The sequence below is a fragment of the Anabrus simplex genome, chromosome 6 (genome assembly GCF_040414725.1).
Source record: "Anabrus simplex isolate iqAnaSimp1 chromosome 6, ASM4041472v1, whole genome shotgun sequence".
Taxonomy (NCBI): domain Eukaryota; kingdom Metazoa; phylum Arthropoda; class Insecta; order Orthoptera; family Tettigoniidae; genus Anabrus; species Anabrus simplex.
In genome coordinates this window covers 140,028,122-140,167,195 of record NC_090270.1, presented here as the reverse complement: position 1 = coordinate 140,167,195, position 139,074 = coordinate 140,028,122, and the positions used below count along the sequence as shown (strand labels likewise).

Below are 139,074 nucleotides of genomic sequence, written 5' to 3'. Positions count from 1 at the left end.
CTTGTAAATGTAGATTGTATACATTTATCAATATAAATACAACGAAATAAAGTAATTACGATGTAAGACAGATTGACAAAAGAGAGAAATAAGGAATTCTTGAAAAAAGAATTGAAATGAAATGAATGGAAGCTTACAAACAATCGCGGACTGTCAGTCCGCGCGCGTGTAGCGGTGTTACAACATAACGCGCGTTTAACGGAGGGTTAATAACTCTAATAATAATAATAACCCAAATTTTTCTAATTCGACTAATAAGGACAGTCGTCAAAATGCGCGGCCCGCGCTGGAAACGGGTCCAGACCGAGCAATAAATACGAACGGAGCTAGGCCACAGGCTCAGACAAAGGACGAGCTGACTGTCGTAGTGAAAGGACGTGCGTGCCTCTCGCTGCGCTCTCTCTCTCCTTGCCAGGCGCTCAGTACTTCTCAAGTGCTAACCAGGCAGCTGTACTTATTAGTACGACTTCGGAAGAGCATTTGTCTGAGCTGAGCACTTCTCAGTGCTGGCTCTTTCTCTTTCAGAGTTTATTACAGGAGGACCAGGATGACTACGGCGGACGACGACGAGATGGACTGGGACGCCTACAGGGACGGGTGCGACCCCCCTGACGGCTTCGAGTTCCGAGAGAGCTCCGCCACCCCGGCGGACCCGGCTCTCCTCGTCTACTACCGGCCGGGGGAGGACGCAGCCAAGGAGCGGGACGGGGTCCTGAACTTCATGCGCCACCCCGTGTCCAAGGGCGCCAGGATCTCCCCTACGCAGAGCGTCGAGAGCTTCCTCCCGGGAGGCTTAATCATCAGGGACCCCAGGCAGGAGCGCCTGGATAATATCGCGATAGATCTCTCTCAGATATGCCAGGTCATCCGGCTACCAGGCAGAGACGACGCACCAGGGATGTACGACGCCTACAAATGGAGGCCCCGTACCAGCACGACCGCCATCCAGATGGACAGGAGGGACCGATGGACGAAGAATAAGGCGGTTAATACCGACTTAGTCCTCCCGTCCACGCCGGAGACCAGCGACGCCACCACGGAGGTGGAGCATGCCGCACCCTGGCGCCGCGACTGTGCGACCCAGGCTGAGCGGCTCGGAACTGCGAAGTGGACGCAGACCGCTCCTCCAAGGGCCACCTCCACGAAGTGGTCGCAGACCCAGGCCTACCAGGAAGGGCCTGTCACCCGGGCGCAATCCAGGAAGGCGCCCCTGTTGGCGGATGGCAGCACAGCAGTGGAAAAGGACGCCCCAAGGTGTTCGGAGGCTGCTACCCAGGCCCAGCCTGCCATCGTGTCTGTCGAGCTGCAGACCTCGATGTGCGTCCCCCAGGACCGGGAACGCAGTCGAGTGTTAGCACCGACCGACGCCGGACCAGGAAGCAGAAGGCGACGCCGGCCCATCGGGAGAGGGCCGCCCAGCCGCAACCCAAGACTGCTCCCACGACACCAGTCAACCGAGGAGCCAATCAGGGGAGGACCTCAGCGGGTAGCGGCAGTCAGGTGAGAGTAAAACGTCCCCTCAGCAGCTCTTGCAGTGTTTCCGCTGTCTGAGGTGGCCACCGTCAAGTTAGCTGTGGACTCAAAGTGAAGTGCAACCGCTGTGGTGATGATCACAATACACGGCCTGCGCAACACTTAAGGAGGCGCCGGTGTGCGCCAATTGCGCGGGGGGCCACCCCGCCACCCACTGCAGTTGCCCAGTCTGCAGGGCCATGGCGCGGGCAGAGAGGAAGGAGGCCCGGGGCCATGACCCACCTCCTTCCAGGAGGCCCCCGCTTCGGCGGGCTTGGCCTCATTCTCCGGGATCGGATACTGGGTACGAGGTACCCCAAGTAGGTGGAGCCGTGCGACAGGCCCTAGTGGTACTCGACGCATGGCTCCGCAGCCGGCAAGGACCGCGCTAGTCACAGCAGTGCCCAGACGGACTGATCCCCAGGCGAGGAATGGGTTTGTTATTGTGCGTGTTACCTTTTCCTAACTAACACAACCGCTGGTCTTTTTCCAGCTCACATCCTTGCATGTGCTATCAAAAGACGTCAGGTTTTACATGTAGGCTCTTTCTTCTTTCTGCCTATGTTGTTTTTCCCTGACCCTTCAATACCATACATCAACACCACCTTACCTAACACAAACTCTTGCCGTGGTAGCGAGTGTGACTCGGAAACCGGCAGATACTCCTTGTATCACTTCCCACTCCTCCCTGCTATCTCTTTCTTCTTCTAGAAATAATAGCATGTCGGAGGCCATGTAGATTGAGTCGATGGTCACGCTGGGGGAGCGGGCTTCGCCCTCCCCCCCCCCACCGAAAAAAAGCCACAGGCTCAGAGGACGAGTTCGACTGTGCTATCGTGAACACGTATGTGCTTCTCGCTCCACTGTCCCTCTCCTCTCACCGAGAACTTCTGAGACCTTCGAGAGATTACACTACCTGTCCCAGCTGGTTACCGCTTCTCGGTACCTAGGGTTAGATAGGGAATCTGTAGGCCAGGGACCCGCTTAACAACGGATCATCCCGCGTCTACTACCTCGTTTTCGAATGTCCCCACACAGAAACACACGGCGCCAGACTCGTAATCTTCAAAAGAGCAAAACTACGCTTAGGTAAGAGCAATTTGTCAGCGAGTCTGGGGTCACAACAGACAAATGCGACGAACTTCAAGAGCTGACGGAGAATAAGGAGATGCCGTTATCACGGCTCCCTGCCCACTCTACGGCCGTCAGTCCATCAGCGGAGGGTACAGCGCTGTTCTCACAGCGCACCTCCCCGCCAACCACTCCCAGTGGCTGATCAGCCCCATACCACCACACAAGGGCACCTTTAAGGACTATCTCCGTTTCTTGCCCTCAGGGAGCCCTACCCAGGCCGCCAACGGCCATACCATGTTGTGCTCCACGGTGCTATCACCGCTGTTGAGCAACATAGACCTTGGTGAGTGCTTGGATGGGTGCCCACAAGCGCGCAGCTCAGCGCTAACGGCCCCCACTACGGCCAAGGACCCGGCCGTGCGGGGACCGGTGGGGATCCACCACAGTGTGCCCCCCGTGAGCAGTGAGTGAAATGAGTCAGAGGAGCACAGAACAGACTTCACCACTGATTCTGTGCAAGTAAACCTGATACAGGACGCTTACGTAACGGGGTGCGCCACGCAGTATTTTGCGCTCACCACCACTACTATTACAACCACCACCACCACCACAACCAGGACAACTCCCCGAGACCAGTAGCCACTGGTAAGCATATACCTGTGCAGCTGCTGCCCACTCGGCTGGCTGGCTCTCGAGCTGAGCCCCGAGAAAGGAGCGGGGAAAGCGAACCAGGAGACTTGACGTTATGTGCGAACGAACGGGAACCGGGACCCTGAAGTGCCAGAACTCGCACTCGGGAAGGAACAGTCACATGACTCCATTGAGCCAGTGAGTGGGGAGACACTCAAACACCAACAGGAGACTACTTCTCCCCCAACACAAACCTTGCCCCCAAACCCAACCTAGTGGCAAGCCAGCCGGACGCCGGGAAAGCGGGACCCAGTTCCGCCAACCCGTGCGATGAGGCGGCGCCCCAAGGGAAGGAAAGAGGGCAAGAAAAGACGGACTCGGTGGAAGGCGTCACGTAAAGCCCCCCCCCCCAAAGCAAGCCGGCAAATCGGACTCTGACTCGGATGAGGCAAAACTGGTGATTGATGTATCAAGCACATCCCACGATGCCGACACTGAAGGTTCAGAGGGAGAGGAGCCGTGCGAACGCGGGGCGACCGAAACCTTGGACCCAGCCACCCAGCCGGGAAACCAGGAAGACGGTTTAAAAGAGGCTAGGAGTGGGAGAAAGAGAAAAGGGGAGGGAAAAGGGAAGGACCCCACCCCTCTGAGCCGCAAGGCCCAACAAGGCGGGGACGGATACCGAGTACCCGAGCCGAAAGCTCCACAGACACGTCCATAAACACTATTATGGCAACACCAACAACACAAGTCACACTTCAGAAAACATCTCAGCCACCCCAAACAACAAAACCAATCACTCGTAAGGGGTAACCCCCCCCCCACTCCTCACGGTGTACACCACCAACACTAAAACACTAGAAATGGAGCTCCTCAAAAAGCTACCACATGATCAGAGAAAATACTACTTCTCTAGGCTGAGAGTTGACGCGCATGAAGCGATCCGGCTACACATGACTAGCTTTGAGAGCTACGAGGTAGCTATCGGAGTGCTAAAAGGGCTGAATATTAATTTTGTAAAAGTATTGCCCAACAGCACAACGAAGCGGTTCGTAGTGAGGACCCACATTAACGGAAATAATGCGGACGAAATCCAACTGGCATTGAAAGCACAGGATATCCCCGCATTCTCCGTGGTGCGGATGCGAACAGGGAATAGGCCAGCCAAGGGCAACCTATTCCTAGTTGCCGTGGCGGATACCCCAGGAGCGGACAACCTGAGGAAAATGCGGATGCTGGCGAACATGCTGGTGTCGGTCGAGCCATACCGCCCCCCAGCCACTGGCCCCCAGTGTTGAGTGTGCCAGAGGCATGGTCATCCAGGGGCGGCGTACCGATCAGAGCCCAGAAGCCGCAGATGCGCCGTCTCCTACTTGTCCCGCGACTGCCCCCACGGCAGCGACTCCGCGTTTCTAAGTGCGCCAACTGCGGGGGGAAACACGCGGCTAATTTTAAGGAGTGTCCCAGCCGCAGGGACTTCGAAGCCGCTCATCAAGGCAAAGGGCCAAAGGGTGACAAGCGTGGCAACCCTAAAGCCCAAACAGGTCCCTCAGGCTCAAGCGCATCACGCAAAAAGAACCCAGGCCTCTCAGGCAGAAAGGACCCCTCAGGTCCCGCAGGCCCGCCAGGCACAAAGGGCCAAAAACAAGGCCCTTCAGGCAGCCAGAGCCCATCACGCGGAAGTCTCTTGAACTTTAAACCCACACGGACGGAGGGTGAACAAAATCCTTGGCCCTCAGCCCAACCAGCCCCCACCACAGTCCAGAACAAGAGCAAGACCCCCAACCATAATGAGAAGGCCCAACCCCATGCGAAGAAACCAAGGCAGGTAAAGACCACGCAAACTACTCCCGAGCAGCCACAGGGCCAGCCTCCGGTCAGCTCCACCCCGCGCAAGAAACCTGCCGATAGCAAACAAGCATCCGCACCACCACCCCTGACGCCCGCCCCCGACACCACACCAACACCACCACCACCACTAACACAGCAACAGGCACAGCAGCCAGAGGGGTACATGGCAGTAAAGGCGTCCAGGGAAAGGATAGAAGAAATCCTGAAAACCTTCTTCCCGAACCTGAACCTCACGGCAGTCATAACCACGGGGGTTTTGATGGCCAACATGCTTCCATTCCCCTGGCTAAGGGACCTGGTTAAAGCGATCTCTGACCTCCTGACCCGAGATGTCTGAACAACATGACGACGACAATAACAATAATAACAATAACACACAGGAGCTTCGAGTTCTAATATGGAATTGCCAGGGCGTCAGGTCTAGAAAATACGAACTCGAAGCCTTCCTAGCCGCGAACACTATACACTTAGCTCTCCCCACCGGGGAAGAAGTTCACCATAAGAGGCTACAAATTACACAGAAGCGACAAGGCTAATAGAGTCGGAGGAGTAGCAGTTCTGGTAAGGAAGGACATTAAACATATGGAAATAGACTTACCAGAACTGGTCGAGCTGGAGGCATGCGGAATTGCCATGCCAGTGCGAGGAACACTCGTCAATGTCATATCGGCATACCCTAGACCTAAAAACCTTAACATACAAGACATTGAATCGGTACTAAGGCTAAACCGAAACACAATCCTAGGAGGAGACCTAAACTCGAAACACACCAGCTGGGGATGTCTGAAACCTAACGCAGACGGCACAAGGCTGTACAACCACATGCTATCCCAGGACTATGTGGTAACAGCCCCCAGTGAACCCTCGTTCCTAGCGCCAAACGAACAGGTCGACGATATCCTAGACATAGCCCTATTGCGACATATTCCTCATAGACACAGCATAAAGGTCATTAACGACCTAGGGTTAAGGCATCAACCAGTGATACTTACACTGGACGCGAACCCAGAGGAATATGAGAAAAACCCCAAGCGCCGACTCAACTATAAAGCAGCCATATGGGGTAAATTCGAAAGAAAACTCGATTCTCTCCTACAGGGAACTGAGGACATACAAATAGTAAACCCAGCCCAAACGGATGAATCCCTAAAAACACTCATAAATGCGATCCAGGCAGCCACAACTGCGAGCATCCCGGTACACAAACCCAGACAACACACTAACATCGAAATACCGGCCCACATTAAAGATCTAATACGCCAGCGCAACCAACACAAACGCAAATAGGCCCGATACCACCGCGATGAAGACCCGATACGTAAAAATGAACTCAGAGTCCAAATCGAAACCGAACTAATGGAGTATAGGTCGCGGATCTGGAATAACAAACTGAGTACGTTTGACACTAATACCAGACCGGTATGGAACTTAACGAGATATTTCACGCGAGAACCACACGTGATCCCAACAATCAAGGGACCTAATGGACAGTATACGAAAACCAGGATAAAGCCGAGGTGATAGCTGACTCACTGGAAGCGGCCTTCACGCCCAATGACGAACCGTCAGATCCCGCCTTCATTAGACAAACAGAGGCCAAGGTAGCGGAATTCCTAGCAAACGCGCCCAAGCCTGAGGTTAAGAAGACTAATATCCACGAAATTAAGTGGATAATAGATCACCTTAACCCGAAGAAGGCACCTGGCCCAGATGAGATTCAGAACATAATACTAAAAAAGCTAACACCGAAAGCCCTCGCATTACTCACTAAAATATACAATGCAATGTTTCAATTGCAGTACTATCCGGAACAGTGGAAAAAGGCGAGAATCCTTGTATTTGGCAAACCAGGCAAGGACAAGTCTAACCCTAGTAATTACAGGCCCATCAGCCTCCTGGACGCCCTCAGCAAAGTATTCGAGAAAATACTGCTGAAAAGGCTAATAGCACATATTAAGGAAAGAGGAATCATTCGACATGAACAATTCGGTTTTAGGAACTGCCACTCCGCCCCGCAACTGCTTACCCGGGTCATAGAACAAGCGACCATCGGACTAAACAAGCGGAGGGACACAGGCACGGTATTCCTCGATATCCAGAAGGCATTCGATAAAGTCTGGCACGAAGGCCTATTAGCGAAATTAATAGACCTCGAATTCCAGTCAGGATACATAAGATTAATTAAATCATACCTTGAACGCCGAGAGTTCCAAGTAGATGTCCACAACACACTGTCAAGCATGCGACCGATCAGGGCGGACGTAGCCCAGGGGTCACTAATAGGCCCAATCCTGTTCATCCTATTTACGAATGACATGCCGACAGTGGAACTTGCTACCACACACCTCTACGCGGATGACACTGCTATCACAGTACAACACCCTCAGCTAGCATGCACCCGAAAGAGACTACAAGTAGCACTGCGAACCCTCGAGCCCTGGCTAACCAAATGGCGTATCAAGGTCAACGTTGACAAATGCCAAGCTGTGATGTTCACTAGGAAGAACAGACGCACACATAGGCCAGCTAATATAAAACCGCTCAAACTATTTAATCAAGATATAGCATGGCACGACAAGGTCAAATATCTAGGAGTAGTCCTAGATAGAAAACTAACCATGCTATATCACATTAAAGAGATCCAGCGGAAAACACACGCACGACTGTCACAGCTCTATCCTATACTGAATAAAAGATCCAGTATCAACAAAAGAGTAGCAATCAACATGTACAAGGCCCTAATTAGGCCAATAATAACGTACGCAGCCCCCGCCTGGGGCTACACTGCTATGACGAACCTGGATAAGCTGGAACTAATACAAAACAGATGCATTCAAACAGCGGCAAGACTCCCGTATGATACAGCAATACGCCACCTACGCGCAATTGCGAAAGTCAGCTCGATAAGGCAACACATACGAAAACAAACACTCCGAATGTACACGAAGTCATGGGGTAGTAAGGTCAACCCACTTGTCAGTGGAATAGGACGCTATGACGTCGACCTATACACAAAATACCCCACGCCGAAACACATTCTGTTCAGCCACAGGGTTAGGAGGCCGGAGGCCCAAAACCGCCCTCGCTCTTAAGCTGAAACCAACTCACTACACCGCTCCACTAAATACTAAGCACACAAACCACACTGCAAACACTGTATACAATGTACATATGTCTACCTATATCCTAGATTATGTTGTCATGCTGTTATGTTATGTTGCAGATAGAGCCACCACAGGGAATCAAGCGAGGGAGGATTGAGAGAAGAAATACATCATGACGAAGGCATCTCAGCCATAATAAGGGACGACCCAATCCACCCCCGTCCCCTTCCAACGACAAGGGAGTGGACAGATAACCCACCCCTGATAATATCATTTAATATCTTTTCATTATATGATTTACTTGTTTTACAGGACAAGAGAGCGGCCCGCACTCTAAATTTTTAAATGTATATATACAAATTGTTGCAGAGACAAGTGTGTTCCAACAACACCGCACAGAGGGACATCGACAGGTGGAAGAAGATAGCCCCTTGCATCATGTAAGGCTTGGCTTTAATTCCCCCTTCTCCAAGAGGAGACTTGGCACCAGGGACTGCTGGCAGCTGAGCAATGGGACGAACCTGTGGCCCAGAGCCCAGACGCTAGCAAACCCGAGCCGCACCAGGCAGTGACAAGAAGGACTGATCCCCATAAAAACAGAAAATGGCAAGGAAAAGGTTATGTTTGCATGACACATATTCCTAACTAACACAACCTCTGGTCTATCTCCAGCCCACATCCTTGCATGTGCTATCAAAAGAAGTCAGGTTTTACATGTAGGCTCTTTCTTCTTTATGCCTGTGTGGTTTTCCCTGACCCTTCAATACCATACCTTAATACTATCCAACCAACACAATCTCGCCTGGTAACGTGTCCGACATGGAAACAGGCAGATACTCCTTGTATCACTTCCCACTCTACCCAGCTATCTCTTTCTTCTTAGAAATTAATCGCATGTCGGAGGCCATGTAGATTGAGTCGATGGTCACGGCGGGGGAGCGGACTACGGGGGCCCCCTGTAAAAAAAAAAAAAAAAAAAAAACAAGCCACAGGCTCAGTACCGCCCTGGCACCCAAGATGACCCCACGCCGGATCTCCTCAAGGATTTGATTCAAATTAAAAATAGGTACTTGTTGCGGAGATCAAGGTTCTGCAAGGACCGTAGCGTCAAGGAGTAAGTAAGTAAAAATAGGTACAGGAAAATTTGGCAAAAATACCGTGACCCGGCCGATCGGGCGGAATACAAGGAATTAGCGCGTGAAGTCCGCAATCGTTTGCTCGAACGTAAGATTGAGAGATGGGAGGAATTCTGCCGACATCTCTCAGAACATGAGTCAGACCGCGACTTCTGGCGTATTACTCGCAATCTGACTCGAACCAAGGAACCTCGGCGTGCTATTCACGGCCGAAACGGCTTGGTCTTCTCCATTTACGATAAAGCTGAGGCTTTTGCTGACTCTATTGAAAGTCAATGCGTAACTCACCATCTTTTAGTGGGACGTAAATGAAAATAACATTATTAAAAGCTTTAACTTTCAAAAGACAATGGACACCTGACAACGACGTTCCAGACATCCAGCCCCGCGAGGTTCGCAAGGTTATAAAAAATCTAAATGAGAAGAAGTCTACCGGTGATGACAGGGTATCGAATAAGGAAATCAAATCACTGCCATATAAGCCAGTATTTTTTTGGCTACTATTTTTTCGGCATGTCTAAAACTGGGATACTTTCCTGACATTTGGAGGACTGGGAGGATGATAGTCATTCCGAAGCCGGGAATGGATAGACTTTTCCCACAAAATTATAGACCGATAACCCTGTTATCACATATTTCAAAAATATTCGAGAAACTTCTCACACGCCTCAATGGTTACGTGGGTACCCGCAACATACTGCGACCGGAACAATTCAGCTTCAGGTCTAAGCGCAGCGCCCCTTTAGCGGTACTTTTTAAAATATTTTTTTTAATTTTTAAAATGTTTTCGTACAGGGGCGGGCCACCCTGAAGGTTACGCCTTCACTCTGGCCAGGAATTTCGGCAGGTTAGAGAAGGAGTAATGGTGTGGGAAGGAGGGTAATTTGATGTTTGGAATTGGGAGGTGTGTGCGGATAGTATTTAATTATCGGGGATGTGTGCAAGGATTAAATATTCAGAGGAGAGTGCAAGGGTGGACAGGGAAAAGGGGAAGTTCTAAGATGGGAAAGATGACGGTTAGAAGAGAGGTCTTGGGTGGAGATGCAAGGTGAGGAGATGTAGGATGGCTGTGATATTAGAAAGAGAAGTGTTAAGAAAGCGAAGGTAGATTATCGGAAGGGGTGGGGGAATGAAGCTAGGTTGAGGAGGGGATTGACAAACTTGTGGAAAAGGTGGAACAGGAGGAGCGGCTGGCCGGGGGCGGCGATGTGAAGTAGCTGAAGGGAAGCGAACAGGTTGTGGTGGAGACGGGAGGGCTCCACTATGTGGCGATGGCCGTTGATACGAGCGCTGGTACGGATGAGATGTTGAACGTCTTCGGCACTGGGAAGCTGGAGCCGCCCCACTGTCGGCAGTCCTGAAGATGATTTTCCGTGGTTTCACATTTTCACACCAGGCAAATGCTGGGACTGTACCTTAATTAAGGCCACGGCCGCTTCCTTTCCACTCCTGGCCATTTCCTATCCCATCGTCGCCATAAGACCTATATGTGTCAGTGCGACATAAAGGCAATTGTAAAAAAAAAAAAAAAAAAAAAAAAAAAAGACATACGGGAATAGAGCAGCGTATTCAGTGTCCAAATGAAACGTGCGCTACCGCAGCAACAGAAGTGCACTTCAAGCGGCCAATAAGTCTCGCAAAGTATTTCGTGGACCAAAAAGCGGCAAGTTTCCGCAAGTAGAGGAGGATCTGCTTAACCCTAGAGCGCCTACGGGTGCCGTTTGTCACCGTTGCGTATTGCTTCACTGTTTTCATAATTAGCTATGAGAAGCTAATTAAACAATTCATTCAGTGGTTACAACTTAAGCCGGCTTTACATTTACGAGTAACTCTTATACGAGTAGGCTACTCGGACTGATTCGGATAAGAAATCGTAAATGTAAACGATGACTCGTACGTACTCGTAGCTCGTATACGAATAGCAGTCAAAGTAGAGAGGCTTCCGACTTGCATCCGAGTTAGACTGTTTTAAAAATGGCGGAGACTAAATACTGCAGGGTGTCTCGTGAAAATCTGGGGTAGTTCATTAATTTATACTACAGAGCGGAGTGCCTGTGGAATGTTAAGTGTTCTCAATATCGGGACATCAATGCGAGAAATAAGCCCTATGAAGTTAAACATAACTACGGATCTAGTTAAAAAGAAAAACAACAACTTTTGGAATGAACAAGGAAATAGTTGAGGCTGATATACGCGTCAAGAATTCTAATGATTTGAAGCTATCTCCAGTAGCTAAAAATCTGAGCCACTGCCAGTTGCAGCTGAGGATTGATACAACTTCTCATCTGAGTGTTTTCTTTGGGGATATATGGGGCAACCTAGAAAAAATTAATTACTAATAATATGCCAGTATTTAGCATATCGGTACCGGTATTATAAAAGTCATTTCGTCCACTTACCAAAAGGTACAACATTTCAAATGTACTAAAATCCATCCTTAAGAAGTCTCTATAACCATCTCCTCCCTCGTTTAATAAATCAACTAGTAAATGTTCCTGTATTCCAAAAACGGGTCTTTTCTTTAACCCAAAAGCTCCTGACTTTTTCGCTTCATTCTGTTGTCTTGTTTTAAAACACAACAGCAAGATACCAGCCATAGCAAGACGTTTTCGTCTGATTGGAGCCATATTGGAAACTGTACTCTTATACGAGTAAGCACCATAAATGTAAACGCGTTTCTTACTCGTATACGAGCGCTCGTATACGAGTTACTCGTAAATGTAAAGCCGGCTTTACGGCTGAGATACATTAACGCTTGAAATGTAAATATTATATATTTAATAAAAAACTTTAATATGTGCCATTGTTTGCCCGTCAATACCACAGAAGCCTGATTGTTGAGACAGTGAATTAAACAGTGTGTTGTTCTACGCCGCACTGGCTCACCGACTGAAGTAAGTACCGTGTTATTAGTGTTTCTTTTCTGTATTTATACATGGTAAAGAATATGTTTGTATCTCCTGGCATCAGCCTGTAATATGCTTTACCATTATTTGTATAAATATGTTGCACTTTCCTTGATTCTATGGCGTAAAATATTTGTCAGGTGCACCGCTACGCGTTCGTCATAGCAATCAGTCATTAGTGTTACTTTCTGTATGATTGCCTATAATCTGATAGACATATGAATTATTTTATTCTATACGACATTTCCGATTGTCTTCGAACTTTAGAACAATAATCTCACTAATATCCAACAATACGTTCACATAACATGGGCCTATTATGTTATATAGTCCGTTACTATATTATTATTTATTATTTACAAAGTATATTTTTCTGTTCCTCTGTTCGAGCTAAATACCCGGTTCTAACCGTTCTTTTAGGATGTCAGATGAGCTGCGATATGACAGAATTGTTCACTTCGTGCGCAATTCTGAATGAAGACGGAAATGCTCACATGAAAAATGCAGCTCCCAGACCCGTATTGAGTGCATTAAGTGTGAAGTAGGACTCTGTCAAATGTTTTGCCACCTTCCTTGTTCGGAAGCAGTAATGCGCATTGCCTTGTTGAGGATGTTTAATATCCCTGTATCCATTTGCTATAATATATTAGTTTCTTAGAACAGTATTGGCACGTTTCCGGATAATAATGATTTTGTGTGCGCGCTTTGAGAAATACATCCATCAGTTTGTATTAAATTTATTCAATTTACTATCATACACATTAATAATAGCCTTTCTACTCATAAATATTGTACAGGAAGTGATGGCAAGGAGTAGTTGGTAAGAGAGAGCAGGACATCCCCGGAAGAGCAGGGGTAGGAACCGGGCCTACCCATTACAAATAAAAGATATATATATATATATGCGGACAAAGAGGAGAGTTACGGGGTAAAGTAGGAGAGCGGTTACAGCCTCACAAGGTCGGCCGCTATTGGAATGGTGAGAAAGCTGCACTGTCATCTGGTTGGGATGGTTGGGGGTATCTTACGGGCCCCACGGATAGGGCCGGTTGTGTCATCATGGGAGGGCGGTCTTTTTCTCATCAGGGATGATGACATGGCCGGACAATCAGTCGTTATTTTTTATTATTATTATTTTTTTATCCAGCGGGGTCGATGGGCGTGGCATGTAGGGACTGAGGATGACTACTGTGGTGATCCTCCCTAGGGAGTGTCACGTTTCCGGAGTATCTGATGGACCTCATGGCATGCTCTGAGAGTCTCGTGTTGGTGTTTTTTTTTCTTTGTTTCCCTTTTCCTGTTTTTGTAAGCTTTTAGATTTTTTATTATTATTATCTTTTTATTGTGAACATGTATTTGGGACTGAACGCCTGTTATGTTCAAGAATAAATACAATACAATACAATACAATACAATACAATACAATACAATACAATACAATACAATACAATACAATACAATACTCATAAATATAACACACTGAGTAAAGGCCGACAAAGTAATTCCAATACTGTGACAACTAAGCAAGCATTGCGTCTATTGAGTATACCGGCTGCTTAGCGGTGCCGTAATGGCACCTACTGTACCTGTTTCTCGCAAGTAGCGGTACCAAAAAAAAAAAAAAAAAAAATCCACACTTAAGGAATAGTTGATAATTACAAACATTAGCATAAACATGGTTTTCGCAAGGAAAAAAAAATAATTCAGGCGTTAAGGGTTAAATGTATGACTTTGTTACGCAACGTTGGATAAGCCGTTTCTCACGAAATGCTGTATTTTAAAGAATGAGAAATAGCCGCTGCACATGGAATCATTGTCTCGGATTTGAAGGTTAGCTGAGGCTTGATTAATTTTATGAAGAGAAATGGACTTTCTCTTCGACGAAGAACAACTTTATGCCAAAAAATTACGAATGATTTCAACCATTTTCATCGCTTTGTGATTGGGAAGCGTAAAGTGAAGGAATATTTGATCTCCCTTATAGGAACCGCAGGTCAGACGTCCAGTCAGTTTCCATATGCCATAAAGTCGAACAATCGATAAGAAAGGAACATAGTGTTATCGTACGCGCTACCGGAAGCAACAAACAACGATGTACTGCAGTGCTTGCTGTAACAGCTGATGGCAGAAAGCTTACACCTCTCATTGTTCTAAAGCGAAAAACAATGCGTAAAGCAAAATTTCAGCGAGTGATCCGTGTTCGCATTCAAGAAAAAGGGTGGTTGGATACGTCCTCGTACAAGATTGGATACGAACGGAATCTAACAGGGTCCCTCCTTCGATGCCCGGCCCTTCTCGTGTTTGACATTTTTGCTGGTATGTCATTGTTATGACATTACATGAATTGTACTTTTATGAGTTCATGTTTATTTCACTTCAGGTCGTATTGTCAGCTCGTAATGGAGTAGTATAATAGGACAGTTCTGCTGCCGCCTCCGCCGCAATGCTCCCAGTGGCCCCCTCCGCCTCCGCCTCACGGGTGGCCCTCCCAGTGGCCCCCTCCGCCTCCGCCTCACGGGTGGCCCTCCCAGAGGCCTCCTCCGCCTCCGCCTCCCGAGGGGCCTTCCCAGAGGCCTCCTCCGCCTCCCGCGGGAAATTTGAATTTGTAAACAAAGCCACGTGCTTTTTGACAGCTGTCATCGACAACAACGCATCGCCAACCTCAGTACTGCCATCTTGACGGGCCTAAACCTCAGTAGTGTCAACTTAACCTCACTAGCATGAGGTAAACAAAGCCACGTGTTTTTTGACAGCCACGTGCTTTTGACAGACAACAACGCATCGCTAACCTCAGTACTGCCATCTTGACGGGCCTAAACCTCAGTAGTGCCAACTTAACCTAACTAGCGCGAGGTAAACAAAGCCACGTGCTTTTTGACAGCCACGTGCTTTTTTGACAGCTGTCACTTAACCTAACTAGCGCGAGGTAAACAAAGCCACGTGTTTTTTGACAGCCACGTGCTTTTTGACAGACAACAACGCATCGCTAACCTCAGTACTGCCATCTTGACGGGTCTAAACCTCAGTAGTGCCAACTTAACCTAACTAGCGCGTGGTAAACAAAGCCACGTGCTTTTTGACAGCCACGTGCTTTTTTGACAGCTGACATCCGCCATCTTTAAACCACAAAGCACTGTGCTGCCCTCTTTCATCACCTGTCATCGGCAGTGCTGCCATCTTGACGGGTCTAAACCTTAGTGCTACCAACTTAACCTCACTAGCGTGAGATAAACAAATCCACGTGCAGCTGTCATCCGCCATCTTTAATCAGAGTGCTGCCCTCTTTAGCTACTTACCTTTGAAATGTGGTGGCGGATAATTTGAAAAATGCTTTTTGACAGCAGCCATCTTTGAGCACCGTGCTGCCCTCTTTAGCTAGATACCTGTGGTGGCAGGCAATTCCACATGACAGCAGCCATCTTTAATCAAGAGAGCACTGTGCTGCCATCTTTAGCTAGATACCTTTGAAATGTGGTGGCGGCAAATTGAAAAATTTCACGTGCTCTTGTTTGGAAACAAACTCACGTGCTTTTTTGACAGCTACCATCCGCCATATTTAATCAACAGAGCATAGTGCTGCCCTCTTTAGTTTGAAATGTGGTGGTGGCAAATTCCACGTGCTCTTGTTTGGAAACAAAGCCATGTGCTTTTTTGACAGCTATCATCCGTTATCTTTAATCAACAGAGCACCGTGCTGCTATCATGCGGACAATTTCATCACCTGCCATCCGCCATCTTTAATCTACAGAACACCGTGCTGCCCTCTTTATGGCTACTACCTTAAGCACGTAGTAGCGGGCAATTTGAAAAGTTCTGTTAGCTATCATCCGCCATCTTTAATCAAGAGAGCACCGTGCTGCCATCTTTAGCTAGATACCTTTGAATGTGGTGGCGGCAAATTGAAAAATTCCACGTGCTCTTGTTTGGAAACAAACTCACGTGCTTTTTTTGACAGCTACCATCCGCCATCTTTAATCAACAGAGCATAGTGCTGCCCTCTTTAGTTTGAAATGTGGTGGCGGCAAATTCCACGTGCTCTTGTTTGGAAACAAAGCTATGTGCAGCTGTCATCCGCCATCTTTAATCCAGAGAGCACCGTGCTGCCCTCTTTATCGTAGTAGATGTAAATTCGTCACCTGTCATCCGCAGTGCTGCCATCTTTAGCTAGACACCTTTGAAATGTGGTGGTGGATAATTTAAAAACAGAAATTCTACAGCAGCCCTCTCTCGACGCTAATTGCATAAGATGGCGGCTATACATGACTCCTTAAGGGTGCTTACGCAAGATGGCTGCTATACACAGGTACTTATGAGACGCCCTTGGGATGCTTGCGCAAGATGGCAGTTATACATGGCTCCTTATGAGATGCCCTAGGGATGCTTGCTCAAGATAGCGACTGCTCTTATGGGACGGCTTAAGTGTCCTTGCACAAGATGGCTTGAGACGCCCTAAGGATGCTTGCGCAAGATGGCGGACACAAGATGGCGGCTATACACAACTCCTTATGAGACGTTTTAAGGGTGCTTGCGCAAGATGGTTGCTACTCTTATGAAGAAAGCTAGCTTAGAGGCTAACGTGTCGTGCTAGTTCGATTCATTAAATTTAGGGCTTAAATGCAAAACGGACAAAATTTTTCTGCCTAATACCTAGGTTCGCAGTATGAGGAACAAGAAAACCATAGTCTAATGATGGGATCAACGGTTCGGTTCCTACTTAGGCCCTTTGGCATTTGCTCTGTTTTAGCTTGTATTGAAGCGAGTCTTCGTAACATGATCAGGTCTAGCTATGGTAGAGAGTATAACGTACCGTGCTGGTTCGATTCATTAAATTTGGAGGCTTAAATGCAAAATGTTAAATATCTCAAAAACGGTGCATCGTAGAGCAAAACGGACAAAATTTTTCCGCCTAATACGTAGGTTCGTAGTATCAAGAACAAGAAAAAACATAGTCTAATGATGAGATCAACGGTTCGATTCCTACTTAAGCCCTTTGGCATTGGTAGCTATCTATTTCTACAAGATGGTGGCTGCTCTTATGAGACACAAGATAGCTTGAGACGTCCTAGGGATGCTTACGCAAGATGGCGGACACAAAATGGTGACTATACATAGCTCCTTATGAGACAGCCTAGGGGTGCTCGCACAAGATGGCAGCTACTCTTATGAAGAAAGCTAGCTTAGAGGCTACTGCGCAAGATAACAGCTGCTGTTATGCATGTGGTGGAGGGCAATTTGAAATTCTATGTGCTTAATCAACAGAGCACCCTGCGTCCCTCTTTAGCTGAAATGTGGTTGTGGATAATTTGAAAAATTCTTTTGACAGCTATCATCTTTAAACAATGGCGACTATACATAGGCTGTTAAGGCCTTATCATTCTCCTCCTCCTCCTCCTCCTTCTCTACCTCCTCCTCCGCCTCTTATGTCAAGGCATAGCTTTATATCGAACAAGTTTAAACCTGCATCGCGAAGGCAAGCGTGTGCAGCGATAACATTATTGTGCTTGTTTAGACTTTCGAAACATAAGAAGAGTAGAATCAAACGCTGTACTCCATACGACATGTGATCAGAACATTGATTGATGCGTTCAGAAAACAAAATAAGTGATCAAGACTAGAATCGAACACTGTACTCAATACATCATGTGTTTAGAATATGTCAGGGGATACCCTTGTTCTAAGAAGATCAGATTGAAACATAACAAGACTAGAATAGAACACTGTAATCGATGTTGTTAACTTCAACATGTGATCAGAACATTGATTGATGTGTTCAGAACACGAAATAAGTGATCATGACTAGAATCGAACACTGTACTCGATACAACATGTGATCAGAACATTGATCGATGTGTTCAGAACACAAAATAAGTGATCAAGACTAGAATCGAACACTGTACTCAATACAACATGTGTTTAGAACATGTTAGGGGGTACCCTTGTTCTAAGAAGATCAGAATGAAACATAACAAGACTAGAATCGAACACTGTAATCGATGTTGTTAACCTCAACATATGATCAGAACATTGTTTGATGTGTTCAGAGCAAAAGTACAATTTTGATGATTTGCTTAGTGTAAAATAAAAAACTATGGAAACACACTGTGCACATATCGCGTAGCTAACTCGCTCAGTAAGCAATATTGCAAAACTACAACTTCAATGATTTGCATAGTGTAAAAATAAAAAACACACTGTACCCATACTGCGCAGCTAACTCGCTCGGTAAACGATATAGCCAAAGTATAACTTCAAATTATTTACCTTCCATCATTCGTCTTGTGTGAAAATCAGTCGAACAAGTTATCGCATAAACATGGCTGAAAAAAATTCGTGATAGGGTATGGAACCCAGGGGTTACATCTTATCAGAAGGGCAAAAAGGATGAAAGGACTCTTCCTCCTCCTTACCGCACATTCCTTGTAGGGCTAATTGGCTAAAGGGCTAATGGGCTAAAGGGCTAATGGGCAAAAGGGCTAATGGGCTAAAGGGCTAAAGGAGCAACAACCTCATCGATCGCTATCAGCAAGAACGCTTGTACTTTGTTAAGTGTAGAAAATTAATCTTTATTGGTAAATGGTTTTATGTTCAGAACAAGGAATGGAATCTAGGGGTTGCGTCTTACCTAATAAAATCCCTGAGGTGCGATGAGTTACGTTTTTCTAACTAGTTTTTGGAACACTGAACTTTTAAAGATGACAAGAGTGAGGTTAACAATGTTCCGTTGTTGGATTTTAAATTCCGCGCTATAACATGCATAAGGTGGCGCCTTGAGGTTTACCGCCGTAAAGATGGCAGCAGTGAGGTTAGCGACGCTCTATTGTCCTTCAAAGTGAGGTTAGGGTTCGTCAAGAAGACAGCTGTCAAAAAAGCACGTGGCTATGTTTACCTAACAAGAGCACGTAGTCGTGACGTCACGGTCACGTAGTATGCAGCCTCAGCATGCAAAGTTCAATGTCTACACCTACGTAGTAAACATTCTGCTATGTTCACAAGATTTTTTACACATAACTATTCTTTATGCTTTAAGTTCATGCACATAGGCTATGCTAAGATAGCAGCACAAACACATGCGAACTTTGTACATTCTAATGGAATAAGTTTAGTACCGTGTGCATCATGGATACATGATGTGTGCACGCATTTAAACTTGACTATACGTAATGCTGCTGCTTGTTTACAAGATTTTTATACATTGCTATTCTTTACGCTTTAAGTTCGTGCACACACAAGCGATAGTCGTACGCTCTGGCAGGAGAAGTTTAGTACGATATTCGATACATACATTATCGATAGGTGATGTGTACACGCTTTAGATCATAGCTCTTCTTTGTGCTTTAAGTACGTGCACATGGGTTAGGGATACACAAAAGCGATTGCTACATGCTCTAGCGGAAGAAGTCTAGTACGATGGTCGATGCATGTAAAATCGATAGGTTATGCTAAGATAGCAGCACACTTACACGATTTTAGCACAATCTAGTGGAAAAATTTTCGTATGATAGTCGTTTCATACAAAATCATTAGGTAATGTGTACACGCTTTGAAACAAGGCTATTCTTTGTACTTTAAGTTCATGCGTCTTAGTTATGCTAAGATAGCAGCACAATCTACCTGAAGAAGTTTTGTACGAGAGTCGATACATGCAAAATCGATAGTTGATGCGTACACGCTTTGAAACATGACTATTCATTGTACTTTAAGTTCATCTTAGCTATCATGCTAAGATAGCAGCACAATCTAGCGGAAGAAATTTAGTACGATATTTGATGCATGCAAAATCAATAAGTAATGGGTACACACTTTGAAACATGGCTATTCTTCGTACTTTAAGTTCATGTGTATAAGTTATGTTATGATAGCAGCACAATGTAGCGGAAGAAGTTTAGTACGATATTTGTTGCATGCAAAATCGATAGGTGATGTGTACACACCTTTTTACTTTAAGGTCATGCGTATAGGTTATGTTAAGATAACAGCACAATCTAGCGGAAAGAGTTTAGTACGAGATTCCATGTATGCAAAATCAATAAGTAATGTGTACACGCACAATCTAGCGGAAGAAATTTAGTACGATATTTGATGCATGCAAAATCAATAAGTAATGTGTACACACTTTGAAACATGGCTATTCTTCGTACTTTAAGTTCATGTGTATAAGTTATGTTATGATAGCAGCACAATGTAGCGGAAGAAGTTTAGTACGATATTTGTTGCATGCAAAATCGATAGGTGATGAGTACACACCTTTTTACTTTAAGGTCATGCGTATAGGTTATGTTAAGATAACAGCACAATCTAGCGGAAGGAGTTTAGTACGAGATTCGATGTATGCAAAATCAATAAGTAATGTGTACACGCTTTGAAACATGGCTATTCTTTGTACTTTTAAGTTCATGTGTATAAGTTATGCTAAGATGCCAGCACAATCTAGCGGAAGAAGTTTAGTACGATATTTGTTGCATGCAAAGTCGATAGGTAATGTGTAAACGCTTTGAAACATGGCTATTCTTTGTACCTTAAGGTCATGCGTATAGGTTATGCTAAGATAGCAGCACAATCTAGCGGAAGAAGTTTAGTACGAGAGTCGATGCTTGCAAAATCGATAGGTAATGTGTACACGCTTTGAGACATAGCTATTCTTTGCACTTTAAGTTCATGCGTCTTAGTTATGCTAAGACAGCAACACAATCTACCTGCAGAAGTTTTGTACGAGAGTCGATACATGCAAAATCGATAGTCGATGTGTACACGCTTTGAAACATGACTATTCATTGTACTTTAAGTTCATGGGTATAGGTTATGCTAAGATAGCAGCACAATCTAGCGGAATAAATTTAGTACAAGATTCGATGAATGCAAAATCGATAGGTAATGTGTACACGCTTTGAAACATAGCTATTCTTTGTACTTTAAGTTCATGTGTATAAGTTATGCTAAGATACCAGCACAATCTAGCGGAAGAAGTTTAGTACGAGAGTCGATGCATGCAAAATCGATAGGCGATGTGTACACGCTTTGAATCATGGCTATTCTTTGTACTTTAAGGTCATGCGTATAGGTTATGCTAAGATAGCAGCACAATCTAGCGGAAGAAGTTTAGTACGAGAGTCGATGCATGCAAAATCGATAGGTAATGTGTACACGCTTTGAAACATGGCTATTCTTTGTACTTTAAGTTCATGTGTGTAAGTTACGCTAAGATACCAGCACAATCTAGCGGAAGAAGTTTAGTACGAGAGTCGATGCATGCAAAATCGATAGGCGATGTGTACACGCTTTGAAACATGGCAATTCATTCTGCTGCTCTGTTCCTAAGACTTTTAAGCATAGCTAATCCTAATGCTGCTCTTAGCGACGTCGAGCTAAGGATTGATTACGTGACCGTGACGTCACGACCACGTGCTCTTGTTTGGTAAACATAGCCACGTGCTTTTTTGACAGCTGTCTTCTTGACGAACCCTAACCTCACTTTGAAGGACAATAGAGCGTCGCTAACCTCACTGCTGCCATCTTTACGGCGGTAAACCTCAAGGCTGCCACCTTATGCATGTTATAGCGCGGAATTTAAAATCCAACAACGGAACATTGTTAACCTCACTCTTGTCATCTTTAAAAGTTCAGTGTTCCAAAAACTAGTTAGAAAAACGTAACTCATCGCACCTCAGGGATTTTATTAGGTAAGACGTAACCCCTAGGTTCCATTCCTTGTTCTGAACATAAAACCATTTACCAATAAAGATTAATTTTCTACACTTAACAAAGTACAAGCGTTCTTGCTGATAGCGATCGATGAGGTTGTTGCTCCTTTAGCCCTTTAGCCCATTAGCCCTTTTGCCCATTAGCCCTTTAGCCTATTAGCCCTTTAGCCAATTAGCCCTACAAGGAATGTGCGGTAAGGAGGAGGAAGAGTCCTTTCATCCTTTTTGCCCTTCTGATAAGATGTAACCCCTGGGTTCCATACCCTATTACGAATTTTTTTCAGCCATGTTTATGCGATAACTTGTTCGACTGATTTTCACACAAGACGAATGATGGAAGGTAAATAATTTGAAGTTATACTTTGGCTATATCGTTTACCGAGCGAGTTAGCTGCGCAGTATGGGTACAGTGTGTTTTTTATTTTTACACTATGCAAATCATTGAAGTTGTAGTTTTGCAATATTGCTTACTGAGCGAGTTAGCTACGCGATATGTGCACAGTGTGTTTCCATAGTTTTTTATTTTACACTAAGCAAATCATCAAAATTGTACTTTTGCTCTGAACACATCAAACAATGTTCTGATCATATGTTGAGGTTAACAACATCGATTACAGTGTTCGATTCTAGTCTTGTTATGTTTCATTCTGATCTTCTTAGAACAAGGGTACCCCCTAACATGTTCTAAACACATGTTGTATTGAGTACAGTGTTCGATTCTAGTCTTGATCACTTATTTTGTGTTCTGAACACATCGATCAATGTTCTGATCACATGTTGTATCGAGTACAGTGTTCGATTCTAGTCATGATCACTTATTTCGTGTTCTGAACACATCAATCAATGTTCTGATCACATGTTGAAGTTAACAACATCGATTACAGTGTTCTATTCTAGTCTTGTTATGTTTCAATCTGATCTTCTTAGAACAAGGGTATCCCCTGACATATTCTAAACACATGATGTATTGAGTACAGTGTTCGATTCTAGTCTTGATCACTTATTTTGTTTTCTGAACGCATCAATCAATGTTCTGATCACATGTCGTATGGAGTACAGCGTTTGATTCTACTCTTCTTATGTTTCGAAAGTCTAAACAAGCACAATAATGTTATCGCTGCACACGCTTGCCTTCGCGATGCAGGTTTAAACTTGTTCGATATAAAGCTATGCCTTGACATAAGAGGCGGAGGAGGAGGTAGAGAAGGAGGAGGAGGAGGAGGAGAATGATAAGGCCTTAACAGCCTATGTATAGTCGCCATTGTTTAAAGATGATAGCTGTCAAAAGAATTTTTCAAATTATCCACAACCACATTTCAGCTAAAGAGGGACGCAGGGTGCTCTGTTGATTAAGCACATAGAATTTCAAATTGCCCTCCACCACATGCATAACAGCAGCTGTTATCTTGCGCAGTAGCCTCTAAGCTAGCTTTCTTCATAAGAGTAGCTGCCATCTTGTGCGAGCACCCCTAGGCTGTCTCATAAGGAGCTATGTATAGTCACCATTTTGTGTCCGCCATCTTGCGTAAGCATCCCTAGGACGTCTCAAGCTATCTTGTGTCTCATAAGAGCAGCCACCATCTTGTAGAAATAGATAGCTGCCAATGCCAAAGGGCTTAAGTAGGAATCGAACCGTTGATCTCATCATTAGACTATGTTTTTTCTTGTTCTTGATACTACGAACCTACGTATTAGGCGGAAAAATTTTGTCCGTTTTGCTCTACGATGCACCGTTTTTGAGATATTTAACATTTTGCATTTAAGCCTCCAAATTTAATGAATCGAACCAGCACGGTACGTTATACTCTCTACCATAGCTAGACCTGATCATGTTACGAAGACTCGCTTCAATACAAGCTAAAACAGAGCAAATGCCAAAGGGCCTAAGTAGGAACCGAACCGTTGATCCCATCATTAGACTATGGTTTTCTTGTTCCTCATACTGCGAACCTAGGTATTAGGCAGAAAAATTTTGTCCGTTTTGCATTTAAGCCCTAAATTTAATGAATCGAACTAGCACGACACGTTAGCCTCTAAGCTAGCTTTCTTCATAAGAGTAGCAACCATCTTGCGCAAGCACCCTTAAAACGTCTCATAAGGAGTTGTGTATAGCCGCCATCTTGTGTCCGCCATCTTGCGCAAGCATCCTTAGGGCGTCTCAAGCCATCTTGTGCAAGGACACTTAAGCCGTCCCATAAGAGCAGTCGCTATCTTGAGCAAGCATCCCTAGGGCATCTCATAAGGAGCCATGTATAACTGCCATCTTGCGCAAGCATCCCAAGGGCGTCTCATAAGTACCTGTGTATAGCAGCCATCTTGCGTAAGCACCCTTAAGGAGTCATGTATAGCCGCCATCTTATGCAATTAGCGTCGAGAGAGGGCTGCTGTAGAATTTCTGTTTTTAAATTATCCACCACCACATTTCAAAGGTGTCTAGCTAAAGATGGCAGCACTGCGGATGACAGGTGACGAATTTACATCTACTACGATAAAGAGGGCAGCACGGTGCTCTCTGGATTAAAGATGGCGGATGACAGCTGCACATAGCTTTGTTTCCAAACAAGAGCACGTGGAATTTGCCGCCACCACATTTCAAACTAAAGAGGGCAGCACTATGCTCTGTTGATTAAAGATGGCGGATGGTAGCTGTCAAAAAAAGCACGTGAGTTTGTTTCCAAACAAGAGCACGTGGAATTTTTCAATTTGCCGCCACCACATTCAAAGGTATCTAGCTAAAGATGGCAGCACGGTGCTCTCTTGATTAAAGATGGCGGATGATAGCTAACAGAACTTTTCAAATTGCCCGCTACTACGTGCTTAAGGTAGTAGCCATAAAGAGGGCAGCACGGTGTTCTGTAGATTAAAGATGGCGGATGGCAGGTGATGAAATTGTCCGCATGATAGCAGCACGGTGCTCTGTTGATTAAAGATAACGGATGATAGCTGTCAAAAAAGCACATGGCTTTGTTTCCAAACAAGAGCACGTGGAATTTGCCACCACCACATTTCAAACTAAAGAGGGCAGCACTATGCTCTGTTGATTAAAGATGGCGGATGGTAGCTGTCAAAAAAGCACGTGAGTTTGTTTCCAAACAAGAGCACGTGAAATTTTTCAATTTGCCGCCACCACATTTCAAAGGTATCTAGCTAAAGATGGCAGCACAGTGCTCTCTTGATTAAAGATGGCTGCTGTCATGTGGAATTGCCTGCCACCACAGGTATCTAGCTAAAGAGGGCAGCACGGTGCTCAAAGATGGCTGCTGTCAAAAAGCATTTTTCAAATTATCCGCCACCACATTTCAAAGGTAAGTAGCTAAAGAGGGCAGCACTCTGATTAAAGATGGCGGATGACAGCTGCACGTGGATTTGTTTATCTCACGCTAGTGAGGTTAAGTTGGTAGCACTAAGGTTTAGACCCGTCAAGATGGCAGCACTGCCGATGACAGGTGATGAAAGAGGGCAGCACAGTGCTTTGTGGTTTAAAGATGGCGGATGTCAGCTGTCAAAAAAGCACGTGGCTGTCAAAAAGCACGTGGCTTTGTTTACCACGCGCTAGTTAGGTTAAGTTGGCACTACTGAGGTTTAGACCCGTCAAGATGGCAGTACTGAGGTTAGCGATGCGTTGTTGTCTGTCAAAAAGCACGTGGCTGTCAAAAAACACGTGGCTTTGTTTACCTCGCGCTAGTTAGGTTAAGTGACAGCTGTCAAAAAAGCACGTGGCTGTCAAAAAGCACGTGGCTTTGTTTACCTCGCGCTAGTTAGGTTAAGTTGGCACTACTGAGGTTTAGGCCCGTCAAGATGGCAGTACTGAGGTTAGCGATGCGTTGTTGTCTGTCAAAAGCACGTGGCTGTCAAAAAACACGTGGCTTTGTTTACCTCATGCTAGTGAGGTTAAGTTGACACTACTGAGGTTTAGGCCCGTCAAGATGGCAGTACTGAGGTTGGCGATGCGTTGTTGTCGATGACAGCTGTCAAAAAGCACGTGGCTTTGTTTACAAATTCAAATTTCCCGCGGGAGGCGGAGGAGGCCTCTGGGAGGGCCACCCGTGAGGCGGAGGCGGAGGGGGCCACTGGGTGGGCCACCCGTGAGGCGGAGGCGGAGGGGGCCACTGGGAGGGCCACCCGTGAGGCGGAGGCGGAGGGGGCCACTGGGAGCATTGCGGCGGAGGCGGCGGCAGAACTGTCCTATTATACTACTTAATGGGAAGAATATATTCCAGTGTCGGTACTTCAAACCCACATGTCTTAACTTACCTGATGTACCCTATTTGACTTTTCAGGAAAAATCTCACGCCGGAATTTTACGCCAAATAACGATAACCGCAAATGAGTTCAACTAATTGTGTTTATATTATATTTTATGTATCTTTTAAATGCTAATGGCCGGCCCCGTGGTGTAGGGGTAGCGTCCCTGCCTCTTACCCGGAGGCCCCGGGTTCGATTCCCGGCCTGGTCATGGATCTTTACCTGGACCTGAGGGCTGGTTCGAGGTCTACTCAGCCTACGTGATAAGAATTGAGGAGCTATCTGACGGTGAGATAGCTGCCCCGGTCTAGAAAGCCAAGAATAACGGCCGAGAGGATTCGTTGTGCTGATCACACGACACCTCGTAATCTGCACGTCTTCGGGCTGAGCAGCGGTCGCTTGGTAGGCCAAGGCACTTCTAGGGCTGTAGTGCCATGGGGTTTGGTTTGGTTTAAATGTAAATATCTGAATTCCTTGAATGACTTACGCATCTGAAGTTTTCGCCTGTATTTTTCGTCGAAAGGTGCGTTAATTATGCGAGAAAATACGGTATTATACATTTTGTTGCGTGTGTCGGTATGACAAATATTATTCGTATGTGTCATAAATAAGAATGATTAGGTACATTTTCTTGTAACCAGTTTTATGTTTTCTAAGTTTAAGATTTGAAATTTAAAGGTCAGTTCACATTGTAACTGTAGATATGTATGCCTTTTATCCTGACCTTTTTTCACCTAGACCGTGGTGCAATATATGTGACTGGCAACAACCCGCGGCTTCGCTCGCGTGGATTTCGTAATTTGATCAAAGTAATCGTTCCTCGGCATTGTACTAATACATTAGCTGAAAATTCCTAAAGTACAAAAACTCACCCAAAAACTGAGTTTTATTTACCCCAGAAATTCTTCGTAAACCATGTTTGTGGCATTACCTTTTGGGGCTAAGACGACCATGCGACATAGAAATGTACATGTGAGAAACAGTTTTCTCTCAAGTGGAAAAAATAAATACATGTTTATTTTTAAAGGAGATTCCAAATACCTATTCCCACGTCTGTAACATCTTCAGTTTTGGGGATATACATAATTATCCCCATAAAAATAATTCAACCCATTCATCAGTCCTTCCCCCACCCCCACCCCTATCTAAGTGTATTTACCGAAAACAAAAGTACATGTTTATTTATTTTTAAGGGAGATTCCAAATGCCAATTTTCACGCTGTAACATCTTCAGTTTCTAAGATATAAGTATCCTCATTAAAAAATTAAACTATTTTTCACTTCTTTTCACCCCCCGTTAAGTGCCTTCTCCCAAAACAAAAAGGAACATGTTCCTGTATTTTTAAAGGACTTTCCAAATGCCAAGTTTCTTGTCTGACATGTTAAGGTTTTGACATATAATGTACATATACCAGTACTCATCTTAAAAATTCACCCACTTTTCCAATTCTTTTCAGCCCCTTAACTGGATTTTCCGAAAACAAAAAAATACGTGTTTCATTATTTTAAAAGGAGATTCCAAATGCCAGTTTTCATGTCTGTATGTCTGTAAGATCTTCAGTTTTTGAGATAAATGTATACTCATAGGAATAATTCAACTTCTTCACTTATTTCCACTCCTCTCCCGCCTTAAGTAGACTTTCAAAAAAAAAAAAAAAAAAAACTTTCACGTCTGTAGCAGCTTAAGTTTTTAAGATAAAGTATCCTCATAAACTTATTTCAACTATTCATGTACTTATTTTCAACCCTACACCTCTTATGTTGATTTTTCGAAAAAAAATGCGTGTTTGTTTATTTTTAAAGGAGACTCCAAATACTAATTTCCACGTCTGTAACATCTTCAGTTTTTTAGATGTAAGTATCCACATAAAAGTAATTCAACTCCTTTTTCACCCCCCGCCCCTTCCTAACCGTTAAGTTGATTTCCCCTCCCCGAAAGTGCGTGTTTCTTTATTTTTAGATGAGAATCTAAATACCAGTTTTCGCGTCTTTAACATCTGTAGTTTTTGAGATATAAGTATCCTCATACAAAGAATTCAACCCATTTTTCATTTCATTTATCCCACTTAAGTGGACTTTCCGAAGACAAAAGAACACGTGTTTCTTTACTTTGAAAGAAGATTCCAAATACAAATTGTTCATGCCTCTAACATCTTCAGTTTTTGAGATATAAGTACCCTCATAAAAAGAATTTAACTCGTTTTTCACCCCAGCGCGTTAAGTTGATCCCCCCTCCAAAAAATACGTGTTCCTTTATTTAAAAGGAGATTAAGAATACAAAGTTTCACGTGTGTAACCTTAGGTTTTTGAGATATAAGTTTACCCATAAAAATAATTAATTTTTTCACTTTCTTTCACTCTCCTCCCCGTAAGTGAATCTTCCGAAAAACACAAATACCTGTTTCTTTATTTATAAAGGAGCTTCCAAATGCCAATTATCACGACTGTAACATCTTCAGTTTTGAGACATATATCTTCATAAAAAAGAAATAAACTCCTTTTTCACTGCCCCCGCCCCCAAGTTAATTTCCCCCACAAAATGCGTGTTTCTTTATTTTTAAAGGAGATTCCGAATACTAATTTTCACGTCTGCAACATCTTTAGTTTTGAGATATAAGTATCCTCATACAAAGAATTCAACTAATTTTTCAATTAATTCACCCCCCTTTAGTGGATTTTCCAAAGACAAAAGATTACGTGTTTCTTTACTTTGAAAGAGAATTCCAAATACAAATTTGCATGTCTGTAACATTTTCAGTTTGAGATATAAGTATCCTCTTGAAAAGAATTCAACTCCTTTTTCACTCCACAGCCGCCCGTAAAGTTTGTTTCCCCCCCACTCAAAAATGCGTGTTTCTTTATTTTTAAGGGAGATTCCAAATACCAATTTTCACGTCTGTAACCTTCAGTTTTTAGATATAAGTTTCTCCAGAAAAAGAATTCAATTTTTTTTACTTCGTTTCACACTCCCCACTCAAGTGAATTTTCCAAAAACAAACAGTACCCGTTTCTTTAAAAGAGCTTCCAAATACCATTTTTTATGACTGTAACATCTTCAGTTTTTGAGATATATGTATCCTCGTAAAAGGAATTCATCTCCGTTTTCATTCCCCCCTACCAAGTTGATTCGCCCCCCCCCCCAAATGCGTTTTTCTTTATTTTTAAAGGAGATTCCAAATACCAGCTTTCACGTTTATAAAATCTATAGATTTTTGGTATGTATACATTCTCATACAAATAAACCAACTCATTTTTCAATTCTTCCACCCCCCCCCTTAAGGGTTTTTCCGAAAACCAAAAAATACGTGCTTACTTATTTAAAAAACCAAACCCCATGGCACTACAGCCCTTGAAGGGCCTTGGCCTACCAAGCGACCGCTGCTCAGCCCGAAGACCTGCAGATTGCGAGGTGTCGTGTGGTCAGCACGACGAATCCTCTCGGCCGTTAATTTTGGCTTTCTAGACCGGGCTTTATTTTTAAAGGAGATTCCAAATACTAATTTTCACGTCTGCAACATGTTAGGTTTTTGAGATATACTGTAGATATGCTAATTTAAAAAATTCATCCCATTTTTCAGTTCCCCTTTAAGTGGATTTTCCGAGAAGAATTATGATCCTTTACTTTTACAGGAAATTCCAAATACCAGTTTTCAAATCTGTAATATGTTAAGTGTCTGAGATAATTTGCAGACATAGTCTTTTTAAGAATTCACCCTGTTTGTCACTCCTGTTCACCCTCTATTAATCGGATTATCCCAAAACACAAAAATACATATTTATTTTCAAAGGAGATACCAAATACCAATTTTCATGTCTGTGACATTTTCAGTTTTTGAGAGATAAGTCTCCTCATAAAAGGTGTTCAATCCCTTTTCCCCTTTTTTAACGCCCCTGAATGGGATTTTCCGAAAACAAAAAAATACGTGTTTCTTTATTTTTAAAGGAGATTCCAAATACCTATTTTTACGTCTGTAAACTTTTAAGTTTTCGAGTTATAGATATCCTCATTTTAAAAATTTACCCCCCTTTTCACTCCGTTAGCGACGAGATATCAAAAAGTCCTCCCTTAGTGAGCACCTACGTCCTAATATAAATGTATCCCCAAAATTTCATTTCTTTATGTCCAGTAGTTTTGGCTTGGCGATGATGAATCAGTCAGTCAGTCAGTCAGTCAGTCAGTCAGTCAGTCAGTCAGTCAGTCAGTCAGTCAGTCAGTCAGTCAGTCAGTCAGTCAGTCCAAGTTATTTTATAAATATAGATGATGTCCAAGAATTTAAAAATCTTCCTATTTTTGGTTTCTATAAAGTTGGCAGGTATGTTAGTAACTTTCGTGTTTTGACCTGTATATCTATTTGCCCTGATTTGATATACTTGTGCACTTCTAATGCTCTAAGCTTGTGCAGACTGCAGAGCCGACAGCGCATTAAAACGTCACTTTTATCGAAGCGAACTGTAGCAAAGAGAAAGTGAATTGTCATAATATGTCGTTTTGGTCCTATTTTAGGTGGTTGAAAATGCTACTTGCGAATCAAGGCTTATCGATACTCGTATTTTGAATACATAACCTCTGACATACATTCAGTATACACATTTTATTGGTATTATAATGATTAAAAGTGAGCAATTTATACTTATTATATAACGCAGTTATCACATGTAATTTATAGGTGGGCCGTCGTACGGTTGCACATGGCAGCTGCGCACAATGTTGGTCACACTGCAATGGCACACGAAGCGATGTTGCCGCCGTAACAATAGCTGATTGCACGACACGTGAGTTTTTAGGAACACGGGAGAAGCGTGTTTAATGTCATCGCGATGATACACAATACAAATGAAATAGGCTGACAAAAATCGAACTTTCAACTCACCGATTTTTCATCACACAAAATTATGCGAGACAAATATACTACGAAGTTCTTACTATCGCGATGTTAGAAAATAGGGAAGAAATCGGCCGAGAAGGATCTCACTTCAAATACACCAATCAATGTAAGAATGATATACACCGGTTCTAACACAAAAGGTTTCAAGTAAAATCTGCAAAATTTACGAAAATTCAGAAACCTTATTTTTATATGTCATTCACAAAGGTAGAGGCTCGATACCCTTCATATCACTGCCATCACTACCGTCGCCCTCGTTGTCATTGTCGTCTAGGCAGATCATCAACTCCTGAGAGTCACTGATGATGCCATGTATTGCTATTGCCGAGTTAATGAATGCTGTGACATGGCTACCTTTCTTCCTCCACAAAGCCGCATCCATTCGAGCAATACTCTCCCGGAACAGTCCTTCCACTTCAGTAATTGTGAAGGACTTGTTATAAGTGCGTACGTGATGTTTTACTTCACCCCATACCGTACCGGTACCAACTCAATGAGGTTGAAGTGACAGTGGTACGGCGGCAACCTAATAACCTCGTGCCCTTGTTCCTTCGTACCTCGTCATTTTTTAATTTTATTTTTTGCTGTTTGCTTTACGTCGCACCGACACAGATAGGTCTTATAGCGACGATGGGACAGGAAAGGCCTAGGGATGGGAAGGAAGCGGCCGTGGCTTTAATTATGGTACAGCCCCAGCATTTGGCTGCTGTGAAAATGGGAAGTCACGGAAAACCATCTTCAGGGCTGCCGACAGTGGAATTCGAACCCACTATCTCCCGGATGCGAGCTCACAGCTGCGCGCCCGTAAGCGCACGGCTAACTCGCCCGATGTCGTCTAATTTAGTCATACACGTATGCGCCGGGATATTTCTTTACTGCAGCCATTCCACTAACAGTTCTTTACAGGCGCTCGAAGTAGGGGTCTTGTTCATTATTACGGAGTGGTAAGGTGCATTGTCCATAACAATGACAGAAGGGACTTAGAGTTATAATAATCGTACTCCTGTCTTCGTATTGCATCAGCCTGGAAATAATTAATTCCTGTTACAGGAGATAGCCTAATTCGTTTCTTTCCCTGAGCGCTGTGAAAGTCCCTACTATCATCCCCGTTTCCGTTACTGCTATGTACCGCAGTCCCTTTTTCCTTCTGTTCTTGGAGGCGAACACCTCTCTGAATAACAGTACGCTTTGAAAGCCCTAATGTTTGACATATGCGTTCTACAACATTATCTGCAGGAACAGAGACACGGCTATACAAGCGTACGAATTTCCTCTCCCTCTCGTAAAACTCACGAGTTCTCCGCACTAATTCTAATGCCTGGCTATTAAGAGACACTCCGCGGCGCAAAGTATTATCACTTCGCGCTTCATGACTATGTTGTCATTTCCGAGATATCGCACTGCATTCGTTAAAATATAATTCACAATTATCTCACAATGAAAACAAAACTTTCATAAACGCGCGAATCACATCTGACCACGTGCTAGCGACGACACACAAAACGGCAACACTTCAATACGGTAGTCAAGTACCTATAGTTGGCACCACTATACTACCCATATTGCCAACAACAATCGACTGAAAATAGTTCGTATTTATTTTGTGGCTGGCTTAAACCTTATAATTTTTTAAAATGCTCATATTTGTGTAAGCAAATAAAAAATTATAGGCACTATACGGAATTTTATTAAATACGAACTGAGACGAATTAAATGCGTAAATGTATCTGACATAAAAAGTAGTAGATTGGTGATTCTGATTGACGGGTGACGTTTTTCTTTTTAATTTTGTAGTGGTGCCAACATGTCTTACAACTGTCAAGTGCAACCTTGTGCCGGCCCAACGATAAGTTGTGTATTTCCGTTTTATGTATCACGTAAGGGATTTTTTCTTCTAAATTTTTATCCATGATTTAAGTTATACGTAATTTAATTGTTCCAATTCGACAATTATATTTTTCACGTAGGTGTTTTAAATGAGTTTTTTTCCATCTGCAGCTTGGTAACCCTGACCGATTCTATGAACTACTGTACTTTCCTGTTTAGTATTGCATATAATAATATGAGGCGCGCTTGTTCGAGAAGTGAAACATGCATCCGGCGTTAATCATACGTTTGTGGGGTATTAATCCAGACAGTTCCTAACACACTTATTTGGATTAACGGTAAGGTCCTTCAGAAGCATTTAAATGAATTTCGCCAGTTGAAAGGAATCTTAAAAGGTGGTGATCCCTAATATAACCTTCTTGTGCATATGTAACGTACGGTATATAACTTAGTGCTGTCGGTTATATTACTTAGTGCTCTCGGTTCTCTGTACGTTTTCATAATATTAAGACTGCTTTTCCTACCCCCTCCCCCCCCCCCCGAGTCCTTCAGGGGCTCTTAAATTCAGAGCTTGAGATTCGCGATTTCGGGGCTTGTAGCCGAGTCCGACATTGAAATCGCAGACAAGTACAGGGATCCTCACTTTAGTCTTTCATACATTAAATCATTACGGTAGTTCAGTTATTATTTCTCATGGAGCTCAATGTATAAGTTTGCGAGGTCCACTACACTTCTAGTAACACATTGCTTCTTTATGTTGATATCCTGATAATCAGTCAATCATTATAGATCTACATTTGGGACTGTCACTCAGTAGGATGATTTACTATCAATTGTTTACTTAGTCCTTTCTTAAATGATTTCAAAGAAATTTGTTGAATGTAATAGGCCTATTTCCCGTGATAAATATCCCAATCTCTAAGGCCTCTTTCGTCCCAATTTGTCCTCTTGAATTCCAACTTTATCTCCATATTATGATCTTCCCTACCTTTTAAAAGTGCTACCGTACTCATGTTTATTTGTCTACTAATATCATTCCATGCCTTCTCTCCACTGATAACTCAGAACAAATCGCTTAGTGGAGCAGCGCATATCCTTACTCCCAAGTCTTATCAGCTCATCGTAATACTACTATTTTCTTGGAAATCACCCAGAACAAATCGTGCTGCTTTCCTTTGGATATTTCCTATTCTTATATAAGTGGGTGTGGTCCCATACACTGGAACCATACACTAATTGGGATCTTATATTCCTTCTCCTTTACATCCATACTACTACCCTAAATACTCTCATAACCATATGTAGATATTCATAACATTTATTTAGTGATAACCATGAGGCACTTTCATACTGTCAAACAATAATTAAAACTGAGGAGTTTTCCTTTTGGTGAAACTTTCATTTTTACCATCATACCATTGTCAGCTGGCCATCTCACAACATTTTTGAGGTTGTTGTGCAGTTGCTCACATTTCTGTAACTAATTTACTGTTCTATACAATCATCTGCAAAAAGCCTTATCTGTGATTCCAGTTCTTAGCTCATATCATTTATAAACAAAAGAAAGCGTAAAGGTCCATTAATGCTGTCTTGTGGTATCCCACTCTTAATCGTTGCAGGATCAAATAATGCTTCACCTACTCTAATGATTTTAACCTTAAATGGTTAATAATCTTGGCTCAGGGACTGGGTATTTGTGATGTCCCTAACATCCTTGCAACCTGCACACCACACATAACAATATCCTCCATCACAATAACACGCAGTTACCTACACATGGCAGATGCCGCCCACCCTCATCGGAGGGTCTGCCTTACAAGGGCTGCACCCGGCTAGAAATAGCCACACGAAATAATGGTTACGTGAACGATCTTGATCCACGAAATATCACTGTAATATTTGTCACAAACGAAAGGAAATCATTGATTTACTCAAATAAAGTCTCAAATCCCAGGTTGATTAAGAAATACACTGACTGACAGAGCAAATGCAACACCAAGGAGGAGTGGTTCGAAAGGGATGAAAGTTGGGGAAAAAACAGAGACGGCACGGACGAATAATTGATGTTTATTTCAAACCGATATGCAGGTTACACAATGCGCACGGCATCGACTCAGTAGGATGTAGGACCACCGCGAGCGGCGATGCACGCAGAAACACGTCGAGGTACAGAGTCAATAAGAGTGCGGATGGTGTCCTGAGGGATGGTTCTCCATTCTCTGTCAACCATTTGCCACAGTTGGTCGTCCGTACGAGGCTGGGGCAGAGTTTGCAAACGGCGTCCAATGAGATCCCACACGTGTTCGATTGGTGAGAGATCCGGAGAGTACGCTGGCCACGGAAGCATCTGTACACCTCGTAGAGCCTGTTGGGAGATGCGAGCAGTGTGTGGGCGGGCATTATCCTACTGAAACAGAGCATTGGGCAGCCCCTGAAGGTACGGGAGTGCCACCGGCCGCAGCACATGCTGCACGTAGCGGTGGGCATTTAACGTGCCTTGAATACGCACTAGAGGTGACGTGGAATCATACGCAATAGCGCCCCAAACCATGATGCCGCGTTGTCTAGCGGTAGGGCGCTCCACAGTTACTGCCGGATTTGACCTTTCTCCACGCCGACGCCACACTCGTCTGCGGTGACTATCACTGACAGAACAGAAGCGTGACTCATCGGAGAACACGACGTTCCGCCATTCCCTCATCCAAGTCGCTCTAGCCCGGCACCATGCCAGGCGTGCACGTCTATGCTGTGGAGTCAATGGTAGTCTTCTGAGCGGACGCCGGGAGTGCAGGCCTCCTTCAACCAATCGACGGGAAATTGTTCTGGTCGATATTGGAACAGCCAGGGTGTCTTGCACATGCTGAAGTATGGCGGTTGACGTGGCGTGCGGGGCTGCCACCGCTTGGCGGCGGATGCGCCGATCCTCGCGTGCTGACGTCACTCGGGCTGCGCCTGGACCCCTCGCACGTGCCACATGTCCCTGCGCCAACCATCTTCGCCACAGGCGCTGCACCGTGGACACATCCCTATGGGTATCGGCTGCGATTTGACGAAGCGACCAACCTGCCCTTCTCAGCCCGATCACCATACCCCTCGTAAAGTCGTATGACTGCTGGAAATGCCTCCGTTGACGGCGGCCTGGCATTCTTAGCTATACACGTGTCCTGTGGCACACGACAACATGTTCTACAATGACTGTCGGCTGAGAAATCACGGTACGAAGTGGGCCATTCGCCAACGCCGTGTCCCATTTATCGTTCGCTACGTGCGCAGCACAGCGGCGCATTTCACATCATGAGCATACCTCAGTGACGTCAGTCTACCCTGCAATTGGCATAAAGTTCTGACCACTCCTTCTTGGTGTTGCATTTGCTCTGTCAGTCAGTGTATCAATGATAGACATGCTCATTCTAACTGACATACATATGACGTTTTCTCCGATGCTCTGTTATTAGTCAAGAGTTATGAGTCAACCTTTAGTACACAGACCGATAACTGACAATCGCCGAAGATCTTTATCAGACTTTTATCGGTCTGTTTACTAAGAAGGTATTCACTAGTGGTGGGGACGGAGCGGTTCGGTTCGGAGCAAGTACTGTGACGTCATTACTCGGTTACGAGTTTCAGCTCTTTTTGCTCTGAAAAAATTTGTTCAGCACATGAAAACTCCTCCTATGCGGGCACAGATGTATCAGGTACGCTAAGGTAAGCAAGAGCAAGTTCACTTAACGGTCAACGAATATTGAAATTTCACGACTGCATTGTAATCGATATCGACTTCCAACCTATTAGGTCGTGTTACGTACATTTAGTGCGTGTCGAAGAGATGTTAAGTACAGAAAGAAAATGGCCAATCGGACACCAGTGGGATCCGAACCCACAACCTCCCGAGTTCGCGTTGGTAGGTATACCAATTGTGCTATGGTGGCCTACTTCTTTTTTGTTCTGTTGGAAAGGATCTAAGCTACAGGTCTGGTTCTATCCTCTACAACCCTCAGTAACTGCATGTCTTCGCATACAAAAGTAGCCGAACTCCTATAAAACTTTTTTTTCTCCTGCACTGTCTCATCCATACGTAGGAATGGAAATACTTTCACGATGTGCAACTGTATTTGTACCATGTCCTTACGATGCGCCCGTTTTATGTGATTCCATAAATTTGACGTTCCTCCACCTGTACAATAGATTTGATTGCAAATTTTACAAGTAGCGGATTTTCTACCTAGACTGCTAGTAAAATACTGCCATGCTTGGGAGGACTGTCATGGCATTATTGTTTCTTCCTTATTACAGATATCGGTAGAAAAGGTAGCGCAACAACGTTAAACAAAGAAATATGTAGTATAAGGAAACACAAACAGAACAGACGTTTCAGTCTGGTGTCTGAACAACAGCACAGTGGTGTTGCGACTGTAGCCTGGCTGGAAGGTTTACTGAAGCACCCGCAGCACTATACGGTGTCTTCGAGTTGAATCGGTGCTCCGCTGTGACGTCACGTGAATCTGAAGAACCGAGTTACACGCCTACAGTTCTGCTCGCTCCGTCCCCACCACTAGTATTCACATATAATCAAGTATATATGACGTCACGCAGCAGAGAGGTAGTGTGAGGCTGTGACACTGACAGTGTGAGCGTGACTGAGCGTGACAATGTTCCACGTAAGTCGGTCCGATAGACTGCGTCTCGGACTAAAAACGATTATAACATATCCGGTACCGGTACTCTAGCTTGTACGAGTAACAAACACTTCTTAGTGACAAACTAGGTTGAGACTTTAGAACGAAGATTTGTACACAGTACGTGTTTTGTTGGTTTTTATAGCAATGAAACATTTTTGTTTTTTCTGGTACAAGGACCCGCCGCCCCTGCTTTCATCATCTGTAGCGTGTAGTCTTTGGTTGGGACTTCCCCATTTTACATTTCCATACTCGGTGGGTCGGTGGCTCTTGGCTGTAAAGTCGTGCTGTGGCGTGGTGGTGGTGGTGGTGGTGGTACACATCCTCTTTGGGTGGTGGTACAGGCTGGGACTGTAGACTCGTGGCAATCCCCGCAATGATTCATGACGTTTGGATGTAAGTAGGTTTTTAACCACAGCTATTTCTATTACATGATCCTTGGCTGTTAGTTTCGTGGTATGTGACATCGTGGATTGTTACTGATTGTTATACATTATCTACCTATTAATTTGAAACAATCGGCCTTAAAAGAAACACTGGGAAAACTGCAATACAGGTTAACTGTCGCTGTCAAGCATACGATTAAGAAATATCTTCGTTGTTCGGATGAAGGTTACGGTCAGATCAAAGAGGATATACTAAATATACTAAATTTTAGATCGCGGTAACAATCAGCTTTAAATTGACATTGAAAAACTGTTGTTCGGATAGCATTGTGCAGTGTTGTTTAGGTTATGTAGCATAAAAAATAAAATCTAGCGTGATCTATTTAGGTTTACTGTAAGTTACGCAATTTCGTTGACTACGGTACTCATTGTATAACCCAAGGTCTCGTAAATGACCGTACATTTTTTTTAAATGTAGGTACGGTAGTGGCGCAGCATGAGTTCAAGTCGAAGACGTGTACAAAAGGCGTGTACAATTCAATAATGCAAATTCTGGTAAATAATTTACTATAATTTGAATATTGTAATTATAAGATTAGTCTATACCATAATTAAATATAATTATAATACAATAGCCTAATTATTAATATAACAAAATGCGCTCATTTTGAAACATTTCTTCAAAACTTAAACAAAATACCGGTATTAATGCGTGAAATCCAGCGGCTACCTTTTTCTCACGAATTCTTCATTGATGGCACCATAAACGTTTGAAGGTGAGTTTCTCTTCATGCCTTCGGTTTAAGCAATTAAAGCAAGATCTACACGAGCAGACGAACTCTACCAGACTCTTTATAAGTTATATGTGCATTCATATGGCTTACGAACAAGTTTTCCAATATCTCACCACATTTTATTGTGATAACTCATTATCATGATGCTACATAAAACTACTAAATTAGGCCTAATTTTTCTCACCAAAAACACTGCGTACGGTAGCCTATAGTAACTGGCAAGAACACTTTGAAGACTGCGCTGCAAGATTGTGAACAGAGTGAAAGAAGTACAGGTTCCTGAAAGGAGAATTACAGTGTCCTGTTAGACATGCAGAGGGAGTCCTTTTAAGAGGATAAATTTGCATGTTTCCTCACCCCTCTCATGTCTCTTTTGTCATGGCGTGTTTGTGCGACTCATAATTAGCAAAGTGCCACCAGGCTTTCCGAGGCACTTTGGTAGTCAAATAGGCCTACATGCGGTTCTTATACTAACTTGCAGTCTAACTTGTCTGACATGTTTGCTTGCAGCTTAACCTGAACATCATTGGATGTACTGGTAATTATAAAATTATGCTAAAAAGAATGTAACAAATATATTAACTACAGAGCTGGGTTTTCAATTGTCAGCTGGCAAGTCAAGACGAAGCTGGTAAATAATATAATTGATTGCTTAGAATGCTTTACCGGTACATAAGTAGATGTAGGTTTGTGAATTCTCTATAATTACACGATGAATTTCAGTTTTCCCATTGTAATGGATTATAATATTTTCAGGCACAGGGATGATAGTAATATAATAATAATAATAATAATAATAATAATAATAATAATAATAATAATAATAATAACTGCACTGGAATTAAAAGTAGCGTTACTGAGCAAGTGGCTGTGCTGTTTGGATCACGTAGTTGTCGGCTTGCATTCAGGAAATATTGGATTCGAACTCCATTGTGGGCGGTCCTGAAGATTGTCTTCCGTGGTTTGCACACAGTCAAATGCTGGGCCTGTACTTTAATTAAGGCCATGGTTATTTCTTTCCTGCTCCTAGCCTTTCCTATCCCATCGTTACCATAAGACCTATCTGTGTTGGTGCAAAAAAAAAAAAATGTATATATTATTGATCTACCAGACGTTGTCACTGCTTATGGTTTTAACAGACATCGGGATATGGAAACATGTGAAACAATAGTTCTTTGATATAGATATTGATTTCCATAGGGAACCTGAAATATTCGAATATAAATAGTTCATTATTTAAATTATCAATTTTCCAGCGTACTTATTCATGGTTACCAGCGTCTCGCCGCATTGTGCCAATCTGGGCTCATCACTTGGTTCTTTAGTGTGACATAAGCCAGCGATGTTGAGTTGTCATATTTTAGTTCATTTCAATACCATCTACTCAGCCAGAATTAAACTTGCTATCTTGTGAGCAGAAGACCAATGAATAATCAACTGCATCACTATTGGTTAATATTATATAGAGGATGGTTGCCTAGTTGTTCTTCCTCTTAAAACAATAAGCATCATCACCATCTTTGCGTTTGACTTGATATGGACTACCTCCTCTGTGTGGGGGATGCAGACGAAGAATACACCCACTATAACCCCTGCCTCTCGCAAGAGGTGACTAAAAGGGGCAACCTAAGCGTGGTTATGGGCACATGAATTGTACCCCCTGTGGATGAGAGGATTTGAAAACATCCGCAGGTAAAATCCCTGCCTTTCGTAGAAGGCGACTCTAAAGGTCATGTGACCTTCAGTCCCCTCTTCTTTTTTTAATTGAGAGTTGGTTGTAGACCGAATCAAAATAGGATGTGTGTACTGCTTGGGGAGGGGCTTCGTTCATCTGCGACTATGCTCGAAAGCCCAAACAGTATCCCCAGCCCGTTGGGTTAGAGCACCATGTACTCGGTAGTAGTATCCACCTGACAATGCAGGTCCCCGCACAGCCGAATGCTAGAAGAGCATATTATTTTCAAGTTATTTCTTATTTTTAAAATTATACTTATCACTCTGTATACGCTATGGGGTACATGCTATTGCGGGTGATTTGAGGAGGGGAGTCCCAGTGCTCACTGCCTCAGTCAACCCGTATTAGGCATCTTCCAACTTCGGCAATACCTGCTATGGCCAGGGGGGTATTGCCTTGGCTACTTGATTCAGCTACAGAGGCCCCTGATCAGAACAGGTGGCATACGGGGAGGATATTTTTGGACATGGCTGGAAATAAACATTTAAAGCCTATCGAGGGTGGTCCTCCACCCAAGTCTTTAACTTTCAGTTCTGTCAGTGAGACAACCCCCTGGGAACAAGCACAGCGTGAGAGCATGGGACCCAGCTTCTGTAGGTTCCTGGTTGAGACCAGAACCGATAGGCATGATTTAGAGCTGGTGAAGTCTGTCTTGTTAAGCAGACATATCGTAGGAGTACATGGTGAACTGGAAGACAAAGAAGACGTGCAGTGGTAGTTTGCTGCTCAGGACCCGCTTTGCACTTCAAGCTGATCATTTGCTGAAGTGCGACCTCTTTGACGAAATTTCCATCAAAGTGGAAGAGCAAAAATCCTTGAATTTGGTTCGCAGCGTAATCTTTCACCGCTGCTTGATACTGAACACTGACGATAATCTAATGGAAGATATGAAGAACCATGGCATGATGCATGTCTGGCGCATACGCGAAAAGTCAACGGTGAAGATGTTGCCACTGTTGCTTTCATTGTCTCCTTTAAGCTGTCAGTGTTACCAAAGAAAGTCAAGGTAACAACCTGTCATTGCGATATGAGGCCGTACATCCCACCTCCCATGCGCTACTATGAATTCCAAAGGTTTCGACAGGTGGTATCTTCAACAAATGTGCTTGCTTTTAAATGTTATCATCTAAGATTTTTTATATACAGCTGAAGATGACCACTAAGTGGTCGAAACATGTACTATGTTTGTTAATGTATTTTTAAGTTTGCCAAAGGCAAAAGAAATAAAGTATCGATTAGGTGGCTTTTTGGATTAATTTGTTGACTAAACTCATCGATACGGCCATGAAGTGGACAGCTTGCAATACAAAAGGTGGTATCTTGTTGTTCGAATCAGTCCGTGTGTGGTACATGTGGAAGAGAAGCTCATGGTATGAAAGAGTGCACACCTCCGAACAGGTGCACCAACTTCCCTGGTCTTCATTCTCCTTGAGGTAGAAACTGCCTGGTCTGTCTCAGTGAGATGAAGATCCAGGAGATCAAGACACTGGATGGTCTTTCTTACCAAGAAGCATGCCATAAGTTCAATTCTATGAATGCACCTGCTAAGGCACTAGACTTAGGCATGATAGCACAGAATCTACCATCTTCATTGTTTGCTTCACTAACACCTGCGAAAATCACTGCGCCCAAAGCAGGAGTTGTAAAGAGTAAAAGCTTGAAGGTGGGGACCGCCCAGCTTTGACCACAAATAAACCTGTATATGCTAGGAAACCCAAGCTGGTACAGCAGGGAGAAAAGACAAAATCCCTCTCTCCGCCAAGAGTTCAGCGAAAGCCATGCCCAAGCTAGCAAAGGTGGCATCGTTGACCGGTGCTGGAAATTCACCTCCCAGAGAAAAAAGGCGGAAATGAAGGAAGCCCTTATCAGATGCTCTCCCATCTCTCCTGTGAATGGGGACACGCCCTCCATCTGGAGGGTCTCTGTTAGTCCCGGCAGATACTCCTGCCAGAAAATCCTGCGCACTCCCTGTTAGGAGAAAACCCCACCCCCAAATAAAGTCGAAGAAGATTAACACGTACATTGAACATCTATCTCCATCTTTGGATGGAGATGTTAGTGTAGGTCGAAAAGCATCTTGCCGCTTACAACCTGAAAGTCCACACTGTCACTATTACAGTGAAATTGTAATGGTTATGACAGGTATCTTACTGAGCTGTACCAGCTAATCAGTCAGTTTTGCGGTGAGTGTAGTCTATATTCAACCGAGCTCGATAGCTGTAGTCGCTTAAGTGTGGCCAGTATCCAGTATTTGGGAGATAGTAGGTTCGAACCCCACTGTCGGCAGCCCTGAAAATGGTTTTCCATGGTTTCCTATTTTTACACCAGACAAATGCTGGGACTGTACCTTAAGGCCACGGCCGCTTCCTTCCCACTCCTAGCCCTTCCCTGTCCCATCATCGGCCATAAGACCTATCTGTGTCGGTGCGACGTAAAGCAACTAGCAAAAAAAAAAAAAAGAGTCTATATTCAAGAAACTAATCTCCGACCAGGTCATAATAAGGTCTTGAGAAATTTTAGACTGTACTCGATAGCACAGGATTTTGCTTACCAGGCTTCTAGTGGTGTCAGTATTTTTACTCATTCTGATACCTACAACGAAGCAATTTAACTAAGAACCCTGCTGGAAGCAGTAGCAGTACGTGTTTCGTTGCCTGTTGTAACTACAGTTTCCATTGTTTATTTCCCACCAATCCAGCCTTGTAATACGAGGGTAATCCCAAAAATAAGGTCTCCTATTTTATTTATAAATATAGAACTCTGTTCGTGTGGCTGTTGGTCACAATATTGTGAAGAGTGTTTCCCACGCTCGCATATAAACATGCGCACGCCGCACTGAGGCACAGTCTTGGCTTGGCAGTCCTTGAGAATGGAGCTTCCGTTGGATGTTACCGCCAAGTGCGAAGTGTGCGCAGTTATTCAGTTTTTGAACGCAAAAGGTACCGGTACTGAACCGATTCATATCCATCGCCAAGTGACGGAAGTGTATGGTGAGTCATGCATGGATGTCAAAAATGTTCGTAAGTGGTGTAGAGAGTTTGCAGCCGGTCGGACTGAAATTTACGGCGAACAAAGGAGCGGGAGACCATCTACTTCTTTCGAGACAGTCGTGAAGGTTGAGTAAATCATGCGTGAAGATCGGCGGATCACCCTGGATGATCTCTGCACTTTGGTTCCTGAGGTTTTCTGAAGCACCACTCACAGAATTTTAACGGAAAACTAAAATACCGGAAGACGTGGGCATGCATACTGACTGAAGACTACATGTGGCAACGAGTTGATTCTTTGCGCGCATTTCTTCAGCGCTTTGCAGCCGAACAGGAAAACATTTTTGGACTCGCTTGTCACTGGTGACAAAACCTGGGCGTTCCACTTTACACATGAGACCAAGCAACAATCACGTCAGTGGCGGCATCCCCCTTTGCCAAAGTCGTGGGAATTCAAGCAAACACTGTCTGCCAGTAAAATCATGAAAACTGTGTTTTGGGATCAAAAAAGGGTATTGTTGGTCATCTTTATGCCCGCTGGGACCACAATTAATGCTGACAGGTACTGTGAGGGCACAGGGCATAAATTCACTACAATGGAATAAGACCTTTATATCCTCAAAAGAATCAAAAAAGTAAACTTGTGACAGATTACGAAAACATATTCATATTCCTCGACCAGCAGTTTAATAAAGATAAGAATTTAAACAATATCATTGATAAAAAAAAGCCCCTTGTACGAACAGATTTTATTACTATTACAAGAATCAGAACGGGACCTTTATATCCTCAAAAGAATCGAAAAAGTAAACTCAAGACAGAATACAAAATCATATTCATATTCCTCGACCAGCAGTTTAATAAAGATAAGATTTTAAACAATATCATTGATTAAAAAAGCCCCTTGTATGAACAGATTTTATTAGTATTACAAGAATCAGTTCCCCTCACCAATATATTATTAAAAATTTTCAACCCTAAATTAATAAGCACTCCCACCTCTTCTATAACTAATACACTCCCCTCCCTTCCCCCCACCTCTAGCACCTCCCATTCAAGTACAACCAATAGACCCATAGCCACACCCACTCTAATACCGCTCCCTCCAACGGCATCCCACCATTACAATACGCGCAGCAATACACTTTCCTTCTTCTCCCCCACCGCTAGTAGCTCCCCTCCAAGTATTACAAACAAACCCATAATCATGCCTTTGCAAACAGATCCCCCTCCAATACAAACCTACAGCTATAACACACGTAGTAAGAGCTCGACAGTCGTCAACAACTTTTAGCTCATAACCATCGTCAAATGGTAAGTGTACATGATTTCCACCTAAAATTTATTAAGATTTTTTTTCATAAAATTAACACCACGCTTTGGTTTCCTTTGACAGATTCTACTTTTGATCCAACATTCAACACGTTAGCTACATTCAACTGTCACATTGCCTTTTCGACCAGCATGTCAACAAACCTACATGTCATAACAACATTATAGCATCATATCAAATGAGATGGTCCATAGAGGTCCAATATCAACATTGTATATTAACGTTCAACTACAACCTTGTACTTCTTCATCAAAGTGAACCACATCATCACCATATGCTATTGACTTTTGACTTTTATCTTATGTAAACAAATAATTACAGGTCACTTGACCATCTTTCAACATTATTTTATCCAACATTATGTTTTAAAAGTTATGATTTTGATCGTCACTTCTCATTATTTTCTAGTTCTAACCGCTAGTCGGTCAACATAATTTTATAGCAATTTAACCACTTGTCTATAACAAACTGTTGCTTTACTTATTTTACTTATAATAGTAGTCTTCCAAACTTTCACCAAATGTAAACTTCTCACTCACTTTAAAACCAACATTGTACTAGTCTCTTACCATATGTTAATTTTCTTTCAAGTCTCTTCGAAGCTTTTTATAAATTAGTTTTATTTTATTTATATGTAAATAAGGTTCCTGATTTTATTACAAGGTTAAATCCATGGCTGATGATGCCTGTATGTAAGGCGAAACATGTACCATTTTAATTAACATGTCAATGTAATTCAACAAAGATAAGATTATTTGATCAAGTGGCCAAATTAATAAAATAACTTATTGTTGTTAATTCAAGAGTAAGTTGGTCAAGAATATGCAATGGGTGGCAAGATACCAAGGTACATAATAAATTAGAAAAATGTAATCTCAGATTAGGATGCAATTGAAGTAGTTGCTGGAAAAAAGAACTAAGAAGCGAAATAGAAGCTCCTGAGTCCAATAACTCAAGAAAAGGTACGTTCTGTAATAAAGAAAGAACATAGACGGTTTGAAAATGCGACGTAGGTGTCAGGGGGGAAAAGATAGATTGCCGATTTTTTCCAAAAGATCGAATGCTGCCTGCATGCGGCAGGATAGTGTGTTTTTTGAACGTGGGGTAGAACAATTACAAGCTATGTGACCACGGCCCTGACAACTATAACAAGTAAGACTAGAAGTAGGTGGATTATTAGTAGGAAGAGTGCGAATAGAAGAGGGAGGGGGAGGAGAATCGAAGGGAGAAGGAGGGGTAATAGAAGCATAATAAGAGGCATTACTGTAAGAGTTAAAAGTATCCATTAGAGTAATGTGATAAAGATGAGCGATGGTGGTGGGAGGAGAGAATTTCATATGGGAGGAAATAAGTATGCAAAAGTGTTGTGAAAGAAAATTGCTAAAATAACCAGAGGTTTTAGAGTTACAAAAGAGAAAGTAATTGAGAAAATGAAGGTAAATTAATCTTGGTAATTCCTTGGGATGCGTAGAAGTAAGTTGGGGTACTAAATCTAAATATTTCCTAATGATATCAAAATTTAATTGCCTGTGAATGTGAATGGTGGTGTTGGATTAGGGTGAGAGGCCAGTATAAAAGGGTTAAGAGGAGAAGGAGGTGATTGACATAAATTAGGTTTTGTATCGGCAAAGAGAGCAGTATAATCAATAGATGGTTCAGGTTTCTGGGGAGACGAAATATAAGGAGGCGGGCTGGAAAACAAAGAAGTAGAATCTGTAGCAATAGATGAATCATGGGACGATAAATCTTAAAAAGAAAAGTCATCAAAACGCAGTTTTGTGGTGGATAAGTTGAGAGCAATAGGAGAAGGTGTAGAAGAAGGGTCAGGTTGATATGGAGAAAAATGATCAGAAAAATATGCCACAGTAAAATGACCGAATTGTGATACCAATAAAAATGAAAAAGAAGACAAGTCAGACAGAATGACAGCAAGTAATAGTAGTAGTTTAGCTTTGCTACCAAACTTGTAATAGGTTGTGCCGTATGTAGTAGATTAATGGTGCAGTAAACAAATATACAGGAAGTATGGTACACAGAGAGAAGGAGATGTGTCCCAGAGGATAAAAAGAGGTTAGAATAGAGAGAAGCAGAATATTAACAGAACAGATAAATATATTTAATGGTCAATCAATCATTCACTACTGATCTGCATTTAGGGCAGTCGCCCAGGTGGCAGATTAACCTATCTGTTGTTTTCCTACCCTTTTCTTAAATGATTGCAAAGGACTTGGAAATTTATTGAACGTCTCCCTTGATAAGTTATTCCAATCCCTAACTTCCATTCCTATAAACAAATTTTGCCCCAATTTGTCCTCTTGAATCCCAACTTTATCTTCATATTGTGATCTTTTCTACTTTTAAAGACACCACTCAAACTTATTCGTCTACTGATGTCATTCCACGCCATTTCTCCACTGACAGCTTGGAACATACAACTTACGTAAAAGTTTCAAACAAAGTTATTAAAAAACCACCATTTCAATACTTTACAATCTTTAGGTTTAAGATACAAATATTACATATGTTAAAATGGGACATGATTCACTTAGGCTTTGTAAGCATTTTCAGCCATACTTTATCTAAAGCTAAGTCAGGGCCCTGAACTGGGTTCCTCATTAAAGTATAATACATGCTTTAATTATAGATAAAACAGTCATAAAAATCTAGTCTTGGAGAAAGCGATGGTTAAATGCAACTAAAATTCAATAATGAACTTGTCATATGTACATGGAATGAATACTAGTGTTTGTCTAAAAAAGTACAAGTTGGTTATTTGTAGAACGAGACAGTCATAATGATCTGACATACATTTGGATTGTACAAATTATTTGATATTAATGAAGTGTAGGGCTCTTTATCAGGAATACCATTGCACGCAACATAGTTTCTGTTAGGCACGTAAATGAGTGAATGATGTGGGTAAATTTGTCAGTTGAGAGGTGATACTCCCCACGAACCTGCTACGCTGGCATAGCAGGGGGAGAGGTGATACTCCCACGTGGCGCGTCCCAGGTGGCGGATAGGGGGGTCCTAACCGGCTTGCCGGCGGACTTGAGGGAAATAAAATACCTCTCGAGGACCAAACACACTACCCCCTGCGGGTGGGGGACGCACATGTAGAATACACCCGCGGTATCCCCTGCCTGTCGTAAGAGGCGACTAAAAGGGGCGACCAAGGGCAGATTGAATTAGAACCATGAAACTAATTTTGAATCATACCATCACGCGGGGAACACCATAGGTTGCCTGTACTTGCGAGTAGTACCACGCAATTAGGTACGAAATAGGTTTGTGATTCGTTGCAGTAAAAAGCCTGGCCGGGTGGATTCCAGTACCCGTGCGTTGTACCCATGTGAGCAACACCGCGGGTCTGGGCGTAGACTGTGAGTTGTGCCACTATATGAGCGACACCGTGGGTCTGCGTTGCCTGTGATTAGTACTCACTATGTGAGGAACACCACGGGGCCCTTGGGACCGGCACCCGTGACTAGTGCACCTAGGTGAGGAAACTCATCGGTTTGCGTTGGCTGTAGGTGGCGCCATTGTGTGCGAAACACCATAGGTCTGCGTTACCTGTACGAAGTACAATACTTGTGAGTAGTACCATCTTTTGTGGAACACCGTGAGTCTTCGCTACTTCTGATTAATACCCCAACATGACACATACCATGGTTCTATTTTACTCGCGACATGTACCATTCTGTGGGGCCTTAGACTTGGATTTTGCACCCACTTTAGACACCAAGCATCATTGTGCTTTATAAGTGGTTCCTTGGTCGGTAATAATGTTATTTTCGATCTCTATTGAGTCCGATCCACTGGTTTATGTTTGTTTGTTTTCTGTTTTGTTGGGTTCCTGTCCATCCATTCATTCTTCATGACATATTTTATTTTTATTTTGGTCAGTGGATGCCTTTGAAATTTTTGTTCTTTCATTTCGTACCATTAGGGGCCGATGACCTTCGATGTTAGGCCCCTTAAAACCACAAGCATCATCATCATCAATTTGTCAGTTGGAGGAATTAGGACAAGAATTGTGTCCGTGTATTCACCATGTGAGGGTTGCTGTCACAGATGTCCTAGACATCACTGAAGAGACATACTAGGGAAATGAAGAGTGAAGTAGTTTCCTTTTGCTTTCCTCAATAGGCCAGATATTGCTGTTACATCATATCCACTGAAATATACTCTCCAACTGATTCTAAGAGCAACACACTGGGCAAGTTAGCCGTGCGGTTCAGAGCATGCAGCTTTGAGCTTGCGTCCGTGAGATAGTGGATTCGAGCCCCACTGTCGGCAGCCCTGAAGATGGTTTTCTGAGGTTTCCCATTTTACACCTGTCAAATGCTGGGACTGTACCTTACTAATTAAGGCCACAGCCGTTTCTTTCCCACTCCTCTATCTGTGTTGGTGCGAGGTAAAGCAAATTATATTTTTTTAAATTAAAAAAAAAACTATGAGCAACATTTTCACATCATTCAAAACAGACAAGCTGCATAAAGGATGGCATTACTAGCATCACTCATACCGTGGTCACCTTCATATTGTCAGAGTCAAGGATTTAGAGTTGCCTGGTTGCTGAATTGAAGGTTCTTATTTGAATTAAATTTTAATACAGTTTCACATTGCTTCCAGCCAAATATGAAATACTTCAAGATTTTTTCCACTATGATACACACATACAAAGAATTCTAACTTAATACAAAATCCTCTTGCGGCACACAAATATTTTCTAACATAATAGAATAGCGGACAGCTTGCCTGGTGACCATAGTCATTAAAGTATGAAGTCTATATGGTCTGACACCACGGTTGGCCGCTTCAAGCCCTGTTAATTGTCATCATCAGAATGTTGGCCAGCAGGGTAGGAGAGGTGGTGGTATACAATATTGTGCCAAAAGCTTGGATTCAATTCCAAACCTCCTCATAGTGTTCATTTGGAGCGAGGCATATGATGCTGTTGATGGTGATTCATCCATCGAATGGGGATATTCATACTTGAGCAGACCCTTTTGTTCTATTTGACAGTAGTAGGCTATGGACCGGCACCAGGTTTCACATTCTCCCTTCTACTATTACACATCACGTTATTCTTTTCATCTCATCAACTCTTCTAGTGAGGATGATGGTAGGAAGGGCAACCGGTCATAAAAACTCATTAACGAAGATTCAGCTCACCTCACTCCGACCCCATAAAGAAACAGGATAAGAGTTGTACAGACATACATAGATACATAATAAAATGTAGACACGATAATTTTTTGGGCTTTACGTTTTCCAGAGAATTTCTCTTTGTTTTCTGACACAGCAAAAGCCCAAAAGCTTATTATCATGTCTACAATTATGGGCCGTGAAAGCACCAGTCTGAATACATAATAAAATAGTGGACAACTTTGCGTAGTTGGGACTTTTATTACATAAGGTCTTGATGAACAACAATAATGGGTGGTAAGTAGACCTCCAGTAATGCAGGGTTCTTCAGAAAAAAATTGCTGAGGATATAACAGCATTTATTATGCCTGCATAACAACAACAACAACAACAACAACATCAGAATATACTGCTATTATTTATTACATTAAAAAGTCTCTTCTTTGCGATATAATGGTAGCTATATGTTTTTTAAACAGGAACATACACATAAAGAAAGAAATGAACTGGATTAAAGCCACTATATACACTGACTGACAGAGCAAATGCAACACCAAGAAGGAGTGGTCAGAACTTTATGCCAATTGCAGGGTAGACTGACGTCACTGAGGTATGCTCATGATGTGAAATGCGCCGCTGTGCTGCGCACGTAGCGAACGATAAATGGGACACGGCGTTGGCGAATGGCCCACTTCGTACCGTGATTTCTCAGCCGACAGTCATTGTAGAACGTGTTGTCATGTGCCACAGGACACGTGTATAGCTAAGAATGCCAGGCCGCCATCAACGGAGGCATTTCCAGCAGACAGACGACTTTACGAGGGGTATGGTGATCAGGCTGAGAAGGGCAGGTTGGTCGCTTCGTCAAATCGCAGCCGATACCCATAGGGATGTGTCCACGGTGCAGCGCCTGTGGCGAAGATGGTTGGCGCAGGGACATGTGGCATGTGCGAGGGGTCCAGGCGCAGCCCGAGTGACGTCAGCACGCGAGGATCGGCGCATCCGCCGCCAAGCGGTGGCAGCCCCGCACGCCACGTCAACCGCCATTCTTCAGCATGTGCAAGACACCCTGGCTGTTCCAATATCGACCAGAACAATTTCCCGTCGATTGGTTGAAGAAGGCCTGCACTCCCGGCGTCCGCTCAGAAGACTACCATTGACTCCACAGCATAGACGTGCACGCCTGGCATGGTGCCGGGCTAGAGTGACTTGGATGAGGGAATGGCGGAACGTCGTGTTCTCCGATGAGTCACGCTTCTGTTCTGTCAGTGATAGTCACCGCAGACGAGTGTGGCGTCGGCGTGGAGAAAGGTCAAATCCGGCAGTAACTGTGGAGCGCCCTACCGCTAGACAACGCGGCATCATGGTTTGGGGCGCTATTGCGTATGATTCCACGTCACCTCTAGTGCGTATTCAAGGCACGTTAAATGCCCACCGCTATGTGCAGCATGTGCTGCGGCCGGTGGCACTCCCGTACCTTCAGGGGCTGCCCAATGCTCTGTTTCAGCAGGATAATGCCCGCCCACACACTGCTCGCATCTCCCAACAGGCTCTACGAGGTGTACAGATGCTTCCGTGGCCAGCGTACTCTCCGGATCTCTCACCAATCGAACACGTGTGGGATCTCATTGGACGCCGTTTGCAAACTCTGCCCCAGCCTCGTACGGACGACCAACTGTGGCAAATGGTTGACAGAGAATGGAGAACCATCCCTCAGGACACCATCCGCACTCTTATTGACTCTGTACCTCGACGTGTTTCTGCGTGCATCGCCGCTCGCGGTGGTCCTACATCCTACTGAGTCGATGCCATGCGCATTGTGTAACCTGCATATCGGTTTGAAATAAACATCAATTATTCGTCCGTGCCGTCTCTGTTTTTTCCCCAACTTTCATCCCTTTCGAACCACTCCTCCTTGGTGTTGCATTTGCTCTGTCAGTCAGTGTATATATATATATATATTTAATAATAAAGCTAAGCTTTCAGCCAAATTGCATTGGCCTTCATCAGGGCATGTGAAGTTTTGCCTCCGACAGTGAGCAAAGAAATTCTCCGCAGGAACGTGGAAGTCATGCCCGTACTATGCACGGCCTACCCCACTAACTGGACTCAAGGATCGTGGCGCTGTGCTGTGGTGGTTGGGAGGGAAGTTACTGATTCACCGCCGTCTGTCGACAGTTTGAGTGCTTCCCGCTATGCCATGGTGGTGTTATGCATGTATTTCTGCAGTACAGGTCTCCATGTATTTGATAACTTGAAGCCGTCTTGCCTGTTGATGTTATTTGGGCGTAGCTCTCTATCTCTATGGCTTCCCTCACAAGACAAGCATAGAAGTCTTTTACAGGTGTAAAGACCTTCGCCTGGTCAAAGAGGATTTCATGGTCTGTAGTGTAGAAATGTTTTGCTATGGCAGACTGGCTTATAGCATTCTCCATTTAGGATGAAAGAGCAACATTCTTTACCGACCTGTGTGCTCTTTCACCCTGGTGCTAACAAGCCTTTTTGTCTTGAAGAAGGAATGTGTTTTTATTAGGAAGTTCAAGACTTGTCTATTTATTACTACTTCAAGTACTTTTGCTAGTGAAGATACTATACATGGTGGCCTGTAATTACTGGGGTCAGACTGTGTTCCTTTCTTAAGAACAAAATACATGATATTCCATAAACCAACGCAAATTATCAATATCTGTAATGTAGTAAAAATTGGCAGTGAGCCCATTCAAAGAGTAAAACCGTTTTCATATTTAGGCCTGGCTTTAGACAATAACTTAAGTTGGAATGAGCATATCTCAAATGTAAAAAAAGAAAAAAAGTTATTAGTGTAATTGGAGTACTAAAAAGACTGAAGGACTATGGAATAAACAACCAACACTTAAGAAACATATATACCTCCCTCATACATTCACACCTTATGTACATGAATATAATACGGGGAAATTGTACACAGGAAGCTGTAATGAAACTAGAAATACTCCAAAAGAGAGCTTTAAAAATTATGTATGGATATGATTTACTAAAACCATCCATGGAAGTTTTTCAGGAAACAAACATATTACCAGTACAATGCCAGATTAAATACTCTCAAGCTTTATTTATTTTCAGGTATAAAAATAATATTTCTGTTAATACAGAACTACGATACAGCAAAGATATTCACACCCATTACAGAAGATCAGCAAACCAGTTTTACAAAGATTCCACTAACACTACAAAATATGGTGTTAAAAGCATTTCTTATTCAGCAAGCACAGCCTTTAACAATCTACCTCCAAAATTGAAACAAATCAATAAATTGTACAGATTTAAGAAAGAAGTATGTAGGTACTTCCTTGAACAGTTTATGTTGGAGAATATATCGATAACCACTGTGTACCTATTTTTCCACGTAAGTTTATTTTATTCTGAATATCTTCTTTTTTCCATGTAAAATAATATTATGATGTAAATTAATATTTGTAAAACATTCCTTGTTATATAGTTAGGCCTATGCCTTATCTGTTGACTGAAACTAAAAGCTGCCAAGCTGTGATTGTAAAAAGCAGTCCCTCCTTGAGCCACTAGCTCACTGGGACATTCTATAACCAATAAATAAATAAATAAATAAATAAATAAATAAATAAATAAATAAATAAATAAATAAATTCGATTTCCTCATCATCCGCTGAACTATTAGGCATATAGTCCTGCACTATTGTAGTGGCATTGGTTTGGTGTCTGTCTTGACGACAATAATTCTTTCACTATGCTGCTCATAGTAGCTTACCCGCTGCCCTATTTTCTTATTCGTTATTAAACAAACTCCTGCATTTCCCCTGTTTGATTTTGTGTTGATAATTCGGTAGTCGCCTGACCAAAAATCCTGTTCTTCCTGCCAATGTACTTCACTTATACCAACTACATCTAAATTTAGTCTATCCATCTCCCTTTTCAGATTCTCTAACCTACCACAATGATTCAAACTTCTAACATTCCACGCTCCCGACTCGCAGAATGTCAGTATCCATCTTCCTGATGATCGCTCCCTCTCATGTAATCCCCACCCGTAGATCCGAATGGGGGACTAGTTTACCTCCGGAATATTTTACCTGGGAGGAAGCCATCATCAGAACATCATACAGAGAGAGCTGCATGTCGTCAGGAGTTAGCTACGGCTGTAGTTTCTCGTTGCTTTCAGCCATGTAGCAGTATCAACACAGCTAAGCCATGTTGAGTATTATTACAAGGCCATATCAGTTAATCGTCTAGGCTGGAAATACATATTTTAAGAAAATCCATAATAAGCATACAAATCATCAATTTTTGTTATTCAATAACATTTAAAATACTACTGTTATAAAATGGTGCTCATATTCTCATTTTACGATTATCGTCTTGTTTTTTAAGAGTGTATCTTGCATCATATTTCTGAATATTGAGGCTATTTATGGACTTCCCTCCAGAAGTTCGAAGACTTGCTGGTGACTGACTAAATATAACTTACGTAGCATTCTCATCATCATCATCCTAAACCATCTCCAGTTTCCCGGGTGTGGTATATGAGCCTCCTCCATCTCATCCTGTCATTGTACCATTCTTCCTCCACCAACTTGTCCCAATCATGACCTCTCAGCAGTACATCGCTCTTAACTAAATCTATCCATTTCCTTCGTGGCCTTCCCACGGGTCGTCTTCCTTCTAACTTTCTGTCAAATTCCTTCCTTGCAGTTCTGTTTATTGGCATCCTCTTCATGTGACCAAACCACTTCAGTCTTGATATCTGAATCTTATTGAGGAGAGAATCATCTATTCCTACTTCTTCTCTAATTTTCTCATTCCTAATCTTGTCTTTCCTGGTTTTCTGGATCATAGTGCATAGGAATTTCATTTCAGCTGCCTGAAGTTTGGAATTATCTCTATTGGTCAGTGTTGTGGTTTTGAGACTGTACGTAAGAATTGGTGTATAATAGGACTTGTACAATGTCATTTTTGTTTTCATGGGTATTTGCTCATCCCACAGCAGGTGTCTTACCTGGTGGTAAAATTGTGTTGCCTTATTGATTCGATTGTTCACCTCATGTTTTGCTAGGTTGTCATTTGATATAACGCTACCCAAGTATTTGAAAACTGGCACGCTGTCCAGTTGAGCTTCATTTAACATGACTATTGGTTCTGCTCCTTCCCCATACACTTTCATCACCACCATCTTGGTCTTGCTGATGTTTAAACCATATTTCTTAAACTCCTCATTCCAGCTTTGTATTCTCTCTCCCAATTCCTCTTCTGAGTCACTCCAGATCGCAACATCATCTGCAAATGTGAAGGCTTTGATATCTCCATGTTCTTTCCTTTTAATTGATTTCATTACTACATCCATTACAATAATAAATAGAAGTGGTGACAATGAGCTGCCCTGCTGCACTCCTCTCTTTGTTTCAAACCAGTCCGACAAACCACATCCTACTTGAACACAGCTTCAGTTCCCACTATACAACATTTTCACTTTGTCTGTGAGGCTGTCTCGCACTTGAAGTTCTTTCATGCATTGCCAAATTCTTTCCCTTGGTACACTATCGTATGCTTTCTCAATGTCCAAAAATATTAGAAATAAAGGCTTGTTCTTCTCCCGGTATTTTTCCATTAGTATCCTAATTGCAAATATAAGGTCTGTAGTTGACCTTCCTGGTCTGAAACCATACTGCTCTTCTTCCAAAATTGGTTCAACAATATCTCTGATTCTGGTCTCTATTAATTTTTCCAATATTTTCAGGACATGAGACAGTAGTGTGATACCACGGTAATTAGTACATTTTCGTCGGCTTCCTTTCTTGAACAGAGGTACAATGATGCCCATCTTCCAGTCCTCAGGAATAGTATTTTCCTCCCATATCTTGTTGAGCAGTCTACAGAGCCATTGGATTCCTGGAACTCCCGCTGCTTTCAGCATATCTGCACTTAGTTCATCTATGCCCACTGCCTTTCCTTTCTTCATGCTCTTGAGCGCATTTTCAACCTCAAGCCATGTAATTGGTGGTTCAGTTGTGGGTCCTCAACTTGGCTCTCCTCTATCCGTTGTCATGTTTTCTGTATCTCCATTCAGCAGCTTTTCGAAATAGATCTTGAGTTCTTGTTTAATTTCTCCCTCTTCTTCTGCCAGAGTTCCATCATCACGTTCTATTGCTTTTATGGTCTCTTGATCCCTTCGCTTGTTTTTCACTACTCTGTATAGCAATTTCATATTTCCTCCACTGTCCTCTTCCAGTTTGTCTGCAAACTCATTCCATTTCTTCTCTTTTTCTTCCCTTACAATGTTCTTTACAGCAAGTTTCTTGTTCCTGTATACTCCTTGAAGTCTTTGTATTTCTTGTTCTTTTCGTTCTTGTCCCTGTTTTTGTTTTTCCTTGTCCAGTGCCTTCTTTATTTGGTTTCTTTCTTTAACCGCTGTTTTCACTCTATCATTCCACCATGGTGTCTCCTTTTTTCTTTTGATAGAACTTGTAACTCCACATAGGTTTTTGGCTTCTCCCACAAAGGTGTCTTTGAAGGCCTTCCATTCTTCATTAACGCTGGTTACTTCACACTTCGGCAAACTCTGTTGAATCCTTAGTTTGTATTCTTCCTTTATTTGGACTTCTTGCAGCTTCCAAGTTTTAACCCTTGGTTTTTTCGTAATAAGTTTCTGCGTTTCTTTTGCCTTATGTTTGAAGTCTACTACCAACAATCTGTGGTCACTGTCCATGCTTTCACTGGGGATGACCTTTACATCTGTGATGTACCTGCCACCATCTTTATTTGTGATTACGTAGTCAATCAATGTTCTATACTGGCCATCCCAACTGTACCTTGTTATTCTGTGACTATCTCTTTTTTTGAAGAATGTATTTTTGATTATAAGATCATTTCTTCTGCACAGATCTAATAGTTGTTCTCCTTCTGGGTTCCTTTGTCCAAATCCATGTGGACCAATGATGTTCTCGTACCCAAGTCTGTCTACCCCAACTTGCGCATTTAGATCTCCAATAATAATAACATTTTCCTCATTAACTGTATCTTCCAGGTCTTGCCGAAATTTCTCTTTGTCTTCCTCACTGCAGCCTGTCTGTGGGGCATACACTTGTATGATGGTGTACTTAGTGTTCTCCAGTTTCATGAACATTTTAATGATTCTATCACTTTTGCAGATAACTTCAGCTGTAGCATCAGTCCCTTCGTTAATTAAGAATCCAACACCATTTTTCGCTACCTTCTCCTGTCCACTCCAGTATAATTTATAACCTCCACGAAGTGTCTTACTTCCAATTCCTTTCCATTTGGTCTCACTTAATCCCAATATTGATATTTTTCTTCTATCCATCATGTCTAGGAGTTCTTCTAACTTTCCAGTTAATGATAGAATGTTCATAGTTCCAATTCGGTATTTGGGTCTCTTTTTTATTTGGGGTTTCCTTTCAGAACATTGTATATCATCAGCCTTACGGTCATCATACTTTACAATTGTCTGAGAGGACGTGTCAGTCCTTTCTATAATATTCTTTCTGAGGCTCTTTTTCTTATTGAAAGCAACTGTACTCAATACTCTCACTGCTGACTTGCTAGGCCTAACGCATAAGAGGATTTTCTTTCAGGGTTTACTCCCTTAGCCTTTGAGGATGCCTTCCTCGTCCTACAAGGCAGTAGGTTCCATCTGTACACCCCAGAAGGATGGGTTGCCTCTTCCGTCATCTGCACCGTACCGAAGTCCATCTTCTCCGTCGTAGATGCCGTTGAGGTCTTCACCCTTAACCCAGGGCAAGGGCCCTCCATATTTATGACCCCTGGAGAGAGGGTGTCCCAGTATTTTAAAACCCCCAGGAATTGAGCTACCTGTTGGTCTGCGGGTTGTATTGGTTATTTCAACCAGCCCTACATACTGTAGGGGCCCCCTATCCGCCACCTGGGGACGAGCTCTGTAGTTGTCAGGTTCCCCTGGTTACTTATTAGAAGTTACCCACCCACAACGAGTAAGGTTATTTGCAGAGACGTAGCATTCTAACACCCTTTAATTAGTCAGCCAGGTCTGGTTTTGTTTATAGAATGTCGGTGAAAGGCAGAGAGATAAGGTGATGGGGAATACCGTAAATTAAACTGGGGACTGGAAAGATTTTATCAGTGGGATTGTGTCACTCCTAAGAGTAAGGTTTGTTGTTCGGGTCCATATATCATTCCCATGGTCATGTGATTTTTTCTGAATTTCTAAGAGAGAAGAAATATTTCTTTCAGTGTCTGCTGCTATTCTTTTTTGTTGAAACAGTGTGCGTTCGCAACAGTTAGTAACAGATGAACCAGCTACTTCAAATGTAGGCCCATTCAAATACTCCCAGTATTATCTAGATTTATGCAGAGCATTTGTTTGCGCCGACATCCTCTTGGCAAAATAAATAATCCGAGAAATTTCCTAACAAAATACATGAATTTTGAGCCTCCATACAAATCCATATTAAGGAAAAACTCTTCCAGAATGTTACGAAGAAACTTTACTAAGAATTCGGGCAGTATGTGATAGAGAAAAACTGAGGGTGAGCATTGAAGAAACCACTGATTCAAATTGCAGAAAGGTAGGAACTGTGTTGAAGAATGACAAAACTGCTTGTGGACATTCTCATTTGCTAGCATCATGTAAAGAAATGCCTGCTGCATAGCATGTCACTGTAGCTAGGTTGTTTAATGAAGCCATGCATTTACTTTGGCCAAAAGGTGTAACATACGTCAATGTATTGCTTCTACTAACTGATAGTGCAGCTTCCATGAAAAAAGCAGCCGAAGGCCTTTCTGTAAGCTTTCTGAAAATGATACACATAACTTGAGTAGTTCATGCTCTACACAGGTTATGTGAAACTGTGAGGGCTCAGTATCCTAAAGTGGATAAATTAGATGTCTAAAGGCCAAAAAAAAAAAAAAAAAAAAAAGTCTTTGTAAAGGCACTCGTACCGGGCGAGTTGGCCATGCAGTTAGGGGCGTGCAGCTGTGAGCTTGCATCTGAGAGATGGTAGGTTCAAACCCCACTGTCAGCAGCCTTGGAGATATTTTTCTGTGTATTCCCATTTTCACACCAGGTGAATGCTGGGGCTGTACCTTAATTAAGGCCACGGCCGCTTCCTTCCCATTCCTATGCCTTTCCTATCCCTTCATCGCCATAAGACCTATCTGTGTTGGTGCGATGTAAAGAAAAAAAAAGTACCCTCAAGAATCGATCTGTTAAAAGCCAAATGCCCTGGTCCTGCACTTCCTCCTCTGCCTATTGTCACATGGTAGAGTACGTGGCTTAGTGCAGTGCTATACTGCACAGCCAATTTTGAAAGTTTTGGATCTGTTATGAATGCACTAGTTAAAAAGATGCATCTTCAATTGAAATTCTTTAGGCGTTGCTGAAAGACAGGTCTTTGAAAAGTGATTTGGCGTTTATATCTGCCAATCTAAGCTTCTTGTGTAAAACCATAGACTTACTTGGAAAATCCACTAAATTCTTGTCTGAAACAGTGAAGGAAGTGCGATCTGTTGAAAATGCATTAGATTCCCTCTCAGCTTTGGAAGTACAGGGACTGTTAAAGACCAAATATCAAAATTTATTCTGTAGAAACAGAGGGTTTAAAAAAATACGTGAAGTTACTCAAGTATTGGGGGGTGCTCAGGTTGGTGAAATTGAAGGCGTTAGTATTGGTGACATTTCCTCTTTTTAACTATGCATGTCTGACATCCTGTGATGTGGAGCGATCGTTTTCGCAGTATAAAGCGTTCTTCAGAGATAATTGGCATGCATTTGTGATGGACAATTTAGAGATGACCTTTGTTGTTCACTGCAATTCTGAGACTACTTCTAGCAACTAATATTCCACCATGATTGGTGAGTACGAACTGGTACAATTTTTCAAAGATGATAGGTTTCTTTGCTATAGTTAAACAAATTATTGCCATTTTTGTAAATACTGTAATATCGAGTCAGGCACATCAAAAATTAATATACCGTAGGCCTACTGTACTTTTCCATTTATAGACATCCATTTGCCTTGTGGAGCACGTTTGGTAGCACCATATTTTAATACAAAAAACTTTATATTTATTTACCTCTTGAACGTGAGTGGTTATGTAATATTTAAAGCTTTTTTATTTTTATCAAGTATTTTTCACTTTTTTAGCATATAGAAATCCACCCCCTAGTTATGACTCTTGCAGCAACTATGGCGAACTTTGTTTTCTGGCCTAGTAGAGAAAGTGTCAGACACTATGCCCTCCAAATTTTTAAATAAATATCCCCATTGCAGAGTATTAATAGACTGCACAGAAATAAGAGGTTAACAGCCAAGCAGAATTTGGCCCTAGAATGTATCTGCGCTCACATTACAGGGAATGTTTCACAAATAAATTTCTCATAGGAGTCACACCAAATAGTATGATCAGCTTTAAATCTAAGTGCTACGGTGGAAGGGCCAGTGACATTTATTACTATTAATGATAGCGAACTGCTGTCATCGTTAGAAGCTGGTGATGAAGTAATGGCTGACAAAGGGTTCCCTGGAATAAAAATAAGCATGGAAAGTTTTTGTCATGCTACTCTTCTTACATGATGGGAGACTGACTGTTGAGGAAATAAACAAGACTCACACAGTATTGGCAATGTCATTATTCACATCAAAAAATGTATACCACGTATTAAAATAATTCACATTTTAACTAAATTGCATATCAAACTTCTCCCATATGCAGATGATATAATTCACAAATCTTGTGTGTTAACTAATCTTAAAAAAACCAATAACTAAGAATAACATTATTTATTTAAGAATGTACTTGGAATTTAAGGACAAGTGACATCGTTATGGGCTTTACGTCCCACTATATTCTTTACGGTTTTCAGAGACGGCGAGGTGCCAGAATTTAGTCCCACAGGAGTTCTTTTACGTGCCAATAAATCTACCGACATGAGGCTGATGTATTTGAGCACCTTCAAATACCACGAGACTGAGTCAGGATCAAACCTGCCAAGTTGGGGTCAGAAGGCCAGCACCTCAACCGTTTGAGCTACTCAGCCTGGCAGGACAAGTAGCAAGTAACAGAGCAAAGATTAAAACTTGGTAGCACTAGGCATCCCCCAACTTCGAGGCAAACTAGTTTTGGAGAAATAATGAAATTTAATTGCAATATTTTTACATGATTTTCCTCCTCTTGCAAGCTAGGGACATTCTCCACTTAGAACACTGCATTCTGAATCAATCTAAACAAGTAACAATAGAAACAGAAATTAGAAGTTTCATATTTACCTAGTGCTAGTGGAATGCATGCAGATTGCAAATGGAGTGGATAACAAAGAAATATACAATTATACAATTACCTGGTGTTTATTCTGTATGGTGGTAGTGTCACAGATGTTTGCCGTATCACATTTGTAGAAATAACTGATACATCATCTCTTCTTTTTTCCTTAATTTCATTCACAGGCCTACTTGCGCACAAAGTTTCAGCCTTAGAAAGTGACGCAAAGCCAAATTTTATACTTTTGATGGGTAGAAATCTGCATTCAATCCTCAAGGTCCACAATTAATTTGCCTCAGTAACACTGTGCAGCGCCACTAGTACATCCCGCACGGTGCCTATAATAATTCACCGGTTGTTTGAAGAGATTGGCATTGTTGCTATCATGCCCATGCCCATGCTCAGATCCCACCCCAGTGGCAGTCGCAGAAAGATGAGAGCATAGAGTGCAGCAAGTATACCTGCTGGCTTATCAGTTTGTTGACCTCAGAATAGTCCGACAGAGTTGCCCGTGATTGATGATTTCCCATTCAGCAATCTCATAGTTGCCTGACATCAGTACTCAGTTAACACTCTGAAAATGGAGAAGTATCCACTAAGAGCATAAAACAAAAAGTGAGCAGTGGTGTCTATATTGAAAAAGAAAAGGTAGGGACAAGCTCAGTATGGGAGACTTTTACAGAAATTTGTACTGGAATGGAAAAGTTAACTCTGATTTGCATGCTACACAAAATGTAAAAATATGTTTTCTCAAAACTATATAGAGTATGTGTCGTCTGAAACAGGTGTAACCATACATAGTGAGAACCAGGCTTCAATTAGAACAGGAAAAGCTGAATGAAGTCTAAATAATGTGTTCTCTGATTATTGATGAGATGTCTGTAAAACAGTAGGTACAGTACGATAAGAGGTTAGATGCACATTTTGGTCCTAAGGACACTTCAGCACATACAAAAGCTCTTAAATGTGGAAATAGATCCTATGAAATACCTATTCTTCAAGATGCAAGAGAAAATAGGACAACACCTGCAAATAATTTATTGTGCTGCCTAATAAACATCTTATTAAACAGCTACCAAAGTCTTCCCATTTGAAAGCACCAGCTCTCCAGAATTACGGTGTAGGCATTGCTTCATTGAAATTCATAAGGAAATAGTTCGATGTTCATGACGTAAACTGTGCTAATGCACATCACCCGAGAAAATGCACTTTTTTGACGTAAGCGACGAGATACTACCTTGCTTAGAAAATTAATTTCTGGTAGAAATTAAGAAATGCAGTGTAGAAAAGGTTGCTGGGTTTATGAGTAAATAAATCCATGTGTTTTCTGGATTTCATTTTGTACTAACTTGAACATTTAAGAGAGATTCAATTCAGGAAGAACTGATATACTGGCTTGTAAAGTGGTAATATTCCACATACACAGGATAAGATCACATCAGATAAGAATGTGCAAAGGAAAGTGGTTATACAGAGTTATATTCCAAGCTCAGGAATGAATATCTTAAACAACTTTAATGAATGTCATGTAAATTGAATTTTCCCACAGTTTTTATTCATATTCCATTATGTTTATTATATTTTAAATTCACTCACCATTTATCTAAATTTCAGGTCCTTTTTTTTTCATTACTATGGAACAAACGCTGATGGTATACATTAGTACATTAGTACATCCTATATTACCCAGCTGATGGATTAGTGTGGGTTATGACTGTTTGATTTCTATAAGATGTCCATCAATGCAGTGGGTGTAATATATAAGGATTTAGGTGGAATAATCATGCATTTTGAAAGGAAGGATACTGTGATGAGAATTTATTTGATATTTGAGAATGTAAAACTGAGGGACATGGAAGAGTGTTTTTCTATTTACGGTACGATTGACGCCACAATTTCAAACTATACCAGTGGAATTTAACATACAGATGGTTGTATGACATAAGAGCACATTCTGGAGAGATCTAAATTATTTAATCAAAGAGTAAAGACTAGAAGAACTTTGGACTGATTTAAATTATATTAAATTTCATCCAAGGCTGAATAATTCTCAAGACGTCTGACTAATGTAAGAAGAACAGGTCATTGAGGCAACACTGCAAGAGGATTACATAACAATGCATATTTGGACCACAGCATCACTATGTCTTTGTCTTCGGTAGAGTGAAGTCATATTTGTTCACTGCCTACTATCAATGTTTATCAGCACAGCAGACTGTCATTGTTAAGTGGCCATTGTAGAAAGAGTACACACTCAGCCGTTGAAAGCAAAGTTACTAATATATGTTGTGTAAAGTGTATTACTAAGGAATGTGATTTCTACACATATCAGAATTTCTGCAAGCTATTGTGGTAGTATTATTTCAAATGTGTGAAGTGTTTGAATCTGTAGAGCAATGATATATTTAGTAACAGCAATTCGGTGCGTATATGTTTTGTGTGATTTAGCTATGAGGAGGAGGAGGAGTGTGTACATTATTAATTCCTTTTTCTTTAAGATTTCAGACTCAGCACGGACAATGGAATATAATAAAATTGTGGAAACCATGATGGATATGATACAAGTTTAATAACCTGATGGTAACCTGATGAGGATATGTAATCCACCTGATTCCATACAGATGAGGCAGGAGAGTACACTAAGATAAGTGGAAATTTTCACCTTACCATTATTTAATGAATGTATTAACTCAGTATACTTCTCCTTTCTTTTCTTTTTCATTTCATTTTTATTGCGATTATAATTCATTAAAGTAAGACTAGGGTTTGTTGTGCGATTAAGACGAGTAGCTTGAAGGAATAAATAGTGTGTTCAACTAAGGATCATATTTCATGTAATATGTATTACAATTGCAAAATCATTCTGTATGTGTGCTGGGTTGAAATGATTTGAGTAATGTCCTCAGAACCATGTATAAATGCCGGTGGTCGTTAAATGTAGGTCATCTGTTGTGACGATCTCAAGTTTGAATTTATGAAGGTTAAATTTCTTCTGATGACGTGAGGTATTGGTTGATGTATGTTATACCAGAGATATATATATGTCGATGAATTTGTGAGGGTCATCAAATAAAATGTATGCTGGTAATTTATTAACTGCGATTATAATTGGAATGTGGAATGTAGAACGCAATCTTCACAATGTAACTCAGAGGTGATTGTGAGAAGTGACAGATATGGGTTCGTGAAATGTGATGGATGATAATGTCTTTAAATGAGTAACTTTTGCATTTTAAGTTATGGAGTTGAAATGATTGTAGAGTCGTCAATTATGAAAGTTGTATATGAAGATAATTGTGTTTAGGAAGACCATTGTATGAATCTGTGTTGGGAAGTTTAGAGAGACAAATGATACTTTTCATGAGTGATTTCCTAGGTTACGTGTATACTGCGTTTGTGTGTGAATGTATGCGAGATCTATGAAATGAATCGTGCTGACAGTTTGCTAGGATACTTCGATGCATCTTTGGAAAGGGTTTATTTTCAAAGGTACAAGATAATGTAGGTCATCTAAATAAGATTTGATTATAATGTATGTAGTCTTTTGAATTATGTGTGATCATGAATTCAGTGAGATCAATTTCTTTGAGGCAAGAGCACGGTTCATCTGTTAACTTAATGACTTGTAGTACATGTAGTAGTAGTAGTACTGGAGGAGTGTCCGACTCGTTGGCTGAATGATCAGCGTACTGGCTTTCAGTTCAGAGGGTCCCGGTTCGATTCTCGATTATAACCTTCATTGGTTAATTCCAATGGCCCGGGGGCTGAGTGTTTGTGCTGTCCCCATCATCTCTGCAACTCGCACATCACACATAACACTATCCTACACCACAATAACTCGCAGTTACCTACACATGGCAGATGCCGCCCACCCTCATCGAAAGGTCTGCCTTACAAGGGCTGCACTCTGCTAGAAATAGCCGCACGAAATTAAGGGAGATTTCCAAGTAGTTACTCATACTTCATGTGTTTTTCTTTTTTTGGCCTCGAACAATATGTGTCCATATTGTTCGAGGTTTATCTTATTGTATTTCAGCCATGATGTAACAGAGCAGAACATAATCTTGGATTATTGTTTTAATTGAGATGTATGAATTGTTTGTCATTCACAGGGTCTACAACGTTGTCATTTTAGTATAGATACAATTTCTGCTCGAATTACAAATAATTACTTATGTTTTATGAAAGTTATGTAAGGTAATTAGGTACATTAGGTCTATATGAAAGGAGTAGCATACTGTGAACAGGTGAGGATTCCCATACGTCTTACCTTCACTCACAGACAAGAACAAACTTCTAGGAAAACAATAATGAACCTGAGTAAACAGTAAGAAAACTTCATTATGTCAATGACATTCTTTTCGTACTATTAATACAATTAGCAATTTTGTATTTTTTTTTGGCCACATCAATTTATTTTATTTGTAATTTCAAGTCTGTTGTGCTGTGGTTATGGAATTTGGTGGATGATGTTTATTTAATCTGATATCTTTGTCTTGGTGTTATCATTTATGAACCATTTTATTGTTGAAGTAACAATGTATGGCAGATGTGTCTATTGTTAGAATGTCCCGTTGTTGTGCAATAATCCACCTTTGCTGTAATTTACAATATTTAACAGTTTATTATTTTGAGCGATAAATCTTTCCATATATAATTTGATTCGCAGTTAGTAACTGTAACTTTTCTGTACATTACTATCCTACTGTCATAAGTGAAGATACATCTGGTCATCCAGATTAGCTATCACCCCTTTCAAGGTGAGTATCATGTACCCAACCCCTGAGTAAAGCCTGCATGAAATAAAAATAGTCCTCGTACAAGTGCAGGGTAATGACCATAATTTCCTAATTCATGTGTGGAGTTTGAAATTTGTGTCTACCAGAGTGTGTGTGGAAGAATGACCGAGTTGTTTCCGCTTGTACTGAAAACTCTCTTTTACTAATGTGCAATTATAATGAGCAGTTAAGTAAACTGACTTGTAAAATAGCAATTCCTGTCTTTCTTTAAAAAATTGCTTGCAGAGCAACTAAACAATTTGAACATGTTAAGTACCTAATCAGAAAACCTTAAAGTCAGAAGATATTAAGCTGACTGCAGTAGATGTGAAGATAGCGAAGGATATCCTTGCAATTCTCTGAGCTGCGTAGTGGAGTGTATGCGGTTCCGGCTGAAGTGGCGAGGCATTATAAGCATAGCAGACAGCTATGGTTTAGAATACTGTCTTCTGTCTTCCCTCGATCTCCCTGTTGTCACTTTGGTTTAGTCCTCCTTTATTTTGTTAACCTGCTTCTCTACGCCTTTCAATGATTGTCCCTTTGTTTTCCTCTTAGATTCCCTGCCATCCACTCCCATATATCTCGTATATCTTCCTCCATACATATAGACATATACTCTTCGCCATTCTCTTCACATGTTCATACTATCTAAGCCCTGATTCCTCTATCCTGTTGGGCCAATGATCTAGATGTTAGACCCCTTTAAACAACAATCACCGTCAATCTCTACCCTATCCTGCAATGGTTCCACTTGCACTAGTTCTCTAATCTCATTACTTATAATATCCATTTTTATTACTCTTGTGCTACTTCTCAAAAATTTCATCCCACTAACCTTGATCTTACTTTTCTCTCTTCCTTTCATTAGGCCTACTCCAGTTTCTGAAGGATATGTCAGTATTGAGATATAGTTCTTCTGGTATATAATTCTTTTACTGTTTTGGAGGACATCTTTACTCTACATTAAGCTTCTAACAGTTTTGAGAAATGTTTCTGCTTTTATCCCCTGTTAACTTATCATTTCTTCTATTTTCCTGCATAAAACTGCTTAAGTATTTGAAGTTTCAACTTTCTCAGCTCTTCCCCACCGATCATTACTCCAGTTGTTGGTCTGTCCCCCTTCCTATTTGTGAACATCATCTCGCTCTTATTTATCCTAAATTTCATGCCATGCCCTTGTACTATTTATCCCATTGCATCCAGCTGTTCCTGAACTTCCTCCTTCCTGCTTCCCCACACCATCAAATAATCTGCAGACACCATTACTTTCATCTTTTCTTCAGTTTCCTCTGTCACATTCATCGTTATTGTTACAGAAATATCGTGGAACAGAGAGGTGTAAGAAGGTGCCGGGGTGAATGGACAGACAAGGCAATGACAAGAGCATAAGTTTTTGTTTTTTTGTTTTTGCTAGGTGCTTTACGTCGCACCGACACAGATAGGTCTTATGGCGACGATGGGATAGAAAAGGCCTAGGAGTTGGAAGGAAGCGGCCGTGGCCTTAATTAAGGTACAGCCCCAGCATTTGCCTGGTGTGAAAATGGGAAACCACGGAAAACCATTTTCAGGGCTGCCGATAGTGGGATTCGAACCTACTATCTCCCGGATGCAAGCTCACAGCCGCGCGCCTCTACACGCACGGCCAACTCGCCCGGTAGAGCATAAGTTAAGGCACTAAATTTTGAAATTTTATTTCTCTCCTCTTTTTTAAAAATTTGGTAGGTAGAAAATCTGAACAAGCAACAGAAAATAACAGTTAAATGGAATAACAATGAGTTCGTCAGCTCTGATAACAACAGCGGACTATGAGTCCAAAAGTCAGGTCAAACTAGAGAAAATTATCTACATGATAATCTACAAGGGATGAGCAATATAGCTCTAAACAGGTACACTTTTACAAGAGCATGTTTGCTTCACTCATTTACATTCTAGGAGACTGAGCTCTAAAAGGTTACTGTAATCCAGCCTCTAAGAGGCACAAGCTTCTTGCAAAATTATGCCTGATAAACTTCAAATACTGAGTTTACAGTCACTTCTGCTCAACAGTCTTTTACACACTTGTCTATCAATAATTACAATTTAAACGGGAGCAATGAGTGCCCATACTGAAATGGCCAAATGTAAAAATAAAAGGTTTAACACGATCGGCTATGAACGAAGGCTAGGAGGCAAAACACTTACACTCCCTTTAGAAAAACTCTTAAAACCCTAAATGGGCTTATGGCTCGAAGTTGCAGAGGCTAAGCCTATACTACAGAAGGGTGACTAAAAGAGAAATATTAAATGCCAAAGGAGTGTGAAGAATTTACAGGTTTAGAAAATTTTAGTCACCCCATACCAAGTTATGGGAATCAACAGAGGGTGGACACTCTTTGTTCCCTTAATTTACATGTTTCCCAGCAGGGATTTGAACAGAGTCCTCAGACTTGGTGAAAATCTACATTTAATACCTTATGTTAGAATTTACATAAAATTAAAGAAGTTTGAAACCTTCCCCTCAAGCTATGTGCCTGGAGCTGTCGCACCTTAAGAAATTTCTGCCATTACCGTGATTAGGTAGGCCTTCCGAACACTGCCCTGTGCCCCTTGCCTCCGAATAACACGCCGCACTCACTAGATTGGAGCGATGAAGATGACAATACGGCCCTAAAGCATCCAGCTTTTATAGCATTTCAGAGGGGAAGTTCCCAGAACTCTTTTCAGATAGGCAGGATGCCTGTACACGCCCCCAATTTTTATTGGCTTGAGAAATATACACAAAATTCCTGATTGGTTAATGACTAAGGAAGAAAGAAGCCATAGGAGTGTTGACAACATTGACATATGAACAAAACAATCTTCACAAACTTAAGGTTTACCACCTTCAAAGAATTGAAATTCCCTTAAGAATTAAATGCCCTTAATGCCGCCAGAGGGGGCACATAGGCCGATGGTAGAGACATCTAATGGTTGAAGGTCCAAGTATCTTGTATTACATTAGTTCAAGATTCATAGCACAGATGGCCCTCTAGAAGGCTCACAGTTCAACGGGACGAAGAAGGTGTACCCCGGTACAGTTATATCATCCATTACTAAAATGAAAAGTAATGGTTACAGTGCACTTCCTTGTTTCAAACCATTCTTCTGCAACACCCCCTACCAATTATGGTAAATGACGTTCGGCTAGTAAATGTCATAGGGAAGTGTGCACACAAGAAAAGTAAAAAAATAGAGCAAACCGACCAGAACAATCAGGTAATAATACATCAAGCATACAAGGAAGCAAGGAAGAGTGCTATAACCCACTCATAATAAAAAAAAACAAGAGGAAAGGATCCCTAGGAATTACTGAGGAAATCACCAAAAAAGATACCAAAATTTTCAAAAAATTTAGAATAAAACTATAATTGATAAATAATACTTACATTAAAATTAAATTTGAAAAATTAATAAACTTTGATAAAATAATAATGAAGAGAAACATGCAAATAACAAAATTAAGTAGGGAATATAATTAATATTCAGATATAAAGAATTTAAATTTAAATAAACTTAGTTCTGTAGTAATTAGTACTATTCTATCACACAAAAATATCCTGGTGCACCAGCCTATTCTAAACATCGCAAATAATTAACATATTAAATGGAATTAAAATTTAAACAAAAAAGGGAAAATGGGTTGGATGGCTAAATAGAGGGCTTTTGACAGAACCCAGTGGTGGATCGTTCCCCACAATACCCACATAAACGATGGTCCCACAACACATCACAAAAATTTTAAATACAGACCATAATGTCCGCACAAGCCTGCACTGAATCGAGAATATTAAGCCAAATAATTAATTATGTAAAACACAAAGCCACAGTAGGCTATGGAATGAATAAAACACCCGATATTAATTAGTCACTAGTCAATTAACATGACCAAGTCAAACACACGAACACCGCACCAAATGAAACAATCCATTATTATTTTCATGATGCCACATACAAGTTAACACTATCACAGACGAGACAATAATGAATCGTAATCAATTACGTGAGCCTCTGTGGCTCAGACAGCAGCGCGTCGGCCTCTCACCGCTGGATACCGTGGTTCAAATCCTGGTCACCCCATGTGAGATTTGTGCTGGACAAAGCGGAGGCGGGACAGGTTTTTCTCCGGGTACTCCGGTTTTCCCTGTCATCTTTCATTCCAGCAACACTCTCCATTCTCATTTCATAGCATCTATCAGTCATTAATAAATCACTTTGGGGGTGGCAACCCCATCGTACTAATAGCCTATATCTGCTTCATTCATTACATCCTTGACCCGGTCAATGACTGGAAAACAGGTTGTAGATTTTCATTTTTCATTTTCAATCAATTACGTAACTGCCAAGCATGAAGATATAAGCAACAATAATAGGAAGAATAGATAAGAACTCCTGATTGCTCATACTAGGGCTGTCCAAAACCCTCGATTAAAACCCGTAACGTTATAAGTACATTGTTGAAATATTATCATGTTAAAATTAATGCAGATTTACCAAAATAATTAGGACAATAATCTCATAAAACACCTGCAGTAGAGATGAAAATAAACCAATCCAACCCAAATGATATATGTACCAAAGAAGTATTAAAATTTACAAGACCGATAATAATAATAATAATAATAATAATAATAATAATAATAATAATAATAATAATAATAAAATTTTAAAAAGTAGTGACTAGAGTAAGCGTAGTATTAGGTTAAACACGGGCCCGAGAAGGCCAAAACACACGAAAGGATTCACAAATCAAAAATAAGAGAATTACACCCAAAAATAAACACTAATACGTGCACAAAATACAGCAACAATAGCAAAAATAAAATTTCAAAATTTCAAAAAAGAAACTGCAAATGCATCCAGAAAATAGCACAGATAAACACCTGCAAATAAACAAAATAAATCCAAGAGGAAAACAAATTTAAATCAAAGCAACAGAGAATTTCAAAAGTTACCTAAGCACGACAGTGGGCTTCCGTTACACACGATACACACTTGAAGCAAGAACTCCATACCACAAAACTGAGATATCATATTAAGTCACAATAAACACACGAACTAGAATATAACTGCATCACACCAGGAAAATAATATAAGCTTCAGGAAATCATTAAAGGAGTACTTACATTGATGCCAGTTATGCCTAGGCAAGTTACCCGTGTTTGGCCTAACACTACTACACTCACAAGTAAGAAATAAAATGCAACAGATTTACACTCAAATAACTATTATAATATAATAATAAGGTTTAAAAAAAGACACAATTCCCTTGCTGGGATTTATATATCCCCTTTCAGCCTATACCCAAAGGTAGGTCCATCATGTTAGAAGCCGCGAAGGACTCCATCACTGCAGTAGCGTCCGTTTTCAATCAAGCCAACAGATCAACAGACTATATGTCACTCACGGCGACACCATCTAGCATAGGTCCGTGCTCTGGCGAGCACAGTCAGAACACAAATTGCCGTTCCAATCGCCGCACACAAATGGCGTGGGAGTTCGTGTTGCTGTGTCCACAGTACGATCATACACACCAGAGATAATAACTTACAGAATAATTAGGTGACGAAATGTCCCAAAGGCCACACTACAATTAACCTGTCGGACACCAATTTTTCTGACCAAGAAATGAGAATACTTAATAAAGGAGCAAAATTTAATTGGTCCAATCCACAAAACATAGAGGATCTAACAACTACAATAGCGGAAACTGATTTAAACATAGGGAAATTGCTGAAAATACCTAACGCAAAGGCACTGCCCAAGATACATAAAAATAACACACCCATTCAACCAATTATAAACAGTAGGAACAGCCCCACTTATAAAACGTCAAAATTTATACACCAATTTCTTAAAAAACATAAGTTTAATAATACTTCTTCAATTAAAAATTCAATAGAATTCTGCGAACGACTAAAAAAGTTTAACTTGCAACCTCACCATAACATGAGCTCGTTTGATATTACTAATATGTATTCAAATATTATTAATAACGAAACTGTTGAAATCATTAAATCAAACCTCTCCAAACACAGCAACTTAAGCAAGCTTGAGATAGAAGAATTTATTAAACTACTTAAATTTGTGTTAAATATCAACTATTTCACTTTTAATAACAAAATTTACCATGAATTGAGTTTGGCTATGGGTGATCCCACCTCAGGTGTATTGGCTGATATTTACATGGGTAACATGGAACATAGTAAAATTAAACCAAATATGGAAGGGCTTTGCCCTTGGCTAAGATATGTGGATGACACATATGTGATAATACATAACCGGAAAAATAACAGTGAAAAAATCTTAGAATTTTTTAAATAATAAAGACCGTTGCATAAAATTTAGTAAAGAAGATGAAAAAATAGATCATTAAGCTTCCTAGACGTTAACGTAACACGCACAGATTCTAATTTCGATTTTCAAATATTCAGAAAACCGACACACACTTCAGTAACAATAAAAAAATGATTCACTTAACCCCAAATCCCACAAACAGGCAACCGTTTTTAGCATGGTTTACAGAGCCTTCAAAATACCTCGATCACCTGTTAATTTAACGAAGGAACTCAAATTCATAAAGGAACTACTAGCACTAGTTAATGGGTACAAAATACAGATGGTGAATCAATCATTAACAAAGTAAAACTTAAATTGGCCACAAATCTTACTCTGGAAAAGACTAAAAAATCAAAATAAGCAACTTTTACTTACACCAACCCTGCGATCCATCAAATCGCAAACCCATTAAGAAAACAAGACATACAAATACCTTTCAGGACACACAACACCCATAAAAACTTATGTTTAAATCACAATATAGTAAACTCAAATAATAATAATAATAATAATAATAATAATAATAATAAATATCAAGGGGCTGGGATATATAGATTATCATGCACACAGTGTAATTTTTCGTATGTTGGCCAAACTGGCTGCAGCTTTCTTGCTGGATAAATATTCCTTTATTTTATATGTTTTAATTTTAGGTGCTAACATATGAACAAAACACTCAAATTTTAACTAAGTAAATGACCTTGCAGTTAATGAAAAATGGTTCAGAATGTTACATGCGTGATATGATATTTATAAATACCCCTTGCACCTGGAGTAGACTAAACCGCATGAGATGTGGAGTAGGTAGAACAGCATCTACTTTACACACCTGGGGCTGGTCAGTTTCTCCATACTGTGATTGTGGGGAGGTTCGACAAACAATGAAACATGTAGTGCAGGAATGTCCACTCCGTGCTTTCACTGGCACCATGGAAGACCTCAACACAGCAACACCCGAAGCAGTGAAGTGGGTGGCGGGTTTGGGCATTCACATTTAGTGACATGTACATCACTCGCACTCAGTGTGTATATATGAACTGTCAGAGTTGATAGGTGGATAGCGATGTAAATATATTGTGTTTTCTTCTTGTACTTTCAAACTTTGTAAATTGCTTTCTTTGACTGTATAGATATGATAATTTGTATTTACTTTGTACTCATCTTTCACTGGTTGTGTAAATAGTTTATGGGTTGTCATTATTCATCATACGCCAAATAAATAAATAACTTTTGGCTGTAAAATATGGGCCAAACTCTCAAACTCGAACCAGGTAAATGATCTTGCAGTTAATGTAAAAATGGTTAAACATTTCTCTAACATTAAAATTCAATAATTAAAACTCCTGTATTTTACTTTTTGTATCACAGATGAATGATATTAATGATATTACTGACTTTTCTGCCTATCCTGCCGTGTAACAACAATCTGCTGTAAAAATACACAGGGCAGGTTAGACCAAGCACATCAATAATACCCAGTTAAGAGGTTAAATCATTAGAAACCAAGTCTAACCAATCATCTTAGTCTCTCTCTACTTCTCTTACCCTCTACGACTACGACCATTATTCTCCTTCCTTCATTTGCTTCACATGACTCAACCACCAAAGCCAGTTTATGAGTACATCATCATCATCCATCGACTTCATTCATAACTTAGCCTCTATTTCCTCATTCTGAGCACCCTCCTGCAATTGTTTCCACATGTTTATACCAGCAATACCCTAATGCTCTCTACCTGTATCGTCTGTTTCTTCCAACATATGAATAAGATATCCTCAGTCCACCCAGGTTTCACTCCTGTACAGCAAAGCTGGCCTGAAAACAGACTGGTGTAAAGATAATTTGACCTGGGATCATATCTGAGAGCGCACTGCATTAACTTTGCTGCACCCTGATCAATCTCGCTTACAATACTACCATCCTGGGAGAAAACACATCTTAAATACTAGAAATGATCTACCTCTTCCACTTTTGTATTCACAACCTAACACTTAAATTCTATTAGATTTCTTCCTTCTCAATATCACTTTAGTCTTGGAACAGCTAATTTTCATATTATACCCAATTGCACCTATTTTCAAAATCCAAGATATTAGACTGCAGGCTTTCAGCATAATCTACCATAAAGACCATAGCATAGGCCAAACTTCTTACTACATTTCCACTTAACTGAATTTCTTCCTGTAACTTTGTACTTTCCAGTAGATTATCCATGTAAATTATGATAACAAAGCTGAAAGATTATAGCCTTGTCCAACCCCTGAAACTACCTTGAACCAAGAACTCCTTCTAACACCAATTCTCACTGCAGCCCAATTATCAACACAAATATCTTTGACCGTTTTTTCTTTTGCTACTGTTTTAATGTCGCACCAACAGATAAAAAGTTTTCAGCAATGGAAGGATGCGAAAGGGCTAGGATTGGAAAGGTAGCGGATGTGACCTTAATTATGGTACACCCATAGCATTTGCCTGGTGTGAAAATGGGGAAAACTTGGAAAACCACCTTCAGGGCTGCTGATAGTGAAATTCAAACCCACCACCTCCCAAATTTCCAAATACAAGCTTACAGCTGCGCAACCCTAACCACACAGCTGTCTCGCTCAGTTTTGACTGCTTTTAGTAATTACCCTTAACCCCATAATACTGCAGTATGGCTAACATCTTTTTCCTCGGTGCTGTCATATGGCTTCTCTACATCTATGAAACATTAACATTCTGTCCATTCCTCTCATAGAATTTTTCAGTTACCTGGTACATACTGGAAATCTGATCCTGACAGCCCCTCTGTGGTCTGAATCCATAGTGGTTTTCATCCAACTTACATAAGTGAATCAAATATGAACTGGAATAATTTTTTTACAATTTTATTGAATCCATCAACAAATACAAAACAAGCACCTCATTTTTCTACATAACCTCCCAAATTTGACAATCGAATTGGTAACCTTTTCATGCTGTTCTCAAATTAAAAAAAAAGAAGACTATGTGTGCAGCCAGTTATGCATGTATACCTCTACTGCTGCATCTTCATGAAATCGCTTTCCTCCCAGTTCTTCTTTCAGCAGTCCAAACAAATGGTAGTCACAAGGTGACAAATCTGGACTGTAAGAAGGATATTCCAGAGGTGTCCAATGCAATTCCTCCAGTTTTTCCCATGTTACAACATATGTGGCCTTGCATTGTTGTGCAGAAAAATCACATCACGGATCGGCCGCTGGTGACGTTCGTTGCGATATGCAGCTTTCGTGTCGACCAAAAGATGGCAGTAATCGGCTGCATTCACCATCCTTCGTTCATGCAGGAAATCTACCAACAAAATGCCCACATAGTCGTTACAAACAGCAGAAAGGCGTGGTTTGTCCTTAACTGGCCCAGCTGCACCTCGTTCCCACTATTGCATGCTTGCTTGTTTTGAATCTGGGATGTAATGATGAACCCAAGTTTCATCAGAAATCACAATGAATTGCAAATGCTCATTTTCCAGTTCTTCCCATCCTGCCAAAAATTATTTGTGCCATTCATATACCTGGGTCTTTGAAAGGATTGCTTCCCCAAACTGTGCACAGTGACTTTTTTCACCAGAAACTTGATGATAACGCACTGCGCAACGGATGTGTGTACCTCTTGCTCGCTCATGGCGTAATGAAGTGAGCGGTTGCTCCGTGGTGTGTGACACATCAAGACCCTTACTCCCGACATCCCCAAAATCATCCTCTCAAAGCCCCACCCATTTTCGCTCGCTACCAGAGTCGCTAATTTAAAATCCCGGTTTATATTTGATGCTCTTACTCTCAACCACTAATCACATCCTCCCTTACAAAATGCCAGTGAACAATTTGCCTGGTATACTGATCAATGAAATACCTTAATAATTGTTGCAATCCTTCCTGTTCCCTTGTTTACAGATAGGTACAATTACTGCTTTCGTCCAACCTAAAGGCACTAATATTCTATGCTAATCTTATTACTCTGAGAAGCTATTTCATCCCTGCCTTCCCACTATATTTCACCACTTCAGGTCTAATTTCATCTATTCCTGCTGCTTTATGACAATGGAGTTAAATTACCACTCCTTCCACTTCCACAAGCGTAATTTTGCTGACATCATTGTCCTCCTCCCCGTGAGCTTGATTACTCATGACATCAACAGAAAGATTTCCTTTCACGCTGAGAAGATTTTCAAAATATTCCTTCCACCTTTCCAGCGATTGCCTGAGATCTACTATGAGTTCACCTGATTTACCCACAACACTATTCATTTCCTTTTTCCCTCCCTTTGTAAGATTTTTCATTGCTGTCCAAAAAAAAAAAAAGTTTCCCTGCTGCCTGACCTAGCTTTTCCAGGTTTTTACTGAAATCTTCCCATGACTTCTTCTTTGATTCAATAATTAATTGTTTTGCTCTGTTTCTTTCATCTATATACAATTCCATGTCTGTATCAGTCCTTGTTTGGAGCCATTTCTGATATACCTTCCTTCTACATTTACAAATTGCCCTCACTTCATTGTTCCACCAAGATGTTTGCTTTTTCTCATCTTCACACACAGCTGTTCCACGTCATTCCATTGCTGTTTCTACTACAGCATCTCTGTATGCTACTCATTCTCTTTCTAAATCCTGAACCTACATGCTGTCTATTGTTTGGAACATTTCACTAGTCATATTTATGAACTTCTGTCTAATTTCCTCATCTTGGAGATATTCTACCCTCATTCAACTGTTGATAGATTTCACTTTCTCTATCCTAGGCTTATATAAACTTCGTACACCACAGATCAGAGTGTGTGTGGTCTATATCATTTAAATATCCCCAGAATATCTGCACATTCCTAACTGATTACCTGAATTCAAAGTCTGTTATGATATTAGTCTACTATGGATCTGGTGTCCCTACCCTCCCACGTGTAGTAGTGAATAGCCTTATGCTTGAAGAATGTATTCGTAAATGCTAATACCATAGTAGCACAGAAGTCCAACAAATAATTCCCATTCCTATTAGCTTCCATATTTTCCCCAAATTTACCCATCACGCTTTGTAGTCTTCAGTTCTATGAAGATTGGAGCAAAAGTCATGGCAACTATTTCTTTTTCCTTGTAGATATGTGAACAGATCACAAATGTATATGTGTCGTGTGGAAGTTCTGCAGGCATAGTGTGTATGCAGAACAACAAATGGCTCTGTGATAGCTGGTAGTAGCACAGCGAGGGCTGTGAAATCAGTCAGTTGGTGAGTGTCGTGAGAGATGGAAGAAACCCGTCTTGAGCAGCACTCTTACATCAAAATAGTCGTTCTCCGAGGGAGAAATACGATGGAATGTCACAGTGAATTAGTGGAAGCCCTTGGGAATAATGCCCTACCATACCGAACAGTAGCACGGTGGGTTGTTTCAGCCAGGACGTGTCAACCAGTGATGAGCAACGTTCGAGACGACCTGTCAGTGTGCAAACCGATGTGGCACGTGCCGTCATCGAGCAGCTCCTGGATGGAGACAAGACGATGGACGCTACTGGAGTTAGAGAGGGCAAGTGGCATCGAGAAACACACCGTCCACAGAATGTTGCGTAATGAGCTGCAACTGCGTAAAATTGCATCGCGGTGGGTACCGCATGCACTGACGGAAGTTCAATGGTGGGTGCACTATGCAATATGCTCTGACCACCTTGCATGCTGGCAACAGGACGGCAATCAATTCTTGTCACGAATAATCGTCATCAGTGAATTTTGGGCCAGGGCATGCGAACCAGAACTGAAACGTCAGTCCGCGGAGTGGCGACATGCTGGATCACCAAGGAGGCAGAAGGTCCGTCAGAATCTTTCCCCAGTCAAAATGATGGTGATCGTCGCATATGACATCAGGGGTGTCATTGTTTGCCACTTTGTTCCACATGGCAGAACAGTGACCGCACAGTACTACAGGGTCTTCCTGGTGCGACAAGTACGACGTGGCATTCAGGAGAAACGTTTGGATCTTGTGGACAGTGCAATAATCCTGAACTACAATGCAAAATCACATAAAGCAGAGTGTGTAGGGCAGCTACTGCGACGTTGGGGATAGGAAGAATTGGAGCACCCACCATGCTCTCCCGACATTTTGCCCTGTGACTTTGATCTCATTCGAAAGATTAAGGAACCACTACGTGGTAGGCGGTTTGCAACACGAGAGGACATTGCTAATGTTGTGCGCCAACAGGTGACCCGATTCACACATGGTGTGGCAAATGCTGAGGCAGATGGTATTCAGCGCCTCCCACATCGTTGGCAGCATGTGGTGTCAGTAACAGGGGACTACTTTGAGGGTCTTTAGGCCCAGGTTTGTCATGTCAACTTTATGTGTACTGTGTTGTCATTCTTTTGCACCGTGAAGGTCATATTGCCCTGTATACTACCGTAATAAATTAGTGTGTTATGATATTTCAGTACTATTCATTGTCCACACATGTAGTTAACACCTTGTCCTTTCGTCTGTATATGTCACATTTTCCAACCGGACTGGTATCTTCAAGAAAAAAAAAACTGTTGCCATGACTTTTGCCCCAACACTCATATTTCCAACTCTCACATTGAAATTACCCATTATCACTACCCTATCCTTGCTGTTGTTCCTGACTACAATGTTACCTGGTGCTCATAAACCTTTTTCAACTTTATCCTTATCTGCACCCTCATATGGTGAATACACAGAGACAATTCTCGATGATGATGATGATGATGATGATGATGATGATGATAGTTTAAAGAGGCCTAACAGCTAGGTCATCGACCCCTAATGGTACGAGGTGAAAGAAATGAAAAGTAAAACTTCAAAATGTAACCAGTGACTAGAATCTAAAACAAATGATGATACAATGATCGTGAAAGAAGACAATCGGTGGATCCAATTCACAGTGCCTTCATTACTGGGATGATACTTATTATCTTGGTACTAATCACTGGAAAAGCAGAACCATGGTGTTCCTTCTATAGTGGTACTAATCACAGGTAACGTAGACTCATGGTGTTTCTTGCATGGTGATACTAATCATAGGCAATGTAGACCCACGGTGCATCACACATTATGGCAACACCCACAGGCAACACGAATCCATGGTGTTCTTCACATAATGGTACTACTACTATCAGGCAATGCAGACCTATGGATTTTCTCACATAGTGGTACTAATCACGGGCGCCAGTCAAACCTGTGGTGTTTCTCACTTAGTGGCATTAATCACAGACAACGTAACCCATGGTGTTTTTCATAAAGTGGTACTACTCATAGGTAACGCAGACCCATTCTGAACACAGTGAAACCAACCGGTGGAATAAACACAATGACCATTATCACAAACAATGCCCAAACCCATAGTGTTTCTCGCATAATGATACTGCTCCTATGTAACATAGGCCCGTGGTTTTCCTCGCAAGGTGGTACTAGCCGCAAGTAACATCAAACAATGGTATTCCGCCTGTAATGGTACTAACCTCACGTATTCTCATAGTTCTAATGTCAACATCTCTTGGTCGCCCCTTTTAGTCACCTCTTATGACAGGCAGGGGATACCGTGGGTGTACTCTTCGTCTGCGTTCCCCACCAACAGGAGGTCAGACAGTTCTTATCCTAATTCCTCCAACTGCTAAATCTATCCACATAATTTGCTCATTTACATGCCTAACAGTATTCCACGAACCGTCCTACCTCACACTCTTCCCTCCTAGCGGGACGCAACCACCACGATGTCGCAACCACTCTGGTATTCCCTGGACCAGGCTCAAAGAAAATACGCCTTCAACAGGGCGAATCTCTTATATATTGCCCTGTCCCGAGGCTGGAACTCGGCCATCCAGCTGGATCAAACAACAGGGCACGAGATCGTGGAACTTCCGGCCGGGTTCCAGTTTCAACCTCAGCCACAACGGACGGTCAGCCGCCCCTTACCAGCCAGGGGGAGAGGGCGCGGCGGTCGCGGTGGAAGAGGACGCGGGGTGGCAGCAACTCCAGCAGCAGCAGCCACTCAACAGTAGATCTATCTACACTTCCGACTCCAGTGACTCTGCTCCCTCAGAATCTACAAAGCCCACTTTGTCCTCCACGGACGAGGACCGCCAGACCCCAGTCACGCGGCTGCACAGGATGATACACACGCCTGTATGACGCAGCCCATGGTGGAAGAAGCCTCCAGACAAGTACCAGTAGTCTCTTCTTGTATATTTATTACTAGCTGATGTACCCGTGCTTCACTACGGGATTCTACATTGTATACAGAATTCTAGGTTAGGTAGTGTATACGTTGTGAGCAAGACTGTATTAAATTTTATTGCTCTTAACGTTGCCCTATACACACGACGGGGAAACGTCTTTTCTCATATGAAGACTGGGTTAGGGAATTTTCATTGTAGTGGTAGGCCTACTTGCCTACCATCAGTCACAATCAGGTTGGGGAATTTCATTATAATGGCAGACACTCACTCTCCACTTGCCTGTTTAAATCCTCAGAAAGACTGTCTTAGTGTTTTTCCCAACTGAAACGAACATAGGGCATTATAATGACGTCAGTAGGAATGGCGCGAGTAAAAGCAATGCTGTCATATGAACTACCTACTCGATCAAATTAAAAACCAACTATTTTCTCACTTTTAACGAACAGTACTACGCTGCCTATCTAACAGTCCAAAGTTCCAGAGCTGGAATGACCAGGCTGCAGACAGCCGTGATCTGAGAACACACTTAGTTTTTTCGAGGGAGGGGGGTCGAATAGTGGAGAGTCCCAGGGTAACTATGCCCTTTTACTAATTTGTTTCCTAGGAGTACCCGTTGAGTCGGAAAAATCTTAATTCACTACACTGGCGGCGGAAAAATCTATCTGACTTGGAGGCAAATTTTTCCTCCAAGCCAGAGGAGAAACGCCCTCTTCACTGCTAATTTTACTAAAATGAATGTAGAATTGAATAAAAGTGAAGAGGAAGAAGCTCTTCTTAAGAAACGGCTCTTTCAGTGTTGAATTTTGAGTTATTTAGTTAATTGTGGTTTTATAATTTGGAATAGGCTTAAATTATAATTCTAGACCAGGTCCTACTACTACTACTACCACCACCACCACCACCACCACGATGAACCAGTGTGTTATGTACCAGCAGTATCAGAAAATGTACGAACCAGAGCAATGTCATGCTAAAGAAGAAAGTTTTTTAACTCCCCAGCTATTTCCCGCCAATATTCAGTCAGGGTGTTAAACTCGGTACACAGCAGTAATCCCATCTATCGGAGTTGAGCGGCAGCATAAGAAACAAAGAACATCACAACAAACAATGGTCAGTGTAATGTTATTGTTGATCAGTGCTATGCGCTTTCGATATTGTAGGTCTTCACATTTAGTTTTCTTCCGACTCTGAAATACCACTCTTATCGTAGTCGGTACGGCAAAACTGAATAAAACATAAATGATCGGAAATTGCACTCTATAACATTTGTTATTTAGTACTTTTCGATGGGACCAATAAAATCGGTACTTAAAAATTAAATTTTAGGCACCTTTCCCTAAACTACAATTTCATCCAGGGTGAATAAAATTGTTTATAAATTAGACTCTAGTATCTTATTCCCCGACTCCATATACCGATTTTCATTAAATTCTGTTGATATGGACTTAGCAACAAAAATACAAATTCATTAATATCTGTGTTATCGTAGCGGGTACGGTAACAATGTATGACAGAAATGATTGGAAATTTAATTCTGTATAACTTTAGTTGTGCAATATTTCTCGATAGCACCACTAATAATATAAATATTTGAAAGTTAAATTTTAGGCCTTCCCCTAAACTACCATTTCACTCAGCGTGAATAAAATGATTTATAGCCTAGATTGTAGCGGCTCATCCCCCGACTTCACATACCGATTTTCATTAAATTCCCTTCAGCCGTTTTCGCGTGATGCGTGTACAGACAGACAGATAGACAGACAGAAATTATGAAAAAGTAAAAAGTGCATTTTCTTGTTACTGTGGTCATGACTGATGCAGAAATACCATTCTTTTCCAATTCTGAGCAATGTACAGACAAAACTCTTGTTTTATATATATAGATTGTTCTTGTGTTTTCTCTCATTATGTTTTCATTATTTGTAATTTTTGTTTATAACGCCTGTAGGCAGTCTACTGTAGTATAATAATTTAATAAATAGCATGGGTGGGGTCACCCCGTTCAGGGGGACCTCACCGTTCTACCCTCTTGTCCCGGCTGGGCTGCGCCAGTGCTGGTTTCCCCTACACGCGCCGTGCCAAGCGGCTATAAAAGCGAGCGGGTAAGCTGGCTCTGGAGCCACAGCCGTTCAAGATCTACGACTAAGATCAGCACCTTGGGACATCATAACTGAGCCCGGGGACGATCCAGGTCCCGACTCCGGCATACCGGAGTTCTCGGAATCGGACGCCAGGGTCTCCGATGATGACGCCAGCAGCGTCTCCGAGGAATACGAGATTGACGCATTGTTTATCTGTCCATTGCCCCGCAGGATACCCATCACAGACCCACTCCACCCCACTATCCTGCCACCCAGACCCAAGCCAGACTGCTACACTTCTGTAGCGGTCCAACCGGCTAACCCAGTTCCATATCTGGACACGCCCCTCGGCCGGTACTCCCAGCGTATTATGGACGAGGGGGTGTACCTCCCCCGACCACGGGACGCACCTCCCGTGTTTCGGTCCACGAGGTCTTCGCCTCTGATGGATGAGGCCATCGCGGATCTTCTCCAGCACAGGATTATTGAACCCGATCAGACCACTCCTGCTTTCCCTCTTTTTCTCGTCCCTAAGGACAACGGAGCTGCGCGCATTATCTATGACTTGTCCCAGTGGACACCATATATCAACTGCCTTGTCTTCACCTTGCAGGGACCAGGTGAGGCCCTGGCCGCAATACCGGCCCATCATCGAGCCATCAAGATAGACCTCGTCAGCGGCTTTTATCAGATTCTGATTCAGCCTGGCACTCAGCATCCGTGGGGAATGTACTACCGTGGAAAGACTTATGTCTGGACACGCTTACCGATGGGGCACTCCCTCGCCCCATCGGTCATGCAGCGCTGGGCCACTGCCGTTGGTGAGGTCCTACAGCAGGAATTTCCCGTGCACGTGATAGTGTACTTAGACGACTGGCTCATTCACGGCCCCACTCTTGACCAGGACATGGCAGATGAGATTGTTCTTTACCTGAAGGCATCTTGGGAGTGGCTATCAACCGCCGTAAATCTCTTCTCCAACCAACAGACATCTTCACGTATTTAGGGGTAACTGTGGATTTGCCTCAAGGAGAAGTGTCGCTCCATCACGCCACCCAGCAGTGGATCTTACAGCTTATCCCCCTGATACACCACGCCAACGACGAGGAACGCCAGCAAATCGCCGGATATCTAAGTTGGGCAGCCTATGTGATGTCCTGGCCCTTCTTCATAGCGAAGCATGCTCTCTCAAGGGAACCCTTCTGGATCCGTCGCATCCTGACTACGGAATTCATTGCGACGCCGCACCAGACCCATCTCCAGGCATCAACGGAGTCAGTCTATACCAACGCGACACCCTGGTCCATCGCAGCCGTCGCTCCTTGCCACAGCCAGGGATGGGCCCAGGCTTATGAACAGCAGGCACCGATCCATGCAGCAGAAACCACCGCAGCCGTCATGAGCGCCCTGTGGGTGCTCGAAGACATTCCTGTATATATCAGAACACTGTATGTTTATACCGACAGTAACGTGGCCCTGTGGACATTGCGGACCGGACGAGGGCCGACCCTGCATGCCCACGACTACTTACTTGCCTTGTACATAAAAATGATCAATAAAGCAATGGAGAGGGGTGTCTCCCTCTCGTGGCAGTCCATCTCCTCGGCAGCCAACCCGGCTGACGTCCCGTCCAGGGAAGTGCTAGCTTCACTACACGCTTACCCCGATTTGCTATAAATAAGGGTGCGCTCCCTGGACGGGAGGTCAGTCGAGCGCAGCAGCCAGTTGTGCCCGTCCATCGCCTCTGCCTCCTGTCCCTGCTTGACGACTGCTCTAGAGCCAGCTTACCCCCTCGCTTTTATAGCCGCTTGGCACGGCGCATGTAGGGGAAACCAGCACTGGCGCAGCCCAGCCGGAACAAGAGGCTAGAACGGTGAGGTCCCCCTGAAGGGGGTGACCCCACCCATGCTATTTATTAAATTATTATACTACAGTAGACTGCATGCAGGCGTTACAAACAAAAATGACAAATAATGAAAACATAATGAGAGAAAACACAAGAACAATAATAAATATACAAGAAGAGACTACTGGTACTTGTCTGGAGGCTTCTTCCGCCGTGGGCTGCGTCGTACGGGCGTGCGTATCATCCTGTGCAGCCACGTGACTGGGGTCTGGCGATCTTTGTTTGTGGGCGCTGGGAGTGGGCTCCGTAGATTCCGAGGGAGCAGAATCACTGGAGTCGGAAGTGTAGACAGATCTACTGTTGAGTGGCTGTTGCTGCTGCTGGAGCTGCTGCCACCCCGCGTCCTCTTCCACCGCGACCACCGCACCCTCTCCCCCTGGCTGGTAAAGGGCGGCTGACCATCCGTTGTGGTTGAGGTTGAAACTGGAACCCGGCCGGAAGTTCCGCGATCTCGTCCCCTGTTGCTTGATCCAGCTGGATGGCCGAGTTGCAGCCTCGGGACAGGGCGATATATAAGAGATTCGTCCTGTTGAAGGCGTATTTTCTTTGAGCCTGGTCCAGGGAATACCAGGCTGAGAGCAGCCACAGAGTGGTTGCAACGTCGTGGTGGTCGCGTACCGCTGGGAGAGAGGGAAATATTCCCTCAAGCTTCGAAGCAATCTGGTAAACTCGATGGTCGGGCGGCGTCTCGAGGCCCTTGCTGTAAGTTTGTGGCCGGAGGCTGCGAAAAGGTAAAGCTTGATTGTCCGGCTCCTGGTCTCCTCCCGTATCGTCCAATCCCAGTTCTGGTTCTAAAAAATGGTCTGTGAGGGTGCGCATTTTTTGCGCTAACTGGTTGACTATCAGCGTAAGGTGCTGTAGTGTAGGTGGTTGCTGCGGTACTGGGTCCTGTTGTGGCGGTGGCTGCTGTGGCTGTTGCTGAGGCTGAGCTGCTGGTGGCTGGTTAGCTGGCTGTTGTGCTCAGTCGGCTGACATGGTACAAGTGATGAGTATACGGTAGGCGTGACCGTGAGAGGTACGTCGGAGGCTGTATTACCTGTGCTAAGTTGCTGTCTCTTACTTTTGTTTACTTGTCGTATCACTTTGTAGGATAATGTCGTCTGCTTGGAGTGGCGGCCGTCTGACATCCTCCGATGATCCGGCGGGGTGCGGTCAAACATAATTTGTAAAAATAGAGCCTTGGTCATATTTGAATCATCTTCAATTTAAGTAACAATCACCTCTTCCCCAACGGATTAAAAAAATTACAAAATCATGAAAAACTTAGTCCTAGTTTTTATTAAAGTTGTAATGTGCATTTATAAGCAAACTTATTATTTGCAATAGCACTCCTTCATAATATGTAATATGAGATACTACATTACAAGTCTATGTCATCATAAGTTATACAATGTATTTTTCTATTCTAGGAATGCCTCGTTGTGTGAATGCAGACTGTTTATTTAATGGTAAATCTACCTTCTGAAAAGGGAAATATGGAAGGAATGAAGAATGAAGATGAGACCCATGCTTATAAAGCAGCTAGATCATTGGATGTTTGTGCAGCCACTACTCTTGAGGATCAAATCTTAATTGGAGTTGTAGAGAGTCTTACTGATGATGCTGGAGTAATTTCATTCTCTTTCAGTACTCAAATAAAGAAGGCTAGATTCTCAAGGAGCAATGTTGTCATTGATAATATGAAACTGACTAAGAAGATATCTCTTTTAAATATTTTAAAAATAGGAATGCAAGTTACTTTTTCAGTTGAATATTCCAACAAGAATGATGGTGTGAATTTTGAGGCTTCTCTCATAGAAGTGAAGGGTCCTGTTAAATGCCCTCAGTGTTCACCAGAAGAAATCAAGTATGTTCATAACAAAGTGTTCTGTGGAAATATTGAGAGTCTGGATGGTTTTTCAGGAACTATAATATTTGAATTGGATAATAGGAGTGAAAAAGCTGTATTTTCCAAAGAATGTGTATATGTTTCTGACAAAAGATTGAAAGACAATCCAGTGCCCCTCATTGTAGGAAAGCCTGTATATTTAATGGTTGTTCATTATTCAGGTGTCATTGGCTGCAATTTCATGGCAATAGTAGTTCAAACTGCGAGTGAATCAGAACTAAATCTGTCTACGAGTGTTGAAGGAAATGTTTTATTGCATCATAGCATGCTTTATGGAACTATAAGGAGTGTAAATGAAATATCTGGAAAAATTGCTTTTCAGGCAGGTGATAGGGAGAAAGAAATCTTATTTGATAGGAGCAGTGTCATTATAAATAAGTTGAAACTTGTGAAGAATGTGCCTCTCCCATCAGTACTTACTGTTGGTATGCCTGTTTCATTCATGATATACAACTCTTCAGTAAGTGTATTTGCAAAAGCTGTAGAAGTGTTCCAGGATGAATGTAGTCAGTGTTCCTATTCAGGCCTATTGGGCACAATAACTGCTTTGCGTGCCCTCTCAGGAACAATCACATTTCTCATCAATAACGAGGAGAGGAGGGCATTGTTTTTAAGGAAGAGTGTTGTAATTGGTAATGAGAAGATCAATGAATCGCAGTCACTTCTAACTGTTCTTAAAATTGGATTGAATGTGGTATTAGAAGTGGTAGGCTTTGAAGAAAATAATTCTGATTTTATTGCTACTTCAGTTGTGATTCCTAGCCTTACAGATTTAGTATGCCCTTTTACTGTTGACAGGGTTGTGAGTGGTGAAGTCTTGAGTGGTATTATTCAGAAGATAGGAAATGAAATTGGGATTGTTGGATTTCACATTGGTGGTAAGAGTGAAAGGGCCATATTTTTTAGAAACAGTGTCTTTATTAACAAGGAAAGAATATTAGTGAACACACCGCTTTCAGATTTGCTTCATATTTCTATGCCTGTTTCAATTAAGGTCATCCATTGTTCAACACCAGGTTTTAATTTTATTGCTATATCAGTAGAAGTTTTACAGGAAAACATTTGCAACCATATACCATCAGCAGCTTTTCAAGAAATGGAAGATCATCATGGCACGTTGCTTGATCTTAATGATTATTATGGTATTATTACATTCTCTGTTGACAGTGTGGAAGAAAAGGCTGTAATATACAGATCCAAATTATTCATAAATGATAAAAGAATTTCTAAGAAGACATCTCTCTTGAAATTGCTTCATATTGGAATGCCTGTTTCTTTTACACCAATCCGTTGTACTGGATCTAAAGAATACAGTTATAAAGTTACACATTTAAAAGTGCTATCATTGACGAGTTCCCCTCTTCTGGCTCTAAATGAAGCTGCTGCCAGTGGTGCAGTTCCATTCCAAATTGATCATGAGAGTGGAAAAGAAATTTTATGTAAAAATGATGGTCTTAATGTCAGAGAACAGGTTAAATCAGAACTTTTATCATCTTTTTCACAATTTGATCCTTCAGCATTTAGAATGGAAAAAGCAGGAAAAGATAATTGTTTTGTTGGAATAGAGTCCCTACCTGATAATAGTCCTCAGCCATCTTCAAATGTTACCAGTGTGATACAATCTTCATGTGACGGTTTGCAGCAACTTTCTGATGTATCTAAGTTTCACCAGAAGCCATTTGAATGTCGTGGTATTATTAAACAGTTATTTAGTTCATGTGGTGTGGCATCATTCCAACTGAATAATAGTGAAGAAAAGGCAGTGTTTTTAAAGAAAAGTGTTCATATATGTGATATGAAATTGCAGTCGCATGTGTTGCTTTCAGATGTTTTGGAAATTGACCTGCAAGTTTTAATGACAGTCGAGAAGTGCAAAGAAATCCCGGGTTATCATTTCAGGGCAACTCTGGTGCATATAGAGAATCCATCCAAGTGTTATTTAGGAAATGCTGGTGAAAATAGTATCAAGAGCCAGCTTTTCAAAGGGACTGTACAGAAAGTCGGAAGAACATGCGGGATCATCAAAGTCAGCATGAGCGGGAAAAATGAAAATAGTATCTTCTTCAATCATAGTGTCATGATCAACAGCAATAAACTGGACGAGAATGTCTCATTGCTTTCTATTCTTAAACCTGGCACAAATGTTTCTCTGAGAGTGAATAGATGTACAAAGCTGCATGATTGTAATTTTGTTGCTGTAGCTGTTGAAATAGGATGTTCTAATACTAATATAATAGATACTAATATAATAGATACTAATATAATAGATACTAATATAATAGATGGTACCATAGTATCATTGGAGGCAAAATCTGGTGTAGTTACATTCCAGAAAGAAAATAAGCAACAGAAGGCCATCTTTTACAAAAAATCTGTCCGTCTTAATGGCATTCGACTCAAAGGCAAAGTGAGTCTTTTATCTGTACTGCAAGTTGGTATGTGTGTGTTGTTGCAAGTAGAGAAATTAAAACATCATTGTTTTAATTTCAAAGCCTTACATGTACATGTGAAAAATGACATGAAGGATGCTCATAATGTTGCAAAAGTATCAGCATCAAAGCATATTGAATGTGGAATTGGAATAGTAAAAAAAATTATATCATCAACTGAAGCTCAACTTCAGTTTGAATTAGAGGAACTGAAGAATGGACTATTTAAATTGTCAGATTTCTTTGTGAATGGACAGAGATGTGATGATTCTAGACAATTGTCAACATATATATCTGAGAATGATGTGTATTTCTTTGATGCTACCAGAAATAACAAAAATGAAGGAAATGAGTACCTTATTACATGTGTGTGGCAAGGTAAGAAACCAGGATTATTAACTCTCTTGGAACCATACCAGATCTTGAAACAAAAATGTCAGCAGGTGCCATCTTCAGCTGAGGGAACAGTAATTGCTCTGTTTCCTCCTCAAGCTGCTATTGTGGAAACAGAAGTTTGTGGAGCAGTGCTCTTGTATATTGATTCTCTCATGTGTAATAATGACACCAAGCGATTAAGTACGACAGACTGGATTCAAGATTATTTAAGTGTAGGTGATATTCTTACATTAGAATTAAACAAACATCTACAGGGGTTTTCTTTTCCACTTGTGGAATGTGCAAGGAAAACCATACGTAGCAGACCTATATCTCAGCAGAAATCGCATCTGATATCAGAACCTAATAATAACTCAGCAATTCCTATTCCAGTTGTTTCAGCATCAAATGTTGGAGGCCCTTCTGCTAGCACACATTCAGGTATGTCAAGTCCATCCCATTCTGTTGGAAAAAGCAACAGTCCATTTATCAGAAAGGATGTACTTGTAGAAGTGGTTTCAGAGGCCCCTGATGTTGATAATAGATTGGTTTATGGTTCTATTGAAGGTGTTACTAATCAGTCAGGTGTAGTCAAGTTTCACTTAGACAATAACAAAGTAGAAAGAGCCTCATTTCGATGTAAAAATGTTTCCATCAATAAAATTAAACATCCAGCTATGATGATGATAATAGAAGTTGGCATGCATGCTTCCCTCATGGTAAAACACATTTCTGATTCTGAATATTGTAAATATGAAGCCATGTCTGTAAATATTGAAGTACCAGACAGTTTTTTGGCAGCTTATGGTTTTGAAACATCATCAAGTCCAAAACAAGATGTTCTCAAGAATGATCAAACATTTTGTGGTTTCATATATTCTTTAACTGATATATCTGGAACAATAGCATTCAAAAAAGATGATAAAAACTACAGAGCTATTTTCTCTAAGAATGCTGTTCGTGTAAATAATACTGATAAAGTTCCCCCAAAAGTATCTCTACTGAAAGCTATAAAAGTCGGCATGGATGTTGTTTTAACCCTGGAAATTTACCATGGTATTTTTAAGGCTAAGCATGTGAATGTGATCAGTTCATTGTTGAACACAAGCGAAGACAGGCTAAGTACCAAAAAGTTGTCTAATGAGAAGGAAATCTGCAAATCTCCACCACTCTTAAAAGTGACTGATTTGGAACTCAAAGAGAAAGAAGGCAAAATAATAGGCTACCTTTCCTCATCTATTGGAATGATTGAATGCAGCATCAGTGGGGAAAAGCACGAAGCACGCTTCTTGAAGGATATAGTTAGCTTTGATCAAACCGTTCATAATGACCTACAGAAATTATTTCCTCTTGGAGAAACAGTGAAATTTGATGGTAAGTTTGAATCATTTATGGATAAGCAGAAACTTAGGATATTGTGTATTTGGCACCAACAAGCATCTAAAAAAATGCGCAGAAAATTGTGGAATTTTGGTGAATCATTAACTAATGGAAAAGAATACTCAGGGACAGTGATTGAAATATTGAAGTCTAATACATTTGTTGTTGCAATTAAGAATGTTCTTGTTCTTGTGTGTAAGAACTATTTGACTGAACCAGCCAAATATATAAGTCATTTTGCTTCCATAGAGTATGGTGATAAAATTTCAGTGGTCATTCAAAAGAGGTATAGAAAGGGAAAGTATAATTGGATTGCTATTGATGCTTGGAAGACTAGAGATAACTCAGATATATCTATTACTCAGCCAAAGAAAACTATTGATCCTGCACATGGTCTGGTTTTGGAGGCAGAACTAGTGACTGTTGCTAAAGGCAGTGGTGTTTTGTTGGACAGCTCTGATGGAATCAATTTTCACTCATCAGATGCTTATCTCTTTGGAGTGTCGTTAAAGGATGTGGATCTCACCCAGTTATTCAAACCGGGTAAGTACAATGTAAATTCTAATATAATATTAATTATAAGAAACTGATATCCCCATTTTACCCTTGAAAACAACAATACTCAATCAATTTATCTATCCCTGGATATGTCAATCTGAAGAATATTGGTCACCTATTATGGGGATATTGAGGTAACTTATCATATCAACCAGTGTCTCTAAACAAGCTCAGTGATTTTGTGGAGGGTTAAGTAATGGAAAGGAAGAAACAAGTGTTGAATCCAGTCATAATACAACGAGTGGCCAAAAGTCACGGGAAGGAGTGTCCCATTAGAAAATGTGCCGTGTATGACCGCTGAGCGTTGTGGCTAGCTGCGGCGTAGCTGAGCAGGCTGACACAGACACCAGTGTCGTGAAGATGGCAACACGTCACGAGTTAACCGACTTTGAATGTGGGTGGTCATCGACATACAGCACATGGGTCATAACATTGCGGAGATTACGCACAAATTTGGGATTCCGAGGTCAGCAGTGTCGAGGGTGGATCTTCAATATCGCAGAGAGAATGTTACCACCAGCATAACCCGCCGCACAGGAAGACCGCAGGTGTTTAACTTACGGGCATCACATCACCACCTCAGAACCATACTGGGCACTCGATGGAATACTGTGACTCAGATCACCTCCCAGTTGAATGTTGGAAGTCAGGAACCCATTTCTACCAGGACTGTAAGGAGGCAACTACACCACATAGGCTTCATCAGCCGACAACCAACTGGTGTCCCTTTGCTGACACTTCGACACGGAGCTCAATGATGTGCACGGGTTCGCAAACATCGGCAATGGACCATGGAGCAGTGGCCGCGTGTGGTATGGTCCTATGAATCCCGGTTTCATTCGAGCTGATGAGCGCGTGAGAGTGTGGCGTATGCCCCATGAAGCTATGGATCCTGCATGTCAGTAAGGTTGTGTTCAGGTGGGAGGAGGTAGAGTTCTGATCTGGGTGGCGTTTTCATGGTTCTAATTAGGCCCCATTGTCCGGCTGCAGGGAGTGCTGACAGGTGCACATTATCTGGACATTCTTTTGGACCATCTGCATACATTTCTGGCCCTAGAGTACCCTGATGGAGATGCCATGTTTCAACAGGACAATGCGTCATGTCACCGCTTTGTGGTGTATGCTCCATGAATCCCACACCAACTACACAAGACCAATTGTGGGTAGCAGTGCAAGATGTGTGGGTCCAGATCCCTCCAGAATGATTCCAACCCCTTGTAGAAACAATGCCTCATAGTATTGCTGCCATTTTGAGGGCTCGCAGAGGAGTAATTCATTATTAACATCACATTCAGGGTCTTCCCATGACTTTTGGCCACTCAGTGTAGAAGGGTGGGGAAAACACAGTGGCAGGTCAGCATATGTAAAGAGAGCAATAGAAAAGGAGACAAGGACAAACATGGAAAAATAAAAGGACAATCTCCAAATCTCATACACTGCTGTTTTGAAATAAATAGACTCTCCTTGAATTAAATAGACTCTTTCCTACTCAATCCCAATTCTTCTATCTCCGTTTTTTTCAGTACCCAAATAGCTCGTTTCTGCTTTCCAGCTTCACCAAAAGTAGGCTTCAACACTCAATGAGGGGCCCTTTTGACAACTCTTCAGCCTTGATGTATGAAGTGTGGGATAAAAAGAAAGCTGGATAAACATGGGGAAATGGACTGTATCATTATTGACCTATCCAAAGCTTTTGATAGGGTAAATCATGGGAGACTACTGACAAAATGGACTGGACAAAAGAGTGGAGTGGCTAAATTTCTAGAAAATACAATTCAGATTATTAGAGTAGGTGAAGCGTTATCTGATCCTGTAATGGTTAAGTATTATTGGACCTTTGTTTTCTTGCATGTACCGGGCGAGTTGGCCTTGCACGTAGAGGCGCGCGGCTGTGAGCTTGCATCCGGGAGATAGTAGGTTCGAATCCCACTATCGGCAGCCCTGAAAATGGTTTTCCGTGGTTTCCCATTTTCACACCAGGCAAATGCTGGGGCTGTACCTTAATTAAGGCCACGGCTGCTTCCTTCCAACTCCTAGGCCTTTTCCATCCCATCGTCGCCATAAGACCTATCTGTGTCGGTGCGACGTAAAGCCCCTAGCAAAAAAAAAAAAATTCTTGCATGTATAAATGATATGAGTAAAGAACTGAAAATCATAGATAAGGCTATATGCAGATGATGTTATACTGTATAGAGGGTAAATAAGTTACATGATTGTGAGCAACTACAAAAAGACCTTGACATTATTGTGAGATGGACAGCAGACAATGATATGATGTAAACGGCATGAAAAGTCAGGTTGTAAGTTTGACCGGGTGGAAAAGTCTTGTCACTTTTGATTGCTGTGTTGATGGGGTAATGATTCCTCATGGGGATCACTATAAGTACCCAGGTGTTACTATAAGGAACGATCTTCATTGGGATAAACACCTTAACAAGGTTGTAAAGAAAGGATCCCATGAACCTACTACGTGACGTGTCCCAGGTGGTGGATAGGAGTGTCCTAACCGGCTTGCCGGCGGACTTGAGCGAAATAAAATAGCTCTCTCGGACCAAACACACATCACCCTGTCGGTGTGGGATGCAGGTGAAGAATACACCCATGGTATCCCCTGCCTGTCATAAGAGGCAACTAAAAGGGGCAACCAAGTTTTGATCAAATTAGAACCTTGAGACTACTTGTAATTAGCACCACCCAGCAGGGAACACCATGAGTTGCCTTTACATGCATGTAGTACCACAATGTTAGGTACACAATAGATTTGTGATTAGTAGCAACAGTGTGTGAATCAGGGTGGTTTTTACCGTATCTGTGATTAGTACCACTATATGAGCGACACCATGGGTCTGCCTTGCCTATGATTAGTACCCACTATGTTAGGAACACCACGGGATAGCACGAGTCCCTGTGATTAGTACACTTATATGAGGAACACCATAGGTTTGCGTTGCCTGTGTTACATGTTCGCATTACATTACCTGCGAGTAGTACCATAATGTGTGGAATACCGCGAGTCTACGCTACTTTTGATTAGTACCGCAACATGACAGATACCATGGTTCTACTTTCCTAGCGATAAGTACCATTATGAGTGGCCGATGACCTGGATTTTTGAGCCCTTTAGACTGCAAGCATCATTGTATTGTGATTTAGAAGCAATCTCTTTATCAGTACTACTATTGTTTAACGCTAGTTTCTGGGAATGTGGGCTATTGCGGATCCACTGATAGTTTTAAATTCATATCTATCAATTCATTCTTTGTCATCACGTTTTAAATTCTGATCAGTGGATAATTTAGGACTTTTAAATTGTCATTATATTTCGTACCATTAGGGACCAATGACCTAGATGTTAGTCCCCTTTAAACAACAAGCATCATCAATATAATCAAAGAAAGGATCTCTTCACATTGTTATGAGGGTAATTAAAGGTTGTAGAAAGAAAGGAGAAAACGTATAAGTCTCTGGAAAGACCTCAGTTAGAGTATGGTTCTACTGTATGGGACCCACAGCAGGATTACATGATACGAGAACTGGAAGAGATCCAAAAGAAAAGCACAATTTGTGCTTGGCAAATTCTAATGGAAGAATAGTATTATGAAAATTTTGCAATCTTTGTGCTGGGAAGACTTTGGAGTAAGGAGATGAGCTGTTCGACTAAGCTGTATGTTCTTAGCTGTCAGTGAAGAGATTGCGTGGAACAACATTAGTAGGCGACTAAGCTTGAGTAGAACTTTTAGAAGTAGAAAAGAAAGTGAAAATAAAGTTGGAATTTAAGAGGACAAATTAGGGGCAGGAATTCATTTATAGGATGAGGAATAAGAGATCAGAGTAATTTGCTTTTTTTTCTTTTGCTTTACGTCACACCGACACAGATAGGTCTTATGGTGACGATGGGACAGGGAAGGGCTAGGAGTGGGAAGGAAGTGGCAGTGGCCTTAATTAAGGTACACCCCCAGCATTTGCCTGGTGTGAAAATGGGAAACCACGGAAAACCATTTTCAGGGCTGCCGACAGTGGGGTTCGAACCTACTATCTCCTGAATACTGGATACTGGCCACACTTAAGTGACTGCAGCTATCGAGCTCGGTCCAGAGTAATTTACCACCAGAGATGTTTGATAAATTTAAAAATTCTGTGGAATTTAAGGAAAGACTATGTAAACAACTGATAGGCAATCTGTCACCTGAGCGACTGCCCTAAATGCAGATCAGTAGTGATTGATATCCTATTTTTAAAAATAAAGCTGAAAATTTTATGATTGTAGCTCAGGTAATATTTAATGATGAACAATTTAGGGCTTAGAGTATATATATATATATTGTGACCATACACAAATTTCTGATTCAGTATTCGAGTCATTAATACTATGCCACGGCTGGTGTCATGCGGAGATGCAAGAAACTCCACTCAAGGGACGTGCAAGTTCGACGAGTCCAGTAACATTATTCCACAGTTAGACTTTGAGATTTGACTGACATACGGTAGCGCATATTTAACAACTACTTCAGACTATACAATACTATCATACTAAACTTAGCTAATAAATGACTTATTTCCTGTGGCTCCTTCACGAGCATAGGGCTTCGATGAATTTTCACCAGTGCTATGGGCCATGTTACCTGTTTCGTGCTAAAGGTCGTCAGCTTTTTGTCTGTCTGGCTATTTCTCATCTCTGTTTCTTTAATAGGGACTGCCTGGCTGAGGCGGTAAAGGCGTGCTCGATTCGCCCGGAAGGACGTGGGTTCGAATCCCCGTCAGGAAGTCTTAAAATTTAAGAAACGAGATTTCCACTTCCGGAGGTGCATTTGGCAATGAGGTTCAATCAGCCTACACCAAAAATGAGTACCAGGTTAATTCTTGGGGGCAAAGGTGGCCGGGCATAAAGCTAACTACTCTACCCCATCACGTGCCGCGGTTAACAATGGTGTAAGCCTTTACCTTTCACTCCTCCAAGGGCCTTCATGGCCTGTATGGAGGTGACTTTGCTTTGCTTTGCTTTGTTTCTTTAATAGTTTTATTTAAGAGCTTATGAGTTATTGGCCCATAAACTCAGAGTGCCTTGGTGGGGCTGCCACCTTAAGGCCAAGGCACTGGCCCTTACATGGATGTTGGTGTATATATTGAAGAAAGAGCATTTCTTATCCTCTTCTTAACAGTGTATACTTCGGTTATACCGCCGGTACTCGGTCGCCATTGACCCAATCTGTGATAACAGGAAGCACCACGAGAATTGGGTTTGACATTTGGCTGAGAGAGGCTGTGTATTGCGCATCATCAGCCCTTGCTCCCACAATAAATGAGAATTCCAAAAATTATTTTTCTTTCTTTGGAAGGATATTCCGTTTTAATGAATATCATTGTATGAAATTAATTTTTTACAAAATGATTGAAACAACAACATGATTAGATATCTGTTCAAAATTGAATGTGATCATTAACTGTAAATATCCAAAGTCCCTAACTTTTGTAGGTTACTATGATTCATAATGGTAAGCTTTTATAATACAATTGAAACATGTTGGCCACATTATTAACCTTAAATACATATATCCAATAATTCCATTAAGAGAAAAGAAAATGAAACCAACATATGAGTTGTTGAAGGGTTAACTTTAACGTTACAGATTCCTTTATTTTACATCATTTGCTTCCTAGTGAAAAGAATGAAATTGGAAATATTTATTCCTTGTCACTCACATTTGTTGACCCCAAAAATTCATGTCTTTCAATATTCCATCATTTCTTTAAATTATTATCTAAATGAGCAAAAATCCAACAAAACAACTTGGGTGCTCCAATGACATGCTCACAATGTCATCCCTTATATCAACCGTGCGACCAAAGAAATGGAAATACACCGAGATTCCTCTCTTAATTACTAAGGTTACGTAGTAAAATTAGAAATCAGCATCCTCTGAAAATCTGCGACAGCTGCATCTAGACAATAAGTTTCTTGAAAATAATGTTACCACTAATAATAAATGGTCAAGACTCTCGATGGTTCCGCAACCTCTGGTGTTCTCCATGGAAATCCTAAAAATCTACATTTAATGCTAATTACCAATTCTATGGGCTACCAGAAGAAATCAAACTACACACTATCAAAGTAAGATCTATCCATCTCATCCACAACATGGTTCACTTCTACATGGTGTCATTCAGTATCAAAGATTCTATTTTATCCCTTCACATCTGCGTATAACTCATTTACATTAAATCCTAGGGAATCGCATTTTGACAACTATCACATTATTGATCTCAGAATCCTGTGAAAACATCATCAAGAACCTGCCTATCCATGCCTAAGTGCTTGTCTATCATCATCACCACGATTAAATCCATATGCATGACGAACATCAATCCTTACTTCAATAACATATCATTGGGACTTTTCGAAGATTCCATTATATCATTCAATGCATAACCCCAATGAATTATCTTCCTACAACATAGCGTATCAAATCATTCACTTCATTTCGACTACCCTACTTCAAATCTCTTTCATTCCACATGCGGGTCATACACAAGTAAAATTCAATTCATCTTCTAAATATCCAAGCACATTATTCTTGAAGACTACATCATCCTTACATACGCATAAATCATAATCAGTGTGATAATACTATTATTATTCTCGCGAAAACTATGCATATGATATGAAAATATGATCTTCCAATTTAAACACACCTCAAATAAATATGCCTACACAATAAACAATACACTGAGGTCAATTTACGATGACATTATTCTACTAAATGCAACGACCACGTTTCAGAGAATTTCCTGTGTAATATCTGCTGTTAAACACTCAGATTCAAAATATAGCACACGAAAAATTATAATTTTTCTTGGATTATTCATGATGAAATTCACAGCACTCCATGTCTGTTATAAAATAATGATTGACGATCATACAGTATCACTCAAGTTGTTTACCTACGCATGTCACACTCTGACACCATAAATTGATCTACTCTACTTTAAGCGACTACATAGCAGAATAGCTGAAAGACATTTGTTTTTGGTACTTATCATATTGATGACTTCGGGAAGATGACGTGGCCCATCTTTCGGGTCATAATTCCATCATCCGGCCTTCATTCTAACACTCTCCAGACCCCTCAGGACCACTTCCCGAGTTTAACTCAGCATTGTCTGGTTATTAGACATAATATAACAATCTTTCATCATGTATGGCTACATCGTAGTACCTGAAACTCATAATATGGAATTAGCACAATGTCATATACATAAATAACACTTTACAGTGTTCTGAATCAACACTCGCCTTATTACTCAAGAGATTAAGATATATCTTTATCCCTTTACAAAATTATTTCGTACTATCCGTACAATAGTTATACAGTTTAAAAATGAGTTTTAGATTTAGCTTCTTCTTCCAGTCTGCGTGCAAAGTTTCTGATGTCGTTTTGGCATCTCTCCATTATTCACATTGTTCTTACAAAACAAAATCCTATTCTAAAATACAATAATAACAGTTGGCTTGCATTTCAAGATCCTCAGAATTCCGTGGCCTGTAATCTCCCTTCCAGATTATTTTGATGTTTTGAGCGTAACCTCTTTGATAACGCTCTTGTAATCACTGATCTTGGCAAAGGAACTTATTTAACAATCCCTCGTCTTCTTAGATTTACATACCAATCGATTATCATACAATGGGTCTCGACTCTCGAATTATATCGTAATAGATAGACAATGTATGAACATCGTATGTGAATTAAACTTGGCCTGTATGATCCAATCCATTCCATGGCCTCCATTATACATCTTTGCCGTTGAGGTTCTTTGCCATCTATCAATATTTGTTCCTCTTCTGCTGAAGTAAAATACAACATTTATTCAATATTATCTCATCGTACTAGAACATTCCGTTACCGACCTTGACTTAGTGGATACCACAGGGTTCTGACCTTGTGAATTCACCGGTATCCTCGCATATGATTCCATTAACTTTATATTACCATAAACTTCCAATGTTTTCTTTAGCTCCGATCTAGCTACTGTTGGAAGGTTATAATATATACAATATTTTCCAGTGTGAAACACATGTATACTACCTGAAGCTGAAGTGCAGTGATGTACTTAGAATTGTTTCTTGCACATTATGCATGCGTATGTTTGGAAGTCACAGTGAAGTGATGTATACAGCTGCAGTGCAGTGATGAGATTGCTTCTTACACATTACACTTGCAGAATACATACTGAAGCTGTTGCGAAGTGATTTGTTCAGCTGCAATGCAATGATGTACTTAGAATTGCTTCTTGCACATCAAGAAGGCCTACGACAGGGCCTAGAGAGATAATCTGGGAATGCCTAGAAGGTATAGGTGTGCCCAACTTCCAGATCAATAAAGTAAAGATGATCTATCTAAAGTGCTTAAGCTGCTTCCAAGTAGGGGATGGAAGATCAGATTGGTTTGAGACCAAAAGAGGAGTCCAGCAGGGAAGTGCCTTGTCACCACTCCTGTTCATCATTGTCATGGATCGGATCATAAGGTCCATCAAAGAACATTGCAAAGAGCCTAACACACTAATATTTGCAGATGATATTCTGATCTGAGGGCAAAATGAAGCAGAAGTACGGGAGGAACTAAGTCTTTGGAATGGCAAGTTTAAAGAATATGGACTAAACATCAGTAAAACAAAAACTGTTAAAATGACTATCAACAGGAAAGGCACAGGTTTAACCCATTCTGCTACAATGATGGGTACAGCCGTCAAGAGTTCCACATACATTGACATGCAATGACGGGTACAACAGTCCCTGTGTACTCCAGTTGGAAATACGTCTGTCTGACTACCGATTTCTTTCGATTGTGATGTTATACTTTAGAATAGTTCTAGTGTGTTTAAATGCCAATGTTATTATCCAAAGACTATTTTGTCAGTGTTTATTTTGCTTCTAAAACTAGTCATCTTCTTCATGAAACGAATGCTACCACGGAGCAAGATGTCATGTAAATATCGTGGGTAGGAAGAGGAAATAATTCTGCAATTTCCGCTTGATAGTGGTGATGAATGTATCCCAGAACTATCTGATAGTAGTTTTAGCAGTCATAATTCGTCGGAGAACTGTGACTCTGCTCGTGAAAGTGATAGTGAGGATGAAGATAACTTTGTACATAACCTCGCCGCATCGAACAATTGAAAATGGAGTTTGGCCAGTAATTTTCCGAAAGGCAATGCATGTGCTGTTGTTCTGGAGCTAAATACTGTAGTCAGGAGTCGTCTGGGTGATAATGCTATTGAATATGATGTTGTGAGTCAGTTCCTTACTGACACTTTTTGGGAGAGAATTCGCAAGGAAACCAATGAATATGAAAATAAAATTCTGGAAGATGTCACCCTCCTGATTATGCCACTATAGGAGCTCTATCTGAAGGTAGCACACCAATGAGGCAACAGGGAAGGCACACTGGGGTCATTTTCTTGAAATGCTTGCTCCTACAGCAAGTAAATCGGCCACATTGAGGAGATGTAAAGTGTGTTTTGAGCGTGGAATCCTGAAGGAATCTTGCTTCGAGTGCAACAAATGCAAAGTTGCCTTCCACGTGGATGGATGTTTCAAGGTGTACCATACCTTAAAAGACTTTAGTTATTTGTAGTAAGCTAAACTCCAACCCAAAATGTTGGTAGTTTGATGCAGTATGCTTTTGTAACCATTTTGGCATCCATAACATAAAATGTAGAAAAAATAATCGTATTCCAAGGTACATTTCTCAAGAAAACTATTTGCATGACAATGGGTTAAACATTTTCCTGGAGAGAACTCTACAGCAGTCTGTTTCTAACTTCAAATACCTTGGACGTATCATTTCAAAAGATAACACAGTAGACCAAGAAATACTTAATAGGACCCTGAAAGCTTCTCAATTTTATTTTTAAGTGAGAAATCTACTCTGGGATGATAGAATATGCCAGAAAGCAAAATTGACCTTGTTTTATACCTATTTCATTCCACTTCTCACATATGGACTCGAAACGTGTACCCTGCATAACCAGGCAAATAGTAAAATCCAGTCAACAGAAATAAAATTCATTAGAACAATGAACCAAAAGACTAGAAAGGACAAGATTAGAAATGAAGGAAATAGGAAGAAGGCTGGCATCAAAACACCTGTTACCAAGTTTTTAGGAAGATACATGCTGCAATGGTTTGGACATGTTAGGAGGATGGACAGAACAAGAACAGCAAGGAATTACTTCAGTTGGGGTGCCAAGGAACAGATGGATACCACAGTGAAATTGGAGGTCAGCAAGAGGAATGCCAAGTGGGAGGACATAGAGGAAGAAGACCATACAGCCAGCAACTCTGCGCCAAGTGTTGGGCAGTGAGAAATAACTCGACCCCCTAAGAGGATGAATGGTTTCGGCAGATGAGTTCTCTTAGGTGAGGTGATGATCCCCTCGGTGTAGGAAATGAGACTGGAATCCATCAAGCAGCGTCTTGTCCCCAAAATTAGGGGCGGCTCCCGAAGGCGCCTGTTCCATGTTCGGAATGGCCTTATCACCTGCTGACAGCAGCTCTAAAATATCTTCGGGAGTGGTGAACTCATCGTGATAATAGCCTAAAAATGAGTGCAAATATGGTGCCGCCTCGTAAAATGCTAGGGCGTCCCCTTCAGGTACTGGAGGAGTCATGAGAAGTGGGCAACCATTATCACAATATATCCAACTCGGGACAGTCAACATCCTAACCCTGACAGACAAGACCGAAGAGTACATGAAAGAGGACTAGCCATCCTTGGCCTTAGTGAAACAAAATGGAGAGAAAGAGGAGAATAAAAACTGAAGGAAGAGTGCAGGCTGTTTTACAGTGGAGGATGGGATGTAGTAAACAGAGTAGGAATGATCATAAGAAAAGATGTCCTGGAATATGTGGAGGAGGTGAAGAAGATCAATACTGGAAATAAATAAAAGAATACGGAACAGTTCCTTGAAGAAATGGATAATTAGGTAGAAGACAAGGACTTATAATGGAAGATATGAACACACAAGTGGGAAGAGGAGAGATTCTGGGGCCATATGGATATGGCAACAACAATCAAGAAGGGGAAATGTTAATGGAATATTGCCAGAGGAACCAACTAATAATAGGAAACATATGGTTCAGGAAGAAAAATAGCCAGAAGATTACGACGTATATATTGGGAGACAGAAGAATGAAAACGTTAATTGATTACCATTTAGTGGAAAAAGGACATCGGAAAGGTCTTTATATACAGTGCACTCCCGATAATTCACGCGCGGATAATTCGCGGATCTTGGAGAGTTATTTTTTAAAGTATTAATTCTTACACCCACTAATCATCACACTGAGTAAAATTATCTCTGCCTAGTTTAAAAGAATTTTAATGCAATGTGTGGTGACAAAATCATTGATATTTGAGGAGACTGGACTTCGTTCTCTACGATGTAGTAATAGGCCTATATGTACACTGCTGCCAGAATGCTGCAAACTTGGAAATATTCGAGCATGTTGCTGCGCATGGCACAGCACAGATTACCGTAATCTTGGAAGCAGAGACAATGAAAGAGGAATGCACTCGGAATTTACCCTCCCTTTCCCCACAGCCCAAGGTCGCTGAACTGTAAGCCAAGTGAAGGGTAGGTGCGCTGGCAGCAAGTGTATTGTAGGCTACTGTACTTGAGAAGTGGGAACGGAGTGCGGAAATGATACAACGGAAACTCCGAACGTTTCTCACAGCCAAGCTAGTGTCTCTACAGACACACTTATCTCTTACATAGAAAATAGAGATGAATTTTCATTTTTAGATATTGTTTTCTTGAGAAATGTACGATCCAAAATTAGGAAAAATGAACAATCGTCTAAGAAACAAAAAGTGATGACCAATTTTTTTTTTGTTAGATACGAATGTTGGCATAATCCATATGGCATTTTGTAATTTTTCTCTAGTGTCTCTTACAATACAACGTGAAATGTTATAATTATTTTCTGCTTGTTCATAAAATTCATTTCGTTATTTTAACCTATGGTTTTGTTTTTACCAGGCATAAAAATAACTGCGGATAATTTTCGGTTAAAAGGAGAACAATAAAACTTTGATTTCCACCTATTCAATACATTAAAAGCAATTGTAAAATTAGGATCTCATCTTTATTTTATTGCTTAATTGTTAAAACATAGGACATGTTTCGTTCATATTTTGAACATCTTCAGCTATAAATATTCTTGCAAGGTTAAATTGGTAACATTGTTCTAGAACTTACTCTTATGGTTTGCCGTTAACAAACTTATCCATAATAAGAATTCGAGTGTGTCTATAGACACACTTATCTCTTACATAGAAAATAGAGATGAATTTTCATTTTCAGATACTGTTTTCTTGAGAAATGTATGATCCAAAATTAGAAAAAATGAACAATCATCTAAGAAACAAAAAGTGATGACCAATTTTTTTGTTAGATACGAATGTTGGCATAATCCACATGGCATTTTGTAATTTTTCTCAAGTGTGTCTTACAGTACAACATGAAGTGTTATAATTATTTTCTGCTTGTTCATAAATCATTTCATTATTTTAACCTATGGTTTTGTTTTTACCAGGCTTACAAATGACTGCAGATAATTCGTGGTTAAAAGGAGAACAATAAAACTTTGATTTCCACCTATTCATTACATTAAAACCAAACCAAACCAAACCCTTGGCCTACCAAGCGACCGCTGCTCAGCCCGAAGGCCTGCAGATTACGAGGTGTCGTGTGGTCAGCACGACAAATTATCTCGGCCGTTATTCTTGGGTTTCGAGACCGGGGCTGCTATCTCACCGTCAGATAGCTTAATTGCTTAATTGTTAAAACATAGGATATGTTTCGTTCATATTTTGAACATCTTCAGCTATAAATATTCTTACAAGGTTAAATTGGTAACATTGTTCTAGAACTTACACTTATGGTTTGCCATTAATAAACTTATCCATAATAATAATTCGCGGAAGTGCGTGCATTAATTACCGCGAATTATCGGGAGTGCACTATGTGTTTCAACTGTGCCAGAGGAAGCCTTTGGAGGTGACCATAGAGCAATGATAGCAAAGTTGAAAGTATAATACAAGTAAAATACAAGTGCTGTAAATAAAGTAGTGGCAAAATAGTCCAGACACTCGAAGATCGGGCATGCGCAAACAGGATATGGCAGCAGTCAGGTGTCGCTGTTGTCGATATGTAGTGTGCATTTGATGGGCATCAGGTTGGGAGTGCTGTTTCTGTGTGGCGCTGAAGTGAAAAGTATCTATTTCACCGCTCTAAAGCATGTTTCAAAAAGTGATCAGCATTCATGGATTAAAATCGAGCGGTTGCATGATCCTAGCAAGACATCTGGTGTATGTTAATAATCCAGTCTCACATAGAAGTTCAGTGAGAAAGACTTGCCAGATTAGAGGTCGCAGAGGCAAGAATAGGCAGGCTGATGATATGTAAATACTTATTAAGGGTGTCCTTCCATCTTTGCTTTGGCTGCCCACGTAGTAGTTGGCCCTTGATTTCCAAGTTTAAAAAATCAAACTCATGTCCTTGCCCCAAGGTGGTGCAGCTCTTTTCAGACACACCCACAATGGAGATGACCTGCGTGTACCATTTCAGCCACATACCAGCACTCCAGCCATTTTAAAATCTCTAGTAATATTGGGAATTGAACCAGGGCCATTAGTGTTAACCGCTTTGCTACGGAGGCGGATGATTTTGAGGTGTTCAGCGGATTGGACATCTGTGGAGGATACTGCCCTTAGGACACACTATAATGCTTCCAAATGGTGTCGTGGGTTAGATGGTTACAAAGAGATACCCAGTATTCATCGGAGCATTCATATCGCTATGGCATGGAGACAGCTCTCAGCGTTTGTCGTTACTGTCCTAGGGTTTGCGCCATGTTCAACACTTCATTCTTGGCACTTCCGTCGTTTGATATTGTACTCCCCAGATATTTGAGGTATTCACACATTCATTCTTCTCTCCCTCGAGGGTGAGGTTACAAGGTGTATTTGTCATGCTTCCATTACCACTGTTTTGCTCTTGCTCACTGTTAATTTATTTTCTTTTAACTTCTTTTCCAAAGATCTAGTCTTCTCTGAACATCTCTCTCAGTTTCTCCTGAAATAATCATCAGCAAAAACAAATGCATCAAGATCTTCCTTATCTATTTCTTCGAGTTCCTTTATAATAGTATCTATGAGTGAAATGAAGAGCAATGGGGAAAGAGAACTCCCTTGTTGGACACCTCTTCTTATTTTAAACCACTGAGATCATCCATATCCTACTTGCGCACTACTTTCACAACCATCGTACAACATCCAAAAACACTATTATCAAGTCCTTCCCTTTTTCCCCCAAAATTTTTCCATTAACTGCCTGAGTGAAAAAATCAGGTCTGTGGTTTCTCCATTTCTTCTAAATCCATGATGTTCCTCTTCAAAATAATCTTCCATTATTTCTCTCAGTCTCTGTTCTATGATCATCTTCATCTTAAGGCAATGTGACAAAAGGGTGATGCCTCTATAATTGGTGTACTTCCTTCTACTTCCTTATTTAAACAATGGTATTATAATTCCTTTTTTCCATTCATCTGGCAACTTGTTCTCTTTCCATATAACTCCCAGTGTTCGATGTAGCCACAGTATTCCAGGGATCCCAGCTGCCTGAATTATGCCTGCTGTTAGTTCATCTGCTCCCACTGACTTTCCACTTTTCATTTTCTTCAGGCCATTTTCTGTCTCTTCCCAAGTAATTGGAGGTTGGTCCTTCTGTAATTCATTAGTGACTGGTAACTTGTTCTTGTTCACACGCCCCATTGAGCATAATAATGTTATGTACAGTATATATATTTCATTCTGGTGGTGCACCAATTTTTCCTCAAATGAAGATATGCTACGAGGGCGGATCAAATATAAACAGGATTTTATTATTGATTTAAGCCCACTAAAGAGCGCTGATGACTAGTTCTTCCTCAATGCTCTTCTTCGTTCCCAATATCTCTTGAGCCCTGCTGATAATTTCTCCGTTCTCTCCTGTGAAAAGGGCTTCCGACTTCTAGGGAATCTAGGTAGTGGGGTCCAAGACTGTACCATAGCACAAAATTTGGAACGATCTATATCACTGCCTAAAATCCCAGCCAAATCCAAGTCCGTCTGTACTTCATTAAGCCACAAGCTTCCAGTCTTGTAGCTTTTAACCAAAGAGAAGATCTTTTTGGTTGTCCATTCATTGTAGGTGTCTGTAGAACTTAAGCCTCCTACGTCACATGCTGGTATTGGCTGATTCTAACTGTCAGTACAGCTCAGAGTTCGATTTAAGTCTGTAGGTTCCATCTGGGAGCAATCTCGGTCCATGAATTTTCCTGAGGATACGCTTTTCGGTTTTTTCTAGGATCATCCATGGCGCCTTTTTTCTTCATCAGCAGGGTCTCTGAGGCATACAAAACCTGTGGTCTGACAACAGTTTTGTAATGACAGATCTTAGCCTTCTTCGAAATGCACCTCTTGTTATAATGGTTGTGGGATTGTTGGTACGCTGCATTGAGTTTGTTACATCTTTCTAGGATGGATGTACCATCTCTATCATTGGGGTGGACCCGTTCGCCAAGATAGTGGAAGCGATTGACTCTTCCAATCATTCCATGTATGGTCGTCAAAGGGGGATAAACAGGATAATATTTTTTATTAAAATTCATTTATTGAAAAACACAAGGCAATTACAATTTACTTTTTCACATAGTTTCCTACTTTGGAAATGCATTTGTCTCAGCATATGGGGAGCTTTTTGATGCCCTCATTGTAAAAAGAACAGGGTCGTGTTACCAGCCAGTTGCGCACAAAGTCTTCCACACTCTCTTTATCTTCAAATCGTTGCCCTTCTGGAGCTTCTTTAAGTGGTCCGAATAAATGGAACTCGCAGGGCAATAAGTCCAGGCTGTAAGGAGGATGATAAAGTGTAGTCCAGTGCATTTCCTGTACCTTGGAGAAAGTTAGAGCTCTAGTATGGGGCATCGCATTGTCGTGGAGAAAAATGACCTGCCGAATCGGTTGGTCTCGTATTTTACGGCAATATGCAACCCTCGCCTTGTTCAACATGTCACAGTAGTAAGCAGCATTGATTGTGCATTGCTCATGCAAAAAAATCAATCAGCAAAATGCCTCACCAATCGAAAAAAAGGTTGCAAGAACCTTGCCAGCTGACAGATGGGTCTTGGCTTTCACTGGTGCTGCCTCCCCTTTCCTCCGCCACTCCTTACTGGCTTGTTTGGAATTGGGAGTATAGTGGTGGACTCAAGTTTCGTCGCAGGTGACAATCCCACTCAAAAATGCATCACCTTCTTCTGCAAACCTTGCTGTAGGCCTCTGACAGACCTCCAGACGTTTCAACTTCAGATTTTTTTCTAAAGGCGAGGGACCCATCTGAAATACACCTTACGGAACTGTAGGTTATTTCTGATGATTGCTTGACAGCTCCCATAACTGATTCTGATTTGTTCTGCAATTTCTGATACTCTCGCCCGTCGATCGTCATCAATAATGTCTTTAACCACATGAATGCTTTTGTCTGTAATGCTGGTCCGAGGACGGCGATTGTGTTGCTGATTTTTCACATGGAAATGGCAAATGGCTTTTAGTGCCGGGAGTGTCCGAGGACAAGTTCGGCTCGCCAGGTGCAGGTCTTTTGATTTGACACCCATAGGCGACCTGTACGTCGTACTGAGGATGAAATGATGATGAAGACGACACATACACTCAGCTCCCATGCCAGCGAAATTAACCAATGATGGTAAAATTCCCGACCCTGCCGGGAATCAAACCCGGGACCCCTGTGACCAAAGGCCAGCACACTAACCATTTAGCCATGGAGCCGGACTTCCACATGTTTTCATCTTTCCTTGAACTTTTTATCCCATGCAAACACACCTATCCTTGACAGTGTTTGATCACCGAAGTGTGCAGTGAATCTCTGGCAAATTTCCGCTATTGTAACTCCTTCGCGAGCAAGAAATTTTATAATTATGTGTTGCGGAGTGGAGGGGTGCACCTGTTGCTCCGACATCATGAGTGTTACTGATGAAACAACGGGGAAATATCTAACAGCATGCTCTCCCCACTCCTAATGGTCCCGCCGAGGCATAGCAGAAGCACGGAGCCAGTCCTACCAGCTGTTGATATTCAGGAACAGAAATCCCATTTTATTTGATCGACCTTCGTATAAATACTAATCGCTACCAGCTAGTCTCTTAGATACACAAACTCCCTGTACATCCTTGTTCGTAGTTTCCTATATATTATTTTACTTGTCACTCATTTGTTCCATTTTCATGAATGAGTTTGTTTTTTCCATATGTATTTGTCCTATGTGCCTGCTGTATAAATATTTGTCCTTTGTTTCTGCCCTCTTCCTGTGTTCATCCAGCTTTCTTCTTCTGTAAATGCACACTTCCTATATTAAGACAAGATCTGTCAAAACTGGTCCTTTCAGTAACTGATGAGACTTGTAAGTAGAAGCAAACTTTTCGGGGCTGAGAAGAAATGGATGTAAAAGAGTTAAGATTAATGAGACAGCCCGTTTATCTGAAGATAGGTTTGTTTGTAGATGGGGAAAGTGTTTTTCTGATAGAGTAAGTTCATAATAATAATAATAATAATAATGTTATGTGCTTTACGTCCCACCAACTACATTTTTACTGTTTTTGGAGATGCAAAGATGCCAGAATTTAGTCCTGCACGAGTTCTTTTACATGCCAGTAAATGTACCAACATGAGGCTGACATATTTGAGCACCTTCAAATACCACCAGACTGAATCAGGATCGAACCTACCAAGTTGGGATCGGAAGGCCAGCGCCTCATCCATCTGAGCCACTCAGCCCGGCTCAAGTAGGTTGGCTATGGGAGTTGGGTCAAATAGCTGTCAGCTTGCATTTGAGAGATAATGATTCAATGGATTCAAACCCCATTGTTGGCAGTGCTGAAGATAGTTTTCCATCTTTCCCCATTTTCACAGCAGGCTGTACCTTCATAAAGGTCATGGTCACTTCCTTCTCAGTCCCAGTTAGCCCTTTCCTATCCCATCATCGCCATAAGACGTATATTGGTGCAATATACAACAAAGAGCAAAAAACCAATGTTCAACTGTGTTCATAGATTATGTTGTCCTGGTCTACCCTTCCTGCTGTTTCGTCTGCCTACAATCATTTTCATTGTGTTTATCTTGGTGTACTATGTTTCAGTTCTCATATGTTATTATTTTCGTTTCATATCTTTTGGTGATATCTAAGAAATTTTGTACTTTGTGATCCCATTTTTGAGCTCCTGTTAATAATTTTCAATGTCTTGCAACTCCTCCTCCTCCTCCTCCTTCTTCTTCTTCTTCTTCTTCTTCTTCTTCTTCTTCTTCTTCTTCTTCTTCTTCTTCTTCTTCTTCTTCTCCTTTGCATTATGCCATTATAGCATCTGGATTCCTTCTCTGATCCATTCTATCCACTTCCCACAGTCTCTTGTTCTAGTCATCTTGATGAAATCCATTTAGCTATTCCATCCCCTTGTTACTACCTGGTCAGCATGCCCCAGTAGGGTTGTAAGTAGGCATTTCCTCCTAACCCAATTAGGTATAGTTTTCCCATGAATATTTGGTGGCTGATCACAGTGGATTCACCATCTCCCTACACTGTATATTTTGCATATTAGTATTTTTACCTTCTGAGTAATTAGTATTCAAACATTTGCCACTTCAGTCTTTTCCAGTATTTTTTATTTCAGAATTAGGAAACACTATTCCTTCATGTTTAAAGATTTTGGTCTGAATTTTATAAAAGAAGGGAATGTTACATTTCTAACTTGATTTAAGAAACTTGAAAGAGATTGTATTTTCTGGTTTGTTTCCAGGTGATGTGTTTAACTATTCCATCTCTAAGGACTCACAAGTGACAAAAGTCTGGTTTGGACCCCGGCAGTTCGAGGGTATCAACCAGCAGTTCCACAGACTTCATACTTTCTGTGTTCAGAGGTCTATTGATGCATCACTTCTTTCTTTTCTTGTAAGTAATACATGTTTCCTTTTCGGGTGAGGTGGTAGAATATGATTCAGGGCTTGCAGCAGGAAAGTTGGAGTGGATTTCACTCTGCCTACCAGGATGTACATAGTTTGATATTGTTGGATGTCAATCAGTGAGGACCCCAAGGAGTAGTGAATGAACTAATGGAAAAACTGTGGGAAATTCTTAACTAAAGCAGGTTAAAAAAAAAACATTGAAATTTGGTTGTAGCAGCAAATAAAATAGTGTCATTTGTACTACATCATGCTAGAAGAAAACATTTAATTGGTTGAATAATACCATATAATCTCACGTACATACAAATAATATGAGGATATTCCCGTAAGAGGAAATTGCTTGTTCACTGTTGAGATTTTAACACAGCATCCATGGTGACTTCGCACAACAATCAACAAATGCACTATGGTCTTTCTTTATGCTCAGTAATGTGTCAAGAACATTAACGTCTTCACCTTTCTGAATACACTCTTTTGCAAATGACTGAAGATACAGGTTGCCTGAAAGAAGCACTTGACTGTCAAGGTTTTTCAGAATTTCAGCATTGGCTGCTGTTTCCCCTCACAGATGTTTGTGTTCTAGCAATGCTCTTCACTTCAAACAGTTCGACCATGTAATGAACACACAATGTCCAACATCCTTAGCCTCGTCAACTTTATCTCGGAAAGGTCTCCCAAATTTCCAAACAGTTATCTGATCTTGTCAATCTTTCCTGCTAATTGAAGTCACCAGTTCTGCTCTGGAACTTATGAGGGAATGGATATGAATATCTTTCTAGAATGATGATGAAGTCAGTAAGGTACTGTCCTTGTTCCTTTAGAAAAGTTGCACTGCCAGTAAAAATCAAAATGGTGTTATAAAAAAGTGTATAGCAGCTCCTCCTTTGCAAAAGTCTACCAAGACTTGAAGATGCTCACCAACATAAAGAACAGACTTGTATCAAGAATTCATGGAGCTTGATAGCTGCAGTCACTTAAGTGTGGCTAGTAATCCAGTATTCGGGAGATAGTGAGTTTGAACCCCACTCCCGGCAGCCCTGAAGATGGTTTTCCATAGATTCCCATTTTCACATGAGGCAAATGCTGGGGCTGTACCTTACTTACGGCCACGGCCGCTTCCTTCCCACTCCTAGCCCCTTCAAGTCCCATCATCGCCATAAGACCTGTCTGTGTTGGTGCGACATAAAGCAACTTGTAAAAAAAATTTATCAAGAATTCCATCTCATCACCACTGGTAATGGAAAAGCCGTTGACTCTGTTTCATCTTCTATGTTACGTTCTTTCAGGAATGAGAGATATCAGTGTTTTCTTTTTCTTACATTGAGGAATAATGTTTTGGCATTCAACACAAAAGTGTTCAGGTTTTGGAGCTCAAGTGACCACATACTGGCAACAAAGTTCAGTTTGTGAGCCCAGCACTGCACATGTACCATTGTAGGACACAGCACACTGCACATCTGGGCACATAAAGTATATACTTAGCTGAATTAGAAACATGTAAAGCAGTCACCACTTTGGAAGGCACTTGTCCTGATGTGTGCCTTGGCAAACTATGTGAAATTCATCCAGTAGTGTGCAGTATTGTCCTGGTGATGCTGTGCAAATGTGCTGGTTGAATTTTCAGTGATATTGCTCCACTTGTCAGTTTTAAGTATAGTTGCCAGGTTTTTGAAATGCCAATAAAGGACAGGTCATGTCGACACGACATAATGACATTTGCTCAAGGAAACACAGATTTACTGTACTATAATTACATTGTAGGCACAAAATTTATTACAGTATTTTGCTGTTTCATTTTGCACATAAAAAGTTTTAAACTCATATTTTTCTTCACTCTTAGACTTTTTCAGTAATGCAGAATCTCCCTTAATCAAGTCATGAAATTTCTGACAAGTATGATCAAAATTAAGTGAAACTTGAATTTCTGACTTTATCAGAGTTGCTGAACTTCTATTCCTTTCATCTTTCCAGTTGTTTTTAAGAACTGAAAAAATCTTTCAACATACACATTCGAACCACGTATACTGTACTTAGTACATAAGATGTCTGGCCCCGCGGTGTAGGAGGCAACGCGTCCGCCTGTCATCCGGCGGCCCTGGGTTCGATTCCCGGGTCAGGAGTTTATAATTGTAAATGATTAATATCCCTAGCCTGGGGACTGGGTGTTTGTGTCGTCCTTAACGCTCCATTCCTCACATTCAACACTACACTTCCTTCCATTCCAATTACACGCAAGGTTCATATCCCATGGTGCAAGTAGGAGCAAAAGTTCTCTACAGGTCAACGCCCCGAACAAATAGCATTTAAAATTTTTATAAGATACCAACATTAGTATATTTGGAACAGCATCTAAATTAACTTTAGAGAAAAAATGTACCCATTTTGAGTTCACATTACAACTCGGATCACTATCAGTATCAGTACAGGTATATCTAGCTCCAGCATCACGTAATTCAATGTTGTGGGAAGAAAATTTTTCATAAAAGCTATACAAATTAAAAGATAGGCAAATTTCAGTAAATTTGAAAGAATTAATCTCCTTCAAAACCAGAAAATATAACATCTTTCAAATGTAAAGCCTCTAAAATAAATATTAACATTACTGAGGTTGTAAACCTTTTCCAGATAAGTTATTACAATGTTATAAGGTTAGAAGGTTTGGAAGGAGTTGATCTATTAATGACTTAATTTCCCCACCACAGCACAACACAAATTGCCAGCTTTAACAATTTCTGCTAAAAGCATTTGCAAATGAAAGAATGCAGGGTTTCGTTATTGTTGCATTGATATAAACCAGATGCATCTGTCTCACTTCCGTGAGTTCTGCGCTTGGGTTTGGTGTCAGCGGTTTGCTCGCCTACTAAACGTTTTGATCATAGTGCAGAATCGCTAGATAAAGAATAATGAACTGACATGCAGGATTGGTAAATGCTACTGTAAATAGATCATTTTGACCATGGAAGAAGTGAGTTGTGTAAGCATGGAGAAAAAAGGGCATCTTGTATGCTGTTAAAATGGGACAGTACTACAGACCTTCAAATGCAGGAAATCCCATTTAATACAGGACACTTGGCAACTCTAGTTCTAAGCAAATTTTTTATTGCTTGGAGCGTTGTGGTGGTGGTGGTGTCGATTAACTGTGAGATGGGTGAAGAAGGTAAAAGGCGTGCAGTATTGCATGGACAAACGCGGGAGATAATTTATAGGGTGCATAGCTACTTCTTGCTTGAGAAGGCAACTGTGGGCCAGTGAACAATGTTGCCAAAGCACAGGAGCACATAGCACATGCATATGAAGTCAGGGTGAGAACTGTCGACTGTTAATCAAGCAAAATCTTCCTTTTTGATCTACGGAAATAACGATTTAAGGTCTCCAGGTAAGAACCTCATCGTATTAAGGAAGTCAATGGATGGATAATTTCAATAAATGCATTGTGTGGTGTAAAAGTTTTGCATTGTACAACCGGGTTGAATTTCCTACAGCAAAAAAGCTGGTTGGTGAAATGTGAGATGATACAGGCCACAATGGAAGTACAACAGGATTTTAAAATTGATTGATTTAAAATTCAAAAGGTGTAATGATGGAAGTTCTTAATGGTGCGAAGCAACATTGCAGCTGCGCAGGTGAAATTTCTGTGGAAAATGAAAGAAATTCATGAGGAAGGGATTGCAACTACAAATATATGTTACCAAATATTATATGAATTATATCAATCTGAACCATACTTGAAAGTGGTGTTGGTTGATGAGTAATGGATGAGGGGACAAGAAAGTGGCAACAACTGGTATTTACCATTTCTTGATATTACTGACCCATGTATTTAAATAAAACCTTGATCCATTAAATGAAGCATCAAGATTGACATTTGTTTCTTTTTAACCTGGAGCTTTAGGGCTGATTTTCCTTATTTGTCATTTTAAGGGCTAATTTGCCTCCCTATTTTGGGGATGTTTGGAGCCAACAAATCCTCACCTTACTTATGACAGTTGCTGTGATTCAAGGTTTATATAAACCAGATACCAAGACTACAATTCGCTACTTGTACTCGTACTTGATACTAAAATGTAAGAACATTGAAGTGTTAATATACACACATCACTGGACTTAAGAATGTCTCCAGATAATATGTACCATTGTTTTTTTTGTTTAAATTTTTAGTAATCAATTTTGAATTAGCTGTTAAGTTCTTTTGTCTTTCTATTTTGATTTTTTCCCCGGCAGTCTGGTATAAACCCAGCATGAAATTTTTCTTCCAAGTTTGTCCGTGTTCTGTATCTAAACCCTGATATAGCTTGGGCCACTCAGTCCGGCAATATAATTCTCTCTAGGAGGCTAGTCTTTCACATTGAGGGAGAATCAATTGCTCCGCTGTCTCATAAACAAACAAAACAACTGTATTTTGTATGAAATTCTAGTATCCAATGCTAGGAGCTTCCATTGTAGCCTAGATCTCAAAAGCTCATTTTGTTGTTTAGTATTGTAAAATCACTAACTAAATCATAAAGTTCACTTTGTTGAATTAGGTGGAGCTTCTTTTATGTTCTAAGATGGAAGGAGGGAGTTGATGGTTCTGTCAGATCTGTTTCTTCTATCAGAGGAACAGATTCTTCTGGCGATGGGAGAGATTAGGAGTCCTTTTGTGAACTGATCCAAGATTTAGTTTTCTTTCAATATCCTGTAATCCTTTTGAGACAAAAATGACAGTCATCTCTATGACTAGTCAAGTAATTGAAAAATTGGAATTTGACTTGATTTGCATTTGTTCTTTCATTTTCATTATTTGAATCGCTAGTCAGTTCATGCCATATCGTGGGAACTAAGACATATGTCCAGATTTTTTCCTCTCCATCTATATATATAATTTGAACATGTAACACAATATTGTGAGAAAACTGCAATACTAATACCTATGTATTATACATCAAAAGATAGATCTCCATCTCAGGATTACTAGAAAAACATTATTTATTTCATTAAGTTCTTTATTTGTATGAAATAGCCATTTATTCAACGAAGACAATGCATAGGTCATTGCAGTCGATGTATTCGCCGGTAAATGGCTCTATGAAAGTTGTCTCCACTGATCTTTCTATACCAGCCCGATAGAGGACTCTGTGAAAGTTGTCTATGCAGATCTTTCTACGTTAGTCCAATAGATGGCTCTGTGAAATCAAGTTATCACCAGAATGTTAGCTGTTGCTCCATCCATCTCTGACGTTTCACTGCGGAAATAGTAAATGGACATTTTAATTCATGTTGCCACAGTGGTTTGGTTATTATCCATAACCTCAAGTAAACAACGTACTTAAAGGTATGATGCTATATGATGATGATTTCATGTACCATAAAGGCAGTATAATAGTACGTCCTTTGCATCCTTTTCTGCTAACCATCCTTACTGCACCGACAACTTCTCCTCTTCAGACTACTCCACGTATTGGAGTCAATTTTATGCATTGTGCATTAAATATGATGCTATGTATCGGCAGCTACATCTATCCCCATTAATCCGTGAATAATAAATTTTCTTTGTGCCTTCATAATTTTTGATTAGGGTAATAATCTCCTTTCCACGTTTCACTGTAGGCGTCAACTTATTCTCTGATTTTCTATATGATACCTCTCAGGTGTAACTAATGTGCATCAAAAAAAAAAAAATATTTTTAACGTGAGATCAAGTGGGAACCCGCATATCCTCTCTTATAGTTTACCAGCAAATCCATTTTTTCTTAAATATAAATAAAAATCATCACTTAAATTCATCCAGCCAATAATCCTGCAAGAATTAAATTTAAACTAATCTGCTATAATAATGAAATAAATTGCAATAATAATAATTTAAGTTCTTATATTCTTGTTTTATTCATGATCATGAACTGTCTTGGGATGAATTATTCAATTATTAAAATATCTAATTACATTCGTCGTATCCTCATTCAAAGAATTAATCAATAAAGTCCTTGACTGAAATCATATCATTATCTCATTAAAGAAATGTGGTTCTTAATAAACATAGATGTAAAGAAATTTTTTACAAAGTATCATTTATCATAATTATCAATTTCATTAAGTAACAATCTTGCCGAATATTAATGAAATCAAAGTGTCAAGAAAATTTAAAAAATATGAATACAATCAAGAGTATGAATAAAATCAAAATGCGAATAAAGTCAAAAGTGCTTATTTATCCTCTCATCAAGTCATTAATCTTCTCTTATATCCTTCCTTGATTTCAATTATAATGCTAGCAGAAAAAGCGAAGTTCCAAATGTCATAGCTTCAAATGGCTATTCTTATAATATTCCGATAAATAAAAAAAATATCAACAAGTTTCACCTGTTACTGGATAAATATATACATATTATTTCCTAAAAATCATGTAGGAATCATCTAATAAATTCTAATCATTATCCTAACAGGTCTTACATCTATCAAGATTCACAATCGCATTTAAATTCAATCACTAAATCACGGAATTTTAGAGAATATCGTTGGTGATAATTATCTACTTGTCAATGGCAGAAACTCAAATTATGAAGATGCTTTCTCCCATCAAAACATAGCTTCGACATAAATCAAACAGGACTTAGTACAACATGTGAAATTCTCCTAGAAGATATCAGGTTTACACCTTAATATTTATTATTTGGAAATTTATTCTGATGACTGTATATAGTTATCAGCCTACTGATTCTGTAACGTATTTCACCATATGAATATCCTATCAACCCAAAACATCCTATGCCACTACTAAAATCATGCCGCAATCATGACAATTATAACCTATAGTTAGTATTATGTCGCGTAATTACTACCAATAAAATATCAACACATATCTCTCATCATATTCCAATCGTAAACATTATATCTCCACATTAGTCATATCAACAAATATATCCTTCAGAATATTCATACTTATAATCTCATCATTACATCGTATGTACTCTTAAATACAAATATAAATATCAATCATTTCTCCTTTAGCAGCGTATCACTTCAATATTCCATTATCATATGACAATGATGCATTAATGGGTTTAATTTCTATTCAAATACAAATAATCACTCTTTTCCTGTAAAAGAAATACATGTATGAATGTATCAGGCTCGTATTTACTTACATGCGGTGACAATCTGGCGATAACCAAGTCTTAATATCCTATGAAACCATCTATTTCCACTCTGCATTACAGCAGGATTAAATCACATTATGTATAGCACTTTTCTTTGGCAATAGTCGAAGTATCATTTTCAAATCTCTCCACAATTGACTATAAGCATCCCTACATATGAATGTTGATTTACGTAATCGAAGACTACCTACATCCATGATTTTAAAACAATTATAATAATTTCTTTGCGAGGACACTGCACATTGAAATCAATTCTCGAAGATATAAATGTCGACCTTTTAAAATCACATTACCAACATCAACGCACTACTTCTTAAAGTTAAATATATATGGTTACTCTCAATAGATAAAACTACATGGAACTTAGCTTATATCTGCTCGCGCTACTGGACTGGGCTGGATTCAAACTCGATCTTCTTTGGTCCCCTGGCTCAAGGTGATGGCTGCGTCATATTTGGGCAGTGGTTACCAGTTTCGGGCTTGCAGAAACAGCTGGTCAGTGTCCATCAGTTGTCAACCCCATCTTCGGCTTAGTTGCTCATCTCAGTGCCGTCGTATACATGCGATAAAAACGTATTTAACATCGTCATTAATTCCACAATTCAGTTACACAACAAATTCTCCTGTGTCTAATTTCTATTTTCAAGCAGATTATTCCATCAAAATTCAATAAAATTCTCCAGTTATAAGACTTGTAAAGTACTTTATATAATTTCTAGTTTGATGTAAATGTACTTGGAGTTGGCGATATTTTATTTTCCTCTAAGTAACTCTTGTTAATTTTCAATCCGAGCTTTGGTCTCCGATAACTTAACTCTTCTTCTCCTTTTAGTTTTTACCCTCGATAACCTTGATATTTATTTGGGAATTGGCATAATATCTTTATAATATTACTCGTTCTTCCAATTATTCATCAAATCTTCTTTCGTAAAACAGCTTCCTCCTTCTTTACATGTTGAATCTCGCGTGAAAACTTCGTTCTGATGCTCAACGTAAAATGTGATTGTTCACTTTGCCATTTTAACAATTTAAAATATTCTGCATTTTTCTTAATCACGGCCGCATGGATTCTATAGGTCTGAATGTATTACTTCCTGACCATGGCTTACTTGATTCGTTAAGTCTCTATTCTTTTCGACACATTCACGGCTTCTTTAATTCTATATGTCTGTACTTTTATTATAACATAATCATGGCCTATTTAATTCTGTATGTCTGTACTTTCTTCTAATGTATTTCTCTACTATATAATCTTTGTCATTTTATTACGATGCATGGCAAACATTGGTGTCGTAACATCTCGTTTCAATATAATCAGGGCAATGAAATGGTACATTACTATTTTAAGTTTCAGGTATGATTCATAAGTACATTACAGATTGCTGCCTACTGAAAATTGCCAAGCATTATACGGCCAGCTTTATGTGATTCAAGTCTTGCAAACATAATTTGTTGTGAAAATTCTGTAAATTGCCAAGGTTCAAAAAATTCCATATGGATAGTCACAACGGAAGTTTAAGTTTAATGGCAAAGGAATGGTCTTCTGGAGTTCAGTATATTTTCTGTTATTCTCACGCTTCCTTTATCATCAGTTTAGTCTTTGTTCACAGCTATTGCTGTGACAAGCCACTAGTTGTAATATAGTGTGTCCTTGCATCCGGGAGATAGTAGGTTCGAATCCCACTATCGGCAGCCCTGAAAATGGTTTTCCGTGGTTTCCCATTTTCACACCAGGCAAATGCTGGGGCTGTACCTTAATTAAGGCCACGGCCGCTTCCTTCCAACTCCTAGGCCTTTCCTATCCCATCGTCGCCATAAGACCTATCTGTGTCGGTGCGACGTAAAGCCCCCTAGCAAAAAAAAAAAAAAAAATATATAGTGTGTCCATCAAGTTATGGTAGGGTTTCAAAGCTATTTACTGATGTACTTTTGAACTTTTCATATTTTTGATATTTCAAATAAACGCTACACATAAGACCAACTCGTAAAGTTTCTTTGCGAGGGACTCCTTAGGTAGCTCTCCCACTTAGCGTCAACAGACTTCTTACTGACCAAAGACTTTACAAACACACTGTGTATCATTATACATATGGCCATTGCTAGCCTGGTTCAGCACTTGTTAGGCAGGCTCGCCAATGAGGATAGGCTGCATCTGCTGTGTATAGGAAACTGTGCGTTGATGTGGTGTAGAATAGTATTATATGTGGTGTGTGAGTTGAGGAATGATGGAGACAGTACAAACACCCAGTCTCCAAGCCAATAGAATTAACCATTTATGATTATAATCTCATGGCCTGACCAGGAATCATATCCATAGCACAAGGACCAATGAACAAGATGCTGACCACTCAGCCATGGAGTTTTCACCATTGAACTACTTTGTTGAAATAGAATAACAAGTTATGCAACACACGTGGGGAACTTCTTTTTTTTTTTCACCCTTCACATGACTTCCAAAATAACAATAATAAGTTTGATTCAGTCTAATAAAATTCGATGTTGAGTTTTTGTTGAAAATTGTCCACTGACATAACAGAAATAGTTTGGTGAAAGTATGCACATGCCGTGACGTTCTCCATTTCTAGCAAACAATGTGATGATCATAATATGTTCTAGGAAAATATCTGCACAGCTGCATACAAGTTCAAATCATACTCAACCTTATAATGGGAAATGTTGCATCCTAGAATTCCACCTATCAGCTATTAGAAGGCAGCCTGGCACCAGCAAGCAATAAATCAGCCTAATGCACAGCACAGCACAGCACCGTACTGAGCCCTATTTTTAAAAATTTATTTTCTATTTCATTATGAAAGGAAAGAAATGTGGCATGCATATATATTCATATTTTTAATACTGTTATATCAGCCCAATATTACATTATTGATGACAATTTGAACTTCACTTATTATTTGTTATTCTAAATGTAAATATTAGCCTGTTATAGAATTAGGTGTACGTGATAGGACATTTTTTTTTCAAGTTCAGATTCACTTTCAGCACACAAAATGAGACTGCAGATGCCAATTTTCATCAATGTGGAGGAAGCCATTTTAAAGATTACTTTATCTATCTATCTATCTATCTATCTATCTATCTATCTATTTATCTATCTATCTACTTATCTACTTTCTTATTCTTTGGCCAATACATTGCAAACTTGGTTGTGGGACAAAACATCCAAACCGTATATAATTGCCAGCTGAGTCCTAGAACACACAGATCGCACAAAAATTACCTGATTCTTAAATGAGAGTCTAAAAGATTTGTGTCCTTGAGGTGTACAAGAAGAGAGTTCTTTTAATGTACTGTACACTGACTCAACAGCCTATATGTCAAAGACTGTAACTGCATTTAATGTATTCTATTCCCACCTCATCCATTTCACGTGTTTGGCCCATGCTATTCACCATGTTTCAGAAAAGGTACAAAGTCACTTCCTTCAAGTCAATCAGCTTGTTCTTCAACCAAGAAGGTGTTTGTGAAGGCGATGTTATATGTGTAGTCTTTCCGGGAGCACCTACCATAAACGACACTTCTTTCATGGCCCAAGTTGACACATTGGGGCACTTGGATAAAGACAGTTAATTTGTATCATGAACACCTTCAAGATATTAAGACTGTTGTTGACTCCCTCCTGAGTCAGCCACATCAGTGAGAGAGAGAGAGAGAGAGAGAGAGAGACAAAAAATGTTCAGTCCTAAAAGTGCTTGGGATGTTGTGTACCTCAAATCTAACTTTGGCTGAATTCCTGAAAATATTGAAAATTTGGTAACTTGTAGGTTATTCTGAACATCATCTGTGACATGAGAAATAAACTGAATGCTGTTCACAGATCAGTAGACCAAAAATTTTCAGTCATTTCTTGCTAGAAATCCAGGTTACAGGAGTTTGTTTATTGTTAGCCAGATCCTCAATGGAGAGTCACAAGAACCTCCAAAAGGCATTGCTCCCAGATGCATCCATTTATTTAAATATGCACTAGCAACCTCCTGAGATGATGAGCGATCATTTTCATTGTATAAGAATATACATATATGAATTTGACTCCTGATAATATACAGTGCTTTGCACTTTGATTGACATCTGCATCACAGTCTAATGTGACTATTATTTACATTGTAATTTGTTTAAAATCAATCTGTGTTCTACTTCTCATGCTCAATAAAAGCATTTTGAAACATTTTTGTAATTTTGATATTACATATTTTGAGGTTTTGTGTTACATATTTATGTGCCGTATATATTTCATGGATCAATAGTAAATAAAATTCCAGACTCTAGTTATCAGTATCCAAAACTGAGCCATTCCTGCTCAGTTCTTTGTTTTATACCATATTTACTCACTTTTCCACCTGAAAATGTCAAGTTTAAAAATTGGTGTGCAAGTTATATGCAGGGAATTAGGAAATATAACTAGATTTAAACTGTTATACTTTTCAAAAATTAATAAAACAACACTTTCATATAATTATTACATTCCATGAAGTTTTATTTATTTTTTGCAGATGTCTTGCATGTATAACATTTTTGCTAAAGATACTTTTGGGAAAAATGGCATACTAATACTGGATACTAATTAGACAGTTGGACAAGCAAGTTTCTAATCTGCATTTTCTACACCTGACTGTCTCCATGTTGTTAACAATCTCATTGATAAATACAAGAAACACAGCTAGGAACTGTGTTTGGCATTTGTTGATTTTACCAAACCTTTTGATACAGTCAAACATTCATGATTTTTGAGTGTCTTATCCAGAGTCTTTCGTAAAAATTCTCTGATATATCTACTATCAAAGGGAAGTAAGAATCAAACTTGAAGTCTCTTTAAAAACTGGGAGGAGACTCCACCAAGGAGAATCCATATTGCTTAAGCTGGAGGAAATGTTTTAAGACTTGGACTGCAATGAAAAATAAGACATTCATGTCAGTAGCTGAAAACTTTTTCAACTTGAGATTTGGAGATGATATCCTGTTCTCAGTGAATCACTCAGAACTTCAGTAAACTTTGAACAACCTGTATGAGCACAGTAAACAAGCAGAACTTTTTTTTTTTTTTTTTTTTTTTTTTTTTTTGCTAGGGGCTTTACGTCGCACCGACACAGATAGGTCTTATGGCGATGATGGGATAGGAAAGGCCTGGAGTTGGAAGGAAGCGGCCGTGGCCTTAATTAAGGTACAGCCCCAGCATTTGCCTGGTGTGAAAATGGGAAACCACGGAAAACCATCTTCAGGGCTGCCGATAGTGGGATTCGAACCTACTATCTCCTGGATGCAAGCTCACAGCCGCGCGCCTCTACGCACTCGGCCAACTCGCCCGGTAACAAGCAGAACTTATAATGAATAGAAGCAAAGATAATGTTTATAACAAATAGTCTCGAGGAACCAATAAAAGTTGACAGAGGAACCATGTCTATTTTGGGCAGATGATGTCCTTTTGGAGTAGGCTGGATAAAGAGATCAGGAGAAGAACAGCAATTGCCTGGAAGATATACTGGTCACTTAGTTTCATTATCTTCTTCTTCTTCCATCACCCTTGTCAAGGAAACTTCTTGGTCAGGTGTTGGATCATTGACCCTCATTTCGCCCTCTTCTTGTTCTGATCCGCTTTGACACTTTCATATAGGCTATTATTACAGTTTCCCGGTCTGTACACTCCAAATACATCAAGTTGCCTATTATGTTTAGAGATGAGCCTTACACCTAGAATTTCATGTTTGTCCTCTTTAACTTTTTCGTAGCTTACAAATTCTTCTTTCACCAGAATGAATACTCCCCCTCCTACCATTCCTATCCTATCTCTACGATACACATTCCAGTTGCATAAGACCAATTTCATGTTTTTACCCGTATTGAACTTGCTATTAGTATTTACAATTCTTGTATTTATTATGCATACCAATTCAGTACATAAAATGTTTATTGTTCTAAAGGGACATTACAATACAAACGTTAATTGGTACATGTTTCGCTCGCTGCATCGAGCATCTTCAGCCATCTTTTATACGATTGTCTCAAGGTTAAGTCATTCATTAAGTCCTATTTACAATAACGTTGCAGATTAAAAAAATGTTGTACACAAAAAAATGTTGTCACACTTAAACAGTACACAAGAAAAATTGACAATAAAAATGTCTTGCTTACTCTTTAAGTGTGACGACATTTTATTGTGTAAAACATTTTTAATGTGCAACAATAGGACTTCATGAATGGCTTAACCGTGAGACAGTCATATAAAAGATGGCTGAAGATGCTCGATACAGCAAGCGAAACATGTACCAATTAATATTTGTATTGTAATGTCCTTTTAGGACAATAAACATTTTATGTATTGAATTGTTGTGGATAATAAATACAATTGTAAATACACATTCCACTTCCGTGAGAATATTTCTGCATCCATTATATCATATCACAGCCATGATTCAACTCCTATTACAATATCTGGTGAGTATATATCTATTAAATTACATAATTCTATTCCTTTCTTTACAATACTTCTACAGTTCAGCACTATCATTTTTATGTCATCGCTACTTGACTTCCAGTTCCCTGTAGCCTTATCACCACTCCCTAGGCCACCTCGTTTTCCTGAATGTACCTCCCTAAAACCCTTCTAAACAAATTTCCTAACTTATATGTACCACTGTGGTTTAAGTGAAGGCCATCTGAGCGCAGATCTGTATCTCCTACCCATCCATTAGGATCTAGAAATCTCACTTCCAGTTTCCCACATATCCACCCCATAGTCTCATTTAAATCCCCAATCACCTTCAAGTCAGTATCCTTCCTACACAGTATTCCACTGATAACAATCTCTGCTTCCTTAAACTTCACCCATGCTGCATTTACCAGATACCACACATCCCCATCTATGTTGGTACTTATACCTGCTTGTCTTAATGTTGTTAGTACCAACAAGAAACACTACCACTTTCTCCTTTTTCTCCTCCTCTCCTACTTTCCTCAACATCTGCCTCAACCTAATTCCTGGATAACACTCTACCCTGGTTCCCTTTCCTCCACACACTTTCCCCATATGTCTAACATTGGAATTCCCCATGACCAGAGCCTCAACCCTACCCACCTCATTTGATCCCCTCCCCTCCTGGTCAGCCCTATCTTTCCTGACAGCTGCAGAAGCTACTTCCTCCTCCTGCAATCAAAGGCCTGTGTCATATGATGCCCAAAGATAAATAACACAAGATATATGCAAGTAAATATGGCGTAGCATGACCAAAATATGGCTTCCAATTGAGATAGCTAGAAATAAATTCAGGAAACTCAATCGTCAAAATTTACCAGTGTTTCGCCCAGAGTGCGACAGGGCAATATAGCAAGTGGATATGCAATTCTCCCCTAGTACGTCGGCACTGCAATGTGCTTATCACATGTATGGCTTGCAGTCATGTCGCTACCGGCGTGCTAGCCGGCCAGTGTCTTGGTAAAGATGCGGTATCCAACTGATGAGCCCATGCCGCACTCTGGGCGAAACACTGGTAACTTTTGACGATTGAGTTTCCTGAATTTTATTTCTAGCTATCTCAATCGGAAGCTATATTTTGGTCTGTTCCCTAGTTGTTTTTTCCCTGAAAAAAGCCGACCATTCTGATGAGAGATGATATCTGTAATGTTAGGCTTCAGATGTTCATTTATGATATGCTGCAAGATTTTACTTGCATATGATATTTGTGAAATGGTTTTTGTAATTCCTACAATTCATTGTTAATCCCTTTTAGTTAAGTGGTATGAATATATAAAATGAGCTAATCTTGCGACTATTCACAATTGTCTCATGCTTTGTTGCAAATTAAGTACATTAGATGGCTTCCTCCTATTCTCATGGTTTTTCATGTGTTTTCACACATATCTCCAATATTTTCCAATGTTTCCTCATAGTACTTTGGAAGATAATGTTCCCTCAAAGTAGATTCATCTGGATAAAAAGACACTAAAAAGTTATTTAAAACATTTTTGTTACTTTTAAAAAAAGTATATATTATCTTCTTCTAATTGAAGTTAAATGTCCTCTTCTCATTAACACTGTTGTGATGAAATGTTTCATCCTACATTTAATACTTAAAACCTTCTTATAAATAGACTGCTGGTTTTTTTAATGTTGTTATTCTAAAAGTTTCCCCTGCCAACCAAAAGTGTCCCTTTTAGCATAACAACATTAAAAACACCAGCAGTCTGTACATAAGAAGAAAGTTTAACTTCATAGACATTAAGAAAAAAGCAATACCAGAGACAGAAAATGTTTTAAATAACTTTTTAAAGTGTTCTTTGTATGTTTTAAATTTGTCTATTGTCAATTTTAGAAATGTATTTCAACTGAAGGTGTCTCCAATCAAGACGAAACATGCCCTAATTTAATGTAAACATATAATGTGTTAGTCCTAAGTATATGAAGGGCTATAATAAAAAGTGTTGAAAGGTGGAAAATTCCCTCAATCACAGCTGAGTAAAAATCAGTACAGATCCATATAATGAACTTCATTAAATGTTGCGTTATTTCAACTGCTGATCCATTGACAATAATTTTCTCATCTGTACTAAAAATGTCTGAACTCACCAATGTATTGCTGCAAATGGAAACTTAAATATGCTTTGATTTTTGGCATTCTGAACACCTGAACACAACACACCAAAACTAGATCACTCAAGGCTGAAATGAATGCGATCGTTGAATCTGGAAGCGACTGACTGAACGTTGCACAATGTTGCTGGATCTTGAAACAGAAAAGGGAGGAATGCCAGTATTCTCTTTTCTCTCATTACATCATTTCATAATACGGCATGCAAAGATTATTCCTTGTTCAATCTCTCACCTTCCTCTTTCCTGTTACCTGTGCACTACCTTCGTAAGTTATGGGCTTCCTTATCTGATCTAGAATACTGCTGTGTAATCCCAAATAGAACATCGCTGCATAGGCACGGGGAGCCTTCTGTCAGGAATGCAGTAAGATATACAACCTGTGACAATAAAGTTCGCTGAATGCATTCACAACGGTCGATCCGGCAACACTAGTGACATACAACGCTGCACCTGCGTAGCAGTAGGTTTTTACCACCTGTTTAATGCAGCGCATGTTTAGTGCGTTGGTTCTGAACTGCGAACTGGAACATGAACGACCAAAAGATCAATGTACACTTTAGTTTTTAGCTTGGCAAGACACCAAAAGAAATGCATGCGATGCTGGTACATATTTATGAAGATTAAGCACTGTCCTTGAAGTGTGTGTACGAGTGGTTCACCCATTTTCGAGGAGGCTGGGAAAGTGTTTCTAACAACCCCGTAGCGGAAGACCGGTGACAGCCGTCAGTGACAAAAACATTGAGAAGGTGAGGACATTAATCACAAACGATCGGCGATTAACTGTGAGCATGATAGCGGATGAACTGCAGATTAACCGTGAATCCATACAACAAATCATTACCCAGACGTTAAGGAAGGGGAAAATGTGTTCTTATCTGGTGCCACATCACTTGACGGATGAACAGACGCAGGCACGTTTAGAGGCTTCACAAGATTTTGTCGAAACGGTAGATGCGACACCAAATTTCTTGAACTGTATTGTCACTGAGGATGAAACCTGGTGTCTCAGTTCATGGCAAAAAAGGGGGTGGTGCAACTTGAACATCCCCCATACTCGCCAGATCTCAATCCTCCAGACTTCTTCCTTTTCCCACAACTCAAACTTGCTTTGAAAGGAAAGAGATTTGACGATATTCCTGACATCCAACGAAACATGATGAGGCTTTTGAACACCATCCCAAAGGAAGCCTTCTTGCAAAGTTTCCAGGACATGTATTGCTGATCTCAGCAGTGCATAGTTATGGGAGGGGACTATTTCGAAGGATTGTAATGTCACTGTTGTGCATTGTTCATCTATGTTGATAGTGCAGGACTGTTCACCAAACTTTATTGTCACAGGTTGTACAAAGTAGTACAAAGTAGTACAAAGTAGTACAAAGTAGGTTAGTATGAAGAATACAGAATAACATACACTCTGCATTCATGGTAGCAGATATTTATATTGAGAAAGCTTAAAAGAAGAGGTTCTTCCTCAAAGTAACAATACCCAGAAATGTAATAAACTGAAGGTCTAGCATACTGCTAAAAATTATAAAAATAAGTGCTAGTAATAAATGAAAAACAAGAATTTATGTATTTATTGAAAATACATTTTTAAATGTGTGACCCATTGTGCGGAAAGGGACCAAAATGAATCTCATTATTTGGTCCTGCAGTCAATGTCTAGTATATTATAAATAAAAAATTAAACAAATAATCCTTTGATTATTTTTATTTCGATATTCTTGTGAATATTGCAGGACATGTTTCGTCCTATGTGGACATCATCAGCTGCATTCCCTTTGTATATCTTAAAATTAACATAAAGAACAGGTCGTAAACACACTACACAATTAATAAACCCTTAATTAAAACATATTATCCTTGTCAAGGTAAATGGATAAAAGTATAATGAGTCGTGTAATTTGATATTTTTCTTCAGGTGTGTAACACCTTGTTTTTTGAGTAACACATTGCTAATAAAATTGCACTTATATACATTGCTTTGTATTCTTCATACTAGTTTTGAACCTTAAAATATCTTCTTTTTCAAAATCTTGATTTTAGAACTTATGTAAAAACTGTTAAATAATCAAAGGTTTATTTATTATGGTGAAAAGGTGGATCTTTAACATATTTTTTTACTTATAAAGTTGGAGTTTTCATTTTTTAGATTTTTGTGGTTCTAAAATTGCCATAAAGATACTGAGCATTTTGAAAAAGAATTCATGCTTCTAGGTGCAGTTCTTCAGAAGATATTAATTATTGACTGTTGCTATTTAGAAAACTTTATTTTGAGCAAAATTCAGTTACAGCTTTCATCAATTTTTTGACCAATTATACTAAGTTTTCGTGGCATCAAGTGACAAAGACTCGAACTGCTGCATAACCTAGTTTGTCAAGAAGACCCATAGGTAGCACAAGAAGTTGAAACATAGAAACGCAATTTTTACATCCCAGATGCTTTCGTTCATTTCTACTATAAAATTTCTATTGCTGACTTTGGGTCCCTTTCCGTGCAGTGGGTCACATGTACTTACTGTTTTAAGAAAATAATAATCATGTGGCCTCACCGAGCGAGTTGGCTGCACGGTTCAGTTGTTAGCTTGCATTCAGGAAATAGTGAGTTTGAATCCTACCCAGTGACTTCAGATAGGATTTTCACCAGAACCAGTATCTGGTGGTAGGAAAGGCATCTGGTCTTCAACTCTTGCAAGTCTTGCATGGAGTCTAGGTGCTCAGCGAACTCCTAATAAATATGAGAATGTACCATTGAAGAAAATGAAATAATACATAACTATACTTCTATAAATTGTAAATAATTGTAAATGGATGAGATCAAGTGCTTTAAGGACAACACGCTAGAAGCCTACTTTAGCCTGTGAAGACTTGTTTATCTCTTTGAATATTTTGCCAATTGACTAAATTATAAATTTTTTGTCCTCCACACATTTGATTAAAGATAACAATGAACAAGAAATAGTTGTTTCTTCTTCCTCATGAAAACTAAGAGAGTGCTTGAAACATGTTACCTTAACTCTGTAGGCTTTATTGACTCAGAGATTTCTCGCAAACTGAGTAAATCATGCACTTCCCTGTTTTGTAAAATTACCCAGTGATACATCATCTTCTGAAAGAATCTATCAGGATATACTGTACTTGAATCCTCTAATTTCTTAGAACTCAAGACAGTCTTCAAGTGGATGTTTTTGCAATTTTCTTTCTTATTATATTTATATGGTTCATGTTTGTGGGTTACTGTAGTCACGTCGTAGTTCGTGAACCATGGGCAACAGCTGAGTGGCCTAGTAAGTGGTCCTGATAGTCGGGATACCAGTTGCTATGGAATGGGAGTGGGCATCTCGGACATATTCTGAGTCATGGCCCTCCTTGTGCTCAGGCGGCTAGGGCTATAAAATTCACCGGTGGTCCATAACCCGTTAGAGAAGAGATCCTCACTTGGACTATGTGCAAGTAGGGTAGCATCCTGCTTCATAAATTTACCGAGCTCAGAACGTTTTAAGTAAGCCTCGGACCTATGGGAGTAATGGAGTCCCACTCCCATTTGACAGGTGAGGGACTCCTTGGAAACAACTTGGCGAACGAAATGGAATTCGATGGGGAGCTATCAATATTAATGGGGCTTGTGGAAGAAAGAAGGTGGAACTGGCTGAGTCAGCAAAGAGGATGCATCTGGATGTGTTAGGAGTAAGTGATATTCGGGTAAGGGGAAATAATGAGGAAGAGATAGGAGATTATAAAGTGTACTTGACGGGTGTTAGAAAGGGAAGGGCAGAGTCTGGGGCAGGGCTCTTTATCAGGAATACCATTCCACGCAACATAGTTTCTGTTAGGCATGTAAATGAGCAAATGATGTGGGTAGATTTGTCATTTGTAGGAATTAGGACAAGAATTGTGTCCGTGAATTCACCATGTGGTGAAGTTGACAAGTTTTATGAAGCATTGAGTGACATTGTGGTCAGGGTCAACAGCAAGGATAGAATAGTGCTAATGGGCAATTTCAGTGCGAGAATTGGGAATAGAACTGAAGGATACGAAAGGGTGATTGGTAAATGTGGGGAAGAAATGGAAGCTAATGGGAATGGGAAGCGTTTGCTGGACTTCTGTGCTAGTATGCGTTTAGCTGTTACGAATACATTCTTCAAGCATAAGGCTATTCACCGCTACGCATGGGAGGCTAGGGGTGCCAGATCCATAATAGAATATATCTTAACAGACTTTGAATTCAGGAAATCTGTTAGGAATGTACGAGTTTTTCACAGATTTTTCGATGACGCAGACCACTATCTGATCTGTATTGAACTAAGTATCTCTAGGCCTAGGATAGAGAAAGTGAAATCTGTCTGCAAACGAATAAGGATAGAAAATCTCCAGGACGAGGAAATTAGACAGAAGTACAAGGATATGATTAGTGAGAAGTTTCGAACAGTAGACAGTAAGCAGGTTCAGGATATAGAAAGTGAATGGGTGGCATACAGGGATGCTGTAGTAGAAACAGCAAGAGAATGTCTAGGAACAACTGTGTGTAAAGATGGGAAAAGGCGAACATCTTGGTGGAATGATGAAGTGAGAGCAGCCTGTAAACATAAAAAGAAGGCTTATCAGAAATGGCGACAAACAAGGGCCGAGGCTGACAGGGATTTGTACGTAGATGAAAGAAACAGAGCGAAACAAATAGTTGTTGAATCCAAAAAGAAGTCATGGGAAGATTTTGGTAATAACGTGGAAAGGCTAGGTCAAACAGCAGGGAAACCTTTCTGGACAGTAATAAAGAATCTTAGGAAGGGAGGGAAAAAGGAAATGAACAGTGTTTTGAGTAATTCAGGTGAACTCATAATAGATCCCAGGGAATTACTGGAGAAGTGGAGGGAATATTTTGAACATCTTCTCAATGTAAAAGGAAATAATCCTGGTGGTGTTGCAAACAGCCAAGCTCATGGGGAGGAGGAAAATGATGTTAGTGAAATTATGCTTGAGGAAGTGGAAAGGATCGTAAATAAACTCTATTGTCATAAAGCAGCAGGAATAGATGAAATTAGACCTGAAATAGTGAAGTATAGTGGGAAGGCAGGGATGAAATGGCTTCATAGAATAGTAAAATTAGTGTGGAGGGTTGGTAAGGTACCTTCAGATTGGACAAAAGCAGTAATTGCACCTATCTTTACGCAAGGGAACAGGAAGGATTGCAACAGCTATCGAGGTATCTCATTGATTAGTATACCAGGCAAAGTATTCACTGACATCTTGGAAGGGAGGGTGCGATCAGTCGTTGAGAGGTAGTTGGATGAAAACCAGTATGGTTTCAGACCACAGAGAGGCTGTCAGGATCAGATTTTCAGTATGCGCCAGGTAATTGAAAAATGCTACGAGAGGAACAGGCAGTTGTGTTTTATGTTTCGTAGATTTAGAGAAAGCATATGACAGGGTACCGAGGGAAAAGATGTTCACTATACTGCGGACTATGGAATTAAAGGTAGATTATTAAAATCAATCAAAGGCATTTATGTTGACAATTGGGCTTCAGCGAGAATTGATGGTAGAATGAGTTCTTGGTTCAGGGTACGTACATGGGTTAGACAAGGCTGTAATCTTTCACCTTTGCTGTTCGTAGTTTACATGGATCATCTGCTGAAAGGTATAAAATGGCAAGAAGGGATTCAGTTAAATGGAAATGTAGTAAGCAGTTTGGCCTATGCTGACGACTTGGTCTTAATGGCAGACTGTGCCGAAAGCCTGCAGTTTAATATCTTGGAACTTGAAAATAGGTGCAATGAGTATGGTATGAAAATGAGCCTCTTGAAGACTAAATTGATGTCAGTAGGTAAGAAATTCAACAGAATTGAATGTCAAATTGGTGATACAAAGCTAGAACAGGTCGATAATTTCAAGTATTTAGGTTGTGTGTTCTCCCAGGATGGTAATATAGTGAGATTGAATCAAGGTGTAGTAAAGCTAATGCAGTGAGCTCGCAGTTGCGATCAGCAGTATTCTGTAAGAAGGAAGTCAGCTCCCAGACGAAACTATCTTTACATCGGTCTGTTTTCAGACCAACTTTGCTTTACGGGAGTGAAAGCTGGGTGGACTCAGGATAAGTTAGAAGTAACAGACATGAAAGTAGCAAGAATGATTGCTGGTACAAACAGGTGGGAACAATGGCAGGAGGGTACTCGGAATGAGGAGATAAAGGCTAATTTAGGAATGAACTCGATGGATGAAGTTGTACGCATAAACCAGCTTCAGTGGTGGGGTCATGTGAGGCGAATGGAGGAGGTTAGGTTACCTAGGAGAATAATGGACTCTGTTATGGAGGGTAAGAGAAGTAGAGGGAGACCAAGGCGGCGATGGTTAGACTCGATTTCTAATGATTTAAGGATAAGAGGTATAGAACTAAATGAGGCCACAACACTAGTTGCAAATCGAGGATTGTGGCGACGTTTAGTAAATTCTCAGAGGCTTGCAGACTGAATGCTGAAAGGCATAACAGTCTATAATGATAATGTATGTATATATATTATATTTATCACTCTGCCTCTCTACCTTACAATGCCTCCTCTGTAGTGTAACAGCACTGTTAGCTTATATCCTCAGTGGTCGGGGTTTAATTCCCAGTACTGCCAGAGATTTAAAATTGGCAGGAGTGGTGGTATGTGATTACAAAGGGCACTAGGAAAGTTTTGCAATCTGAGTGAACACTTTAAACTTTTTCAAAATAATTTCCACCACACTCAATACACTTCTCCATATGTTGAAACCAGTCACTGAACCAACTCTGCCACTTTTCTTCAGTTGCATTTTCACACTCTGGATCCCATGCTGCCAGAAGCTCCTCGTCGGATGAAATACGCTGCCCTTTCAGCTTCATCTTCACTTCTGGGAAGAGTGCGAAGTCACAGGGAGCAAGATCAGGACTGTATGGAGGGTGATCAAGCACAGTCAACCCTGATCTGGCAAGAAAATCCATTGTTACATTAGCACGATGTGCTGGATCATTGTCGTGATGCAAGAGCCAAGTGGACAGAGCTGCTTGAGAGCCTGGATGACCTGAGGCAGACAAGTCTCACTGTACCACTTCACAGTAACTGTCCATTGTGTTTCTAGCACAACCCGAGTCAGGATGCCCCGTTTAGTGAAGAATACTGCAATCATCCTTTTCTTCACTGACCTTGACTTTCGCACAGTCACAGGAGTACCCTCCTCTTCAAACAGCCACACCTTGTTCTGGGATTTTGTTGGGACATCGTAATAATAAAGCCAAGTTTTGTCACCTCTAACGATGCTATTGACATTATGCGAAGTCTCATTTTCAAACTGTTTTAGCATTTTTCGGCACCATTTCACTCGATGTGCCCTTCGTTCCTCTGAAAGTGAATGGGGCACCCAAAGGGAACAAACCTTTCTAACATGGAGATGGTCATGTAGAATTGAATGAATGGCTGGTGCAGGGATGTGGAGGGTCTCTTCTACCTGCCGATATGTCAGCCGCCTCTCTTGCTGCAACATTTTCCTCACAGCTTCAATGTTTTCCTCAGTCACTGATTCAGATGGTACCCAGAACGAGGATCATCTTCAACCCCAAAATTTCCCCTCTGGAACTCTTTGTACCAGCGGAGAATTGTTGTCCGATGTGGACAGTCTTTCCCCAGCACAGGAGTCATTTCCTCCAGGCACTGGTCAACAGTTAATCCACGAGCAAATATGTAGCGGATAATTGCGCGATATTCACCTTTAGACCACACTGATATCTTAACTTGCATTCAGTCCCACTGCTTGGTAACAACTGGTGTGGAGGTCATACCTTGCTGTCTTCTAGACTGGTTTTCACCTCTTTTCATCCCTCACCATAACAGGAATGTCCAGCCAACCGTTTTTGCGTATTGCAAAACTTTCCTAGGGCCCTTTGTAAAATGGTATAAGAAGCTCATCTCCATTGGGAAGGTGTACTAGAAAAGAGAAGAGGACACAAATTTACTTTACTTTTACCTGACAGTAACAAGAGAGTTGCTCGAGGCTTACTATGTCCTATTCCTCCCAGTCTTCCAATTATACCTCTTCCTTAGTGAAGTAACTAATCATTGAATATACAGTATTATGAATTCTGAAATAACAATGATAAATCCAAAATTATTCAAATTATTATTGATTCATATGTACAGAAACTCTTCACGGTTGTTGGAACTTGATGTCCATTGTTGACTCGGAAAAAAGTAAAACAATAGGACATGCCCGGGCAGAACATTACATGATCATATAAATATCGTTCCCTTGCTAACTTCCAATCCTCTGTTTCCATACTCTGCCTGTTCGCTCCAGAGTACTTGCCAGTTTACAAGATAACCTCACGCAGGAAGTAACTTGTTGTCCAATATATGAATATTTATATATTTACAGAATTTTTCTTTTTGTATTATTTAACCTCATTCTGTGAATACCTTTCACATCCTTGGTTGTGTAAATTGCTCTTCTTCTCTTATTTTGTCCTTTTCGGCTTGATTCATTTCCTGTTCCTTGATACCACTAAATGCTGTTAAATCAAAGACTACAATCTATGTAAAAATGATAAATGTTTGAAAAAATTATGTATGTTTCAGACAAAAGAATTGGGAAATCAGAAAGAGCTACATAACAAAGATGCTGTGAATGTAAATGAAACTGTAAAACCATCTCATGAGCACCAGAACAAGGCAATTGAAAATCTCGACCAAGCCCATGGTCAGCTGGGTTCTGGAAAAAGGAAAAGTCTGAAACCCACATGTGATCAGTACCTCCATACCTCAAGCCAAACTTCTCTTGTTGATTTTCAACATTTGGAGGATAAAGAAAGTTTGAATGCATCTCCCAAAGGTACACTTCAAAGAAAATGTGTGAAATCAGTCCCAGATCAACAAGCACCAAGTTCTTGCAAGAATGTAAAATCACCTGTTCCTCAGTGTAATTTAGATTCTGGTAAAAATCAGAATGTTGTTTCTCATGATAAACCTTCAGATTTTGGTGAGATTAAAGAGTCATCTCAACAGTTAATCACTGAATCATCAGATGTGGAAGAACAGTTCAAATGTTTGAGGCAGCAACTTTCACATCTCACTTGTCCGGTATTGACAGAAGATGTGAAACAGTTCTTGACACAATTCTTACTATCCCTTGCAGGTAAGGATATTTGCAGTGAAGTGCATAATGAAGTGGTTGACCGAATTGTTGCCTTAATAGAATGTCGGGTAAAAGATTGTATTAGTGAACATTTATTGAGTGAAGTGAACAGGAATTTGAAAAATGGAACTCTTTCACTTTTGAAAGAAGAACAATCCACTCTTGATAAGTTGCAGAGGAATGTGCAATGGATCAATGCATTATCATCGAAAGGAAATGGAACATCATGGGATGTTGTTCATAAACTTGGAGAAACTAAGGTGTGTGTAGACCAAGGAACTCAAACAATGTCTACTGGACCTGTACTGTGTACTCGTGTCTTCCCCAAATAGAACATATTTTAATTATTTTTTAAAATGTTCTATTATTTATTTAGTAAAAGATTGCCTAAGTGAAATGAGAACTTTTATTAAAATGGTAAGTACCATCAAGTTAGCATTATGCAATATTTAACTCTTACCTTGACAAATGTGCAATATGGACTGACACACTTACTGATGTTCTTTGTACTGTATATGGTTTTATATGAGTGTATTTATAAATGTATATGAATTCAATTGCAAAGTGAATTAAATGAATCAATTCAATTGTACAGATTGGTCCTCACCAAAGTTTCCCTATCCTTACAGTAAACTCAGTCAAGCTATGTTTTCCTTCTAATTAAGCATTATAGAACATTCTTCTGATTCAACTTCAAAGAAGATGACAGGTAATTCCTCCCTAAAGTTTTAAAAGTAGCTTCACAGAAATATGAGGTACAATAGAACCTTAGTTATCCATCAGTCTTTTAACCATGAAGATAGATGGCTTCATCAGGAGGGTAGGCCTCGGGACTCATTGAGGGGCCATCTTGACATATCCTCAGTGTTGATGCGATGTGATGTAGGATAAGAAGAAACCAGGTAAGTACAGGAAAAGGGAAGAAACATAAGCAAAGAGATTAAGTACAGGTAGTAATAGATTACGAACACAGGATAAACACAAAAGGAGAAAGGGATCCCAACAGGATAATATAAGTATTGAAAAGGGACAAATGGGTGTCAAATCAAGTATAGGAGGAACAAGAGAAGGAACACAAAATGGGATGAACATACAGGCAAGTAAGTACTGAAGAGAGAACAACAGAAAGAGGAGACATAGGCAAACATAAAAACAGAAGGACGAGTACAATCTCCATGTGTGTGTGTGTTGGCTACCTCAGGGCCCTTAACAGAGTCCAGGCATTGCTTTCACTCACTTGTGTCAGGCTCCTTATTTTTATCTATCTTTACGGACCTTTCTTTTTTTGGCCGATACCTTCATTTTTCGAAGTGTCTGACACCTTCCATTTTTACCCTCTGGTTAATATTTATAGAGGATGGTTACCAAATATGTACTTCCTCTTAAAACAGTATCACTACAACACCACCTTTTCCTTCATTGTTTTCAACCCTTTCTGATTTGTATTGACCACTTACACATTTTCTTGGCTGGGGAAAGAACCACTGTCACAAAATATCATCATTGTCATTGTGTGTTGCCAAATCTAGCGAACTGGAGTCTCTCTGAAGTAATTTAGCGACAGAATTTCAAAGATTTTGACTAACAACTTTGCCAAATACAGAAAATCCTTGCAAAATTTAATTTATGCATGTGATGAAATATATTAATCTATGCATTTTAAGTAATGGCATCTGAGTGCATTACTCCTTCACACATGTGGTGCATAATTTTGTATTATTTTTGGAAGGCTCATCAGAGACTGTGGTGAGATTGATGAGTTGATGACAACATTTGGATCACTTTTCATTTGATTATGGAGTTTTGAATGAATAATTGAAAGAATAATCCAATTAGCAATTTTGTATTTGATTATCCCATCACTACATCATATATTTTAAGAGTATTTACCCTAGAATATTGTTCACTGTCATCAGATTAGATCAAAAATTCATTTACCATTTCCTGGAGATGCTGGTTTTCGGATAGCATATTATCAATATTTGTTTGCTATCTTGTAATTATTGCTTACTGATTATCAAAAAGTTTCTGATATTCATCTAATCTCTCATGGCAGACATAAATTGAGTTGCCTAACTAATTTTCAATTTCAGTACTTGACTTCTCAAAGCTGCCAGAGTAACCAGAAGTTCATAGATGTTGCCAGTTGATGGCATCACAGCTACCGACTGCTCTTCACTCTCAATGCTCTCCAGCTCCGTAGCATAACGGGTAGTGTTATCAAATACAGTAGAGACAATACGCGACACTTCTGGATTTAGCCCTATTAAAATGGGGGACAATTCGCAAGTGGCGTGACCTGGAAATTTGCGCTAAATTCAAATATCAATGGAAAAGCATATACGGAAATGGATAAATAAATTATGTCTAGAAAGAAAGTGTTTTTAAGATATTAACTTCAAAGTTGGTAAAGCAATTCTGGATAAACGAATGAAGAATTATTTAACAGGTTATTATTTAAAGACTGAAATTTGACATATAATCAAGATGTGAAATGGACTGCTGTGGAAGGGCTTGATCTTTCATTTATGCATTACTTTTCTTAGCTTTAGCATTCCTGCCTGAACGAAAGAAAGACCGCAAATCCTTCTGTACTTCATAGTTATTGCAGCCAATCACAGCACATATCTTTCCACTCATGTTGAGAGGAGATATAAAGGAATAACCCACACTACTATTTACTTATGTCAGCTTACTGCAAACGCATAAATATCGCCAAAAACTTCACAAACAAATACACGAGCTCTTATGACAGAATCATTAACTCCAGGTTACTCCACTAGACAAAGCTCTGATCGCTGTCCCTAGATATCTCGCGGAGTGTCGCGTATTGTCTCTACTGTATTTGGTGTTATTAGCTGCCATCCTCGGGGGTCCAGGTTTGATTCCCAGTACTGCCAGAAATGTAAAACTGGCACGAGGGCTGGTATGTGGTTGAAATGATACATGCAGCTCGCCTCCATTGGGGGTGTGCCTGAAAAGAGCTGCACCAGCTCGGGATGAGGACATGAGTTTACTTTTTACTCTCAATGCTCGATCTTTTCGTACATTGTCAAGTTTTGCATCTTAATTTTTGACCAGCAGATGAGAGTAACAGCTTTTCCACACTCAAAACAGGTGCTCATTGCTAATATTTAGATAATGTCAATCAATATACTGTATATCGTACAAGCAGTGAAGAACATACTCCAGTGCTTTGAGTTTGTTAGGTTTGCAACACTGAGCACCTAATGTTCACACACAGTACGCTTGATAAATAATTAAAATTGAACCACTTTTATGGTTATCTACCAGTAAACTTAATGTTGTAACTGTTCCATATAGTTTATTGTATCGGTAGATACCCTCCCAATCAGGAAACCAGCATAATCAGCAGAAATGACACACTTTGACCGCAGCACTATTCACATACGTCCTCAGTCAACCGCTGCCATCAACTACTGCCGATAACAAATAGATAGGCTCTCTCCTCATCATTCAGCGTTCTTCTACGTCCATCTCCTTTCAGCTCCTGAAGAGCCTGTTTCTGGTTCCCAGCTTCATCAGGAGGGTGGGTATCAACAGTTATTGAAAGGCTATTTTGACAGATCTCCAGTGTTGATGCAGGAAGTGAAAGATAGGAAGAAAGCTGAAAAGGGGAAGAAACACAAGCAAAGATAGACATGATACTGTATAGGCTTTTGGGCTTACGCCATGTCAAAATAAGGTGAAATTCTTTACGTTTTGCAGAGAACTATGCTCTCGTTATCAGAAGAAAATCTCAACTGACCATGAAAAAGGCTTTAGTGTGTTTCCTTATATGCCAAAAAGAATTTCATGGACTGTTTTTGTGAGAAACATAGTAAATTTTCATGATTTTTTTTTTTTTTTTTTTTTTTTACAAGAGTGTTATGTTGGTCTGTGTGCAGAGCATCTTGATTATCTAGTTGTAAATTTATTCTTGTAGCTTTCTTGTGGACAGTCGAGATTTTCTTCTGATGACGCAGAGCACAGTTCTCTGCAA

The 139,074-nt window shown here is 40.6% G+C and overlaps 1 protein-coding gene across 1 annotated transcript; it reads left to right on the top strand.

Moving 5' to 3' along the window:
* The first annotated feature begins 85,933 nt into the window (after positions 1-85,933).
* Positions 85,934-136,831, top strand: LOC136876201 (uncharacterized). Its single transcript, XM_067149949.2, has 3 exons — positions 85,934-91,110; positions 110,030-110,181; positions 134,516-136,831. Exons 1-3 carry the CDS (start codon positions 85,941-85,943, stop codon positions 135,401-135,403), a joined length of 6,210 nt encoding a protein of 2,069 aa, XP_067006050.2. The 5' UTR covers positions 85,934-85,940; the 3' UTR covers positions 135,404-136,831.
* The last annotated feature ends 2,243 nt before the right edge of the window (positions 136,832-139,074 follow it).

Bases quoted from the DNA above. Each gene is read 5' to 3' on its own strand.
- LOC136876201 (XM_067149949.2), top strand. From the start codon at position 85,941: ATGGTAAATCTACCTTCTGAAAAGGGAAATATGGAAGGAATGAAGAAT. The intron at 91,111-110,029 runs GTAAGTACAATG...GTTTGTTTCCAG, and splicing joins CACCCAGTTATTCAAACCGG to GTGATGTGTTTAACTATTCC. The intron at 110,182-134,515 runs GTAAGTAATACA...TGTATGTTTCAG, and splicing joins CATCACTTCTTTCTTTTCTT to ACAAAAGAATTGGGAAATCA.